Genomic DNA, 136973 nt, shown 5'->3' with positions numbered 1-136973 from the left:
ACAGACACTGTAATAACTGTTTCAATTCAATGTTACTGCAACAGATCACAAACACTGATGATGGTTAATTTGCGTGTTTCACTCGCCCCCTAAAATGTGCTGATCAAAATGGAGAGAAATGTAATTAATTGCACGAGTCACTGAATGAAACTCTGAATTTGTAATGTAATCAGAACAACTGCTTTTTCAAGAAGCCCTTGTTAAATTTAATTGGGGGAGAAAATCCTCTTGTGTCGAAAGAATGAAATCTAATTAAGCCTGGAATCGAAGGAGTCTGCGAACTCTCCACTACGCCAAAACACATTTTGTTGATGACAAGTTGAGCAAAAAATAATAATTCAAAAGCTCCCCGCATAACAACTAGAAGTATTAGGGAATGTCACACAGGGCCCAACAACAACAAAAAGCTATGTTGTTGACAGTCGTTCAGAGATGATAGAAAGGTAACAGAGAAAAGAGTCCGTACTCACTGACAGGAAATGTCTTCAGCTCTGTGACATCACTGCTCTAACACCTGAGAGAGAAAAAGAGGACAACAGCCAGGTTAATCCATTTATACATGAATATGTCTTCTGTATGTCACCGTTAATTGGAAAATACAATCCAAACGCTAATGACGACCAGTTTGGGCCCTGATGGGTGAATACCTAATTCATTTCCAACATACATCGATATCAAAGCTCTGTGCGCTGCTGTGGTCAACTGACAGATCAAACGAAACAAAAGGACATGGCATTTTGAGACACAGCTAGGATCTGGCACTGAGTGTAAGCAGAGCAGATCTAACACACACACACACACACACACACACACACACACACACACTCTCTCTCTCTCTCTCTGTCGCAGGCACAGCAGGCCTGCGAACACAAACACGCCACACAACACACACTCATACATTTTTCCTGCTCAACCTGTTAGAATGAAAGCCAGACATTATGGCTTTTGTTGTGAGGGAGGAGGATATTTTCCTAAAAACACAAGACAGTTCTTGCTAAGAGAGAGAACCAGCCCTTCCCAGTGTTCTCACGCCCCTCGGAGCTACACTGTCTCGGATCTATCCGTCTTCCTGGAGCACAGAGAAGGGGAGAGGCAGCGAGGGAACTTTCTCAGCCTGTGTATCTGAAAGGACACGGTGACCGTCTTGCCTGTGTGTCACGGCCGTGGCACTGTCTCTCTCACCGCAGCACCGCTAGTGGTGTCATGGTCACTCTGGTACACACATTCACCCTGACACTGGGTAAAACTCTACAGCACACAGACAGACACAGGGGCACAGAAACACACACGTGCGCGCGCGCCATTACGGCTGAAATCTCCACAGGAAATAAACGGTATTAACTAGAGTGACGGTGTCCGTCTATAATAACGACGTGATCTAGCGATAATGACTCCTCCTCGTCATCCACAGGCCTGATCTGGTCGTCTGTTCTCTCACAGACACACAGACACACACACACACACACACACACATCACCTTGATTACACATCCTCGCGGTGATAACACACCGCGCCGGGCCGACTGAGGGAATTCATCTGTGCGTCTTCATAAAGGCCTATTAGAGCCATGATTAAAGGATGTGCCCTCAGAGAGGGCGCGACGCTGAAATGATTCCCCCAGCCAAAGAGTGCTGTAATGACAGTGGCGAGATGTGAAGCTATATACCTCACCCCGTTTTTCGCCTGCCTGGGTATTTGAAATACACACTGACCTGACTACGGCTACGCTAGCTATTTGCTAAGACAATGGGCCTAGAACACTTTAGAGCCTTACATACGCTCTACTCAAACACAGTCATAAGCAACACAACGGTAGCCAGCAGCATCTGACTAGGCCTAAACATTCTGTAAGCCCGCAGGCACAAAACAACGGGTCCACGAAGAACAAGGCTTTTCAATTCCAGGCCTCCAGGGCAACAGCTATGACGTGGCCCCGGAGGCCTGGAATTGAATAGTGCCTTTGGCGGAGGGAACCGTCACGATAAATCTAGTAATGTAGACTTTAACTTTAGTGAGGAGAAACCTTAGCGAGGCCGTCATAAAGTGCCATTCAATGACAGACACGCTAAAAAGGTGCTTGTCTCCTTTTGCTCTCGGCTCATCTGTGATATCGCAGGCCAGGGAGGGGAGGGAGGGATGAAAGTGGAGGGCACTGACTGTGAACTGGCCGCAGACATTTTTCTGAAACCTCTGGAACAAAACAGGCAAGTCTGGACAATCTATCCACCACTGAGTCGTCACACAATCAGTTGCAGGAAACCGATCCCTAAATAGCAGTGATTCATCTCTTCATCACACAAAGTCAGTACACAGAACACAAAGAGACCCTCTCGCTCTCTCCCCCTTCTCTCTTTCTGCTTAAAAATACTGCTTCTCCCAGCTTTCTTTTGCGTGTGATTTACTGGCACTGTTTAACTGCGGGGCAGTATCTTTTATCGTTACATGATCTGGAGCTGAAAGCTGACAAAATGGAATCTGTGGCGAGAGGTGAGTGTCTGTTCTGTGGAGAGACGAGGAAGAGGGGAGGGAGAAGAATCTGTGTGCAGAAACGTTTGCCTAAGTGTAATTCAGATCCTCTCTCTCAGCTTATTCAGAAGAGCCTCTCTGTGTGTTCTATTCCATTAAATGCCTTCTTCGTAGACCTGATGGAGCAAGTCCCATTCCTGGGGAGTGGGTTATCCCCCACAATGTAAAGCACAAGAACTGGCTGAAAAGCAACGAACAAAACACAATCCATTTGTGGGATTTAAGAGAGAGGACACCCTCGAGGGACTGTCATCGTGTAACACAAACTGTGTGTGTGTGTGTGTGTGTGTGTGTGTGTGTGTGTGTGTGTGTGTGTGTGTGTGTGTGTGTGTGTGTGTGTGTGTGTGTGTGTGTGTGTGTGTGTGTGTGTGTGTGTGTGTGTGTGTGTGCGCACATTAGCGCATGGGCGTATGTGTGAGCATATGTGTGAGCGTGATGGTACTGTATGTGTGAGCGTGATGGTACTGTATGTGTGAGCGTGATGGTACTGTACGTGTGAGCGTGATGGTACTGTACGTGTGAGCGTGATGGTACTGTACGTGTGAGCGTGATGGTACTGTATGCGTGAGCGTGATGGTACTGTATGTGTGAGCGTGATGGTACTGTATGTGTGAGCGTGATGGTACTGTATGTGTGAGCGTGATGGTACTGTATGCGTGAGCGTGATGGTACTGTATGTGTGAGCGTGATGGTACTGTACGTGTGAGCGTGATGGTACTGTACGTGTGAGCGTGATGGTACTGTACATGTGTGAGCGTGATGGTACTGTATGTGTGAGCGTGATGGTACTGTACGTGTGAGCGTGATGGTACTGTACGTGTGTGAGCGTGATGGTACTGTATGTGTGAGCGTGATGGTACTGTACGTGTGAGCGTGATGGTACTGTACGTGTGAGCGTGATGGTACTGTACATGTGTGAGCGTGATGGTACTGTACGTGTGAGCGTGATGGTACTGTACGTGTGAGCGTGATGGTACTGTACATGTGTGAGCGTGATGGTACTGTATGTGTGAGCGTGATGGTACTGTATGTGTGAGCGTGATGGTACTGTACATGTGTGAGTGTGATGGTACTGTATGTGTGAGCGTGATGGTACTGTACATGTGTGAGCGTGATGGTACTGTATGTGTGAGCGTGATGGTACTGTATGTGTGAGCGTGATGGTACTGTATGTGTGAGCGTGATGGTACTGTACATGTGTGCCATTTATGATTCAGCCCTGTTACTGCTACTCCCAATATGGCTGGGAGCCAATTCCTACAGTAGCATCATGATGAATCTGAGGGGAGCCTCTCTCCGTCTCCCTCCACTTAGCCTATGGGGCTATCATTCACCGGCTAATTGGACGGACCTGCCTCTGGCCTCAGCTTAAAGGTCCAATGCAACTGTTTTTATCTCAACATCAAATCATTTCTGGGTAACAATTAAGTAACTTACTGTGATTGTTTTAAATGAAAATGGTAAAAAAATATATATATATTAAAAAATAGCTTCTTAGCAAAGGGCATTTTCCCAAGGAAGAATTTTGCTAGGACTCCCTGGGAGTGGTCTGAGTGGGAAGCGTAAAACTGAAGAAAAATACATGTTTTTTATCTTTATTTAACTAGGCGACAATGACAGCTTACCCTGGCAACACTGGGCCAATTGTGCGCCGCCATATGGGACACCCAATCACAGCCGAATGTGATACAGCCTGGATCCGAACCAGGGACTGTGGTAACGCCTCTTGCATTGAGATGCAGTGTCTTAGACCACTGCGCCACTCGGGAGCTCAGAAAGGCTTGGAACTCTCTTTCTTATTGGTCTATTAACTCATTTACTGTATGGTGATGTCGCCATGGAAGGCCAAAACTCCATCGCACCAGGCTGAAATGTATTTTTAAACAGCATTATGATCATTTTCACAATTTCACAGTATTATTCCAACCTCATAGTGTAGAAATATATATAAAACACAGGAAATCAAAATGTTGACTGCACTGAGCCTTTAAGACACGCTGATGTAACTGTGGGTCACGTTCATTACTGTGGGACTTCATTCATTCAGGCTACACAATTGATACTTGGCTACACAAATTAACCATGAGCAGTAGCATGAAGTAGCCTCTAGAGTAGACACTGATCTGAGGTGAGCTTGGCACCCCCCTTTAATGGTTACAGTTATGATTCAGAGAAAGAAGTGCCTATGGACAACTTGTACCCAGAGTGCACCACTGTCTGTCTGAGTGAGTGAATGAGAGGACGCAGCCGCTCCGTCAGAGCAGAGCTCCATGGCTCAGTGTCATCCCAACAGCCTTGACAATCTACCAAAATGACGCGTGAAGGTCACTCACAGCAGCCGCCAACGCAGCTGTCACGCCTCTCCCACCCACCGCCCTCTCTCTCTCTTCCGCCTCGACCGGCTCTGGGTCGATCAACAAACGACCAACCATTCATACCCTGCAATAATCCTCTCTCTGTACTCCCCCTGTTAGCCTAGCTCAGCCTCAACATGGAATTCCATACGAGAGATAGTTTAAAATACAAGATGATCACCAAAGTTCATCCACAAGCTAACGTTCAACCTAATAGAAAGCACAGGGAGAAAGATGAGAGATGTCCATCTGTCTTGATTCCAGTATTACTGTGTTTCGGTGGCTAAAGTTTCCATTAAATGAATCGCCTGTCTCAATCAGTGAGTCAATAAAAGCCCAATCCTGTCGAACCCCTAAGGGAGATGTGTGTGCGCGCGCGCGCATGTGTGTATGTTTGGAGGGAGTGAAGAGCTCTGACAGGTGAATGATTGAGTGCTTTCATTTCCCCCCAGTGTTGAGATTACACACGTACACACACGTACACACACGCACACACACACAGAGAGAGAGAGATGTTGTTTCCGCTTCTGGTCCATGCTTAAATTAGCTCTAAATATTTGGATTACACGCGGGAGCTCTCACAGAGGATTTAGCCTCCGTAGCCTGCAGGCCAGGGGGATGTGTGGATGTTTCCATCTTTGAACAAACATAAGACACACACACACACACACACACACACACACACACACACACACACACACACACACACACACACACACACACACACACACACACACACACACACACACACACACACACACACACACACACACACACACACACGCACACAAGTATACCCGCACACACAAATACAACCTTGCCACACAGACACACACTAGTTCAAACCACAACACAACGACCACAAAACACCAATCCTACCAAGGCCCACAAGGCCGGCTACCCTGCAACTCAATCCATGGATGTTATTATGTAGTCTAAGAGTTTCAGTTAGTAGAGGGTGGATACTAACTCCAGAAACTGCTCCCATGCTGCCCTGTGAGCTAGTAGAGGTCAGTGCCCCCCAGCCTGAGATAAAGGCGTCTCCCCGTCCGCTCTCCGAGCGCCTGCTTGGGTAGAGGCGTCTCGCGTTACAGCTGTCTCTCAGTGTCATCGTTTAGAGAAAGGGACAATGCCACAAGGCAGGCAGCTAGCCTTTCATGGCGGCCAGGAATAAGAACAGCCACTCTGGGGCAGACGGAGGAGAGGAGCGACGGTTTCTCTGTTTCTCTGTTTCAACTCCCGCCAAATTGAGACTAGAGGAGAGATCACCACGGCATGTGTCTCGGCTATCTGTGGAAGAGAATGAGGTCTGAGAGAAAATGGTGGCACATTTTCAACTTTCCATTTCCTTCTCATGGGCCTTTAATGAATGACTTGTTACATGTGGTTCCCTGCTTTTTCCTGCTTGTAGGCTAAGTGTCTTTTAGTTATTGCGCAAGCACACACGTACGGGAAAAGACGGACGAATCCGGATGGAGAAGAGACTGTAGAACATCAAATGAACCGATAGAATCCGTCCATTCCCAGGAATAACTCCACGGTGCGTCTGTGCTAGTCACGCTAGTGTGGATTACTTGAATCCCCCTCTTCCCGAGGTGAAGTCCCTGTTCTGACCTCTAGGTTCTCAAAACAGCCAGTTAGCTCCGGGTCAAAGTAATGACTCATCCAATCAGGAGAATGTTTAGGCCGCAGCTCTGTTACTAGGTAGGCTGAGTCAAGCTGAAATCACCATAACCTGCAAAGGCCTAATCTATATTGTAGGCTACATTTTACTAGATGAGTAAAAGACAATATAGAAAGGTTAGCACTGGCGGACTTGCCATTACGGCAGAAGAGGCAATTGCTTCAGGCGTCACATCATCATCATCATCATCGTCATCAAGGGGCCTCGTGAGCTGGGCATAATAAAAATAAACCTCTTTAAGCTAGGGATATCTGTTTCTTTTGCGTGGGCTCTGTCCCAATCCACCGCATCCCGCAATGTCGGCCTTCCACATCTGCGGTGGAAGGTGGCGGAGCTACGGCGGTGTTTGTCAGACAATGAGACATCCCAAAAATCTGTATTCTGATGAAAATATCTGTGGCGTTCGAACGTTTTGGGCTACACCCTAATATAGAAAGACTCTCACGAACACGATTGGTATTGTCTCGTCTTCCATCACACCTGGTTCCAATTCCATCAATTACATGTTGTGTATTTAACCCTCTGTTGCCCTCCATGTGCTTGTCCGTAATTGTTTGTTGTCAGTGTTTGTGCACATTATGTTCTGGTGTGCGTCGCATTATGTACCCATGTATTTCATTGTTCTGTATCCGGTGGGTATTGATAATTAAACACAGTTGGAAACACAGTTTTGCTCTCCTGCGTCTGACTTCTCTGCCGCCAGGACGCACCCCAGACAGGGTCCGAAAATTCCAAATCAAATGGTATGACCATCTTAAAACAATTCCATATGTTAGCTTAGTAGAAAACCGGGCCCTGGGTATTCAACTCTTACCCTGCTAGATCCGGAGCCTGCTGGTTTTCTGTTCTACCGGACAATTAATTGCACACACCTGATGTCCCAGGGCTAAATCGGTCCCTGATTAGAGGGGTACAATGAAAAAAAGCAGTGGAACTGGCCTCGAGATCCAGTGTTGAGTTTGAGGGCTCTAGGGAGATACAATACGTATATGGATAAGAGCGTCTGCTAAATGACTTAAATGTAATGTAAATGTATATCTTTAGTAAAAAGACAGGCGCTGTTGATAATACTGCCATCGTCGTCAAGGCAGAGGACATGCATGTATGGCCCATGTATCCGATGCTGTCTGGACAAAAAGAGTATTGCATGTCATACTCTTTTTGGCCAGACAGCATCTGATACATGGGTTACATATAGTTAGACAGAGGGGCGCTGTTTCACTCGCTCGGATGCTTTCTCCAGTGAAATAGTTTCATCCACTTGTGAATCGAAGGAAAAGTGGCGGGGTCACAGCGCACTGTTCGGACGCTGGAATTATTTGGATGAACGTGCGAAGTCTGGCCCCTGCCTGGGGCCTCCAAATCACTAAGTACGCCCCTGAAGTTTAGTCCTATTATCTGTGAATCAGCTCTAGTACAATACAACTGACACATGCTGCTGCTGCACGGATGTATCATAGGCCTAAGGTCTCTTTACTCCTGCCCTACTCATCCAAATGCAAGCAGGACTGTTTACAAAGAAGACCTTCCACTGTATGGTTACTGCTGACCAACACACATTAGAATATTTCATTGCTGAACAGACCCCCCCCCCCCCCCCATTCCTCTACATCCTTGTCAGTTCTTATGGCGCTCAGTTAAAATGTAATATTTAAAATTCTGGCTAGGTTGCAGCAATCTGCCAGCACAGCTAAAATGAAAAGCCTTTGTGGCAGCAGTGACCAGATTTTAAATGCTGGACGATCAATAAATAAAAGGTTGATTGTTGAAGCGCAACCTCAGAGTGTGTGTGTGTGTGTGTGTGTGTGTGTGTGTGTGTGTGTGTGTGTGTGTGTGTGTGTGTGTGTGTGTGTGTGTGTGTGTGTGTGTGTGTGTGTGTGTGTGTGTGTGTGTGTGTGTGTGTGTGTGTGTGCCTGTGTGTGTGTGTGTGTGTGCCTGTTTCCTTTTAACAGCCACCCAGGGGCTACTCCATGCTCCTCAATCCTGCAGCCAGCTGTCCTAGTATGATGAACAACATTGACCGTCCCCGGCACCACCACAATACGAAACCTTACACAATTCCCATTCCCACATCCAAAGATAGTTCTATCCGCAATGCCAACAACACTTCAGGATTCCCAGCATGTGAGAGATACAGCAGATATGTGAATAGAGCATGCAGGCTGCACACTATTTTAGTAGAGAATGTAAAAAGGTGATAAGCCAACCGAACAGGCCTAGGCTAGGCTATACTACGATTGGTATTTCCAACAGCGTCCCCATTATCACAGTCGGCAGGGACACAATCACTGAAGCATTCCAGCGATGGCACGCACAGGCAATATGACAATCTCCCCAGGGGCAAAAAGAAATGGATGGCTCGCAGGAGAAGACCACTAAAAAAAAGCCCTAATGGTGTCGACTCTAGTGGATTGCTCCTTACGCATAGCTTAGGATATATACACTCCTTCCGATGATGTCATTCGAAAGCATCATCCTCTGAAGGACTCATGTTAAGCAAGAGCTGTGGTTTATCCGACTCTTGTGTCATAGGGTATCATGTCATACACGTTTAACATGGCTACAGACAAGACAGAGGGGCTGGCGTTAAGCAGTAGGCCTAGCTAAACTACTACTAGGCTATGAATGGAACCATGTTGTTTTGGGGGAAAAGGATAGTCTTCTGTAGCCTATACTTGGCACAGTTCCCTACATCAGTTAGCTTAACCAACGCTCTTAGATCTCATCAGGCAATCAGCATCTTAGATTGAAGTGTGCTCATTCGAGACAGAAGGAAGGAAACTGTAAGGCCTACTACTTGGCTACTGTAAGCAATAGCCTACAGCTGAAATTAAAGACAGGTTTTTGTCTCTGCCTCAAACACCCTCACAAATCAAGTCAATAGGCCTGCTTTTTCCCTTTGTGACTGTTTTGAGAAAACGGGCAGGTTTTATGATACAGTACAAAGAAGGAAGAATGAATCGACAGACAGGCTAGCCTACTCCTTTATAGACTTTCTGCAGAGCTCAAGGACTTTGAAAATGAGGCGTTACTTGAGGGAGAAATCAACCTCTTCACCTTGCCAGTGGAACAACAAGCATCCTGACAGACAGACCATGGAAAAAATAACCTTGAGTTTCATCAAAGAAGTTCTCACATTGAATGATAAATAGGAAGAAGCCCAGGGGACGGACAACAAAAAGACCAAAGCAGCTAATCGCCTCCCTTTCTCCCAAACATGGCCTCCGTGTCTTTGGTATTTCAGAAACAAAGTGAACTTGGCGTGACCTGGTTGTACAAAAGGCATTTATGCTGCTATTTTTGGTGTCTACGAAAGCAACAACAACACAGAGATTATTTGTACGTGTTAAACAAGCCAGACTGCTGTAAAACTGACATCTGCTTGTACCAGTAATGCTCCCCCTTGACACAGTTACTTTCAGTTCATGTCACAAACTGAACCAGGCCACCATAGATGCCCACGGTATGTTCTTGCATATTGCCGACATTCATCTTGCATACTACCACCTTGTTTGTAAAAATGGATGTGTGGGCTATAACGTAGGCTAGCCTATGTAAAAACGTTATGTCGATACTATATCTCAACTTAATGCACAGTGTGACTAGAATAGCAAAGTGAAGGTGAAGTAGGTCATACGAGCACTAACAAACCTGCCCTACCAACTGCTGGCGTTAACTTATAGGCCTCTGTCAACAGTTGTGCTAATGAGTATAGACTACAGATGCTGCAAGTAACAGACATGACAGTTACCATGCACAGTAACAAAGGTTTAATAGCCAACAATAATAAACAGCATTAGCCTAATTAAACCGTTTGGATTTTAAGCCAATTCCTGCATCGCTACAGGGCCATCAATTTCACCACACATCTTTATAAAAGCCTCTGTCTAGTTAGTACTTGACTTCGGAGACGTCGTGTGTGTGAGAGAGCTTGAAGTAAACACGGGGATGGAGGACTCAGTGGCAATCCAGCTTTAGGTAATTAGGCTCTGGTTGATTAATTTCACATAACACAAAACAGTCTTACTTCCTCTTTAGAGTTGAAAACTTCAAACAAGTGTGAACAACACACCACCACTACAGTGGAGTTCACAGACTGTACCCGACTGTTCGTTCCCTTACCACACATAAGATCTGTTTACAGAAGCTAATCAATCTCTGTGTAGGCCATACAAAACAACATAAACAAGGAAATCAATGCCAGAAACAAACAATGTAGGCCTTCGTTTCCAGGGTTACAGTAATAAATGCTTCGTTACAGTGTCTCACGAACAATGAAGGGAAACATTGGAACTAGCACAAGGAGCTGCAGTATAGGAATATAGCACGCTAATCCAAGTCAGTACACACTGCAATCAGCGAGAGCCGTGTGGGCATTGCGTTTAAGATCAATTCAAAGAGTGGTGGCGTTGACGGCGACAAACTGTTTGAGTGTTGACTGGATAACCATCCTCACCTCATTTCAAAAAGACAAAAAAATGATGGACACCAAAGCAGGCACGTTCCTCTAACATTATTAGCCCTAATTTCAATAGTACAGGATTAGACAGAATAGACTTGTGTGCATATGGGATTGTCTGTAGAAAAGCTGTCCAAGTTTTGTCCGTTTCAGCACCCCCAGACACAGGGGCTCCTAAACCTAATTTCTCCTAATCAGCTTAGTCAATAGCAACCATTTGGTGCAACGTTGGGTAGACATGCAAATAGGGCTTAAACATGCCTATCTTTAATTCCTGGATGTTCAAGTCAAGCGGAAGTCCTTTTTATCTCCTGGCAAAGAAAACAACATTCTGTGGGGGGGTAGAGAGAGGGGGTTGGGGTGGGGGAAGAAGGCATGGGGGAGAGAGGGAGGGGGAGGGAGAGAGAGAGAGAGAGAGAGAGAGAGAGAGAGAGAGAGAGAGAGAGAGAGGTGGAGCACTACAGTTACATTGTTTTGCTTCTCTTCGCCAGGCATGGAGACATCCCTGATTTGAGTGTGCTTGAGGTAGCACAGTTTGCTTCCATTTCAAACCAACATCACAAACAAGCCCTGACAGATTTGTTCTCTCTCTCACTCGCATTATGGGGAAACACACAGCAACACAAGTATATTAGTGCTCCTCTGCCCTGTTCTGCTGTGTGTGTTCAGCTGCAGCACACACACACACACACACACACACACACAAAAGAAGCTAACAATAGCCGTTTGTAATAGCGGTGGAAAAATGGGAGAGACTGTTCCGTTTCAATTCACTGATACCACTAATGGCTTCTTAGCAGCTCCATGAAATCAAGCAGCTGTCATGTCCATGCATCAGCACAGGGAGAGGAGAGGAGCCATTCCCAGAAGGAAAAAGGCATCGCGCCTCCCTCAGCAAGGATGTTTGGCTAAACATCTGCTCCTGTGCACTTTAGCTTAGCAGCAGTAAATATCCAAACAAAGAGGGTGGGAGGTGAAATGATTAGATTTCCTATCACAAAGCATCATTGTTGTTGTTTTTTACAACAACTGCTTGTGAGACGACAACTGAGATCCATTTGAAAGACTATCCCACAGGGATATGGCGGATGGATGCTCACCAGAAAAACTGATGATGAGAGTATAATCTCTAGTGTGACAGGAGAGTCTTTGATGATAAACTAAATGGTTTGCTACTTTAGGCAGCCTACGTTTGGAATCTTTCCTCCGCCGTAACATCAGCAAAACACACAAATGAACCCATGGCATGTTATAACACGGTAATAAAAAACAACTGAAATTCAGCCTGCTGTCATCATCTACCTACTGTCTCTGTCACACCTCTGCCATCTTCTCAGAAATGAGCTTTACAATGACGAGACGGTGGATAGCGACTAGGCTACATGTTGTTCAATAGTGCCTACCACTTATGGCATGACAATTAGGCCCAGACCTATAGTCATCTAAGGTGAACATTGTGTTATTACCGGTAGATAAGCCAAGGCGCACTATCTTTGCCTTTTATTTGTAAACAAGTGTCAAAGACTCCCACAATGCAAAGGGGGAGTAAGCAAACAAGAAAAGAGGGGAAAGGGGAAAATACTAATAATACTTTGCTTGACTAATTAAAAGTTGTCATTTGTATAAACATCCATAGCTGTTGGTCAATGTCTAATTAGATTACTTGGCTATTAGTCCATTAAACAATATATATGTTTAAATGCAATAGCAAAAAAAAAATATGATGATACACTGGGCTATGTATCATAACATCATTCTGATGTAGCATATTCATTCTAATCGATTATGATTAGCCTATTGCCTAATTCCAGCGGTTGAACGATTAAAACACCATAAAAAGTGGTGTGATAAATAACACCTTTATCAAAGTGTCATTGATAAACTAGAAAAAGTGCATGTAGAAAACACCTAACCAAGTCCAGTGAGAGAGAAAAAAATCTAGGTTAAAAAGGCAGTTTTTGCATGGCATCTCCACCTGTCACTACGGTATTAAAACACACCGTTTGTGTATTCTGCGTGTACAAAAACACGCATCCGATTCTTGCAACACTGCATAATGTCACTGTAACGTTGTAGCTGAATCCCACTCTCCTTCAAACGCAACACCAAATTGTTCCTCCTTCCAATCACAGGTTAAACGTTGCCTACATTTCTCTTAAAACTTCACATGACGTCACCGTCTACATTTCTTTTCCCATAGTCTAGTTTAAACTTTCTCTAGGTAAAACATGGATACGTTTCCTTCAAGCGTGGGGGTGCTTAGGGAATTTAAATCAACCAAGATGGCGAAAAAGCTTGTTGTTTGGAAGGGCAGAAAAATGGAGGATATTGTAATATACACAAAGGGATACATTTCAACAACTCGGCCAGGCAGCAGCTGCTTCTTGTTTGAGGAAGCAACAAAAGATAGCTTTAGCCAGTTGTAAAAAAATGTTTTTTAAAGAGCCTGAAACTCGACAAAAACATCAAACTGATTTGACTAATAAGATATGTAATTTTACCTGGCAAACCACAACGCAATCTGTTGTATAGTTAAATCAAGTATTTATGTTTGTGCTTACTAATTATTTTATTTTCGCATTGAGGAGCTATTAGCTCGGATTTTGCCCTGTCTGTAAACGGACAGCTAAATAGACCAAAGGTAGCTTGTGCTCCCTACCTTCATTGAATCCCACGTTTCGTTCCTTTAAATGTGCACAAAAAAATACTGGCCAACTTATGTACAACAGTGGGTAAAAACATCGTCAAAAAAAGTTTTCCTGAACTAAATAAAACAGTTTTTTTATTGTAAAATAATAATAATAATAGAACAGTTCAATTAAAGCGCACGAGAGAGGACACAAAGACGATTCCGACTATCAGGTCACAAACTAGCTTGATCTGAGCAACGACAAAAAAAAACTCCCGTTTACTCTACAAAACAACTTTGGTGTAGCCTATTATTTTACCATGCAGCAAAGGCGCACATGCCGATTGCTTAGAACAACATTGTATCCATTTGATAAGTTTCTATCAATGTGCAGTTGACGATTGAGGGACACACGCAGTAAGCAAAGAAACTACAGCTCGCCTCGCGAAACAAATCAAGCCAGCTACATCGCTTGTTCTATGATATAACAGACCGTCTTCTTTACCCCCACCTTGAAATAAGAGGACACTTACCTTTAGTTTCGACACTAATACTTATTTCCAACGGGATTTTGTTTCAAGTAATACTTCGTGTCGCCTTCTAGTCTCTTTTCGATTTCGTTTTGAAAGAGGCCGGTAACAGATGATAAAGAAAGAATTGGGCAGTAATTGAGTCTCGGTGTGAGTGAGTGTGTGTGTTAGTTACTAACAGCAGATTGAAGGAGACTCTTCTCAAGGTTTATTCAGCTCCACTTCAAGGAACCAATGTGACGTCAGCTTACATGCTGCCACAAAAGAAAACTTGTATTTGACATTAATAGAGATCAATGTTTGTTTCAATTAGGAAAACAATAGTACACTACGTTTAGACAGTTGAACTATGATTAGGGCTACACCATATGCTAATGTGACGGGGGGAAAAACATGGACAAACAAAGGCGTCTATTGAATTGATTCAAGGATGAGGAATCTTATTGGCTTGTTTTGTTTGTTTATTTTTATTATTTTTTAAAGTTATGTAATTGATTGTTCATCATCATTGATATTATTAATAGATGACCTGCATAATGCAAATCATGTATGGAATGACTGAAACTTCTCAAATTACAAAGATGACTTTCAGTGCATGTTCCACAGGCAAGAGATCAACTAGTCACGTTAATTTGATTCCAAGTATCATGGAAATGTATGATTTATTATGGAAATGCTATAATAAAACATGTTTTTTTTTAAACTGTGCATTGCTGTTTTAAAAACGCATGCATGTGTGGGATTGAAATGAATGCTCAAAATGTGTTTGGTCATCATTTGTGACAGTACATGTGATGTTCAAATTTGGTTAATATTTAATATTAAGTCTCACATTGTGTCTTTCCTCATCTTGGGACAGAATAAACAGTGATACTGTTGCCCAAATCGTTATGTGTGTTTTCATAATCTGTTTAGGTTTATAGTGACAGATGAACCCTCAAAAGATCATCCTACATGTGATCAAAGTTTCCCCTTAATGCCACTCCCAATGATTTACAACTAGAATAAGTGGGAGGTACTTGTGCAAATGTTGCCTTTTGGTTTTCAAACAAAACGCACTTGCAAAACAGAAAATCCAGGGGAGAAATACACAGATCTTTTCCTAAGGAGAAGATCAATACCATTGCATGGCAAAGACACAACAGCCATCTGTGTGCCTAATTGTACGCTCTATACCTCTGTCTCTGAACACATAATAAGCAACAAGCTGAGCATGGGCCCTGTGACCCAGACAAGGGTTTTAGTCAGTCAGACGGGGGTGCAGGCAGCCAGATTATTTCATTGAACTGGAAAACAACAAGGGGATGAGTGGTTAAAAATGGAATGGGTACAACTGCTCTGCTCTGCTCTGTTTACATGCCCCTGGCCCCACCCTTCATTTGTTTAGCTGTTTTCACATGTTGAGCTTAAATTTCACATGTGAAACCATATTTTCACATGTATAAAATGTAGACTTCACATGTTAACACCCCCTTTTCACATTTGAGGAGAATGACATGTTTTCACCTCACAGGTGAATTGCAGTTTCAGGTGACATTCGCATTGAATTTTTTTGGGCGGTTTCACATGTTATAAATGTGCACATGTGAAAATTTGCTGTGTAGTTCTATGTGAAAAACATTCATGTGAAAATGTACTTCCACATGTGGAATTCCGAGTTTAAATGTGAAATTCAATCACGTTTAAAAATCTATAATTTGCAGGTTCACACGTAAAAAAACACTCCATGTGAAAATCTCACTTTTACATGTGAAATTGCATTTTCACATGTGAAAATCACATTTGCAGTTTCATATGCGAAAACGTCCACTTGTGATTGTTTTTCACCTCAACTTGAAATTCCACATGTGAAAATGAGATTTTCACGTGAACGTTTTTCACATATAAAACTGCAAATTCAATGTTTGCATAATCATTGTTTTTCACATGTGAACTTGCAATTCTACATGTGAAAGTCAAAATGAAATGAATTGTTTCACATGCAAGAAAACTCCACATGTGAAAGTATTTTGCAAGTTCACATGTGGGGTTGAAATAATGTTATTCTCATCACATGTGAAAAGATGTTGCAATAGCAATGTTGCATTAACAATGTTTCCACTGGTGGTATTATGGTGACCACATCTAAAAAGCCCCAATGCGGGACAGGGGAATGATTTTGCAGGACATTCGTGGAACAGTGGACTGAATAAAACATTTTCGGACAGGTTAACGGGTCACGTTTAAATGGCGACATAGTTCTGCTCTATGAAGGCCACGTTGTGTTAAAGGGGCATTCCTTAGTTGCTACATCCATTTTTGGACTGGTAAATTAATGATATGTACCCATTGATTCTTGAACAATGCGACGTATTTTGCCTCATCAGCTTAGTTCAACTTTCCTACCCCATCAGAACCCCAAATATAAGCTTGTTTTACTCCAATGTTTGTAAACAAAGTATATTTAAACAACCACTTTATGACCAAAAAAACATGGTTTAAACTATCATTTTGAAATCATCGATGGTCAGTCCTTGCATCCACAGCATAGTCTATGGATTTGAGAGTGGTTGCGTTTCTCCAGCCTCATCACTCAGCTTTTTACTGAAACTGTGGCGGAGAGGACACTCTGTTAATGTTTCAATTAAGGATTGCCGCTTTAAACACCTTTAATAGAGTAATAGTGTTATTATATGGTGCCAATATCTATGTATCCCTATGTATCACAAGAGAGCAATACTATTGTGCATGATTTTCATTGTTAGTTTGAAAAGAGCATTCGTTTAAAGGAGTTGCAATTAGGTGATATCTAGGATGCATTACTATAACATTATCTAAACACCGAAAATGACTGTTGCAATCACCTAAATGCAAATCATTTGTGATAATAATCGGTCTCTAAAGGAAAACCCATCTACACTCAAGGACAAGCATCAAGCGCTTGGCAATGAACACACTTAAAAGAAATGTGAAGGTCCATGGACATGGACCCCCTAGCTGCATTTAGAGGATGGCCACCAAATGCCCTTATTCAGCTATTGAAACGTAAAGCCATTTTATAAGCTCCTTCTCCATGCTCTTTGGCCATTGATTTTCCTTCTCCCCCTCCTCTCCATTACCTGTTGAGATGGGGGTTGGTTGCTCCTCACACACACAGTGCTGTGGCCAGTGGCAACGGGTGAATTATCCCTCCCCCGCACCATCACCAGCAGCCAGGGACTGACAAGACATGAGAAATGACAGTGGCTGTGTTTTTTTCATACCGTAGCAGCAAGACGCAGGGAATCTTAATTGCATTGGAGAATCTTCGTTAAAGAGAGCACAGGGGGGCGGGTACGTGGGGTGCGAGTGGTGGTGGAGGGATGGGAGGGAGAGGGGTTGTATGTGCACCTCTCTGAGATGCATCATTAAAAGAAGAAGCACCCTTTGCCTGCCCGGGTAGCCTGGCTGGGTCCTCTTTGCACGCACTGAGAACGTTGTCCCTACCTCGGTCACTTGTAACATAATAAGTGGCAGCACGATGACCGCAATGCGAGCAAGCCCACTTCAGTGTAGAGAGGGGAGGGAGGGGGACAGGCAAACAGGCTGTCTGTCTATGTCTTGATTAGGAAGTATAATGAGCCACTAAAATAACCTGCTAAAGAAGATCTCTCCTGAGACTGATGCAAAACAAATTATAATGTGGGGATTTGGATTTCATTATTATTGTTCTATTAGTCCAAGGAAAGACAGGGACACCCATCAGGAGAGAGGGAAGTGGGGAGCTGTGCTTGCATTGCATTTATTGATTTTAGCCTGAGACACATTCAGGGAATACAGATTCATCTCCTCTGTAGCTTACACTAAACCCCACTCACTCCCTCCTGGTTTCCATTAAACACAGAAACCTTCCAGCAACACAGAGGAGTTTAATTTCAACGACACACATTTTCTGTGAGAGCTGAAAACAAGGTCCTCGCTCTTTCTCTCTAACTGAAAAACTGGCCCTAAGGTTGTCTTTCAACATAATTGAATTAAAGTCCTCTTGTTATGCCCCACATAAAGGCACGGAATGAATAAATAGCCACTAACTGAAATTAAGAGAATAGTCTCTTTATATTTCTGCCCCTTAACAAGGCAGTTAACCTATCGTTCCTAGGACGTCATTGTAAAGACGAACTTGTTCTTAACTGACTTGCCTAGATAAGTAAAGGTTAAATAAAAATAAAATAAATATTGTGTTATTTCAATACAGACAAGCACAGTTGATACCTTGTACTCCTTTCATTTAAGTCCACCACCAGTACTACACTAGTGGTGCTTTTAATCTACCGTATTGAATCAATTTACAGGAGCCATAAATCTATTAGCTCTATCGTGCTAATTCCTGTCACGTTTGTAACATTCCTCCAATAGCCTACATCTAGAACTCGTTTGATTGGGAAACGTAATGATGAAGAAAGTCAATGAATTGAACTGTATTGTTGTAACACCAAGGGACCAATAAAGAACATAATAACACATTAGTTATGTCAGACAAGTTGTTTACATACAATATTCCTTTTTAAGATCCACATTTGCATTTCAAACATCTAATGAATTGCATTAACATACAAAACACGATTTGAAAATTCATCGAAGCTCAACCCTCAACTATCCCAGCTTAGTTTTGTGCTGCAAGCAATGCCGTGGCTTAGACCTACTCATTCACTGTCATGAAATTCTGCAATTAAGCGAGATGAAAACAGAGCTATTGATCAGTGTCTTTCAACCACTGGCTAAGAGGGGTTTGCAATAATGTAATGGTAGCCAGAGCCAGTGATGCACACCACTCCACTTTTGAACACTGGGAGCTGCAGGCAGCAATGCTAGTCCACACTACCACAAGTGGCTCATGGGAATTCATTGTGACAGTGAAGAATGCATTAACCCTTGACCTGGGCACAAGGCCGGCTACAGTAGGCGGGTCAGAGGATGTTAGAGATGAGATGCCTTTATGTCTTGAGTATTTTTGGCACCGCAAAGGCTTTCAGTCGTCCATCACACCATCTGTCACTCATAGGAGAGAGAAGAAAGAGAAAGGTCAGGTACAATATACTGTAGATAGAAAGCCTCTTAGGGTCTTATTCACAACATTGTAACAACGTAACAGGGATTCACAGATACAAGTCAAAAAAACTTGGATTCATGTTGCTCAATAAAACAATGTTTACTGTGTAAAACAAACATGAACTAATCTGTATCCATTCAAACATGTTTCCTCTTGGCACAGGCAGAATGTGGATTTTTCCAGATTTCCAGGTTTGATTGAATAAGGCTGTAATCGTTTCATGATGTAATCCAGTAGAGAGAAATAATTTACAATCATCAGGATAGCAGCCTAGTAAAGAATGACTCATTATTTAAGACACACTCTCATATGCTGTCGTACAGGGAGAGAGGGAAAGAGAGGGAGAGAGAGAGTGACACGGTGACAGAGAGAAAGAGAGAGAGACAGAGGGAGAGAAAGAAATTTGCACACACACACACACACACACACACACACACACACACACACACACACACACACACACACACACACACACACACACACACACACACACACACACACACACACACACACACACACACACACACACACACACACACACACACACACACACACACACTCGGTGAGCTGCTGCTTCCTTTGTGGGAAAGCAGTCATTAGTGCCAGGAAAGTAAAGAAACAAGTCATGGCCTCAGAATGATGCATCTCTTCACAGAGAGAATGAGATCACGGCAAAATGTCACCATCACCTCAGCGAAGCAGCAAAATGGCCCGGAATCAAATAAAAACACATCTTCACCCGGCCAAATGTGTGTGCAAACATACCACTGGATGTCAGCAGTTTTCCATTTGCTAAAAGCACTCAAAACTGACAACGGTTGCATCCGAAATGGCACCCTATTCCCCTTATAGTGCACTACTTTTGACCAGGGCCCACACGGTCTATTCCCTATGCTGTGCACTCCTTTCAATCAGAGACAGGGGCTCTTATCAAAGGTAATGCACTATTTAGGGAAAAGGGTGCCATTTCGGATGTACTCTGTGTTTACCTTAGGCAAGTGCAGGACAGAGGTAAAAATAGACGCTGTTTGTTTGTGGAATGTTTGTGGACAGGGAGTCTTATCTGTCATTAGGTTGACCGTGCTTTCAGCTAGAGAGATGACATAATACACTCATACTAACAGGACACTAATTCTACAACCTGCCTACGTCATATCCTCTTGTCTACATGGCAGCTACTCATTATGGAGAAAAGCAAACATACTGGATCTGACAGGAATTACAGAGACAGTACATTTCCTTTTCTATGGTTTCTACAGTCCTTGGCCAGGTATAATGACTTTTTAAATGCTAATGTTGTATGTTACTTTATCTGAAGAAAGTGTGAATTATCTAAAGGAGGAAGAAAAACATTGGCAGGATTGACATGGAGAAAACATTTGGTGGAATATGGATCTAGCAAGAAAAGAAGACCCTGCAATATTCTGTTTCTCTAGAAATAAGATAGTTGTTTGTCATGGGAGGGTTAGAAACAGAACCTTGAACAGCAGATCCATTTTCGGGGAGATTCGATTTCAGCTTTAGTGCTTGCCAACGTTTGTAAAGCTAATTTCATTTGATAGAGTCTTTAGGGGGAATTTAAGTTATTGTTTGGCCAACACATTTTAAACATTAAATCACTGGATATTGTAAACCCATACAGTCTTCAGAAATATCTCTGTCAAAACTGGCACCCTTCTCTCTCTTTTCTCTCTCTCTCTCTCTCTCTCTCTCTCTCTCTCTCTCTCTCTCTCTCTCTCTCTCTCTCTCTCTCTCTCTCTCTCTCTCTCTCCCTCCCTTCCTCCATCCCTCTCTTGTCTCTCCTCTGTCTCTTTGTACTAGAACACTACTTCACCAAAGCTGTGTTTATTTTATATATATATTCTTTTTTATATTTAAGATGCTGCAGGTTGAGATTTGTATTCCCATCATGCACCTATTTTATACAGTGTGTTCAAGAGGATGAAATGTGACATTTCATGGCATGGATTTCAGAATCGAGATAAAACTGTGATCTAGTAGGGTTTTGTTGTGACATTTTGTGCTAGTTTTCAAGGTTGATTATGCCACTATTCTAACGCATCTTAGAGAGGCTATTAATTTCTCACACACAGCCCACTTCACCTCATTTCAAACATGTACACCTTTTATTCACACTCTTTTCTGGGACCTAGATAGTATTCAGTCTCCTGTGCATCATTCAACTTCTACTCTATGTAGAAATACTCTGGACGTACACAGTACAAAAACTCATCAGCTCAGAGGCAGAATAGACTATGGGAACATTGTCCTTTGCTTACAGGATGCTTCTATATGAATGACACCAGACATGGAAGGAAATAGCCTTGGAGAAGAGAGAGAAACATTCATCTCCCACAGAAAACGAGCCTCACGTTCTCATGTTTCACAGCTACCCTTTTGTCTGGATATTACCGCACATTTTCTACAGTCTCTTCTCTATCATGTTTTCCCAGTTGGCTGATCCCCGAGGGCATGTGGGAGTTCACCTCTTAGTCAGATGGCCATTCCATCTACTCCACTGCAATATTGTCCTTCATAGAAAGAGTCAAACTAGAGAGATGTGTGATATTCACAGCTTTGTAATAGACTAAAAATATCCTATAGCCTATTTTTCATTGGTGTTTTGCTGAAGGACAAATTCCTAACTATTGAACTTAGATATCATTTACTCACACATCTTTTCAACTGTAGGCTTTTGTCAAAAACAACAGGAAAAAAAAAAATCTCTCTTAACCGTCCGTGTCAGACCCGGAACACAGTCTTGTGTGTCCGGGCTTCTTTAGTCTTGTGTTGTGCTAATGGTGGTGTGTCACTGTATGTGTATTCATTAATGGTGGCAGGTCGCTGCTCCTCCAGGCAGCAGCATTGAGGCAGACGTTTGGACTGCCCTCCACGACGCCTGCCTGGTCAAAAATAGGCCACCGCCACAACACACACTACAGTAATGATCACAACGGTGACATCATCACTCCTGTGGGTGTGTGCGTGTGTGCGCGTGTGTTTGTGTGTGTGCTCCTCTCAGACGGAGCTCGTCTGAACAAAGAGCAGCAGGGACGAGACAGGGGAGAAGGACTGAGAGAGGGAGAGGCAGGGACGAGACAGGGGAGAAGGACTGAGAGAGGGAGAGGCAGGGACGAGACAGGGGAGAAGGACTGAGAGAGGGAGAGGCTAAAGTAGATGACATCTGGCACAATGTGTCTGGGGAGAATAAAGATGGGAAAAAATGTCTAAGGATTTAACTGTTTTCGAGGCCTCTGAGCTCGGACGAAGGTTTCTTATGATTCCATGTAATGAAGTGTGATTGACTGCTTGAATTATTAAAAGCGTCTAATGAAAGCTGAAATGAAAGGACCCCTAGCTGTCAGGGTGGCTTCATTTAAACCTTACAGCGGGCTTCTTTATTAGTGTTTTAAGTGCATTGTCTTTGTAATTGTAATGACTTGGCGTCTCAAAGGATTCATTGGAAAACAAGATATCTCATCCCATAGGGTTTCTCTAGGTTTTTTGTTTTTTTCAAATGTGTAGATTATTATCAATGGAGTATAAAGTCATTTATTCTCAATAAATCACTATCTATGTAATTCCTTCCAATTAAAAAGTCCCTAATGTTTTAACAACTTTGAAACAACATGTCCTATTTGAACAGCTTATAACATTCCATCATCAGGGCTAATATTTCGAGTTCAAGGTGATTCGGAATTGAGGCATATTCAAACCCTTTGTGATCCCCGTTCACACTGAGGTCGTGGAGTGCTCTTCTCTAATAAAGGATCCCTTTGTGGCATATTCACGTGTGTCCCTCCAGGAACAGAGTCAGCGGGCCAAGTGATTCTCAAGACCTGGAGCAGCCGTGGGAAAGAAAGGCTGTGGAGGAGGAAAAGCAGAAATGTCTCAGGGCATTCCTTTGTGATTACACCGCTGGAGAAGTCCAGACATTCTTGGAGCTAGCCTGTGTGTAAGGGCTCTCTAGCACTCGTTAAGACTGATAATCTAGCTTGTGTTTCAATAGCGCACCATTCTGTAACTCAGCAGTTTGCACCAAACTAACATTTGATATATCCGAGAGTCTGGTGAGACATTGGTTGATTGATTATGCAGGATTAGAACTGGAAACGCAACATACATGTAGCCCTATTCCCTTCTCGTTATCTCTCTTGGTTGAAAAGTAGACATTTGGCCTGCTATTAGACCACTACCCTCTTCGATGAGATAGAAATTGAGAGTGACAGCTCAGTGTCTCTGAAGCAGTGTGGATCAAGTTCCCTCACTGGGCTTCATATTATATTTTTGCCTACATGCCCACAATCTAAAATGTTCCTATGTTAAAATACTTGCTGATACCCCCAATGGAAAATGTTTAAAAAAAATCTCCCCTTTCAAAGTAAACATGAATGAAAAATGGCTACAAGGAATGTTATATTGTTGTTCTATAAGCGACATCGGCAGAGGAGAGCACATGATGCCGTGAATGGAAGAGTAAGGGCTGAGACCAGCCGCAACGGTAGACCTAGTCTACCGTTGCGGTAGAAGCAAAACACCAATGAAAAATAGGCTATAGGATATTTTTAGTCTATTACAAAGCTGTGAATATCACACATCTCTCTAGTTTGATATATTTCCTTAGTTCCTTGCGTCCTCTCTCCTTGCCTCCTTCTCGAAACGCATTGGAATAATAAAGATCAGAGGGGAGGAACCTTGTGTGTTTTGAGAAGGAGACAAAAGGGGAAAGATGTGAGGAATCAAGGAAATACAATTGAGGCTCACCCCAAAGCCACCCATTTCATCGAGCCTTGCACTTCATCAGGACACTAGGTCATGTGTCCTTTTTTGTCAGCCATTAATCTGAGGCACCACTCTCTCCTTGACCTCAAGCTATTAGCCTTGTGCTGGATTTACACCTGAACTGATCGCCACGCCAACGTCCCGTGGAGTTAGTAATAATGGCACACTCTGTGGATGGGGTGTATCGGTCGAGCATCTTGTTGACCTTGGCTTCTACATATTCATCTGTTGTAAAGCAATACGGTTAAGCGTGTTCACTCCTCCATCCAACACCTGACCTCTGACCTCCAACACTATCCTTCACATACCCTCCAGTTCACAACCCAGCTTGTTTAGCTCATCGTGGTTTACCATCTGTGGGACTTTCTTAAAACAAAAATAAAATGTTGACATTGAGATGTATTTATTTTAAGTGGCAAATAATACAGATCTCAGAATGAGAGAATTATCTGAAACTGTCACAATTAAATGGAATATTCTGAGGCTTTACTCTAATGAACAATTCATTAAATTAATTGCACCATATTGTACAAAAGATGCATAACGTATAAATGCAAATGAATAAAAAAAAGTACTGTATTGACCTTGTGATTTATTTTTTCCTTGACTTCTTTTCATTAGTAGGTCTACAAGACCTTTTATGTCAATTATTCAAATAAAGCTCATTAGAGCTGTTGGCAAAGGCATTAATTACCTTGGTGACAAAACAAACATGCCTGTAACATCCAAATAATAGAAGAGCACAATCTGTTTTACAAAGTGGTTGGATTCAAACGTTAGACGATGCGCCCCCTAGTGGCTATCCCTATGAACAGCTCATGAGTGTATGTGGACAAAGATGGTGATATAGTAGTCATAGAAATAGAATCCATAGAACATCTAAGACTAACCCGTTTTACGGATTCTATTTCAATGGCTGTGGTAGGCTACTTAAGTCCATCTACTACATAACTACAAGTTTTTTTTAGGTTGTCAAAAGAATTTCTGATTGTCAGCATAAAATAATAGTCTAAACAACAGTACTTTGTGAACAATGTGATACCTGCTGTACATCATGAGGGCATTAATCATTAGGCCTACATTTCGTAATATTTAGGGATAGGGGGATACCTAGTCAGTTGCACCACTGAATGCATTCAGCCAAAACGTGTGTTTCAAATTTAACTCAACCCCTCTGAGTCAGAGAGGTGCTGAGGGCTCCCTTAATCAACTTTCACATAATCGGTACCCAGGGAGCAGTTGTTGGGGGTTACCCACCTTGCTCAAGGTTATAAATGGCAGGTTTGTCTACCTTGCCGTCTCAGGGATTCAAACCAGCAATCATTCGGTTACTGGCCCAACACACTTAACCGCTAGGCTACGGGCCACCCCAATTAAATTAGGGAGACATGAGATGTAGTAGCAATCACTGCCCGAATCATCAATGGTAAATTAGCAACTATCATAACACTTAGCTCAGTATGTATCCATATAGACTCCTTCATCATAATCGTCATCACCATCATCATCAGTGGCTTCTTTAGACTTATGAAGTCGAGGAGGATGGAGGTAAATTATTTGAAAAATATATATATGCTTTTGGGGACGTTTTTAAACCTTTTTTTTTTACCAGAACCAGCTGGGTTTGAGACATAATATGAATTCTATATATTACAGTTTGAACCAAAGTAGGTTATTATATCATGTACTGTATAATATAATATAGATATGTATTATACGGTTTTTCATCCTCTCTGTTCGAACTAAAGAGGAGGATGGAAAATAGCCATCCTCACATGTAGGTTGATTCTGTTGAGACTATTGACCATTGCAAAGCTGTTTTTAACCAAAATAACCAGATAATTGTGTGTTTATACTGAACATAAATATAAACACAACATGCAACAATTTCAAAGATTTTACTGAGTTACAGTTCACATAAGGAAATAAGTAAATTGAAATAAATTCATTAGGCCCTAATCTATGGATTTCACATGACTGTTGGTCACAGGTACCTTAAAAAAGGTAGGGGCGTGGATCAGAAAAACAGTCCGTATCTGGTGTGACCACCATTTGTCTCATGCAGTGCGACATTTGTCTCATGCAAGTACAGTCTTTTCATCTACTTTGCATAGAGTTGTTGATTATGGCCTGTGGAACGTTGTCCCACTGCTCTTCAATGGCTATGCGAAGTTGCTGGATATTGGCAGGAAGTGGAACACGCTGTTGAACACGTCGATCCAGAGCATCCCAACAACAGAACATGCTTATTGGGTGACATGTCTGGTGAGTATTCAGGTCATGGAAGAACTGGGACATTTTCAGCTTCCAAGAATCCTTGTGACATGGGGTCGTGCATTATCATGCTGAAACATGAGGTGATATCAGTGGATGAATGGCACAACAGTTTATTTTATTTTGTAAATTTGACCTTTAATTTACTAGGCAAGTCAGTTAAGAACAAATTCTTATTTTCAATGACAGCCTGATCTCATCACAGTATCTCTGTGCATTCAAATTGCCACTGATAAAATTCTATTGTGTCCATTGTCCATAGCTTATGCCTGCCCATACCATAACCCCACCATGGGGCACTCTGTTCACAATGTTGACATCAGCAAAACGGTCAGGTGGATGAATTATCTTGGCAAAGTCGAAATGCTCAATAACAGGGATGTAAACAAATTTCTGCACAACATTTTAGAGAAATAAGCTTTTTGTGTTATGGAACATTTTTGTGGTATTTTATTTCTGCTCATGAAACATGGGACCACCACTTTACATGTTGCGTTTATATTTGTGTTCAATCATACTTTCAATTGTAACTCACCAACATCCTCATCATCATCATCATCAATTCATTATCAGAACCATCCTGTCAATCTTAACTCACCAACATCATCATCAATTCATTACTATCACAATCATACTGTACTTTCAATCATAATTCACAACCGTCAATTAAAGGGGGGGGGGGCGGAACAAGTACAGTCTTTCATATTCTATTGGCTGGAGTATATTGTCCATCACCATCCTGAGTTGTATGTACTTTCTCTGGGTGTCTGATTGCATTGTAAATCACTTGACCTTCTCTATATCAACACACAGACGCCGTCATCATTGAATGCAGCGAAGCTTGGAAGCAAAGGTGAGAGTGTGCTGCTTTTGCACGAAAGTAGTACCTTATCAGTGATGTTTCTAGCCAGCGACATTGTTTTACATTTTAATTTGCCAACGATGAAATTGATTCCTTTGATATAAGAAATGGATTAGCTAGCTTCTTAACGTTATGTCTGGACGGATGATCAACAACCGCAGCATAAAAAAATAGTCCTACCTACCATTTGCTATTTAACGTTAACTAGCTAAACCACCAATATTATCTCATCGCATTCACTGTCTTTTGTGTCCCGTAAATGTCCTATTTGTGGATATGACTGACATGTCCTCAATCGAGTGGTTTCTAGTTCTAGGATGGTAGTTAGCAACTGTAGCCCTAGCATGCTTTGTGGTCGTGGGCTGACGTTAGCTAGCTATTTGGCCAAGTAGGTAACGTTAGCTAGCTATTTGGCCAAGTAGGTAACGTTAGCTAGCAAGCTGTTTTTCTTCATCCATGTTGAACTTCGAAGCCGTGCCAACAACACGTTTGGGTGACTAGCTGGCCCCAGACAGTGTGGCTTTGAGATCATGCATGTTTCATGCTTACATGTCCATGAGTATTGTTAACGGTAGGTCGCTAGCTGACAAGCTCATTCGACATCTGGTCAGCAAAAGGAAACTGCCAGACATTTTGACAGGTCGTTCAGGTTATTTGGGTAGCCTTTTAGTGACAGTAGTCAGCTAACGTTACCTAACGTTAGCCATGAAGCCATTGTTGGCTTGCAATTCATAACTGAGATGCTAAGGTGTCACTGGTTTGCTCAACTGTTGCGTAAATAAGACCTGTCTTGTTCTCTATCTATGCAAAGGTACCTAAACTATAGTTTATTGCTGCAAATCTGGTAGATGGAGAAGGAAAAATAACTGGCCTTGACTGGTCGAGGAAAAAACAGCTAATGCATTCATGGCCTTGTTTGAATCAGGAAGAGCAGCCAAGCCACATTCTCAAAACAAAATGTGTTTTTGAAAAAAAAAAACGAAACTTCTGATGCCGAGTGCCAATAAATATTAACAGTAGAGAAACGCGTTTAGTTATCTTGTGTGCAGACTATCAGCCTTACCTAGGCCTCTGCCACATCTCAAATACAAGCAACAGAGCTTGACCTGTCATCAAAACAACTTCCCTCATGTACACTCTGCATTCCTGGTGGTTAAATTTAGCACTACACATGCCCCATGAGTGTGATTGAGAGAAGCCACAATCGCACAGGGTTAAATTAGGAGCATAAATATAATGTATTAAAATAGTATTTCTAAGCCACAACTGTAGGCTACCAAAGGAGATGGCCTAGGTGCAATACAAAATAAACATTTGAAGTTTCCTGTTAGGAACCTTTCTCAAACAGTTGAGGGGGTGGGGCTTTGTAAGGAGATGGACAGGTTTCTTCCCTCTGGTTCTCCTATCCCCATATGGGTGCTGTGATCCATGTAAACCAGAGGAATGCACCTTTTTAATAAATTACCCTGCAGTGACTCTCGTGTGGTGCAAGGCCTGACCTGGCCTGCACAGCCCCCCTGCTGCTCTGTCATTCCTCAGGAAATGTCACCATCAAATGGCTGACAGTGTGTACCAAATGGCACCCTAATGCCTATGTAGTGCACTGAATAGGGTGCCATTTGGGATGTAATAACAGTGATCCAAGGACGGGTGTGGGGGTTAGGTGCCAAGAAGCTGCTGCTTCTGAACAGTTTGACTGTGTCTTGTACACTGTCAACCTTCTGCTGCCTCAGCGAACAGCCAACCCCTTCTCCTGACTGTTGGGTTCTTATCAGATTAGGAGATTCCCTGACTCTTCAGTCTGGTCTTTACGATTGCAGTTTCAAAACACCGCGAGGTCTATCTCGTCTTAACTTGTTGTCGTTAAATCACATTTAGCCTAGCCTTAGGGTTGGGTGGAACCAGCACCGAAGGTTTTAGCAATAACTAAGGTAGGGTTGGGCCAGGACATTGAACTCCTATTGACTTATGTATATTGATATGGAGTACTGGAGACCAATGGTTCCCACTTTATTTATTTTAATTTTAAGTAACTCATGAAGGTTTTCAACTTACTCTTAAAGGTTGTAATAGGAGAATGGACAAGGTGCAGTTTTGAAATTGTGTAGTGCGTAATCAGTTTTCCTCTTGTCATTGCATACTCAATATGTTGTGAAATCTATTTTGTTAATGTATTGTAATGTTTAAAAAAAAATAACTGCTGCCTCCCGAGTGACGCAGTGCTAGAGGTGTCACTACAGACCCGGGTTTGATCCTGGGCTGTATCACAACCGGCCGTGCTCGGGAGTCCCGTAGGGCGGAGCACAATTGGCCCAGCGTTGTCCGGGTTAGGGGAGGGTTTGGCCGGGGCAGCTTGACTTGGCTCACCGCGCTGTCTTTATGTGGGCCGGGTGCCTGCAGGCTGACCTCGGTCGTCAGGTGAACGTTGTTTCCTCCGACACATTGCTGCGGCTGGCTTCCAGGTTAAGCAGGTGGGTGTTAAGAATAGAGGTCAACAGATTATGATTTTTCGATACAGATTATTGGAGGACCAAAAAAGCTGATACCGATTAATCGGACAATTAAAAAATATATATTTTTTTATTTGTAGTAAAGACAATTACAACAATACTGAATGAACACTAACTTAATATAATGCATCAATAAAATCAATTTAGCCTCAAATAAATAATGAAACGTGTTCAATTTGGTTTAAATAATGAAAAAACAAAGTGTTGGAGAAGAAAGTAAAATTGCAATATGTGTTATGTAAGAAAGCTAACGTTTAAGTTCCTTGCTCAGAACATGAGAACATATGAAAGCTGGTGGTTCCTTTTAACATGAGACTTAAATATTCCCAGGTAAGAAGCTTTAGGTTGTAGTTATAGGAATTATAGGACTATTGCTCTCTATACAATTTGTATTTCATTAACCTTTGACTATTGGATGTTCTTATAGGCACTTTATTATTGACAATGTAACAGTATAGCTTCCATCCCTCTTCTCACTCCTCCCCGGGCTCGAACCAGAAACACAACGACAACAGCCACTCTCGAAGCAGCGTTACCCATGCAGAGCAAGGGGAACAACCACTCCAAGGCTCAGAGCGAGTGACGTTTGAAACGCTATTAGCGCGCGCTAACTAGCTGGCCATTTCACTTCGGTCACACCAGCCTCATCTCGGGGGTTGATAGGCTTGAAGTCATGAACAGCGCAATGCTTGACGCACAACGAAGAGCTGCTGGCAAAACGCACAAAAGTGCTGTTTGAATGAATGTTTACACGCCTGCTTCTGCCTACCACCGCTCTGTCAGATACTTAGATGCTTGTACGCTCAGTCAGATTATATGCAACGCAGGACACGCTAGATAATATCTAGTAATATCATCAACCATGTGTAGTTAACTAGTGATTATGATTGATTGTTTTTATAAGATAAGTTTAACTAGCTAGCAACTTACCTTGGCTTACTGCATTCACGTAACAGGCAGTCTCCTTGGAGTGCAATGAGAGGCAGATTGTTATTGCGTTGAACTAGTTAACTGTAAGGTTGCAAGATTGGATCCCCCGAGCTGACAAGGTGTAAATCTGTCGTTCTGCCCCTGAACGAGGCAGTTAACCCACCGTTCCTAGACCGTCATTGAAAATAACAATGTGTTCTGAACTGACTTGCCTGGTTAAATAAAGGTGTCCAAAAATACAGATTTCCGATTGTTATGAAAACTTGAAATCGGCCCTAATTAATCGTCCATTTAGATGAATCGGTCGACCTCTAATTAAGAAGGGTGGTTTGATGGTTCATGTTTCCGAGGACTAATGACTCTACCTTCGCCTCCAGATCGCGTTGGAGTTGCAGCAATGAGGCGAGAGAAATTGGGGAGGGGGAAAAAACTGCCTTAATTTTGCCAGACTCCAGGAAGAGTAGCTGCTGCCTTGGCAGCTGATGGGGATAAATACATACCATAGAGCTATTTTATAGTTTGTCAGAATTGTGCAGCTCAACTAGCCCATGTCAACTCTTTAAAAAAATATATATATATATTATTTTAGCTAGGTTGTGAGGCCCTTGCTCCCTTCGGTTTCAACGTAGACTTTGATCTGAAGCCATTATTGTGACTGCCATTGTAATTGTTTGTAAGCTTGTGTGGTCTAAAATGAATCTATGATCGTATGCTGTCCATGTTTTTCGTATGCTGTTTGTATGCCGTTTTTAATATTTGATAATTAACCAATGATTAGGCCACACTTGGCCATGATTACAGACACCTGTGTCTTTTGACACTATCTAAACGAGTCATCCCGTAGTGTTTGATTATACCCTGATGAAGACAGCTTGGCTGTCAAAACGTTGGACATTAGTTTTGCATCTGACCTCCTAGAGTGTGTGGCTCTCCTTTATTTTCAGGTTGTAATGTTTGTCACTCAAATATCACACGAACACACATTAGACGAGGCAGATTGTGGAATTGCAAGAAAATGAGCTTAACTGCAAAATGTATTGGCCGACAACAAGGGGTGTGAACAGTTTGTGTCATGACCAGTGCTTGTGCCCATAGAAATAGACGTGGCGAGCATGGTGGACACGATGTTCAATGCTGGAAGTGGGGCCTGAGTGGGGAAAGTTTTGGAACCCCTGCTGTAGCCTACATCAGTCTAGTGCTTGTGTACTAAATAACACTGGACTATGTCTAAGCCTACCGTACACCACTTCTTTGTACAATGTTTGATTACATCTTGGCTTTTCTAATCTCTTTCCACAGCCAATCAGTGATGGATTCCAAGCCTCGTCGGCTGCCCTTTACGGTGTCCGGCACCACGTCGTCTTACTCTTCATCCTCTTCCCCCCTCCTCCCTGGGTTCCAGCAGACTCTATGGAAGAACCAGTGTCCTGAACAGTGATCGATTCACCAGGGCCACACCCCTTAAACCTGACCTCAACCACCAGGTACTGAACTGTATGAGAGGGAGAAAGTGGCAGGTCACATGCATTTGCTGACCCTAAATGTCATTTCGTATTCCTAAAATTCTGCCGGTTAACAATAACACTTCAAATATGTTTATAAACAAAGGAAGGATAAGGCTAGGCAGTTGGGACAAGTTTAGCCTGTTTTCATGACAACCAATGTTCTCTTTAAAATAAAGGCAGTCGTGTGGGGTCATTATTTTCTCCCCAGGCATTCATTGCTGCCATCTGACTAAGGGACTGTAGCTCTGCCTCTTGGTTCCAGTCCTCTTCTCTATTTGGCTAGCTAGCCGTGTTCAGAAGCAGTGAAGGTATCTGTGTACTTTAGCTGGGGCTTTTTATAGGCCAGCCTAGATTCCTGCCTGTGTGTTTTTCAGCCCGCCTGTCCTGTCTGTCTATTTGATTACTCTTCCAGAAGAGTCCTTGGCCCGGCTCAAATGCACAATAAACAAGTGCCTTAATTGACACGTTCACAGACATCTTTAAGTAGAATTACAGAAGGCTGTAAACATTTTGGAGTACTTTTGACTGCATTTGATGTTCTGAAAAAAAGATCAATGTTATTATGTGAAATATTATGCCATTATAATTATCTATCTAGCATGAAAGAATGTAGGAATAATTGGTACAAGGATATTTAGACAATGCTCTGCAGTGTTTCCCCTATATTAATTTAGCAGTGTTAGCCTCCGCTGCATTTCGCTACACGCGCATTAACATCTGCTAACCATGTGTATGTGACAAATAACATTTGATTTGCTAAATCGTTGCCGCAATTCCAAAAAATAGGGGCACCCATTGATTTTGAGTCGCTCTGCTAGTTTAAGAACACTGCAGAAGCCATGGCAAAATGTGCAGAATTGCAGGAAGCTTTAAAAATGGATCTCGGCCCAATGTCAATGTGTAGAATGGTAAGAAAATAACTTTGAGAATATCATTTTTGGTGTGATTTATTATTTTTTACAGCTAAATTGTCTTTGAGGGCCTTTACAATTTTTGGTCTTATGCCATTGGCTACGCCCACTACAATGCTGACTTTGCCATCGCTGCTGATGTAAATCCTAGGGGAAACACTGCTTGGATATGAACTGTTTTCCCACACTTTTCCTGTTTGGTGATCTTGGATTTGTACCATGTCAGCTACCCTACATTTCTCCACGTATTGACTTGCGCTCCCTGTGTTTTCACACTCCTGGTGTCTCCGAGCTCTCGGTTCCTCAGCTCGACCAGGGACTACAGTAGCTCTGACAGCTGCCACTCCAGCTGGAAATCCCCTCTGACCACCTCCTCGGTCTCCTACGATCGCTCCTGGGCCGAGTCCTCACTGAGCAGCCGCAGCAAACTGGTAAACTCACGCTAGAACGGGATCTTGTTCATCATGGCATTAAGCTAACATATGGAATTGTTTTAACATGGTCATACCGTGAATCATTTAGCTATTTGATTTAGAATTTTAGGATCACTTTAGCTATCAATTTGAAAAAAATATATTGGATAAAATATAGAATTTGGCCTATACTATTGTTGCCCATAGACACGGCAAGCCGGTCAAAAAAATGTATCTTAAGGTTTTGAAGTGCCTGTCCTATATCTGGGAGATACAAGACTGCTTGGGATATATATATATATTTAACCCCTTACCTTCAGATGAGTCCCGTGGCACCCATGGGGGTCGAAGAGCAAAACTGAGAACACCATTGTTTGAGTCTCCCTTAGTTTGGATGCTACGTTTAGTGAGAAGACCTATTTTTATTTACATATTTTATATTTGTTTTTTTCCGGGGATGTCTCATGGTCTGACCAACACCACTGTAGCTCTTCCACCGCAGATGTGGAAGGGCGACCTAGGCAGATATGGTGGATTGAGAAGCAGCCCATGCTGTCGCTAACATAAACTGACCGATTTTGATGGTGATTCGTTTCAAATGATTACTTAGATTACACGTGCGTCAATAGACTTGGGGATTAAACAGTTTGCCTTTTAGGTTTTGATAGTGACATTACTGATGCACGGTGCCAAGTTTCAAGTTCAAAGTGCCATTCAAGCCCATTTTGATTCATGTGATGGTATTCTGTGGGTTGTTTTATCAGACTGATTCAGAGCGAAGACTGGGGACGTACTCAGGACTCCTCAGCAACACAACTGATGATGGAGATAACAAACGGGTCAAACTGTCCTATACCAACAGAGCTGCTGCATATACAAGAAGCCCCTCCTCCTCTGTGACTGGCTCCTCCTACTCCAGCAGTATCCTCAGAGACTCTGGTATCTGACCCCTGGTTCAAGGGAGAGTTCAGTATCTTTCCTTGAGCCCTTTTTAATGTATGAAAATGTTTTTGAAGTGAACTGTTCCTTTAAATATACTGCCGTTTCCATATACTTGATGAGCGCAGGTCTTGTGATAATCATGCATAAAATCATTACCATTGCTTTGAGTGATAATAATGATATTAAATCTTCAGTTAAACATTGATTAAGCATCTTAATGATTCCTAAATGATTCCTGTCGTGGTTTAGCCAACTTATCTTTTCTATCATGCAAGCTGAATAACAAACTGGCACCTTGTGTTTTAGATTCGTCGTCGTGGAAGTCGTACCGGCCTCTGTCCAGGTCGTCGACCTCCTCCTCCTCAGAGCCCCTGTGGTCCAGAAAGGAGCTGGAGAAGAGGACTGAGGGGAGGAGTTTGTCTAGTGAGGCTGACACCAGCTATAGGAGCTCTGGACTCACCTCATCCCTGTGTACGTTCTTACACTCACACATAGTGATTCATTTGTGTGAGTTGTGTTACACATCTATTGACACATTTACGTACACATTCAATCATAAAACTGAAACCGCTACATACTCGCACACAAACATAATATTGACGCGCATGCAACCGCTAATGTGGACATTTGTTTTAGACCGGCCAGACCGTGTGACCTCCACCTATGCCCAGGGGGCTCGGCCCAAGGAGACCCTCTACTCTTCCTCTAGCAGGGAGAGCAGCTCCCTCAGCCGCCACCTCTCTTCCACTTACCAGCGCTTCCCACTGGCCCGGGACTCCACCACCTCCTGGACCACCGGCCACTCCCTGACCACCTCTACCCTCCGCACCACCAAGGAACCCACTGAGAGCCCAGAGCCCACTCTAGGAGCCTCCGTCTCCTCTCGCCCCTCGTCTTGGTACACAACTCCCTCAGCAAGACGGGAGGCCCGGGACTCCAGCCCCCCTCCCTCCGCGCCAACCACCACCCCCAGGACAACCCCAGAGGGTGGCGAGGTATCCGATGGACGTCGCTCCACCCGCCGTCTCCTCTCCCGCCTCTTCTCTCGGCGCTCCAGCCAGGACTCCAGTGGCTCCAGCTCTGGCTCCACCTCCCGCTCCTTCGACTCGGCCGAGGACAGCCCTGTCGTTGAAGGCCCCAGTCACACACCCGTGGCTACCAGCGAGGAGAGCGTCCGGCCCGTGAGCGTGGAACCCGTTCCCAGAGGCTCTGATGCGGCTCAGGCCTTTGCCTTCTTGAGGTGTCGCAGACAGGGCCTGTCCCCGGTCCAGGAGGGTCAGACCCAGCGTGGCCTGGAGACCTGGAGAGGGGGCAGCACCAGTGGTGTTGGAAGTAGTACTTCAGGTTCCTCCTGGCTGTCGTCTTCCATCCAGACCCGCTGCACTCCTCTCTTCTCCCGCCGTAGAAGAGAAGGACGGGATGAAAGCGCTCGCCTGGCATCCGGCGCCGACGAGGATTACCGTGGTACCCAGTTCCCCCTCAGGAGGAGAGACTCCCCTGAGGCCGAGGATGATGATGATGAGGAGGAAGAGGAAGTTGCAGCCTCGGGGGCGATGGGCGCTAGCGTCGCCCTACAGGAGGAGTTGAGAGATATGGCGGGGAGTAGTCAGCGTTTGGCGAGGTTCATGAGCAGCCCGCTGTTCCGCGTCCACGACAACGTCATGATCGCCGTGGACATGACGGGCGCCGCCGGGAGCCAACCGGAGTGCCAGGAGAAGCCCACCTCCTCAAGAGACCCTGAGAGACTGAGGAAGATCCAGGAGAGGTGGGGATGCTGACTGGGGAGTGGGCTGAACCTGCATGCTTGTGTCCCACCCCCTGTTGTACATAGCACTGTCCATGTGTTGTCCATCGTCTTTATTGTGGCTACGCTCGTCTTGTCATTCAAATGTCTCTTTTAGATGGACCATCGCTTTAATTATTTTACTCAGTCATTTCTCTGATTTTGAAAGGTTTATTTACAGTTGTCAACCATTCTTTCTCTTGCTCTCCCCTGTAGCCTGCTGTTGGAGGACTCTGACGAGGAGGAAGGGGACCTGTGTCGTATTTGCCAAATGGGTGAGGAGTCTCCCTCCAACCTTCTGATCGAGCCCTGCCGTTGTACAGGCAGCCTGCAGTATGTTCACCAGGACTGCATCAAGAAGTGGCTGGGTTCCAAAATCAGCTCTGGTAAGATTTATTTCTCTCTCTCTGACCTCATAAATGATGTCTTCCCCTCGGTGTGTTCTGCATTTATCGCACATTCTTGCCATCTTTCACTCTCTTGTCCAGGCACGAATCTGGATGCCATCACCACGTGTGAGCTGTGCAAAGAAAAGCTGCACCTGAACATTGACAACTTTGACATCAACGAGCTACACAGGACACATGAGAAGGTGAGGGGACGCTCAGTTAACCCCAGACAGTCATCTCCTAGTCAGCCATTATCTAACGGTTAAGACTGTGCCTGGGGAAACATTCCGCAGAAAATCACTGTGCTGCTCATTCAACTGTAGAATACCAGACAGGGACACTAAAAACAACTGTTCTGTAAAACGTTAAGGATTAACCTCCTGGGGTCCAGTCTTAACTTGAGCTTAACGCATATCTGCAGCTTTCAGTGACTGCTTCCTTCCTCTCGTTCCCTTTCTGTCCAGTCTGAGTACGAGTTCATCAGCTGTGGCCTTTACCTGGTGGTGTTGCTTCACCTGTGTGAGCAGAGGTTCTCTGATGTGCTAGGAGCTGCCAACGACGCCAGGGTAAGAGCCCACGCCTACAGTCGACACCACGCACAACAAATTCTAAACCTCGTTCATTTTACACTGGGCTCAGAAGTCGTCTTGAATGTTAAGCCCCGGGTTCTTCTTTGGCCGCATAATTCACTTACTATTGTATTGGGGTGTGTAAAAATACTTCATTCAAATGTAGTAGGATTCAGTGTTTAAAAAAAAAAATGTTTAACAAACATTTTCCCCCTCTTTCGCTCAGTTTTTCAACCTGGCGAGAACCCTTCACGACCACATGGACAATCTTGAAAGTACGTTCTTGAATAATTTCTCCCCAATGCTGTGTACACGTGTTAGTAACTTGATATGAGGCTGTTGGTAAAACTACCCCCCCCACCACCACTGTTAATCAATTGATGGTTAAGTATTTGATTATATTGACCTTCTCTGATGTTAAAGGTCCATACGTGTGTGAAAGTACAAAAGCATTTCTACATGAGGCATGATGAGCTCTGCACATATTTTTGTTGCCCAGCAACACTGCTGTGGATAATTACCCTTCAATTAGCGCTGCAGAAGGTCCTCTCAGAGGTTATTAGATGGTTTGATATGCACTGCAGTATTCCTCACCGACAATTAAATGGTCTTACTATTTTACCTTTGAACACTTTCTAAACTAAAAGATACCTTTTGCAGCTGTTTCTTCCAAAATAAATAATGAAATAGACTGCTAATAAACTAGTGTCCGATTTGACTGATCATTTTTCCCTCCACTGCAGGTCCTTATGGGGAATCGGACGAAGAGGTGGTTGATACTCGGCCGTCAATCGATTTCTGTGACCTCGATGAAGACTTGGAAGAGGAGTACAATTGACCGAAGGGGATAAGGAAAAATAGATGGGGGGGGGGGGGGGGGGGGGGGGCAAGCAGAAGAATTGAAGGAGTTACTAGCTAGTAGCAACCCATTCTGTTTCACCTTGTGTGATTTTACTGAGTGCAATGGCTTGTGAGATTTTCTTTAAAGCCAATGCCAAGTAGATGGGAAGTCACTCCTGACGTGGAGGTGTCATAGATATGCAGACTGACTTTGAAGTGGACCGAGGTGAGGAAATGCTTTATACCCCCACCCTCCCCCCCTTTGTTAATTTCCCCTTCCTTTAGGTCTCCAGATTTGAGCTTTATTCTGTTAAAATGCAACATGTCTTTTTGAACTGTGATACCACGAGTGCTTTAAATGTTTCCTGATCTACAAAAGCAGATCTGGCCACCGTGGTGAGATGGTGTAAAGAGGAATTGAAAAAGCTCCCGAACACAACACTGGTTCATTAGTTTAGTGGGTTGGGAGAAAGGAAAGGGCTCTGTTTAGGGAAGAATATCAAAAAGTGGCAAATTATTCCCTTTACTGTTTACAGCTCAATAATTGAGTTTGTTCTGTTTTTGTCTTTTCAATGTTTGCGGTATGAAAATGCTATTTTGCTTGGCTCTGAAACTTGTTTTCATTTAATTATTGCAATAAAGTTTTGACTGTACATGTGTTTGCAGACATTTCATTCAACAAAACAAGGACAATGAAGTAAAAAATCTAATGTGTAAGCAATTTCAATAACTGTTGCTCAAAAACCTTTCTGATTTAAAAAGATGGGAAGATTCTCAATTGAGGTAGATTCTCAATTGAGGTAAACTCCACCCTCTTATGGTGACCACTTACCGGGTCAGATATGTAGAAGTGGCAATTCGTTAATAGTTTAATGGAGGAATTTGCTCGCTATAGCCGCCTCTAGCCGAGGATACTTAGGTGTCTCAGGATACACCTAAGTTTTGTAATCTGCCTCACCCCCTTCAGATTTAAGGTTAAAAAGCATGTGTACATTTAAATGATACACTAGTCATCTTTATAAAAATGTCTGGCACAACTAGCTAAATGTTTGCCACTTTACATTTTGGGATTCCTCCTGTAAATGTAATTTGTGTGTTATAGTGGGGTTGTCTCATTTCATTAAAGTGCATTTGTTTCCTGGACCAGGTAGTTGAGCAAAACCAATTGACAATCTCCCATAAACCTTTTTTTGTGAAGTGTTATTGGCTAAATTTGAACCTGTGACCTGGTCCCTATCCCAGTGTCTTGTCCGCTGCATTAGGGGTGTGGACGGCACCATCTGCGTTGACAGATTGAAGTTGTTCAAAGTTAGGTTAGAAGATTAGACCTGTAATTTGTTTAATGTTCGGTATGGTTGGAAACGAGTCACAATTGGGATTTGAACAAGTACCTTTGCAGGTCACAACCTGTATGTAATGCCCTCCAACCTACCAACCTTTTTATACATGCATCTGTATACTCTGCCCACTGAGCTTTCATCCAACCAATCACGTTAGTTCAGTAAGTCAGAGCTTCCCTCATCACAAGGTAATGTTCCTCTGCTCAGATGTTGTGGATGCATACCAGATCTTACATGCCTGGATAGGGTTTTCACATAACGGCTAACCACATGCTCTAGCAGTCTGGTACCCGGCTACACAGTTGATGTGGCACAGAACCATTGGTTGACGCATGCAATGTTTGAGCAAGGGAACGCGACCCTTGATTGAGGCAGGGATTTAATCCAAGTTGTAGATCTCTGTAGCGCCTTGGATTGAATCCCGGCCTGAATCAGGGAAGCTCCTTTGCAGAATTCCAGAGCTTTCTTAATTATTCCTTTCTCGATTCCTTGTGTCCTTGCGTCCTTGCCGTCTCCAAAGTTCACACAAGTTGTGGTAGGTCACAGTGATACCCACGTCTGAAATCTATTCATTTCCTCAACAACAAAAAAATGACAGGACTCCGCCCAGAAAGACAAACCTATTTTATTGGAAGACAATATTTGACCAGAGTGGATGGTCTGCTTGGGACCAAAATGTAGATATGAAGATACTGTTGAACATTTTGGGAATGGTAATCCTAGTTAACAAGCATTGTTGCAAGGCAGATCCAAATAAAGTCTAGAGGAATGTCCAGGTTATCGACATTGCAAAAAACATCTTTGGTTTAGATTCTCCATAATAAAATTTAAAAAAGAAAAGGGAATTTAAATATTTACAAAGCATTTACAGCAGCTGTGTGCAGTTTGAGGCCTCAGCAAGTAGCGACCTTTGAAAACATTAACCCCAAATTAACACCCCTAAAACCAGACAACTATTGTGCTTGAACGTGGCAGAAACAACTGCTAAGGCATTATTCACGATAAAACGTTTCAATTTAAAGTGCAAATGTTCTCAGTAGTTTGAGCGCATAAGAGAGAGAGGTTACAGTCATAACGACAAAGAGAATGCACCTAAGGCATTTACAGTTGGAATTAATTGCATGTAGTTCAAATGGCCAAATGAGAATGCATGCCACTCCAAATGGTCTAAGGGAGTCTGTGTTGGACTGCATTAGCTAGAGTACCTGTATTAGACCTTAAATTATTTCTGTGAAATGCTGAAAATATGTCAAGCTAATAAGGATTATAGTTCTGTTAATGAAAGTGCCATGATGCAGTTGTTCCTTCTTTCGTCAATGGCCAACAGTGAAAACGACACCTTCCTCCATGACAAAATAATCACAAACAAACAGAGAAAAACATCAGTGCCTCCAAGAAGGAAAAAATACCCTGACAACCAGCATCACGTATCCAGTGCCTTTTTTGTCAACTTTTGTCAAGTCCATCAACACTGCAGCAACTGTTCAATGTGGCAGCTCTTTCTCTAAAATAATCATTGTAAAGTTAATTAAAACATTATTAGGTAAAACAAAACAAAACAAAAAATACTAAAATGCTAGTTTGGGGATTTTCAAAATCCTTTTGCCAATATTTACAATGTCACAGAAAATGCTAAAAAAAAAGCCTGCTTGGGAATTTATACAAATAAATAAAGTTGTCTTTTAAAATGAAAAGGCAGCCAGGTTTCAGTTTGCTGCATAATAACATTTCCATACTGAATAATTGTAGGCAAATAACTGCATAGATAGAAGACAAGTCTCACTCTGCATCCATAATACTAGTGCTGTCAGCATCATCAATGGTTCTCCTGTAGCGCACGGTGGAGTTGAATCTGGCCCTGCTCTTCTTATAAACGACGAAGCCGATGGCCGCCAGAAGGGCGGTGAGGACGACCAGGAAGAAGACCAGCGCCACCGGGACGCTCCCCGACCCTGGAGGCAACACAGCCAGTCAGAAACACATCTCCAAACTGGCCAAGAAAGCCGCTGTTTCAAGCACATCAACGTTTACAAATATAGAATAACCATAGCGAAGCCGGGGAAATCTATGAGCCATATACAATCGACTCTTGTTACATGCAATAGCTTGGAGCGGTCACCAGGGCATGCTGCTATCCACATAGTAAAAGAAAAGTATGTACGAGTTGAGACTGGTGAACCATTGCACTTCAGTACTCACGTGCGGGTACTTTGCAGACGATGCGACTGTGGCTATCCTTGCAGCTGACTCTGCTCCAGATGCCTCCGTCTGCAGACACCATGACAGCACAGGGGTTCTGCTGGGTCGCTGTCCTCACCCCACTAGCAGAACCCTTGGTCTCCCAGTTAGAGAAGGCCAGAGAGGAACCGTCCACCCAGCCCACTGGCTGACCTGGAAGACAGAGGAAGCATTACTGATTCTATTCGGAGTTCAAATAGACGACTTTATTTGAGTATAATGTACTGTATTGGCATGTAGAATTTGTATGTATTTTAAAGTGCCTGACTTTCCAAATGAAGTGCACACAACTTCCATGGTGTCCAATATAAATATAATGTCTCATAACATCCGTATACAGTAATACGTGACAAGCCTATGTTATTGTACGGGTCAGGTCAGTTTACCTTGTTTGTCCAGGTCCATGCCGAGCCACACCCTACTGGTGATGAGAGGGTTGTCTGCCATGTAGCCAGAGACAAAGTCATTCTCCTCTCTGGTCATTATGGTCAGCAACTGTGCATCTGTCAATCAAAGGCAAAATGAGGCATACATGCACTGTACTGTAAGTAAGAAACCACTTGATTTGATCATGGTGTACTAATTAAGCAATAAGGCCTGGGGGGGTGTGGTATATGCCCAATATACCATGGCTAAGGGCTGTTCTTATGCACGACACAGCGCAGAGTGCCTGGATGTAGCCCTTAGCCATGGTATATTAGCTATAAACCCCAGAGGAGCCTTATCGCTATTATAAACTGGTTACCAATGTAATTAGAATAATCATTTGGGTGCTTATATTTGTCCTCTTACACACAGGTCTGTAATGGAAATGTGTTTGTTTTTTTGCATATCCCAACTCCCCTGAGACCCGCAGGGAGTAGGGTCATGGCCTGGGTCGCCATTGTAGAGCAATTAGGACTAAGTACCTTGCTCAAGGGCACAGCGACAGATTTGATTTCATATTTATTTGACCTTGTCAGCTCCGGTTTTAGAACATGCAAACCTCTCAGTTACTGGTCCAATGCTCTGACCTCGAAGGCTACCTGCCGCTTGTAATTTTTGTCATACCCTTGGTATAAGGACTGATATACCACGGCTGTCAGCCAATCAGCATTCAGGGCTCGAGCCACCCAGTTTATAATATCTGATATACCACAGTTTTCAGATAATCAGCATCTAGGAACCAAACTACCCAGTTTATAAGAGTAAATATGAAATACTTGTATTTAATCAGGTTGGTTATAGAGAAACCATTCTCTTACCATAACAACCTAACCCAAGATGCTGCAATAATGTAAAACTCAACTTATATACAATAATACAGAAATATATACACGTGTCAAATAGGAGAGATAGTGGGTGACTTACCAAGCCTTTCACAGATGCTCTTGGCATCCTCCATGCTGTACACAGAGTAGTTATAGAAGGTCATGTCAAAAGCATAGCAGTGGTCCTGGTGCTCAACCCACTTAGACGAGCCACTGTTCTGAGGGCAGTTGTTGGCCAACTGGGGAACTGCGAGGTTCGATCCTGATTTAGACAAACAAAAACAGATGACATTAGAGTGATTTCTTTTATGGAGTCTTAAAAGTTGTGTGTATACTATGTAAAACAAATCTGCTCAGATCGCTCATTAAACATCAATGTCTTAACACAAGAATTCAAGTTGTGTGTATAATAAATAAATACTAATAGGGTAGGTACTAAGACCGTAGGACTGGGTCTTACTCTGAGTGGTGATGTAATACTAATAGGGTAGGTACTAAGACCGTAGGACTGGGTCTTACTCTGAGTGGTGATGTAATACTAATAGGGTAGGTACTAAGACCGTAGGACTGGGTCTTACTCTGAGTGGTGATGTAATACTAATAGGGTAGGTACTAAGACCGTAGGACTGGGTCTTACTCTGAGTGGTGATGTAATACTAATAGGGTAGGTACTAAGACCGTAGGACTGGGTCTTACTCTGAGTGGTGATGTAATACTAATAGGGTAGGTACTAAGACCGTAGGACTGGGTCTTACTCTGAGTGGTGATGTAATACTAATAGGGTAGGTACTAAGACCGTAGGACTGGGTCTTACTCTGAGTGGTGATGTAATACTAATAGGGTAGGTACTAAGACCGTAGGACTGGGTCTTACTCTGAGTGGTGATGTAATACTAATAGGGTAGGTACTAAGACCGTAGGACTGGGTCTTACTCTGAGTGGTGATGTAATACTAATAGGGTAGGTACTAAGACCGTAGGACTGGGTCTTACTCTGAGTGGTGATGTAATACTAATAGGGTAGGTACTAAGACCGTAGGACTGGGTCTTACTCTGAGTGGTGATGTAATACTAATAGGGTAGGTACTAAGACCGTAGGACTGGGTCTTACTCTGAGTGGTGATGTAATACTAATAGGGTAGGTACTAAGACCGTAGGACTGGGTCTTACTCTGAGTGGTGATGTAATACTAATAGGGTAGGTACTAAGACCGTAGGACTGGGTCTTACTCTGAGTGGTGATGTAATACTAATAGGGTAGGTACTACGACTGTAGGACTGGGTCTTACTCTGAGTGGTGATGTAATACTAATAGGGTAGGTACTACGACTGTAGGACTGGGTCTTACTCTGAGTGGTGATGTAATACTAATAGGGTAGGTACTAAGACCGTAGGACTGGGTCTTACTCTGAGTGGTGATGTAATACTAATAGGGTAGGTACTACGACTGTAGGACTGGGTCTTACTCTGAGTGGTGATGTAATACTAATAGGGTAGGTACTACGACTGTAGGACTGGGTCTTACTCTGAGTGGTGATGTAATACTAATAGGGTACAGTGGGGCAAAAAAGTATTTAGTCAGCCACCAATTGTGCAAGTTCACCCACTTAAAAAGATGAGGCCTCTAATTTATCATAGGTACACTTCAACTATGACGGACAAAATGAGAATAAATCCAGAAAATTTTTAATGAATTGATTTGCAAATTATGGTGGAAAATAAGTATTTGGTCAATAACAAAAGTTTCTCAATACTTTGTTATATACCCTTTGTTGGCAATGACAGAGGTCAAATGTTTTCTGTAAGTCTTCACAAGGTTTTTACACACTGTTGCTGGTATTTTGGCCCATTCCTCCATGCAGATCTCCTCCAGAGCAGTGATGTTTTGGGGCTGTTGCTGGGCAACACGGACTTGCAACACCCTCCAAAGATTTATGGGATTGAGATCTGGAGACTGGCCAGGCCACTCCAGGACCTTGAAATGCTTCTTACGAAGCCACTCCTTCGTTGCCCGGGCGGTGTGTTTGGGATTAATGTTGAAAGACCCAGACACGTTTCATCTTCAATGCCCTTGCTGATGGAAGGTGGTTTTCACTCAAAATCTCATGATACATGGCCCCATTCATTCTTTCCTTTACACGGATCAGTTGTCCTGGTCCCTTTGCAGAAAAACAGCCCCAAAGCATGATGTTTCCACCCCCATGCTTCACAGTAGGTATGGTGTTCTTTGGATGCAACTCAGCATTCTTTGTCCTCCAAACACGACAAGTTGAGTTTACCAAAAAGTTATATTTTGGTTTCATCTGACCATATGACATTCTCCCAATCTTCTTCTGGATCATCCAAATGCTCTCCAGCAAACTTCAGACGGGCCTGGACATGTACTGGCTTAAGCAGGGGGACACGTCTGGCACTGCAGGATTTGAGTCCCTGGCGGCGTAGTGTGTTACTGATGGTAGGCTTTGTTACTTTGGTCCCAGCTCTCTGCAGGTCATTCACTAGGTCCCCCCGTCTGGTTCTGGGATTTTTGCTCACCATTCTTGTGATCATTTTGACCTCACGGGGTGAGATCTTGCGTGGAGCCCCAAATCGAGGGAGATTATCAGTGGTCTTGTTTGTCTTCCATTTCCTAATAATTGCTCCCACAGTTGCTTTCTTCAGACCAAGCTGCTTACCTATTGCAGATTCAGTCCTCCCAGCCTGGTGCAGGTCTACAATTTTGTTTCTGGTGTCCTTTGACAGCTCTTTGGTCTTGGCCATAGTGGAGTTTGGAGTGTGACTGTGAGGTTGTGGACAGGTGTCTTTTATACTGATAACAGGTGCCATTAATACAGGTAACGAGTGGAGGACAGAGGAGCCTCTTAAAGAAGAAGTTACAGGTCTGTGAGAGCCAGAAATCTTGCTTGTTTGTAGGTGACCAAATACTTATTTTCCACCATAATTTGCAAATAAATTCATAAAAAATCCTACAATGTGATTTTCTGGATTTGTTTTCTCATTTCGTCTGTCATAGTTGAAGTGTACCTATGATGAAAATTACAGGCCTCTCATCTTCTTAAGTGGGAGAACTTGCAATTGTTGGCTGACTAAATACTTTTTTGCCCCACTGTAGGTTCTACGACTGTAGGACTGGGTCTTACTCTGAGTGGTGATGTAATACTAATAGGGTAGGTTCTAAGACCGTAGGACTGGGTCTTACTCTGAGTGGTGGTGATGACGATGTAATAGGCTAGGTACTAGGACTGGGTCTTACTCTGAGTGGGGGTGATGTTGTAATAGGCTAGGTACTAGGAATGGGTCTTACTCTGAGTGGGGGTGGTGATGGTGGTGTTGTAGCAGATGGCTCCGTCCAGCTTGGCATTGCAGTCCATTCTCATCCAGGTGCCATGGGGAGTGATATACACACAAACACCCTGAGGGTCTGAGCTGGACTTGACAACAGTGTCAGAGAGTCCCGCCTGACTGTAGTGATACTTAGTCCCATCGGACCACTCATAAGACTGAGAGCCACTAGCCTGCGCAGAGAGGGGAGGGGGATGCAGTATTACTCAGCAAACTTCACACTAGAGGTGCTTAGCAAATGTTACATTTCATGTCTACCTGCCGTTTAACTAAATTGCCTCAAAAGATGGCGTTATTCTCAATAGAAATGGCCGCCGTGTTAGTGGCATTGTGGCTGAGCTCCCTTACATCCTGACTGGACAGACCGATCCACAGCGGGAAGCCGTCTCGCTTGGCGATAAGCTCTATGTGAGCGTTGTGCCCGGTGTCATGCACGCTGGCCAGGTGTCCGTTGCCACGGCCACACTCCTCCAGCGCCTGGAACCAGCTCAACTTCCTGGTTATCACGTGGTAGCTCAGGTTGCCATAGCGCTCAAAGTCCCTGACCGACTGATTGTATTCGTCCTTAGAGTCTTGGGGACGAAGAAAATGTGTTAGAGTCAATCAAGTGCGCAATGTATTATTTAGTTGTAATTTAAAAATGATAGTACTCTTTGTGAATAGGTGACGTATGTTACTCTGAATGGGGTCTACCAACCTTTATCCAATTTGCAGGCCACAATGCTTCTCTGCTTGAAGGGGCTGAAGTGGCGTTTGTTGGTGAATATCTCCCAGACTCCCTCAGTGTTGAGACCAGCCATGAACTCGTCGCTGGCTGAGACGCTTGGTCTTCCATCGACCCAGTTAGAGTACTGGACGTTGGTGCCGTCATACCACTTCATCTGGTTATCTACCAAGGACAGGAGCAACCACTTGACATTTATTACACGTCTCGTCACACAATAATACAACGACGATCAGTGAGTAAGCTTCAGACTTGATGATCCAGTAGACATATTACAATGATCCAATCCAGCGTCTCCTCATAATGCAGGGCAATGAATGATAATATGAAAGTCCAAACAGAAGGACTAACTGTCCATGCTGAGTGTTTGGGAGATGAATACGGGGAGCCCGGTCCAGTCCACTCACCGTTGTCATCGTTGAACACCCCTAGCCAGACAAACTGCACCAGGTCTTTGAAGGGAAGGAGCTGCTCCTTCACGAACTCATTCTCCACTACGTTCCTGATGGTCAGGATGTCTGCATCAGCATCTGAGAAGAACAGCAACCGGTAACACTTCATAAAGACTAGTTTAATTAATAAACACCTTCAAATCAGAGCACAGATGAAGTCTGTTTTGACCAGGCATCAAATGTCAATTTTTTTAATCTCAAAAAAAGTCTAATTGAGACTTATAGCGACCAAATGAAGTTGCAGCGATGTAAAAACGTAATATTTAAAAGGAATATCCAAGGCACTCTCTTGTGGAAAGTTCACCTGCTCTTTCCATGACAGACTGACCAGGTGAAAGCTATGATCCCTTATTGATGTCAGTAAATCCACTTCGATCAGTGTAGATGAAGGGGAGGAGACAGGTTATTAAAGAAGGACTTTAACATTTTAAGCATTTACATTTAAGTCATTTAGCAGACGCTCTTATCCAGAGCGACTTACAAATTGGTGCATTCACCTTATGACATCCAGTAGAACAGTCACTTTACAATAGTGCATCTAAATCTTAAAGGGGGTGAGAAGGATTACTTATCCTATCCTAGGTATTCCTTAAAGAGGAGGGGTTTCAGGTGTCTCCGGAAGGTGGTGATTGACTCCGCTGTCCTGGCGTCGTGAGGGAGTTTGTTCCACCATTGGGGGGCCAGAGCAGCGAACAGTTTTGACTGGGCTGAGCGGGAACTGTACTTCCTCAGTGGTAGGGAGGCGAGCAGGCCAGAGTTGGATGAACGCAGTGCCCTTGTTTGGGTGTAGGGCCTGATCAGAGCCTGGAGGTACTGAGGTGCCGTTCCCCTCACAGCTCCGTAGGCAAGCACCATGGTCTTGTAGCGGATGCGAGCTTCAACTGGAAGCCAGTGGAGAGAGCGGAGGAGCGGGGTGACGTGAGAGAACTTGGGAAGGTTGAACACCAGATGGGCTGCAGCGTTCTGGATGAGTTGTAGGGGTTTAATGGCACAGGCAGGGAGCCCAGCCAACAGCGAGTTGCAGTAATCCAGACGGGAGATGACAAGTGCCTGGATTAGGACCTGTGCCGCTTCCTGTGTGAGGCAGGGTCGTACTCTTCCTGTGTGAGCCTGGTTTGACAATTGAAACATGGATCGTGTATGTGTGCCATCCAGAGGGTGAATGGGCAAGACAATAAATGTACGTTTCTGTTTGTGTCAAGAACTGCATCTGTAATACCATGGAAAATACTGTATGAAGCGTCGCGGAAATGTACAAAATGAAACATACTATGAGAATTGTCCATTGTTTTAGGCTAGTGTTTTATTTCCCCGAAGAAGGCTTGTTGTCTTGTGTGACTTAGTTAGAACTCTGGGCGTACAGATAAGAGCCGGGTGCGACCGCAGTATGTGACATCCCGTTTGTACTGTCTGTAGGAACGCCTCTCGATGGAAACATGCAGAAAGGAACAGACAATGGTGGTCAACATCAGCTATCTTAATCTACACAGACAAGCTAAACGCCTTTACTACACCATGTTCTCCACCCCTGTTTGCACACATCTGCTGACTGCCACACAGACAATGAGGTTGGACTTTACAGCTGAGAGACAACTCTGTTCGTTGAGCTTCCAACTCTCACTCTTCTTAGTGATGGTTGATTGCTTCATTTGTGCAAATCTTATAATAAAATAGTTTGAAAGAATCTGCAGTCTCTCTTCCTATAGAATTTCTCTGACAATTGGGATATTGTACACAGCGAGGTTCTCGAGGCTCCAAAACACCATCTTCAACTCGGCTCAGAGGGAAACGCAGCCCCAGAGTTTCTCTAACAAAGCGGGCACTAAACAATAACGTTGGTTCTTTTTCTTCCAACTCCTTTTCAGGTCCAACTCTACAGACAAGTCAAATGGCCAGTAATGGCCGCCTGTTTTGCGCCCAACTACGTAAATGTGTTTTTAGGACATTTGTACGTTTGGAGAGATTTTTTTGTTTGATCCTCTTCAATCCATTTTCTTCTGATATACATGACGTCATTTTGTCGTTTCGATCACCTGACAATGAACTGCTTCAGCTCCACACAGAGGCGCCATGCCCATTTCAGCTCCACACAGAGGCGTCATGCCCATTTCAGCTCCACACAGAGGCGTCATGCCCATTTCAGCTCCAGCATGCCCATTTCAGCTCCACACAGAGGCGTCATGCCCATTTCAGCTCCACACAGAGGCGTCATGCCCATTTCAGCTCCACACAGAGGCGTCATGCCCATTTCAGCTCCACACAGAGGCGTCATGCCCATTTCAGCTGCCATGCCCATTTCAGCTCCACACAGAGGCGTCATGCCCATTTCAGCTCCACACAGAGGCGTCATGCCCATTTCAGCTCCACACAGAGGCGTCATGCCCATTTCAGCTCCACACAGAGGCGTCATGCCCATTTCAGCTCCACACAGAGGCGTCATGCCCATTTTAGCTCCACACAGAGGCGTCCTGCCCATTTCACACAGAGGCGTCATGCCCATTTCAGCACCACACAGAGGCGTCATGCCCATTTCAGCTCCACACAGAGGCGTCATGCCCATTTCAGCGGCTGCAGAACATTTGTGACAAGGGGGATGATTTCCAAAATAAAGTTGCTGAAACAGAGATACAAATCATGTGTTCTCAATCAATCCAAGATAAAGGATACATCCTTAGAAAGAGAAAATATGCTCAGACGACACCAAAAGGCCCCAAAAGTCCAACCAAATGTATTTTGTTACCCAGTACAGCAGAACGGCATCTCACATAAAGAATATCATCAAACAGAATTGGGAGTATCATCAAAATGGACCCTGCATTAGGTGACGTTTTTACTGAGCTGCCATGCTTTTCTTATAGACACGCGCCCACCATACGAGACAAGCTGGTGCAGTCATATAACACCCCCCCGCAGTCAAAGCCAACTGGCTTTCCAAACCCACTGGCACCTTTCTGTGGGGACACTGCAACCGCTGCCCCAACATAGAAAAAACAAAACGTTCAATTACACAAGGAAATAACTTAACAAATGCAATATTCTGTGAATATGCAACACTGTGTTTGTTGTTTATAGGTTGGAGTGCCCATGTGGTCGTTTTTATATTGGTTTGCACGAAAAGGAGAACATAAATATGGCCGTGCATTACCAACAAGCCGGCCATGGTAACCCGGACTTGCTTAAAGCCATGGCCATAGAGGTGGTATCCATCAACAAGATGGGAGGTTACAGGCTTCAGTGTCTTTACAAAGGGAAACACACGCTCAAAGCTACTGTCTTTCAGGGTTGAACAATGAAATAGATTTATTGTACTTCTGTAACTATTATATATATATTTTATAATTTATTAATCTTGAGTTGTTTATTTGTGTGAAACATTGTATTGGCCTTTAGTTATATTTGATTGATTTACTTGTATTTGTTTATTTTCTGGTCATTCATTTCACCTGTCACTACTATGCACCTGTGAACCCTGAAGAAGGCCGCTGAGCAATACACGTTGGGGAGTTCACATTTTTGGCTAAAATAAAGGATTTTTAAAACTTTTCCACAAGAGAGAATGCTTAGAATTCTTTGGAAGTATGATGTTTTTACACACGCTGCAACTTCATTTGGTCGCTATAAATTATACCCCATTCTCCAATGAGCATCTCTCTTCGTCTTCATATTTGATGCCAAAGCAGCGCTCCCTCTTTTTCGCATTTCTAATTGAGACTAGAAGACATGTTTCTAATATGTATCTTGTTTGTGGAGGTCTTCACAGTACAAATGGTTTCTGACTGATGTCTGTGCCAAACTGTGTCCCTGCTCCTTACCCAGTTTCTTGCACGTCTGAAGTATCTGGCCCTTGTCAAACTCTTCCCATCTGGACGATGCCAGTTGGAAGGTGTAGCAGTTGTTCTTGAAGGGGATCCAGTTTGGCCCGCTGCTCTTGTGAGGACATTTCACAGCCCTGTCCTCAGGGGTGGTGTGAGTCTCTTCTGGAAACATTGAAAGTGTTCATTCATAAAATTAAAATTCAATTTAAAAAAGCCACAAAAGAAAAAGCCAAAATACACAGTTGCTGTCTGAGGAGAGTGCTTGGTTGATTTTCATCCTGTCTTGTTTTAATTATGCCACTTGACAATTGCATCCAAAGTGCTTACACTTTTGGTATGACCATTACATTACAAGACCCCAGCGTTTACCAACTGAGCCACTGTATTGCTGTCTTACCGTGTGGAACATGGCAGATAGCCCCTGCCAACTGTTCCATACACTCCGTAGCCTTCCAGAAGCCGTCCGTGTCCAGGAAGACACAGCGTCCAACGGTGGGCTCTGAGGACCAGCGACTAAACACCGTGTGACTGTGGTCTGTCCAGTGGTAGTGGACACCATCCTGACAATACAAAACGCTGAGTGAGTTCCTTATTGATTTAACCAGGCAAGTCCATTAAGAACAAACTGAACCGCACTGTAGAATCTGTGAAATCGTCATTATGAAATCAGCCACTATCATTCAGTGATTGCAGAACTGAGGGAACAGGATGGGTGTGGTCTATTCTACATGGTGACGGCTCCGCCTAGCCTCCCAATGGGCTACCGGTTGTTTGCTTTGCCATGTTGCCTTAAACCCATCCCTTTCTTTTAGATCTGCGAACACCAACGGGTTGGGGTGAAGAGCTATGGCCACTTACGTCTGCGCTGAAGAGGCCGATCCACATGGGGCTGCGTGCGCGGGTGACGTGCACGGTGAGGACCGACTGCTGCAGGGTGTCGGCTACGCTGGCCAGGTCCATGTTCTGGTTCCTGCACTCCGCCAGGGCCTCGTGCCACGTCATGTTTTTCTGAAGTAGCTTAAAGGTGTGATTGTTGACCTGGAACGGCTCCAACTGGAACTGGGGCTCCTCTGGCTTGTCTGAGAACATGAGAGGGATTTAAAGGGGTCAGACGAGGTTTTAAACCCTATTCGATATGCTCAATTTCCACTCCACAATACAGTAGCAATATCAAGTAACAACTATCAATAATATCAGTCTAATTCATACACTTAATATCAATAGTCTTTCTATCTCAAGCCTTCTGAATGTAGAGTCCACACGTCATCCGTTCTTTCACCAACACGGACAAGATAAGCACAGATAATTGGTTGTGTTTGGCGCCCTCTGCTGCTAGGTAGCGGTGGTGTACCTGCGTAGTGCTGGCAGATGGACACATATTGCTGGTCAGAGCAGGAGGTGTAGTCCCAGGAGCCCATCATGGCAGAGCTGGGGTCGTTGAACACGAAGACACACAGCTCAATGCTCTCTGGGTCATGAAGCTGCAGACAGACACAATAACAACAGGGACACAGAGAGTTAGTTATAGGTTATGATGACCTTGAACTTTGAAACAGATGTGGAACATGTTTTTCAGAGACTGGTATTTAGTATAGGCTATCATAGTCATGTTTATGTAGTCCCATCATTTGTTTTAAAAAAACTACCTGCACGCACTCTTACCAGTGGTTAAAGTACATTTAATTTCTTCCCGGTATGGAGACCTCCTATTGGTGAACGCGCCTATTGTTGTTTTATGGGCCCAATCATAGAATTACATATAGAATCCCATTAATTTAATAGGATCTCTATGGAGCTAATAAAGTTTTGTCGTCTTAATTCTTTAAATATATTAGCCTACCTTTTAATGTGGCATAAACACAACCAGTCGTGTTTTTAACTGATTTTCAAAGAATGACTTCTGTTTACTTGCGAACGTCACTAAAAGGGGCGGTGGAACGACGGGGTGCAAAAAAAATGTTGAGAACGTTTAAGCCTCATGCAGATATTCTTCTGCTTATCATGTCCAACATTTTGTAGACTAGTTGTTAGTCAACCTGTCTATAACTAGAGACATGCAGCTACTCTTGTCATTACTTGAGGATTGTCTGGAAGACTAAATAAAGCCTTGCTCACCAGAATAATGTCATAATGATCAATGCGTCATCAACAATCTAGTTGACATCAGTAAAGTTCTCTCTTGATTTTTTTGCTTTTCTCACGTGGACGTTTAGGGACCAGGGAGATCTCCAAATGACATCAATTTGACCCCTTTCCAGGAAATGATCCAACGTGTTTCTGATAGTATTTACGTTCATCTCGGATGCATATTTTATGTGGTTGAAAATGAAATACTGTCAGCTTTAATGCTGAAATTGCACCTTTAGGTCACCCAACAGGATTCTCAATCTCTCAAAATGCTATCCTATAAATAAATCCTATATCGCCACTCCTGGTCCTGAGACAAAATTAACATTTGGTCTATCATTTCACTGAGAGGAAAGCTTAATTGTGCAGGAGTTCATATTATAATAGGCTAAATGTGAGGACTACTGTCCTTTTCCAGTCACTATTCCAACTACTGGGTTAAGTTATATTCTGGCATCCATACGGTGCCATTTGATCAATTCAAAGAGACCACTTCCAAAACACCACAAAGGGTTATGAATGACAGTCTGTTATTGTCATCCATTAGGCCTGCACAAGTCTTGTAACCTGAATTGATGCTGCTGCGGTCTCGGCCACTCATCTCTGCCCTATCATGGAACCACACTGCATTTTGGAGCGTATTCCACAAGTTTTCAAGTCTATTCGCTCATTTTTCATGCAACTCACATCTCGCATGCGGCAATGATAAATACTGTAATAGCCTACAGTTCTCTTAAAATGTGTTTTAATAGAGGGCCTCCCGGGTGGCGCAGTGGTTAAAGGCGCTGTACTGCAGCGCCAGCTGTGCCACCAGAGACTCTGGGTTTGCGCCCAGGCTCTGTCGTTATTGGCCTGGTGTTGTCCGGGTTAGGCCGGTAGGGATATCCTTGTCTCATCATGCACCAGCGACTCCTGTGGCGGGCCGGGCGCAGTGCGCGCTAACCAAGGTATTTCCTCCGACACATTGGTACGGCTGGCTTCCTGGATGGATGCGCGCTGTGTTAAGAAGCGGCTTGGTTGGGTTGTGCATCGGAGGACGCATGACTTTCAACCTTCGTCTCTCCCGAGCCCGTACGGGAGTTGTAGCGATGAGACAAGATAGTAGCTACTAAACAATTGGATACCACGAAATTGGGAAGAAAAAGGTAAAAAAAGAAAGAAAGTGTTTTAATCATTGTGATAGGATCAGGTTTTACCGGTATGGGGTACCCCACTATTCTAGCTTACTTTCACCCCTGATTCTGACCAACTGCCTATGAGGGGAGTATACCTGGTATTTTTACAGTAAAACTATTCTATGATTTCAGTTGAATGAGAGGTTTGCTTACTGGGTTTTGACTCTAAGTTATAACTCATTGATCCCTGTGGCCACGCTGGTTAGAATTGAGAAGGGAAGTGAGTGGGAACTCACGTTGACGAGTATGGGCCTGAGTAGGCCGTGAAGCAGGGGGTTAAAGTTGAGGTAGGAGACCGGGGAGTCATCCACCCACTCTGGGTCCTGCTGTTTGAGCTTCAGGCCAATCCATGTCTTCTGGGGCTGCGCCGGCAACAGCGAGGTCACAAAGTCTGACCACAACAAACAGATAGGCGCAGTTAGTCAACAACCGCCGGATAAGACGGACATCGAAGGGACGTCAATCATTGGTCATCTCAGGAGAATGGAAGGCTGCCTATTGACAAACATGTTGAATAAAAAGACTCACCCTGTTCAACTTGGTCTGTGATAGTGAGTAGAGTTCCTTTCATCGACTGACAGTGCTCGTTGGCATGTTGAAAAGTCAGGTACAGAGGCTTGATCACCCCGTAGCACTGGAAAAAGCAACGACAACATTCAATAACAATGATTAGAAACTGGGTGGTTTAAGCCCTGAATGCTGATTGGCTGACAGCCGTGGTATATCAGACCGTAAACCACGGGTATGACAAAACATTTTTACTGCTCTAATTACATTGGTAACCAATTTATAATAGCAATAAGGCACCACGGGGCTGGTGGTATATGGCCAACATACCCCAGCTAAGGGCTGTATCCAGGCATTCTGCGTTGTGTCGTGCGTAAGAACAGCCCTTAGTCGTGGTATATTGGCCATATACCACACCCATTCTTGCTTACACAGAATGTACTTGTATGTAGACTAGATCAGACAGACGGACTTATTGTCATGGCTGGAATGGAACGAATGAAACAGTATCACAACTGGTGTCCATGTGTTTTATACCGCTCCATTCATTCCATTTCAGCCGTTACTGTATGGCCGTCCAGCGACACCAGCCTCCAGTGTGTGTGTGTACGACAGACTGACCTTGTCCCTGAAGCGCAAATAGTCGCTCTCACAGGGCAGACCATTGGGGTGAGGCTCTCCAGGGTGGGTCTCTATAGCTGTGGTATTGTGTCTCTCACACACGAATGGCAGCTTCAGCTCACAGCTGTACTCGTACTCTGGAGGGGCAGGAGTGTGTGTGTGTGTGTGTGTGAGTGTGTGTGTGTGACTGGAAGGTAACAACCCACTGGGCACACATTGGTTGAATCAACATTGTTTCATGTAAAGTGTTGTGTCCCATGTTTCATGAGATGAAATAAAAGACCCCAGAAATGGTGCATACGCACAAAAAGCTTATTTCTCTAAAATGTTGTGCACAAATTTGTTTACATCCCTGTTAGTGAGCATTTAAACGTTTCCTAGATAATCAATCCACCTGACAGGTGAGGCCTTTCAGGAAACTAATTAAACAGCACGATTATTACATATTACCTTGTGCTGGGGGGGGGCAATAAAAGGACACTCTAAAATGTGCAGTTTTATCACACAATACAATGCCACAGATGTTTGAACTTTTAAGGGGGTGTGCAATTTTTATTTTAACCTTTATTTTACTAGGCAAGTCAGTTAAGAACAAATTCTTATTTTCAATGACGGCCTAGGAACAGTGGATTAACTGCCTGTTCAAGGGCAGAACGACAGATTTGTACCTTGTCAGCTCGGGGATTTGAACTTGCAACCTTTCGGTTACTAGTCCAATGCTCTAACCACTAGGCTACCCTGCCGCCCCAGGCATGCTGATGGAAGGAATATCCACTAGAACTGTTGCACGATAATTAAATGCAAATTTCTCTACCATAAGCCGAATCCAACATCGTTTTATAGAATTTGGAAGTACGTCCAACTGACCTCACAACCGCAGTATGGCGTCGTGTGGGCGAGCGGTTTGCTGGTGTCAGTGTTGTGTACAGAGTGACCCATGGTGGTGTGGGGTTATGGTATGGGCAGGAATAAGCTACGGACAACGAAGATAAATCACATTTTATCAATGGCAATTTGAACGCGAAGAGATACGGTGACGAGATCCCGAGACCCACTGTCGTGCCATTCATCCTCCATCACCTCATGTTTCAGCATGATAATGCCCAATGTCATAAGGATCTGTACACAATTCCTGGAAGCTTATAATGTCCCAGTTCTTCCATGGTCTGCATACGCACCAGACATGTCACCCATTGAGCATGTTTGAGATGCTCTGGATCGACGTGCACAACAGCGTGTTCCAGTTCCCGCCAATATCCAGCAACTTTGCACACCCATTGAAGAGGAGTGGGACAACATTCCACAGGCAACAGCCTAATCAAATCTATGCGAAGGAGATGTCGCGCTGCATGAGGCAAATGTTGGTCACACCAGATACTGACTTTTTTTAAAGGTATATGTGACCAACAGATGCATATCTGTATTCCCAGTCATGTGAAATCCATAGATTAGGGCCTAAATAATTTATTTAAATTGACCGATTTCAATATGAACTGTACTCAGTCAAATCTTTCAAATTGTTGCATGTTGCATATTTTTGTTCAGTATAAATACATGTATTTAAGCTGACTAACAGGTTACATCAATCTAATTGACATAATCATCAGAACTATGTATACATTGCAATTTAGTTAAATTCCACATAGAAACATACAAAATATGATTTAATCATATATTCAATATACAGTATATTGGGTGGTTGAAATTGTCGAATTTTAGATTTAATGAAACAAATTTTATTTGACCTTGTTTCAATGTTGATAGTAAAATGGTATGTTTGAACCAATGTCATTGTTTCAAAGTCAAGCCAAATAAAAAGATATATTGAAATAAAATGTGAAGCTACAGTCCAATGACTTCTGCCTGAACAGTGACTCCTACTGGAATATGAGGGGTAAGTCAGCTAAGAACAAATTCTTTATTTAACCTTTTATTTAACTAGGCAAGTCAGTTAAGAACAAATTCTTATTTACAATGACGGCCTACCCCAGCCAAACGAAACTGGGCCAATTGTGCATCGCCCTATTGGACTTCCAATCACGGCCAGATGTGACGCAGCCTCTTGCATGGAGATGCAGTGTCTTAGACCACTGCGCCACTCGGGAGCCCGAACGAGTCTACAATCCAGATGCCTACCTCTAAGTACCCTGCTTAAGCTTTGGAAACACAACACATTGAGACATTTAGAAGTAGTTACCATTAGCTCTATAAATACTGATATTCATGACTTTTACCTTTCGATATGTTCTTGTATATGAAGGATGGTCGGTTGATTTCAAATTAAATCTACAAGTTAACTATTTGAAGTTTGATTTACTGCTATTCCTTAAGTTAGATTTTTGGTTGAGATGGAGTCATGAATCCAACATATCAATAATGAATTTGTAGACAAACTGGACTATGAATTGAGAACGCATCCAAATATCAACATTTGAAGGAGATCTTCTACTGGGATAGTATATATATGGCCTATCGTATATAATGAACAACATACAGTCAGCTCCAAAAGTATTGGGAGACTAACACATTTTTTGTTGTTTTGGCTCTGTACTCCAGCAGTTTGGTTTTGAAATGGTAAAGTCAGACTCTCAGCTTCAATTTGAGGGTATTTCCATCCGTATCATGTAAAACGTTTAGAAATTACAGCACATAATACATAGTCGTCGTCGTCCCCATTTTAGGGGACCAAAGTATTGAGAGAAATTCGCTTATGTGTATTAAAGTAGTAAAAAGTGAAGTATTTGGTCCCATATTCATTGCATGCAATGACAACATCAAGCTTGGTACTCTACAAATTGGTTGGATGCACTTCCTGTTTGTTTTAGATTTGTGTCAGATTATTTTGTGCCCAACAAAATGTATGGTAACTATTATATTGAGTCATTTTGGAGTCACTTGTACTGTAAATAAGAATATAATATGTTTCCAAACACTTCTACATTAATGTGGTTGCTACCATGATTACGGATAATCCTAAATGAATCGTGAATAAAGAAGAGTGTAAAAGTATCATGCCCCCCCCCCCGTTATTGTAATGGTGAGAGGTTAACATGTCTTGAAATTAGATTGATGTAACAACCTGTTAGTCAGGTTAAGTACATTTATTTAAGTTTCCCCCTAATTTCAATGTTTAAAACACTGTTTGAAATCTGATGAAAAGAGTACTGGTTGATTACTTCTTCAAATCCAATGTATTTTCCACGTTGATTCCACGTCATAATACGGTGAACAACGTCGATTCAACCAGTGTGTGCTCAGTGGGAAGTGTCCTAGTAACCAACAGCCTACATTATAATCCTTTCTGCATGATTCTAAAGGAAACAACTTGATTTCAACTACTCTTTGTACTGTAGTTACGTTTTCATTCACCTGGGAAGATGTTCTTGTCACTGATGGTTGTACACCTGCCCAGGAACGCAGCACGGTAGTAGTGCATATGGGAAAACCTAGAGGACAAGAGTAGAAAGTCTTTCACTCTTATTCTAACCAACACACACAATAACATCACTTATATTTGACTTGAATATTGATCACAAGACACGTTTTGGAGGCAGTGCTTGAGAACGTGTCTTGCTGCGTGACCCTGTCGGGGGGTGGTTGTTGGTTGGTGAGGTGTGACCTGCCACATGACTGCGTGACCCTGTCGGGGGGTGGTTGTTGGTTGGTGAGGTGTGACCTGCCACGTGACTGCGTGACCCTGTCGGGGGGTGGTTGTTGGTTGGTGAGGTGTGACCTGCCACGTGACTGCGTGACCCTGTCGGGGGGTGGTTGTTGGAGGTGTGACCTGCCACGTGACTGCGTGACCCTGTCGGGGGTGGTTGTTGGTTGGGGGTGGTTGTTGGTTGGTGAGGTGTGACCTGCCACGTGACTGCGTGACCCTGTCGGGGGGTGGTTGTTGGAGGTGTGACCTGCCACGTGACTGCGTGACCCTGTCGGGGGGTGGTTGTTGGTTGGTGAGGTGTGACCTGCCACGTGACTGCGTGACCCTGTCGGGGGGTGGTTGTTGGTTGGTGAGGTGTGACCTGCCACGTGACTGCGTGACCCTGTCGGGGGGTGGTTGTTGGAGGTGTGACCTGCCACGTGACTGCGTGACCCTGTCGGGGGGTGGTTGTTGGTTGGTGAGGTGTGACCTGCCACGTGACTGCGTGACCCTGTCGGGGGGTGGTTGTTGGTTGGTGAGGTGTGACCTGCCACGTGACTGCGTGACTGTGTGACTCACCTCATGGGGAAGTAGTGTCCAGTGTCTCTTACATCCACCCACCAGCTCTGCTTCCCTGCTGGCATCTGCCCAATCAGGTCACAAGTCAATGAATAAATAAACACACAAGGACAAAACAAAGCCACTCCCTGCTGCTCTCTCACACACACAGCGCTCTCTCTCTCTCTCTCTCTCCTGTCTCTCTCTCTCTCTTCTGATCAATGTCGCCTTCATTTTATTAGGATAGTTCAGTGGCCACCTTCTTCCTCTCCCGTTCCTGCTCTATATCTATTACAATCAGGGTTGATATACAAGCCTTAAAGCTGAAATCTGCATGAGAGCCAACAGCGCCACTGTTCGCGCCCAGCACATTGTTTTCCTTCCGTTGAAACGGAGGAGGACAATCCAGCATCGTGGTAAAAAAAAAAAAATAATAATAATGTAGTTCCATCATTTGTTTAAAAAGACGACCTGCAGTTCTGTTGTAGGTGCAATGAAGTCAGCGGAAAACTGTGTTCGTTGTCGGAAGGAACTTCTTTGTTGTTTTAATATTGGAAACAAACGTGGCAGTTACACCATTATGGATTCCAGCCGTTTCTTATACTAACTAGGTTTATACCGTACAGTAAGTCTGGTTTGTTCACCACGGTACTGTAATTGCACTATACTGTACCTGTGGCAGATTATTGTGGATCTGTATGGCTGCGTTGGAGCTTTGTGGTGCTGCCAGCTTGCTGCCGTTGCTGTTGCAGTACAAACTAGCCTCCTCGTATGGCAGCTTTGGTTCCGTCACAAACCAGAACTCGTTACCGTCAATGAATATGGACGTCTCATGGTGCCCACCTGCAACAGATCAGTATTATTATTATTCTCAAATCCTATTTTTAGTACTCAATATATTTAAAAACCTCAGCTCATACTTCATAACTGATGACTTAACATTCATTGGTGTATAATTTCATCAGAAAAAGTCAAGAGATATTTCCAAACTTATATGTCAACACCACTTACCAGGATTGTACCACACTGGGTTCTCTGGACTTTTTCCTATTTCAGAATGAACAAACAAACAGTTGTTTTCAACTGTGATGATGCAAGAATGAAAGTGTAAAGGTCACCAAACATTTCCCCAAACTCTGATTCCTAAACGGTTCAATGTGGGTCTAGCAGAGAGACACTTCTGAGTTGAAACTAAGGAGGCGCTAGGACACGTTCACAATCACACGGCCTGTATGTGTGTGGTTACCGCGGGGGATCTGGCAGACCCACTCCAGCCTGGCGTCACAGTGAGTGTGTGTGTGTGTGTGTGGTTACCGCGGGGGATCTGGCAAACCCACTCCAGCCTGGCGTCACAGTAAGTGTGTGTGTGTGTGTGTGTGGTTACCGCGGGGGATCTGGCAGACCCACTCCAGCCTGGCGTCACAGTGGAATGGGGTGGCGTAGAACGGCAGAGGAGGGAATTCATGCATCAGGAAGACAAATAAACTCCTAAAGGTTCCTTTCAGTGTCTGTCAAAGAGAAAGAGAGTGAGAGAGAGAGACGACAAGCCATGATGCATGCTGGTATTTCAACATCGGCATGAGATATGACATTATAACCGTAGACAGGTACAGTGGGGCAAAAAAGTTTAGTCAGCCACCAATTGTGCAAGTTCTCCCACTTAAAAAGATGAGAGGCCTGTAATTTTCATCATAGGTACACTTCAACTATGACAGAAAATGAGAAGGAAAAAAATCCATAAAATCACATTGTAGGATTTTTAATGAATTTATTTGCAAATTATGGTGGAAAATAAGTATTTGGTCAATAACAAAAGTTTCTCAATACTTTGTTATATACCCTTTGTTGGCAATGACAGAGGTCAAACGTTTTCTGTAAGTCTTCACAAGGTTTTCACACACTGTTGCTGGTATTTTGGCCCATTCCTCCATGCAGATCTCCTCTAGAGCAGTGATGTTTTGGGGCTGTTGCTGGACAACACAGACTTTCAACTCCCTCCAAAGATTTTCTATGGGGTTGAGATCTGGAGACTGGCTAGGCCACTCCAGGACCTTGAAATGCTTCTTACGAAGCCACTCCATTGCCCGGGCGGTGTGTTTGGGATCATTGTCATGCTGAAAGACCCAGCCACGTTTAATCTTTAATGCCCTTGCTGATGGAAGGAGGTTCTCATTCAAAATCTCACGATACATGGCCCCATTCATTGTTTCCTTTACACGGATCAGTTGTCCTGGTCCCTTTGCAGAAAAATAGCCCCAAAGCATGATGTTTCCACCCCCATGCTTCACAGTAGGTATGGTGTTCTTTGGATGCAACTCAGCATTCTTTGTCCTCCAAACACAATAAGTTGAGTTTACCAAAAAGTTATATTTTGGTTTCATATGACCATATGACATTCTCCCAATCTTCTTCTGGATCATCCAAATGCTCCCTAGCAAACTTCAGACGGGCCTGGACATGTACTGGCTTAAGCAGGGGGACACGTCTGGCACTGCAGGATTTGAGTTACTGATGGTAGGCTTTGTTACTTTGGTCCCAGCTCTCTGCAAGTCATTCACTAGGTCCCCCGTGTGGTTCTGGGATTTTTGCTCACCATTCTTGTGATCATTTTGACCCCAAGGGGTGAGATCTTGCGTGCAGCCCCAGATCGAGGGAGGTTATCAGTGGTCTTGTTTGTCTTCCATTTCCTAATAATTGCTCCCACAGTTGATTTCTTCAAACCAAGCTGATTACCTATTGCAGATTCAGTCTTCCCAGCCTGGTGCAGGTCTACAATTTTGTTTCTGGTGTCCTTTGACAGCTCTTTGGTCTTGGCCATAGTGGAGTTTGGCGTGTGACTGTTTGAAGTTGTGGACAGGTGTCTTTTATACTGATAACAAGTTCAAACAGGTGCCATAAATACAAGTAACGAGTGGAGGACAGAGGAGCCTCTTAAAGAAGAAGTTACAGGTCTGTGAGAGCCAGAAATCTTGCTTGTTTGTAGGTGACCAAATACTTATTTTCCACCATAATTTGCAAATATATTCATTAAAAATCCTACAATGTGATTTTCTGGATTTTTCCCCCTCATTTTGTCTGTCATAGTTGAAGTGTACCTATGATGAAAATTACAGGCCTCTCATCTTTTTAAGTGGGAGAACTTGCACAATTGGTGGCTGACTAAATACTTTTTTGCCCCACTGTATTTATCGCCAAAATGTTTCTGTACCCTGGGGGGAGTGCCTTTTATAGACAGTACAACTCCTGGCCCTGATGATAACGCCTCACAGATTGTAACGGCGGGGCAAGAGATGTAGCCACTTCACAGGTAGGGAGAGGGAGCTCGAAAATGGAGCATGTGAGGTAGGAAGAAGCTGACGGGTTTAAGTAGTGACATCTGCCATAACCACCACACCAGCTGACGTTATGCAGCGTTGAGGCTGTATTCCAGCATCTGAACCTACCCACCTTAAAGGCTGTGCAGCCCCGGTTGTACTCGTCATCCTCGTGGAACTCTTGGGGGAAAATGGCCATGGACACCTTCGGATGAATCACGACATGTATATTATAATAATGGTTACTTATTATAGTCTCTCTACGGGAGTTACACACAGAGGTACGATGTGTTTTCCTCTACTCACAGGCCTGTTGTCGCTCCACTCCCAGGAACCAGCAGCTGGGTTTCTCCTGTTTAACCCCACCCAGAAGAACCGGTCATCGCTGGGACAGACAGGACACAAACACTGTTAACAAACATATCATTCTCACTTCTTTTTTTATTGTGGTTTATTATAATTTTGTGGGCTCAAAAGGCAGTGTTTAAACAATCATCCAATGTCTTAAGTATATTATTGCTAGTGATTTAACCTTCCCCCTGCAGAGCATTGCAGGACAGGGTGTGTCCTGGTGTGAACCATACTTGTTACTATTGACAGGAGTCAGCTAACATTAGCATAAAGATGATGAGACCATGTGAATTTGAAAACACATGTGTATGGTAACTGTAGTGGGTGTTGTGGAGCAGGTTGAGACCTTCAAGTTCCTTGGTATCCACATCACCAACAAACTAGAATGGTCCAAACACACCAAGACAGTCATGAAGAAGGCACGACAAAGCCTACTCAGGAAACTAAAAACATTTGGCATGGGTCCTGAGATCCTCCAAAGGTTCTACAACTGCAACATCGAGAGCATCTTGACTGGTTGTATCACTGCCTGGTACGGCAACTGCTCGGCCTCCGACCACAAGGCACTTCAGAGGGTAGTGCGTACGGCCCAGTACATCACTGGGGCTAAGCTACCTGCCATCCAGGACCTCTACACCGGGCGATGTCAGCAGAAGGCCCTAAAAATTGTCAAAGACCCCAGCCACCCCAGGCATAGACTGTTCTCTCTACTACCGCATGGAAAGCGGTACCGGAGTGGCAAGTCTAGGACAAAAAGGCTTCTCAACAGTTTTTAACCCTAAGCCATGAGACTCATGAACAGATACTAAAATGGCTACCCAGACTATTTGCATTGTGTGCCCCCCCCAACCCCTCTTTTTACGTTGCTGCTACTCTCTGTTTATAATATATGCATCGTCACTTTAACTATATCTACATGTACATACAACCTCAATCAGCCAGACTAACCTGTTCCTGTATGTAGCCTCGTTACTGTTATAGCCTCGCTACTGATATTTTTCACTGTCTCTTAACTGTTGTTTTATTTCTTTACCTACATATTGTTCACCTAATAACTTTTTTGCACTGTTGGTTAGAGCCTGTAAGTAAGCATTTCACTGTAAGGTCTACTACACCTGTTGTATTCAGCATTTCACTGTAAGGTCTACTACACCTGTTGTATTCAGCATTTCACTGTAAGGTCTACTACACCTGTTGTATTCAGCATTTCACTGTAAGGTCTACTACACCTGTTGTATTCAGCATTTCACTGTAAGCTCTACTACACCTGTTGTATTCAGCATTTCACTGTAAGCTCTACTACACCTGTTGTATTCAGCATTTCACTGTCGGCATTTCACTGGTCTACTACACCTGTTGTATTCAGCATTTCACTGTACGGTCTACTACACCTGTTGTATTCAGCATTTCACTGTAAGCTCTACTACACCTGTTGTATTTAGCATTTCACTGTAAGCTCTACTACACCTGTTGTATTCAGCATTTCACTGTAAGGTCTACTACACCTGTTGTATTCAGCATTTCACTGTAAGGTCTACTACACCTGTTGTATTCAGCATTTCACTGTAAGGTCTACTACACCTGTTGTATTCAGCATTTCACTGTAAGGTCTACTACACCTGTTGTATTCAGCATTTCACTGTAAGGTCTACTACACCTGTTGTATTCGGCGCACGTGACAAATAAACTTTGATTTGATTTGTTGGTGTCCGTCACAGTGGTGGGAACTAGACCAGTCTGACTGCTGTGGCTGAGTTTGTGTGTTATCACAGTGGTGGGAACTAGACCAGTGTGTAAGCTCTGACCTATGAGAGAAATGGCAGTGTGGTGTGTATGTGTTTTACTGTATAAAGCTGGCATTAAGTTGCTGTTGTTGGAATGTGGTTATGAACATGCCTACATAATTCACATTGTTTAGTTGAGGTGACTAGACCAGTCTGACTGCTGTGGCTGAGTTAGTGTTACCGCTGACTTTGTGTGTTATCACAGTGTGTGCGTGCGCGTGAGTATATGCGCGAGTGGTGTGTGCAGCGCGTGTGTGTGGGTGCAAGGGCCCCTACCTGATGGAGTCTCTCATGACATAGTTCAGGGCTCCCATCTCCTGTGGGTGGTTGAAGCTGGGTAGATGGGCCCCCAGGGCCTCACAGAACCTCTCTGCCTCCTCCCAGGACCGCTTACGACTCAGCCTCTCCTCGTGGAACACCTGGCACAGCATTGCCACGGTTACCAATACTAACACACCAACACCCTACGGTAATGTTATAACACACTAACATACCCCAATCGGGTCACCATGAGACCTCAATGTGCAACGACACAGTAACTTAAACCAACAAGGTCACTAAGGCGCAGCGAGGGGACATATGCTGCATCATTCATTTCAAGGACACACACAGGCCTACACACACCTTGTAGCAGTAGGAAATGCCAGGCCTGGATGTCCATCCATCAGGACAGGGGAGGTTAGGGTCAGGCTCAGGCTCCAGGGGCTGTGGAGCGGCGATGTCTCTCTTACAGATGGAGCCAGCTTTAAACATGGTGCAGTTCTTTACCACCCATTTACCCAGAGGCTTGGCTGTGGACATCACTGCACAGCCCCCTGCTAGGGCTGAAACACACACACAGACGCACACGTAAGTAACTCGCATACACACATATGTAACACACACAGACACACACGTAACTCACGCACACCCATCAAGAGTTTCTCTCCATTTTGCATCACTGAAACCCCAACAGGGTTAAACCCTTAAACCCAAATACAGAATACTTCACAGTCTGGACTAACCTGGTTCAAACCAGCCCCAGTTGGTGTATGCGACATTGGTTCCCGATCCATCCTGAGCGACCCACTGGTACTCCCCTGTAGTCTTTATGTCCTGGAGGCCCGTCCAGAAATACTGTCTCTTTACGTTGATCTCTTCCACAAGGAGTCTATTGATGAAGGCCTGCTCGAACCTGTGGAGAACACATTGAAGAAATATTGGATCTGCGTCCCAAATGGCACCATATTCCCTATGTAGTGCACTACTTTTGACCGTACAAGAGGGAACAAGACAATTAGCGAGACCACGCCGAGTGTGGAGAGTTAATGTGGAATGCTGTTGGGTTTTGGCACCCTGCCAAGGCAATTTCTCAGAAACACAGCGTTTAATTTACAGTGACTGGAAATTAAAGAGTTAAATGGAAGAATGAAAGAGACAACAAGGAATGGCTGTACCTGTTGTTTATGGTGAGGTCACACCTGTCCTTGAACGACACTTCTTTAGAGTCCACTTTGTAGCACGAGTTCCCATGTCTCCTCCAGTCCTTCAGGAAGAGGAAGAGATGTAAACCGAACGAATAAACAAAATAAATCGTCATTGAACTGTTCCTCTAGAGCGAGATGCTCTTTGTTGGTTTGTCCCCGGAAACAAATACAAAATGAGCAAATGAAACAAATGAAATCCATCAAAAGAGCTCAACAAACTCCACAAGGTACTGTCACGATCTTCCTCCTCTTCATCTGAAGAGGAGAGGCGAGAGGGATCAGAGGACCAAAATGCAGCGTGGTAGGTGTTGATGATGAATGTTTCATTAAAGAAAGAACTGAACACAAAAACAATAAACAAATAACGACCGTGAAGCTATCATAAGGACTGTGCTGACACAAGCAACTGACATAAATCACCCACAAACAAACAGTGCAACCCAGGCTACCTAAGTATGATTCTCAATCAGAGACAACTAATGACACCTGCCTCTGATTGAGAACCATACTAGGCCGAAACATAGAAATCCCCAAATCATAGAAAAACAAACATAGACTGCCCACCCCAACTCACGCCCTGACCATACGAAATAATGACAAAACAAAGGAAATAAAGGTCAGAACGTGACAGGTACAGCGTGTCCTGGGAAGAGGAGGTCGGGGCTGGGGAACAATGCTTACCCCTTCAGGAGGGCATCCTGCCGTAGAGGACTCGTTCACCTCTCCTTTCTTCTGACACATGAAAGGCAGCTTCTGGTCACAGCTCCTAACCCTCCAGCCATGAAACTGGAAACAGAAAAAGGAGATAAAGGCATGGATCTAGAGATACCGTACATAAACTTCCTAAAAATGCCCAACATATAAGGTCCGCTATGAGTACAATGTCATGTTGATGCTATTAAGTGACCAATGGGACCTGCTGTCTATTTCTTAGCAAATTGTTAAAACATATCCATAAGTAGCCAAGCCAAGGTCTGTTGTAGGCTAAACCATTTCGCCAATTACACACACACACACACACACACACACACACACACACACACACACACACACACACACACACACACACACACACACACACACACACACACACACACACACACACACACACACACACACACCCCCACAAACACGACACACACACCTCTCCGGAATAGGAGACGCAGCCAGAGTCTCCTGAGGGTTGGATAGGATGATTTCTGTCCCAGTAGGTGAAGGAGACCGGTGTCTCATCAGCCCAGCTAAGGATGGCTGGGTTCCCCGTCCCCATCAGACCGATCCACACGTCCAACACAACATCTGACAGGAGGCCACCACAACATAACACTCCCTTTAACGACTGTACAGCAGCTTGATCATTGATTGATTGATTCTGATGATCGAACATAACAGTTGAAGTCGGAAGTCTAAATACACTTAGGTTGGAGTCATTAAAACTCGTTTTTCAACCACTCCACAAATGTCTTGTTAACAAACTATAGTTTTGGCAAGTTGGTTAGGACATCTACTTTTTGCATGACACAAGTCATTTTCCCAACAGTTGTTGACAGACCGATTCTTTCACTTAAAATCCACTGCATCACAATTCAAGTGTGTCAGAAGTTCATACACTAAGTTGACTGTGCTTTTAAACAGCTTAGAAAATAATGGAATGGCTTTAGAAGCATCTGATTGGCTAATTGACATCATTTGAGTCAATTGGAGGTGTACCTGTGGATGTATTTTAAGGCCTACCTTCAAACTCAGTGCCTCTTAGCTTGACATTATGGGGAAATCCAAATAAATCTGACAAGACCTCAGAAACAAAAATTGTAGACCTCCACAAGTCTGGCTCATCCTTTTTGGAGCAATTTCCAAATGCCTGAAGGTACCACGTTCATCTGTACAAACAATAGTACTCAAGTATAAACACCATGGGACCACACAGCCCTCGTACGGCTCAGGAAGGAGATGCGTTCTGTCTCCTAGAGATGAACATACTTTGGTGTGAATAGTGCAAATCAATCCCAGAACAACAGCAAAGGACCTTGTGATGATGCTGGAGGAAACAGGTACAAAAGTATCTATATCCACAGTAAAACGAATCCTATATCGACATAACCTGAAAGGCCGCTCAGCAAGGAAGAAGCCACTGCTCCAAAACCGCCATAAAAAAGCCAGACTACGGTTTGCAACTGCACATGGGAACAAAGATCTTACAAATGTCCTCTGGTCTGATGAAACAAAAATAGAATTGGTTGGCCATAATGACCATCGTTATGTTTGGAGGGTAAAGGGGGAGGCTTACAATCCGAAAAAACACCATCCAAACCGTGAAGCACAGGGGTGGCAGCAGCATTTTGTGGGGGTGGTTTGCTGCGGGAGGGATTGGTGCACTTCACAAAACAGATGGCATCATGAGGGAGGACAATTATGTGGATATATTGAAGCAACATCTCAAGACATCAGTCAGGAAGTTAAAGTTTGGTTGCAAATGGGTCTTCCAAATGGACAATGACCCCAAGCATACTTCCAAAGTTGTGGCAAAATGGCTTAAGGACAACAAAGTCAAGGTATTGGAGTGGCCATCACAAAGTCCTGACCTCAATCCTTTAGAAAATGTGTGGGCAGAACTGAAAAAGCGTGTGCAAGCAAGGAGGCCTACAAACCTGACTCAGTTACACCAGCTCTGTCAGGAGGAATGGGCCAAAATTCACCCAACTTATTGTGGGAAGCTTGTGTAAGGCTACCCGAAACGTTTGACCCAAGTTAAACAATTTAAAGGCAATGCTACCAAATACTAATTGAGTGTATGTAAACTTCTGACCCACTGGGAATGTGATGAAAGAAATAAAAGATGAAATAAATCATTCTCTCGACTATTATTCTGACATGTCACATTCTTAAAATAAAGTGGTGATCCTAACTGACCTAAGACAGGGCATTTTTACTAGGATTAAATGTCAGGAACTGTGAAAAACTGAGTTTAAATGTATTTTGCTAAGGTGCATGTAAACTTCTGACTTCAACTGTACATAAAACACCCAAAACCTCTCACAGAATATAACAGAGCATTTCAACTAATTATCTCTGACCAATGGCATGTCTTCCCCACACAGCACAACCGAACCAATGTTATCTAACAGTATTCCACTGTAAAATGCTTTAGATACCTAATGATAAGCACTATAATGCCTTACCTTGAATCATGACTGATACCTATCACTAGAAGTCTCTAACCATGCCTCAGGGCAATACAATGCCATACACGACAATTGTGGTTGGTTTCTCTGAGCATGCAGTGTACCTGCATGGAACTGAGTGCTGATCATCTCCATGCTGTCCAGGCTGTGTAGACTGACCAGGCCTCCTCCGATTGTCTTACAGTAATTCTCGGCCTGAGCAAACATCTTCGGTTCATCCTTCACCAGCTTGTAACAGAACATGTTCCAAGGGGCCCAGCCCTCGTCACATATGGTGGATTTATACGCCAAAGGCTCTGCAGAGGAAAAACAAGATCAAGAAAAGATAGATAGAAATAATATTGTGTGAGTTAAAAGGCTAGGATGGCCTGACATGTAAATCAAACATTTGAGCACTTGGGAGGGCACGCCAAAGACAACAAACAAAAAAAACAGCGTGAAAAATACACGAGTTGAGATGCAAAGCTAGGATGGTCTTAAAATGTAGTGTTTCAGCACCTTGGTAAAGCGCTACATAAATCCCTTTGGCAGAGGACAGAAATACAGTATATCTATCTAGTTGGAGGATAAAAGAGTAAGACCTTCCCTATTAATGTGATAAACTGGTTGACTCTTACCTGTTGCGACCGACTGGGTGACGTTGACGTTTTTCTTACAGATGTAGGGAAGTTTTTTATCGCAGACCTCACTCTCGTAGTAGTTTTTCGAATTCATGAATCCACAGTCTGACTCCCTTAGGATCGATGTGTGTGGCATTGCTACACACACACACACGCACGCACACATACACACACACACACTCACACTCTTAGTTTAGCTTTCCTAAAGAACAAGGAAATCAGTAGTTATTTCTGTTTGTTTATCAAAGTTAGCAGGCTTGCTCATTGATCCTGCTTTGTGGTAAACTCCTCGGTTCTGAGGGTGAACATTAACGCAACCCAGAGAGGGTCAAAGGGCTCTGAGTAAGGACAGTGACGTCATCACCACTCTGACAGAGCAGTCCAGTCCCAAATGGCAGCCTATTCCCATATACAGTGCACTCGTTTTACTAGGCCACATGCTAATGGCTATATACAGAGGCCCATTCAGGCAAGTTGACTTGTTATTCAAGCTCGTTCACGACAATCCTCAAGCACACACACTGCCTGTCCCTGTGCAGTGCTGCGTCCAGTCACAATGACCCTGCCTGCCTTCTCACAACACAACACTGGCCTCTTTGTTTCCCTGGTGGCATTGTGACACAGGCTGGAGAATGAGATGGGTGCCAGGCAGTAGGGTGGTATGATTGTGGCATACCTGTACCAAACAACGCTTCTGCCATGGCTGTATCGTTGTACTATAAATAGTTGTAACCTAGTTGTGACATTGCTATAGCCATATATGTACCATAAGTTGTACTACGGTTATTACATAGTTGTACCACAGTTGTACAAAGTACCATGCTAAAGCAGTGCGTCTGTGTGTCTGCATGTGTTGCGTCCTCACCGTTGTCCCAGCGCACGTCGTTGAGGGGTGAGCCGTCTGACCACTGCCAGCCCTGAGACGTGTCCAGCTGGTGTAGGCCGATCCACATCCTGTCTGGCCGGCTGTTATGGGCCACGTCCACTTCAGTCCACACAGAACAGAGACGAGACCAGATTAGAGAAGCTAAATCTAGCTACAAAGTAGATGACAGAATCTTCATTTTTACAGCCCTTTTATGGGCATATATCATATCGGCAATTAGTCAATAAAAAAATAGCCATGTTTTACCCCCTCTTAACGGTCAGGGAAATAGGTTCCATATGTCTTATAAACTGTGTTGATAATAGTGTAATAATGATGGATGGTAATGGCCAAGTATTTCCAAGTATTGTAGTCCCAATTACTTCGAAGTAAGTAGTATGTGCCAAGTGGGTCCAATCTTTGCCGTACATGATTCATGTTACTGTTCCTGTAATGCAGGTTTGGGATGTTTGTTTTGTATGAATGTGGCCATAGACAGCCACTATAGTGGAAGGCAGTCTTACAGATGGGGAAGGCTTGGTCCTCTGAGCTGGAGACGCTGAGCAGATCAGCTCCCTGGCTGCGACACGAGTCCAGCGCTTCCTGCCATGTCACCGCGACCTGGGACACAAACTCATAACAGGGTCCCCCCTCGGGGCCATTGAACAGGGCCTCGCAGCCTTCCTCTGTGAGAGAGATCAGAGAGGGGATTCAGCATTGTGGTAGTATGTGTGTGTATGTCAGGGGGTTGTGTGCATATCCAGCAGTGCCTCTGAACAAGTTGTTTTGCTACAGCATTTCTCAACTAGCATCCAACAGACAAATGTATCGTTACATATTTCAGGAAAAAGTATTGTTAAATATATGCCAAATAAAAACAGTGTCTGAACTCCACGCATGTATTTCCAAACTGAGTTCCTCACAGAGGACTGACGTCGTCAGACACTGGAGAATGTCATCCGTCCAAAAAAGACTTATATCACACCAAACATGCCAAAGTGAAAGGATCAACGGGCTTTGTGAGTTCAGAGCCTTGCTAATCTGGGGCATTCAAAGATGGTGGAAGTAAGCCGCCTGTCTCAAAAGACTAGGTTCGGAGCAGAGTTGGGGTCAAGTCAATTGTAATTCCAGTCAATTGCACGAAAATTCTTTGCACTTCTATGGGCAAATTCCACATCCTTAATTCAACTGAGGGGAACTGAGATAGAATTGAGCCCAGTCTTGACTCAAATATCTTTCTATGTCCTTCTCTTAAAGGGAAACTCCAGCAAGAGTATTAGACTACTTAAAGGAAAACCCCATCCAAAAACGATCTTCTGGTATTTGTTTCATTAGTCCGTTGACATACATAATCCCAAAATGTTTTGTATGTCAGCAATCGGGCAACTGAATTTGATTGCTGTCAGAAAGTTACAACTGACCTATGAAACAAATACCAAAAGACAGTTTTTGGACGGGGTCCTTTAAGTACTCTATTAGTACAAGTTCCAGTAATCATTATATGCGTAGGAAAACAGTACAAGTAGTCTAGTCGTAGATTCATTCCAGAATTATGATTTATGTCTATAATAAAAAGAAGAAAACTTGCCATGTTTTAGACAATATCCCATCTTTTTGTCAGCATCATAGTTGGAGGTTGTGGAACACCAGTATAGTCCAGGTGATTGGTCGTCGGGGAGGCACTCGTGGTACCAGCTGCCGTTGTAGTGGAAGGGAAACTCACAGGGCTCCCCGGTCGACGTCCCATTGGTGGTGTGGACAACTATGGGTAGAGGAGAAAAAATCATTACAATCAATCCCATGGCACCCATTTCAAAGTAGTGTATTAGGAATATCGGAGTTCGTATTCAATCTGGACACATCTAAAGATATGACCTCGCACAGTTTGACTGTCAACTCAACTTGATTTAGTATGTAGGACAGGTCTGTGTACAGATCCTTAATGTAGGACCTGTACACAGAACACATTCATTGAATACAAATGCTGCTGCTTTCAATAGAGAGCCAGAGTTTAGATCATGTTAAACTGTATCATTTAGCAGAAGGCGACTGGCAAACAACTGGCATACAGTGCCATAGATACGATTTCAAATGGAACAGGGTCAAGGGTATTTAATGTGATGCGCAGGGGGCGTCAATTGTGTATGGCACAGTATGGCAGCCACCATACCCTAGTTCAACACCAACAATTTAAAATAGGCTACTAAAATCATTCCATTGCGGATAAAAATGCAAATGCAATTTAGCGATATTAGCGGGCTAGTTTTAGAACCATGTGGACAGCTCTGGGGCAGGCTGTTTATCCATAGTAGAGAACATGTTTTGGGACGCGTCGGAGCGGGAGGGAAGGCCTCAGTGAACAACTCAGCTTTTCTCCCAAAACAATGCAGAGGTGGAAGATGGCTGAAGATAGCGAGGTAACTGCTGTTTGACTTGACAGGAAACTAAACTCCAGTTTTTTATTCCCGGTGCTGAGCTAGTGTGTAGCAGTTAACTGCGGTATGACAATGCGACTGAGGCGAACGAAGCTGCAGCAGCCAAGGTGATAAAGGCTCTGGAGTCAATTCAGCTGTTCTCCAAATTGAGTTTTCCTTAAATTGTGTAGAAATGCAGCAAATGAGCTTCGACTTGATAAAAAAAGATCGCTTTGCCCCTGTCACGTTGCCATACCCTAAGTTTATTCTAAATGACGGCACTGTGCAAACCTGATGTAGTTCAAGTGTAAATGAAAGTAAGTGTGTTCATACAGGCCTTGCTGAGTCATATTCGCCATGTCGAAAGTTACAAGGAAACCCCTGGTAATTCTGGTTGGAAAGATTCCCCTTCAATTCCAAATGGAACAAATGAAACGCGTGACTGCCAAGCAGAGCTCTGTACAGTGCACCTGAACATTAGCATACAACAGACCATGCTAAATCTATTGTCTCCAAGTGATACAGGATGCTGTTCATAAAGATATTCATGTAAAGGTCCTAGGTACACTGCCGTTCAAAAGTTTGGGGTCACTTCGAAATGTCCTTGTTTTATAAAGAACATTTTTTTAAATGTGTCCATTAAAATGACATCAAATTGATCGTAAACACAGTGAATACATTGTTAATGTTGTAAATGACCATTGTAGCTGAAAACGGCAGATTTTTTAATGGAATATCTCCATACGTGTACAGAGGCCCATTATCAGCAACCATCGCTCCTGTGTTCCAATGGGACGTTGTGTTACCTAATCCAAGTTTATCATTTTAAAAGGTACTTAGTCATTGGAAAACCCTTTTGCAATTATGTTGCACAGTTGAAAACTGTTTTCTGATTAAAGAAGGAATAAAACTTATTTTAGCCTTCTTTAGACTAGAAACAAAGACCTTATTTCTGCAACTCGTCAGTCTATTCTTGTACTGAGAAATGAAGGCTATTCCATGTGAGAAATTGCCAAGAAACTGAAGATCTCGTACAACGTTGTGTACTACTCCCTTCACAGAACAGCGCAAACTGGCTCTAACCAGAATAGAAAGAGGAGTGCAGGCCCCGGTGCACAACTGAGCAAGAGGACAAGTATATTAGAGTGTCTATTTTGAGAAACAGACGCCTCACAAGTCCTCAACTGGCAGCTTCATTAAATAGTACCCGGAAAACAGTCTTAACGTCAAAAGTGAAGAGGCGACTACAGGATGCTGGCCTTCTAGGCAGAGTTGCAAAGAAAAAGCCATCTCTCAGACTGGCCAATAAAATGAAACGATTAAGATGGGCAAAAGAACACAGACAATGGACAGAGGAAGATTGGAAAAAGGTGTTATGGACAGAAGAATCTAAGTTGGAGGTGTTCGGATCACAAAGAAGAACATTCGTGAGACACAGAAAAAATGAAAAGATACCAGAGGAGTGCTTGACGCCATCTGTCAAGCATGGTGGAGGCAAAGTGATGGTCTGGGGGTGCTATGGTGGTGGTAAAGTGGGACATTTCTATGTGTCCCCAAACTTTTGAACGGTCGTGTATATCTAAGTTCAGTGCATTCTTGTAAAATGTGGCTAGAGGTTTTATACATGTAAATAAGCATAGATAGGCCTACATGAGATGAGCAAAACTATGATTATTGTATTCTATTATGTCCTATTCTATTCCATTAGGAGAATAAGCCGCTCAGAGGACAGAACACACTCACTGCGCATCGGCCGCTGGCAGATATTATTGGTCGACTCATCCCTCCTCCAGGCGTCTGAGGAGTCGCGCTTGGCACTGACCAGCCCGTCGGTCACCGTGAGGCTCATCTGGTACACCGTATAGATGGCCTCGTCCAGGCAGCGCCACAACAGCATGACGGCCTCCATGACGCCACAGCTGAACAGAGACAGGGCCTTGGTCTTCACCTCCAAACCCAAGCACTGGGACGTGCCCACGTGGAAGAGACGGTGGCCGGACCCCCACTTCCACTGGGACACCCTGGAGCCGTCACACTCCCCCAGGGTCACGCTGAACCCAGACCCTGCAGACTTAGCCCCTGCTATCCCGGAAACTCCAGTCCCAGACGTGGACATAGCTACCAGGCACTTTCCTGTGCTCACATGCTGGATGGTGAAGGTGTCGTCACCTGGAAATGATCATGAACACACAGTTGAAGTCAGAAGTTTACATACACCTTAGCCAAACACACTGACACTCAGTTTTTCACAATTCCTGATATTTAATTCTCAGCTTTTATTTATTTCATCACATTCCCAGTGGGTCAGAAGTTTACATACACTCAATTAGTATTTGGTAGCATTGCCTTTAAATTGTTTAACTTGGGTCAAACATTTCGAGTAGCCATCCACAAGCTTCCCACAATAAATTGGGTGAATTTTGCCCCATTCCTCTTGACAGAGCTGGTGTAACTGAGTCAGGTTTGTAGGCCTCCTTGCTCGCACACGCTTTTTCAGTTCTTCCCACACATTTTCTATAGGATTGAGGTCAGGACTTTGTGATGGCCACTCCAATAATTTGACTTTGTTGTCCTTAAGCCATTTTGCCACAACTTTGGAAGTATACTTGGGGTCATTGTTAATTTTGAAGACCCATTTGCAACCAAACTTTAACTTCCTGACTGACGTCTTGAGATGTTGCTTCAATATACGCACATAATTTTCCTACCTCATGATGCCATCTATTTTGTGAAGTGCACCAGACCATCCTGCAGCAAAGCACCCCCACAACATGATGCTGCCACCCCCGTGCTTCACGGTTTGGATGGTGTTCTTTGGCTTGCAAGCGTCCCCCTTTTTCCTCCAAACATAACGATGGTCTTTATGACCAAACAGTTCTATTTTTGTTCCATCAGACCAGAGGAAATATCTCCAAAAAGTACGATCTTTGTCCCCATGTGCAGTTGCAAACCGTAGTCTGGCTTTTTTATGGCGGTTTTGGAGTAGTGGCTTCTTCCTTGCTGAGCGGCCTTTCAGGTTATGTCGATATAGGACTCGTTTTACTGTGGATATAGATACTTTTGTGCCTCTTTCCTCCAGCATCTTCACAAGGTCCTTTGCTGTTGTTTTGGGATTGATTTGCACTTTTCGCACCAAAGTACGTTCATCTCTAGGAGACAGAGCACGTCTCCTTCCTGAGCGGTATGATGGCTGTGTGGTCCCATGGTGTTTATACTTGCGTACCCTTGTTTGTACAGATGAACGGGGTACATTCAGGTGTTTGGTAATTGCTCCCAAGGATGAACCAGACTTGTGGAGGTTGTTGTTTTTTTATTTTCTGAGGTCTTGGCTTATTTCTTTTGATCTTCCCATGATGTCAAGAAAAGAGGCACTGAGTTTGAAGGTAGGCCTTGAAATACAGCCACAGGTACACCTCCAATTGACTCAAATGATGTCAATTAGCCTATCAGAATCTTCTAAAGCCATGACATAATTTTCTGGAATTTTTCTAGCTGTTTAAAGGCACAGTCAACTTAGTGTATGTAAACCTTTGACCCACTGGAATTGTGATACAGTGAATTCGAAGTTAAATAATCTGTTTGTAAACAATTGTTGTAAAAATTACTTGTGTCATGCACAAAGTAGATGTCCTAACCAACATGCCAAAACTATAGTTTGTTAAACAAAAAAATTGTGGAGTGGTTGAAAAACGAGTTTTAAGGACACCAACCTAAGTGTATGTAAACTTCCGACTTCAACTGTAAGTAAATATAGTGATATTATAGTCATAATAAAAATATAGTGATATTATAGTCATAATAAAGTGTTAGTAAATATAGTGGCATCACTACAACACTATTAGTTCATTCAACACAATATTGTATTATGTTTACAATATATTTTGTATCACTATTCATTAGAATGTTTGGTTGATATCTACCATGTCCCATCTAAATGTCAGTTTAGCTGCTGGTTATCTTTGCCTAAATAGTTCAGCTTGTCGTGGAGGCAGGGGACCAAGATGATGACATTTCAAGGCATCTCAACAACAGTCAGATAAGCATTTAAAAAATGATCTAGAAACCCCAGGGGTCTATTGTGCCTGTGCTTATCATGGTCTCCAACATTGATTGCTGATAATATTCTCAGTCAGCAGGCCAAATGCTTTTATCTTCCATCATGCGGCAGCCTTAAATCCATGAACCATTCTACCAACAATACAAAACTGTTTTATCATTTCCTAATCTGGACTAAACAATTGAATTGAATTAGAGGCCAATTAAAAACAACTGGTATGATGTTTCACTCCGAATTGGGTGTGATGTTTCACTCTGAAACACTTTTGATGAGCTGAAAATAGCCTTTATTTTTCAACAATTAGATACAGTATAAAATGTGCAAATGTGAAGGTGCACGTGTAATAAGGAAGACCATATAAGGAACTATTAAACAGTAACAACATCAAATTAAATGGTTTAATTCTCCATAACGTGTTGACATGAATTACTAGACAAACCAGGAAGAAAAACTCAACTGACAGTAACTATCATTAAATGTAAAACCATAAATGATATCACGTGTACTGTGTAATAGGTTAGCCGTTGAACTCAGAAACATGACAGAATGCATATGAGTTGAACATATTCAGCCTATGATGAGTATGAGATTAGATATTTATTAGATATTTATAAACTGGTACAGCAACACGGTGTATGTCTAATTAGGTGGCCTACGCTCGTTAAAGAGAGGCTAACCGGGAGAGAGAGAACAGTACTTGACCATGGGGATATGATCGTGCAAACTGTTTTTACAGTTACAACAACAACGACCAAATTCTGCAACATTTGGATCACTTCAACTGCGCGCAACCTTGCAGCAATGACTTTGCAACATTGTCCCAACAGACTCAATCGGGCTGCACATTTTAAACGCGAGAGGGGTTTCAAGACGTCATTCTGTTAATCCTGATGGATCTAGTTTATAAAATGGTCATTACGCATTTCGAAAGCAGATGAGGAATTTGATAGGCCAAAAACGAAAATAAACCAAAGTCCACATATGGCTTTTAAAAAAAAACAAGTTGATTATACGGCAAACGTACGTTACTTTCTGCTTTTGAAATTGAACAAAGGGGCTTGACGTCCCATTATTGAGCCTAACTCCCCCCCCCATTCAAAACAATAATAGGCTACCACGGACCCTAAGTAGCAGTTGAGTCTATGGAAACGCGATAATCTTTCAACGAAGTTAGCCAGTTATGCGGGCATGCCTGGTCTCATGCCTAGTGATGACAATGGAAAGCACCTTACTTACCGGAATATGTAGTTGACGCGCAACTTCCAAAACAAATAGTTTTATCCCAAAAGAATAAGAAAAAACATAGGTAAACTGCTGCTTGAAGTGTCATTTTATCCATGGTTATAATACCACGGATTCTCTATTCGGATTCATACGTCTCCAGTAGCCAGCCGACAGTTTGCGCATACCCAATTCTGCGTTTCAAAGTAGCACGAGCCTACTTCACAATTGTTGACTGACAGCTGGTTGACTAACCTCTATTCCCCGTCCTAGGCTGTTACGGGTTTCTGCGCGTTATCCCATGAAAGATTGCGCGCTTGTGATTCGCCAACAGTCGACCTCGCATCACAGACCACTCCCAGTCCGCGAACTGAAAGTGACAACTTCATTGATGTTATTTTTCAACATAATGCACAAATCACAGTATTATGCTGAGTCAATCACAAAAGACACTGATAAATAAAGAAAAGTATGTTGATGCTGCGCCTCCAACTATCTCAAGCCTCTGTCAATTCTCTCAAAGACGAGCAAATAAGAACAGCCGTGAAACATCATGCAGTGAATCATCTCAACCACGAAGCCTGCATTCTCAGCCAACAACAACAGTCAGGCCAGCCTGTAGAGGCCATTGCCAGACAAAGGATTTCTCCCAAATGGCACCATATTCCCTATATAGTGCACTACTTTTGACCAGAGCCCTATGGGTCCTCTTCAAAAGTAGTACACTACATTACATTTACATTTAAGTCATTTAGCAGACGCTCTTATCCAGAGCGACTTACAAATTGGTGCATTCACCTTATGACATCCAGTGGAACAACCACTTTACAATAGTGCATCTAAATATTTTAAGGGGGGGTGAGAAGGATTACTTTATCCTATCCTAGGTATTCCTTAAAGAGGTGGGGTTTCAGGTGTCTCCGGAAGGTGGTGATTGACTCCGCTGTCCTGGCGTCGTGAGGGAGTTTGTTCCACCATTGGGGAGCCAGAGCAGCGAACAGTTTTGACTGAGCTGAGCGGGAACTGTACTTCCTCAGTGGTAGGGAGGCGAGCAGGCCAGAGGTGGATGAACGCAGTGCCCTTATTTGGGTGTAGGGCCTGATCAGAGCCTGGAGGTACTGAGGTGCCGTTCCCCTCACAGCTCCGTAGGCAAGCACCATGGTCTTGTAGCGGATGCGAGCTTCAACTGGAAGCCAGTGGAGAGAGCGGAGGAGCGGGGTGACGTGAGAGAACTTGGGAAGGTTGAACACTAGACGGGCTGCGGCGTTCTGGATGAGTTGTAGGGGTTTAATGGCACAGGCAGGGAGCCCAGCCAACAGCGAGTTGCAGTAATCCAGACGGGAGATGACAAGTGCCTGGATTAGGACCTGCGCCGCTTCCTGTGTGAGGCAGGGTCGTACTCTGCGGATGTTGTAGAGCATGAACCTACAGGAACGGGCCACCGCCTTGATATTAGTTGAGAACGACAGTTTGTTGTCCAGGATCACGCCAAGGTTCTTAGCGCTCTGGGAGGAGGACACAATGGAGTTGTCAACCGTGATGGCGAGATCATGGAATGGGCAGTCCTTCCCCGGGAGGAAGAGCAGCTCCGTCTTGCCGAAGTTCAGCTTGAGGTGGTGATCCGTCATCCACACTGATATGTCTGCCAGACATGCAGAGATGCGATTCGCCACCTGGTCATCAGAAGGGGGAAAGGAGAAGATTAATTGTGTGTCGTCTGCATAGCAATGATAGGAGAGACCATGTGAGGTTATGACAGAGCCAAGTGACTTGGTGTATAGCGAGAATAGGAGAGGGCCTAGAACAGAGCCCTGGGGGACACCAGTGGTGAGAGCGCGTGGTGAGGAGACAGATTCTCGCCACGCCACCTGGTAGGAGCGACCTGTCAGGTAGGACGCAATCCAAGCGTGGGCCGCGCCGGAGATGCCCAACTCGGAGAGGGTGGAGAGGAGGATCTGATGGTTCACAGTATCGAAGGCAGCCGATAGGTCTAGAAGGATGAGAGCAGAGGAGAGAGAGTTAGCTTTAGCGGTGCGGAGCGCCTCCGTGATACAGAGAAGAGCAGTCTCAGTTGAATGACTAGTCTTGAAACCTGACTGATTTGGATCAAGAAGGTCATTTGGAATGTGTAGAGAGACCCACGACTCCTTCCTCCACATGTTAACACCCCTGCCCTCGTCCCACACCACAGAGCATCTCAATGCAAATGACAAATTTCAAAGCAAACGTGGCATAGCAAGACACAGTTCAGATACAACGTGGATACAGCTTCATTGTATTTACACTGAAGGCACAGAGCATTTGTTATGAACATTATCAACATAAAAAATAACAAGAGACAGTAAACATGTTCAAGCATCCGTGATATCCTCTTGCATGCATTTCTTTCCACACAACAGAAAACCCATAGGTCAACATATTTCATATCTAATAACTCTGTGTACCCAATATACAAACACAACAACAGGTAACACAGCAAAGGCTGTACCTCGTAACAGACAACCCACACACGAGTCTACTTAGAATACTGGCTTATTTCTCAAAGAGCTACCATTTACATAACAGTACTTTGTTTCATCTTTTGTTTCATCTTTTGTTTCATTCTGTACTCCTCCATTTTGACAGACGCGTGGACCCAAACGAACAAAATGGAAGTGAATGACAAAATATTGTTCTCGTAATGATAAATAAAAAAACGGAAATAAATGCCGGCATTTTCTCTTTATTTTTTCTTCACTTCCTCTTATGAATATCATTGCATGTGACTTATCAACTAGGTTTGAAAAATACCGTGAGGGTGTGAGTGTGTGTGTTCTGTGTGTAGGAAAATACGCAATAAACAACAACAACAAACATGAAAAACTAAAACATAATCTTTCCCGTGTTGCATTGATGGACTTTGGTGCAATAAAGTGGGAACAAAGAAACCCTGTACTTTAATGACAAGTTAGATTTCAAAAAAATAACTTGATTGAATTGATTTGGGGTCTTATTTCTGTTCATGAATAAAATACATATAAGGTGACTACAGAATGTATTGCAAAAATCATGACTTTGTCTTTGCTGTAAAGCACAACTGAATCACGGCCATTGTTATCGTAAACAAAGAAGAAAATTGTTTTGGGTCCTGTACAAGGCATTACAGAAAACTAGGTCTTCACTGTGTGAGAGACTTGTACTCACAAATATAGTGGGTACCAGCATTAGTGGGAGCAGTTGGCATTGTACCATAATAACAAAACAACCTTACAGTGCAAAGAATATCGATCGATTTTCAAATGCCTACATTAGAATGCCAAAGTACTTGGGATAACAGCTCTAGTCCTCTTTAAGACGAAACTTACATCACACGAAGATGCACTCCCTCACTCTCAGCCACACGATTGGTCCCTGATTCATCAACTACTTGTATAAAGCACAGGAGGTTGGTGGCACCTTAACTGGGGAGAACGGACTCGTGGTAATGACTGGTATCAAATACATCAAACACATGGTTTCCATGGTTTCCACGTTCTGATGCCATTCCATTTGCTCTGTTCCAGCACATTATTATGAGCCGTCCTCCCCTCAGCAGCCTCCTGTGGATTCAAGTGGATAAAGCTAATTGGGCTCTGACATCCTGCTCTAAGTTCCCTTGCTGTGGTCCATGTCAGACCCAAACAGAGGCATACCATTCTTCGCAGTCATACAGAGTTCAGCCCATTCCCATGCTTTACCCAACTTTAGAGAACACCACCATTTTTCTGTCTCCAATAAGTCCTATAGCGCATCTGGAAAAAGCACCGTATTCCCTATATAGTGCACTACTTTTGACCAAAGCAGTGCACCTAATAGGGGAAAGAGTGCCATTTCGGACACCGCCCTATTCTCCAGAGTGAGCTTCCAGATCTGCGATGAGAACGTTTCCATCAAAGTCTGTGGCCTGGGAACTAGTATGTCTGTAGTACGCGTTTCCCAGGGACGGCAGTCTGTGGAAGTGCGTCCTGTTCCTCTTGTAGACGAGCCAGAGCACCGCCACCAGCACGGCGAAGATCAGCATGGCCACCAGGACCGCGGCTGGGACGACACTGTGGTGCAACCCTGGAAGAGACACAGAGGGGTGAGTTTACTGGACATTGAAGGCTCATGGTAGAGGACATTGGTAGTCATGGTAGAGGCTGGTCCCAAGATACCTTGAGTTGCCAAATGATTAGAATGTGCATGAGAAAAACAGCATAACTGTTAATAGGCTCAATTAAATACCTACCATTTAGTGGCTCCACTTCTACCTCAGGGATCGTATCTGCAAAGAAGACGATCTGTTTAACTTGACTGATCTATGGACTACATACATGTACACTGTACTAACACATAACACAAAGCTTTGTCATAATGGCAGTTGGAGGCTACCGAGAGCCTGCGTTTACACATACAGCCCAATTCTGATTTCTATTTCATTTATTGGCAAAAATATCTGATTTGACTGGTCAAAATACCAATTATTGGCAAACAATCTAATTTGATTGGTCAAAAGACAAATTAGTGGCAAAAGATCAGATTTGGGCTGCCTGTGTAAATGCAGCCAAAATGTCTCGACTCCACCTGAGTTAGTTTTGCAGACAAAGCCCAGTCTGTCGGTGCACTGAGAGAGGAGCCACATCCCATCAGACACCCTGGTGGACACACAGGTGTCTGCTGTCAGCAGGCTGGGGTCTGGGGCCTTGACGTTCCAGTTGGAGTAGTCCATAGGAGAACCATCGAACCATCCCATGAAGCCCGCTAAATTGGACCAGACAAACAGCTAACATGTTTAATAAAGAAGTTGTGAATTGGTTCATTCGACCCCTCTGCCCCAGGTCATTGGTGTTTCCCCCCCCCCCACACAGTGCTTCTATCAACTCACCAGGTAAAACACTAAGTCAATAAAGTGTCAAAATACTACTTGAAGAATGTTGAAATTCATTATGTTACTAACCCTAATAAGCTGGGTCTTATCCCAGTTCTGTCCGTAGCACTCACATTGTCTGTCTTTTGCCAGCTGTTGGTTTATATTGTAAGCCAAACCAGCAAGACTGTTTATTTTTGATGAAAAGAGAGGAAACTTGGGGAAGCACGTACTTACCGTCAGTGTTGAAGAACATCCCCAGCCAGACGGCTTGATGTGGGAAGCCATACGACCACAGCTGCTCCAGGACAAACCTGTTTTCCGTCTCTGTCTGTATGGTCAGGACCTCTGACGTGTTCGCTGGAAGAGGGAAAACACCACTAAAAATCTTCATTATTACATGTGTATTACTGAGCATGAAGAAGGCAATTATCGGTGAATGTTTTGCACCCTCAGATCTATAGCTACAGTACAGTATTAGCTTCTAGAATGGCGCTAATACATGGATCCTATAGGGGGAGCTCTCACCAAACATTACATTATGGACAATTACAACAGGGAGCCATCACAAGGAAATTCCCATAGAGAGAGATCCATTAAATCCTTGATCCATCCTAGCATGAGACCTACTGTAATTGACTCCATGGTGTACTGGAGACTTACCACAGTAGGATGAAGTTGCTGAATCAAGGACAGTTTTGCAATTTCCCCTTATGGGTTAAGGTTAGAATTTGGGCAGGGGAACCTGATCCTAAATCTGTGCTTGAGGGCAACATCTGCTCGAGCGTTCCTGTACCTTTGTGCTTGCAGTGCTCTCCGGCCTCCTCCAGGGTCAGTCTCTGGACCACGGGCTCAAAGCTGTAGCAGCTGGCGCCAAACCTCACCCACGTCGATGGACACACAACCTCGTAGCTGGTGAACGCATTACTCTCTATGGGAGAACATTTAGAAAAGCAGTATTGTGCATTTAAAACTCTTGAGGATGGACTAACAGCACAGGAAGCTTTAGTAGCCACTGTTTTATCATGTGCGAGGAACCCAGGCTATACTCACTAGGTGGTGGGACATGGCACAGGGCTCCCTGGAGCGGCATCTCACAGTCGGCCCTCCTCCAGCCCCCGGTGACGTCCATGTACACACAGTCCCCCAGGATGAAATCATCATCATCGGCCGCAACCCAGTGGGTGAAGACCGTGTCACTGCCGTCAGACCACTGGTAGTTGATCCCATCCTGCAGGGACGCACCGTCACAGGCAGGGAGGAGGTGACACACACTCTCAGGGTGAGCCTACGTTGCTACGGCGGGTTGCTTTCAGTCTTGTAGGTCACGTCATGCAACGGGGCAGAAAGAGTAGTGGGCAGCAGGCAATGTTAAAAGGTTCGGCTTGGGGGAAGTGTGGTGTTTATAGACCAATGTGTCTGGCATTGTGTAGAGCGCTGTGAATCAATTCTCTCCTTTCCTGTCCTCATTCCATATTTCACGAGTAAGACATTCCCTGAGTCTATGGGATTCTTGGATACACATGTTGTGCGTGGCTTACAATTCCTCCCAGCCGGCCTGGCGGTTGAGAAAAACTACTCCCATACTGTATTGAGTGAAGCACAAAAATGCGCCCCAAATGGCACCCTATTCCCGACAATGATGCACTACATTTGACAAGAGCCCTATCGGTCCTGGACAAAAGTAGTGCACTATAAAGTGAATAGGGTGTCATTTGGGACGCTAACATAGTTATGCATGGGCTGTGGGCCAGGAGGAAGGCTCTGGACAACTGCAGTAAGGGGATAAGTTGCAGTGTGATAAATATTGCTGTTTGTCACAGGATATCAGCTATAAGACATACATCGGTGCATAAACACCAAACATACAGCACATTCAGAAAGTTTTCAGACCCCTTGACTAATTCCACATTTTGTTATGTTACAGCCTTATTCTAAAATTTATGAAAAAGGTTTTTTCCCCTTCATCAATCTAGACACAATAAAAAATGAAAAATCACATTTACATATGTATTCAGACCCTTTACTCAGTACTTTGTTGAAGCACCTTTGGCAGCGATTACAACCTCAAGTTTTCTTAGGTATGACGCTACATGGTTGGCGCACCTGTATTTGGGGAGTTTCTCCCATTCTTCTCTGCAGATCTTCTCAAGCTCTGTCAGGTTGACTGGACAGGTATTTTCCGGTCTTTTCAGAGATGTTCGATCGGGTCCGGGTCCGGGCTCTGGCTGGGCCAACCAAAGGACATTCAGAGACCTGTCCCGAAGACTGTTTTGACTGTGTGCTTAGGGTCGTTGTCCTGTTGGAAGGTAAACCTTCGCCACACACTGAAGTCCTGAGCGCTCTGGAGCAGGTTTTCATTAAAGATCTCTCTGAACTTTGCTCCATCCATCTTTCCCTAGTCTCCCAGTCCCTGCCACTGAGAAACATCCCCACAGCATGATGCTGCCACCACCATGCTTCACCGTAGGGATGGTGCCAGGTTTCCTCCAGACGTGACACTTGGCATTCAGGCCAAAGCGTTCAACCCTGGTTTCATTAGACCAGAGAATTTTGATTCTCATGGTCTGAGAGTCCTTTAGGTGCCTCCAAGCGGCCTGTCATGTGCCTTTTACTAAGGAGTGGCTTCCGTCTAGCCACTCTACCATAAAGGCCTGATTGGTGTAGTGCTGAAGAGATGGTTGTCCTTCCAGAAGGTTCTCCCATCTCCACAGAGGACCATCTGTCAGTGTGACCATTAGGTTATTGGTCATCTCCCTGACCAAGGCCCTTCTCCCGATTGCTCAGTTTGGCCAGACGGCCAGCTGTAGGAAGAGTCTTGGTGGTTCCAAACTTCTTCCATTCAAGAATGATGGAGGCCACTGTGTTCTTGGGGACCTTCAAGGCTGCAGACATTTTTTGGCGCCCTTCCTCAGATCTGTGCCTCGACACAATTCCTTGGACCTCATGGCTTGATTTCTGCTCTGACATGCACTGCCAAATGGGGGAGCTTATATAGACAGGTCTGTGCCTTTCCAAATCATGTCCAATCAATTGAATTTACCAAGGATGGTAAATGGATGGTAAATGGTAACTAGCTCAGTTTTGAGTCTCATAGCAAAGGGTCTGAATACTTATGGAAATAATGTATTTCTGTTTGGTATTTTCAATAAATGTGAAAAAAATTCTAAAAACCTGTTTTCGCTTTGCTAATTTGGGGATTGCGTGTAGATTGATGAGGGGAAATGATTGAATCCATTTTAGAATAAGGCTGTAACATAACAAAATGTGGAAAAAGGGAAGGGGTCTGAATACTTTCCGAATGCACTGTATTCACATAAGAGTTGTAGAAATATGAATGCGTGTATGTGAACAGAAAGTGCCCAAAATGAGACTTAGTACTTTTGATTTGAGGAGATCAGATACATATGGTTATGATATGGTGCGAACATGCCGGGAACAGTCACAAAGATGAAATCACCATGCTTTGAAAGAATGGCATGGACTGGAGAGGGGGAGAGAGCGACAACATCCGAGTAAACAGACTGTCAGATGCACGTGGTCTCAGAGGCATTTCGGTATTTACAGCATTACTTCATTGTGGCCATGCTGTTTATAAAAGACCTCTAGCTAGTGCTCTTAGCGGTTTCCGTGCCGTGACCTAAATCTACTATACACACTCCTAACATCATCAAAGGTCAATTCATGCCGCAGACCAACTTCGACATGCTTGTTAACGAGCCTTATATCTTCACACGCACACACACACACGGGCCCAGACAGGTAGCAGTACTCAGCGGTATAGTATAATACATACGTCTTGACTATACAGTCCAATCCAGTGGGGGAATGCCAATCTATTGACAAGGACAGTAAGGAAAGCCTGGTGGAAGGGGTCGGTAACGCTCACCAGCTCAGACTCAGACTCTAAGCACATATGCAGCGCCTCGTACCAGCTCATGTTGCCACGGACAACCCTGTATCTGCGGTTCTTGTACTCAATATTGTCAGGGAGAGGGTGGAGGTAGGAGTGGGATGGGGGTTTAGCTGCGTCTGTTGCAGGGAAAGAGAGAGGGAGAGAGGGAGAGGAAAAGGTGAGAGAGATTGTTTCGTGACGGCATCGATTCGTCACGAAATCAACAGAAACACTCATTTCAATGTTCAACAATTCCCGAAGGGGATTTCTCTCAGTGAGCAGACTCAACGGGGTGACAATTTGAGAGCACAAACCAGGAAGCTATAACCGTTTCATCAATGATGTAATACAGACCTGATTGGTAATATCTCAGCTCTGTGCTCTGAAAATAGGCCCCAATGTGTCTGAATGAGGGTGAGTGACAGAGGGGAGTCCTACCTTGGGGTCTCTGACAGACAAAGCCGTATCCACTTTCTGTGCACTTCTCGTCGAACCACTTCCCTGTCAGGTGGAAGTTGTGGTTGTTGGAGAGCACCGTGCACAGAGGATCGTCCCCGCCCAGGGGCCCGCTCAGCCACTCATTCTGCAGAGGAGGGGCGTCCACACACACATGCACGCATGCACGCACAGAAAGGTAAACACACACACACCCCCCAATCAATACACTATACAGAGAACATCACCAAAGCACAAAGACAATATTTTATTTTTCATTTAACCTCAAATCTCCGTAGAGGAGGTCTTACCGTCAGAGGGTTCTTGGGTTCTACAGGGGACCAGTTGGTGTAGCTGACAGGTTTCCCATTGGTCCATTTCATGGTGTCCTCATCCCGTAGACCAATCCAAATGCCCACTGTCCCGCCCTGGAGCAGCATGGTGATGTACGCTTGCTCGATCTCGTCTTCGATGGCGACCAGCGTGCCTTGGAAAGAGGAGCAGATAGACCGGGCATCTCTCCAGCTCTTCCCCTCCTCAGCACTGTTGGGAAGGTGCAGCAGGAAACACTGCCAGAAGACACACAAAACACAGGTTTTGGTAAAGCTCCACCAACAACATTTTTCCTTGTACGGTGTGATAGAAAAATTAAGTATTTAACTTATCTATTTGATATTAATGGTTAACAAAGCATACTTAACTAATAGTAAGACATTTATGTCATACTAGAGTCTGTGTTTTAATGGTCCCCACTCTAGTTCCCTGCAGCCAATCTGGGCGTATTGTCACCAGAGATGGATTGAGCTGACAAATGAGTTAAAGACTCCATTACATAGCGGAGTCAATCACCACCTTCCGGAGACACCTGAAACCCCACCTCTTTAAGGAATACCTAGGATAGGATAAGTAATCCCTCTCACCCCCCCCCTTTAAGATTTAGATGCACTATTGTAAAGTGACTGTTCCACTCGATGTCATAAGGTGAATGCACCAATTTGTAAGTCGCTCTGGATAAGAGCGTCTGCTAAATGACTTAAATGTAAATGTAACAAGAATGTGTTTTACTAGAGATAGCTTAGGAGTAGAACAATCCCTCATTGTCTCTAAATCATCCTTGCATCTGGGAAACTAAGCCAGGGTGGGGGTTAAGACAACAACCCACGTGCAGATAACGACAGGATGAAGCCAGTGCCTTAATGATGCTCCTTGGGCGACATGAGGAGGGTTGAACCAACCATTTCTGACCATTGTTAGTGTCAGCTATATATACAGTGAGGGAAAAAAGTATTTGATGCCCTGCTGATTTTGTACGTTTGCCCACTGACAAAGAAATGATTAGTCTATAATTTCAATGGTAGGTTTATTTGAACAGAGAGACAGAATAACAACAATAAAATCCAGAAAAACGCATGTCAAAAATATTATAAATTGATTGGCATTTTATTGAGGGAAATAAGTATTTGACCCCCTCTCAATCAGAAAGATTTCTGGCTCCCAGGTGTCTTTTATACAGGTAACGAGCTGAGATTAGGAGCACACTCTTAAAGGGAGTGCTCCTAATCTCAGTTTGTTACCTGTATAAAAGACACCTGTCCACAGAAGCAATCAATCAATCAGATTCCAAACTCTCCACCATGGCCAAGACCAAAGAGCTCTCCAAGGATGTCAGGAACAAGATTGTAGACCTACACAAGGCTGGAATAGGCTACAAGACCATCGCCAAGCAGCTTGGTGAGAAGGTGACAACAGTTGGTGAGATTATTCGCAAATGGAAGAAACACAAAATAACTGTCAATCTCCCTCTGTCTGGGGCTCCATGCAAGATCTCACCTCGTGGAGTTGCAATGATCATGAGAACGGTGAGGAATCAGCCCAGAACTACACGGGAGGATCTTGTCAATGATCTCAAGGCAGCTGGGACCATAGTCACCAAGAAAATAATTGGTAACTACAGTGTGAAACACTGAAATCCTGCAGCGCCCACAAGGTCCCCCTGCTCAAGAAAGCACATATACATGCCCGTCTGAAGTTTGCCAATGAACATCTGAATGATTCAGAGGACTGAGTGAAATACCTCTTTTCCTCACTGTAGTACACTGCATTTGTGTTAAGGTTAGGTTACTCGGTCCAACACTCAAGGGTGGGGGGTGGTCAACCAGCCTCCTTATTGCAATAATTAATCGATATTAAATAAAGATGATTATTTTAAGAAATGACCAAGTCTCTCTCAGTACTGAATCTCCATGACAACGGTCAGATGGCCAAGAAACACTCAAATCAAATCAAATGTTATTGGTCACAAGCGCCGAATACAACAGGTGTAAACTTACCTACGAGCCCAAACCCAACAATGCAGAGTTAAAAAGTAAGACATATAAGAAATATCTTCTATATAAAAAAGGAAATAGTAACACAATAAAATAACAATAATGAGACTATATGCAAGGAGTACTGAGTCACTGTGCAGGAGTACCGGTACTGAGTCACTGTGCAGGAGTACCGGTACTGAGTCACTGTGCAGGAGTACCGGTACTGAGTCACTGTGCAGGAGTACCGGTACTGAGTCACTGTGCAGGAGTACCGGTACTGAGTCACTGTGCAGGAGTACGAGGAAGTTGAGGCGATTGAGGTAATACAGTATGTACATGTAGGTTGGGGTAAAAGTGACTAGGCAATCAGGTTATAAAATAATGGGCACTAAACTACACAAACTCCCATTCAAGCCCTACCATGCAGAGGCTTTGAAATGAATAAAAGGATGTGAAATGAGGGAAACCTTGTGTCCGAAGTAGAGCCATCTCTCTGGACAGCCTCCGATGTAGTGAGGCTCTCTGGGAATCTCCACCACGGACACGGTCCGGCGCTTACATATGTGAGCATGGAGACCGCCACACTCACCCGCCGACCACTGACCTGTTGGTCGCAACACGTCAAAGAGAAGTCTGTCGTGGTGTTGTGTGTGTGTGTGTCTGTGTTCTTACCTGAGATAGAGGACATGGTCACACACTGTTTATGTTTCACTGGGGCATCATGGGAGCTTCCTTCTGCCCAATTCTGATAATCCACAGCGGACTCATCACTCCAACTGCGTACACGCACGCACGCACGGCACGCACGGCACGCACGCACGCACGCACGCACGCACGCACGCACGCAGCACACACACACACACACACACTCCTATTACACCCCCTCGACATTAAAGAAACAGCATAATAAAATACAGCATTCAACAAACAAACAAATAAAACACTTACCTGAACTTTTCCCTCACGGGGTCTGTGGACAGCCCTATCCACCAGTCAGTCGACCCCAGAGAGAGCTGAGAGAACCAAGAGAAGAAAAGGAATGCTTAGCTCACTCATTCAAGGCCTACTACCGTCCTCCTGCATTCTGACCTCGCTCCAGTGAAGGGTCAGCCATTCAACCTCTTTCACGCCACGAGAGCTCATTCAGCCCCTCTCCTCAGTCTTGGCCTCATTCAGCCCCTCTCCTCAGCCTTGGCCTCATTCATCCCCTCTCCTCAGCCTTGGCCTCATTCAGGCCCTCTCCTCAGCCGTGGCCTCATTCAGGCCCTCTCCTCAGCCTTGGCCTCATTCAGCCCCTCTCCTCAGCCTTGGCCTCATTCAACCCCTCTCCTCAGCCTTGGCCTCATTCAACCCCTCTATTTGGCCTTGGTCTCATTCAACCCCTCTCCTCAGCCTTGGCCTCATTCAGCCCCTCGCTTTGACCTTGGTCTCATTCAACCCCTCTCCTCAGCCTTGGCCTCATTCAGCCCCTCGCTTTGACCTTGGTCTCATTCAACCCCTCTCCTCAGCCTTGGCCTCATTCAGCCCCTCACCTCATTCAGCCCCTCTCCTCAGCCTTGGCCTCATTCAGCCCCTCTCCTCAGCCTTGGCCTCATTCAACCCCTCTCCTCAGCCTTGGCCTCATTCAACCCCTCTCCTCAGCCTTGGCCTCATTCAACCCCTCTCCTCAGCCATGGCCTCATTCAACCCCTCTCCTCAGCCTTGGCCTCATTCAACCCCTCTATTTGGCCTTGGCCTCATTCAACCCCTCTCCTCAGCCATGGCCTCATTCAACCCCTCTCCTCAGCCGTGGCCTCATTCAACCCCTCTCCTCAGCCTTGGCCTCATTCAACCCCTCTATTTAACCTTGGCCTCATTCAACCCCTCTCCTCAGCCTTGGCCTCATTCAACCCCTCTCCTCAGCCTTGGCCTCATTCAACCCCTCTCCTCAGCCGTGGCCTCATTCAGGCCCTCTCCTCAGCCATGGCCTCATTCAACCCCTCTCCTCAGCCTTGGCCTCATTCAACCCCTCTCCTCAGCCTTTGCCTCATTCAACCCCTCTATTTGGCCTTGGCCTCATTCAACCCCTCTCCTCAGCCATGGCCTCATTCAACCCCTCTCCTCAGCCTTGGCCTCATTCAACCCCTCTCCTCAGCCTTGGCCTCATTCAACCCCTCTATTTGGCCTTGGCCTCATTCAACCCCTCTCCTTAACCTTGGCCTCATTCAACCCCTCTCCTCAGCCTTGGCCTCATTCAACCCCTCTCCTCAGCCTTGGCCTCATTCAACCCCTCTCCTTAACCTCCTCAGCCATGGCCTCATTCAACCCCTCTCCTCAGCCTTGGCCTCATTCAACCCCTCTCCTCAGCCATGGCATTCATCCTCAGCCGTGGGCTCATTCCCTCTCCTCAGCCTTGGCCTCATTCAACCCCTCTATTTAACCTTGGCCTCATTCAACCCCTCTCCTCAGCCTTGGCCTCATTCAACCCCTCTCCTCAGCCTTGGCCTCATTCAACCCCTCTCCTCAGCCTTGGCCTCATTCAGCCCCTCGTTTTGACCTTGGTCTCATTCAACCCCTCGTTTTGACCTTGGTCTCATTCAACCCCTCTCCTGAACCTTGGTCTCATTCAACCCCTCTCCTCAGCCTTGGCCTCATTCAACCCCTCTCCTCAGCCTTGGCCTCATTCAACCCCTCTCCTCAGCCATGGCCTCATTCAACCCCTCTCCTCAGCCTTGGCCTCATTCAACCCCTCTATTTGGCCTTGGCCTCATTCAACCCCTCTCCTCAGCCTTGGCCTCATTCAACCCCTCTCCTCAGCCGTGGCCTCATTCAGGCCCTCTCCTCAGCCATGGCCTCATTCAACCCCTCTCCTCAGCCTTGGCCTCATTCAACCCCTCTCCTCAGCCTTGGCCTCATTCAACCCCTCTATTTGGCCTTGGCCTCATTCAACCCCTCTCCTCAGCCATGGCCTCATTCAACCCCTCTCCTCAGCCTTGGCCTCATTCAACCCCTCTCCTCAGCCTTGGCCTCATTCAACCCCTCTATTTGGCCTTGGCCTCATTCAACCCCTCTCCTCAGCCTTGGCCTCATTCAACCCCTCTCCTCAGCCTTGGCCTCATTCAACCCCTCTCCTCAGCCTTGGCCTCATTCAACCCCTCTCTTTGGCCTTGGCCCCAGCCTCTGCTGTTTTATCCACAGCTCTGTCCTTTTTACAGCCTTCAAAAGCCTCTCCATCAGAGGGCCCTTCAGTCTGATCCGAGACGCTGAGCTGTAGTGAAACAAGGCCCTTTATTTTGTTCCTGTATGCGAGGGCACAAATGTGCGAACGTGTCAGCGTGTGTGTTTGTATGTGTGTGTAAGAGAGAGAGTGAGTGAGGGCACTTGTAGGAATGAGGGCGTTCGCGTGTGAATGTGTCGGCTAGTGTGTGTGAACTCGTGCCGGCTCGTGTGTGTGTATGTGTGTGCATGACTGTGTCGGCATGTGTGCGTGTCTGAATGTGTGTACGTTAGTGTGTGTTCACTTGTGTCGGCCCGTGACTGTGACTGTCGGAACGTGTGTCTGACTGTGTGCGTCAGCGTGTGTGTGTGTGTGTGTGTGTGTGTGTGTGTGTGTGTGTGTGTGTGTGTGTGTGTGTGTGTGTGTGTGTGTGTGTGTGTGTGTGTGTGTGTGTGTGTGTGTGTGTGTGTGTACAGACCTTCCCCATGCGCTCTCTGATGAATCGGAGCTCCTCTTTAGAGTGGACAGACAGCAAGTGGGCGCCCATCATCATACAGGCCAGGTTAACACCCTCCCAGGGAAAAGGCTGCTTGGCCAGCAGATACTCTGCTCCTCTGTAGAACACCCAGGGCTCGTTCTCTACAGGACAGAGGAAGGTTACACAGTCCCAATCACACAGTCCCTCTCAGAGTTACAACTGCAATTGATAGCACAAATAAGCATAAAAATACATGAATAACAACTCAATGAAATACGTGAAAAATGTAAAATATAACAAAATACATCAAAACAAATACAATTACTTACGGTCATTATACCAGTAGGGTTTGTTCAGCTCCATGCCTACGAGACAAATAAGACAGACATTCTTAGCGATAAACCTTTCAAATCTATAAGGATAAATCAATAAGCAACTTTGAGATTTCAAACGCTCCATACACGATTAAGGCAGCCCCACACCTCTCTGACTTGCCGAGTTACATAAAGGTTCAATTTGGGTGAAATGCGGAGGAAACATTTCTGTTGAATGCATTCACTTGTACAAATGACCAGGAATCCCCCTTTCTCTTTACTGTATAGAGGTGAGTTTCCCCCCTTATGATCCCTTACAGAAAAACCACATGGATTCACATGCACTGTGAACTGTACATGTTGTCACATTGACTTCACCTGAGATCACATGAAAACATGTCACGTGTTCACGTGAAATTCACGTGTTTTCTTCCCGTAAGAGATGTACTGTAGGCAGAAAGGCTTTACATCAATCCAAGCCATTAGTTATGAAAATAATGATTACCTCTGGGAACTTTGCAGATCCACTCGTGCTTGCTGTCGCAGGGCTGTGGCAGGAGGGCGTTGGTCAGGTCGCTGTACACGGCACAGCTACGTCTGTCATCCTCCTCGTTCTTATCCTCTATGAAGGAGGACACCACGGGGGCGCCGTCAGACCACTGCCAAGATCCTGCTGACTGGGGGTCTCTCGTATTCAGGCCCACCCAGAACCAATGACCCTCTGTTCTGAGAGAGAGAGAGAGAGAGAGAGAGAGAGAGAGAGAGAGAGAGAGAGAGAGAGAGAGAGAGAGAGAGAGAGAGAGAGAATGAATGAATGAATGAATGAATAGGAGTAATCTATAATCACAGGTAAAACTAGAAAAGGTACAGGTATTTCCTGAAGTAAATGTGTGTTCTTGATTCCCTCGGACAACACAGTATTATAAAAAGGTGAAAACAGGGCTGTAGGTTGTGACACTAACTAGCCCATCAAACATGGAGTGGAGGAGTCCTTTGACAAAGACCTGCTCCTTGTAGTGGTGGATGCTGGCCAGCTGAGCTCCTAGAGCCTGGCAGAAGAAGTCAGCGTCTTCCCACGACCGCTTCATCAGGACCTTCTCACTGTGGAACGCCTGCGGACCACAGCCAACAATCCGTCGCCTAGACTACAGCATCTCCTTATCGGTGTTGGTTTTCAAGTGACAGCTAATGGGGCAACCTCTATTATTGAGAGAATTCCAGTGATCTTGTCATACTCCCTCACAGTGGTAGCATAAGCATTGCTTTTCGCAACAAGTTAATAACTGAGGAAGACACGAGAAATTGAGGAAATAGAAATAGGAGAAGAGATAGAATGGAGAGGGGAGAAGAGAAGGAAAGGCAGATGACCTTGTAACAGTGGAGCAGGTCGGAGTGTGATTCCCAGCCTGGAGGACAGGGGGCGTAAGCGTCAATATGGACTGTGGGGAACAGGACCTCCTGGTAACCACTGATGCTCTGTTTACAAACTGACAAGGCCTTCTGGGATTTGCAGTCCTTCACTTCCCAGTGACCCAAGGCCTGGCCGCCTGTCATAGCCACACAGCCACCTGCACTGACTAGAGAGGGGAGGAGAGAGGGAGAGGGAGAGAGAGGGGGATAGAGAGACAGAGAGAGAGAGGGAGGGGGAAGAGAGAGAGAGAGAGGGGAGGGAGGGGGAGAGAGAGAGGGGCAAGAGAGAGAGAGAGAGAGAGAGAGAGAGAGAGAGAGAGAGAGAGAGAGAGAGAGAGAGAGAGAGAGAGAGAGAGAGAGAGAGGGAGGGGGAAGAGAGAGAGAGAGAGAGGGGGAGGGAGGGGGAGAGAGAGGGGCAAGAGAGAGAGAGAGAGAGAGAGAGAGAGAGAGAGAGAGAGAGAGAGAGAGAGAGAGAGAGAGAGAGAGAGAGAGAGAGAGAGGGGGAAGAGAGAGAGAGAAATAAAGAGACTGAGCTGTGAGAAACAGATCCACAATGCCAATCTAAGCATGCATTGGTTAGAGTGTTGCCACCACAGTTTTTAATTAACTAAATGATGGGAATTCTACTTCAAAGTCGTCCTGCCATTTCACCATAGCAACAGCATGATTAATGATGCTCTCACACTGACTGAAGGAAGCTGAGATTGTCAAACCTAAATTACACTTCAACTCATTAATCAGAGTCAGCATCCCAAACGGCACTCTATTCGGCAATTGCCTTCACAGTGCACTACTAGAGTAGAGCACTACATAGGGAATAGGGTGCCATTTGGGACTAGGCCGCGGTGTGAAATGAAGTGAAGTGAATGAAGGACAGTAGACAGCAGACACGTCCACCTGGGGCTAAACTAACCCACAACTAAGTCTGTCTTTCTGTCTGTCTGGTCTGTGTGATCGAGAACATCATAGTTCTCATATATCCCTCGATCCACTACAACAAAACAGCAGTGTTTACCAGGGAGACGGTTGAAGTTTGTCTCTGTCCACTGATCCAAGGTCAGATTTGTTTCTCTGCTCACGCCCACGCCACCACGTCTCCCTTCCCTACCTGGCTGATGCCTGTTCCAGTTTGTATAGAGCAGGGGTAGGGTGGATCCGTTGTGTCCCCCCAGCCAGCTGTACTCTCCTTGGCTATCCTGGTCCTGTAGGGCCGTCCAGTAATATACACTACCGTTGGTTCCCATCTCATTTACCAGGCTGTTCAGAAAGGCCTGCTCAAACCTGCCACGGAGAGAAATCAACAATCATTCATAACAATGTATTCTTGTCACTATGAAATATGGGAGTTCCCATTTGAGGTGCAGTGTGTAAGAAATGATTAAGATGAGAAGTCGGAGTCAGAAATCAGACCTGTTTTCCACTGTGACCAGAGGAGCCTTGCAGTAGTAACCCTTGACAGCGTCTTCATAGCTCTGCTCGTGGCTCGTCACCATGTAGCAAGAGTGGCCCTTCCGCTTCCAATCCTGTGGGGAAGACATACGGGTGTAGGATCCTAATTTGAGTCAGGTTGCTACAGTAGGAAAATAATCCCGCACAGCAGCAGAAAATGTGGATTATTAAGTGGATTTATAACCAATAGACATTGTTTGTAGGGGTTGATCCATTTTCTTTGTTAAGGCAAGTAAAGTCTGAAATTAAAGTGGAAATTACAAACTTCAGAAGCCTTTCGTAATAATATAATAATAATAATAACCTCGAATACACTACAAGTTTGCATTTCCTGCTGTGTAGGTAAATTTGAAGGGACAAAACGAGTGATCAAATTAAGGTCCTACATCTGTATGTCAGTTAGATGAAATGAATCAAAATTAAAAATAAACATTATATGGGTGAATATTTATACTGCTGCAGACACCATGCAAGAGGGAGGACAGCCAAGACAATGCGCTGAATATACTGGAGGAGATGGACTAGAGGTGGGAGCCAGGCTCACACATTATTCCACACAGACACCTGAAAAGAGTTTGGGCCGGTGGACACGAATAGCAACAGGAGAGGCTCAGGAGAGCCGGCCAAGCTGACTGGATTGTGTTACACTCCAAACATTCTGGCAGTAAGAGCCGCATAGTTTGGAATTAGCAGTCGACGGCAGTGGCTAATACAAGCAAACACACGTGGAGGATTGGGGTCAGGGGAACGGGGCGGTGGGGGGTTAGGGGGTTAGGGCTATGACTGGGGCCATCTGTTAGGACTGGAGGGGGCTTGAGGGGGACTTTTGGGAAGTGTCTTAGGGACAGGAAGTAGTGGTGTTTTGACAAGTGACCTACATTTCACTCCCACCTCCCCAACACTTGCCGACACGTGGGCGACGAAGGAATGTACACCAGTTCCTCCGCGATGAAGGAGATTCCCTCTGTATGTTGTCAAATCCCTTTCCAACGGAGGCCGTTGTCAATCAACACAGGTCGGGTGATTGTGTGAATTATCCAACATGGCCTGAAAACAACCAAATACAGTCCCTGAAAAAATATATTTATTCTGTGAAGTTCCACATTTTTTTAGTGTCCATTGATACTGCTCCTCCAGGGTGATTTCCTGTCCGTTTTAAGACATGGTGAGCAGTGAAACAGCCTTTATGAGTCAATCTGCTCATGTCCTCGTAAACAGAGGTCACAGCTCCACATGACAGTCAGACAATAAGTCATCTAGCTGATGAATCAGCTCATTGTGCTGAATGCAGAGCAGACTCGCCCTAACCCGGCATCTGAACCCAACCAGGATCTTTCACTGCATGCCTGGATATGTAGAACGGCACTACTCTGACCACACTGCTCAATGTCAGCAGTTTCCACAACACAGAACCTCTGTCTGACAAAGGATGTATGGAATCAACAATGCATGGTGCCATGAAATAAGTTCTTCTGGAGACAGTTGAGTTAAGATTGATAAGAGCGCTAATGTTGAATTTCAGTTTCACCTTCCATGGACATGGCAGCTACAGCATTCTTCTGCTCAGGGCTAGTTCTTATGCAGCGATGATATGTTGTAGGGTTTCTTTTTTTAAACATTTAAAAAAAAAAATGTAATTTTACCCCCTTTTTCTCCCCAATTTCGTGGTATCCAATTGTTAGTAGCTACTATCTTGTCTCATCGCTACAACTCCCGTACGGGCTCGGCAGAGACGAAGGTCGAAAGTCATGCGTCCTCCGATACACAACCCAACCAAGCCGCAAGCCGCATATCCCTACCGGCCAAACCCTCCCTAACCCGGACAATTGTGCGTCGCCCCACGGACCTCCCGGTCGCGGCCGGTTGCGTGTGTGCGCGTGTGTGTGCCTACCTCAGGACAGCCCTCGTCCCCTGCTCCAGTGGGGTGTAGGGGCAGAAGTCCTGCTCTCCTACACACTGCAGGGAGCTTCTCATCGCATGGTGCCAACAGCCAGTTCCCCTCCTAGGACGAACACACACACACACACACACATTTGAGTCATTTACTATATTCATTCAAATAAAGACGATGAACCCACCACAGACTGTAGTCATCGGTAAAAAGGATTCAGCTGGCCTTACCTTCACGCCAGTCTTGGCACAGAGCTGACTGTTGCTATGGGTAGGATGATGCACGTGCCAGAGAGTGAGGTCGACTGGGGAGCCGTCTGACCACTCTACAGCTGAAGACGATAGCTTCTTTATCAGGCCGATCCACACCTCTGAGCCAGACCCTGAGACTACAGTACACACATAAACACGTAAATATACACACATGCAGTGGTCTGTGCCACCAGAGACTCTGGGTTCGTGCCCAGGCTCTGTCGCAGCCGGCCGCGACCGGGAGGTCCGTGGGGCGACGCACAATTGGCGTCGCCAAGACAATTGTCTTTCCGGTAGTTGTTTCTGAAGTGTTGACAAATCAACTAAGTATGTTGTGTATGTGTGTATATACATATTTTTAAATTTAATTTTAATTTTACACCCTTTTCTCCCCAATTTCGTGGTATCCAATTGTTAGTAGTTACCATCTTGTCTCATCGCTAAAACTCCCGTGATCCTTTATGATGTCCACACTATCCCAGAACATAGAACACCACGTAAAGTAACTAACATCCATACTAGACTATAGAACCCCCAGATCCAGACTCACCGTTAGCCAGCAGGCCCAGCAGCAGCTCTACCTCAGACAGCGAGTGTAGGCTGGTGAGGTTGGCCCCTACGGAGTTACAGGCAGCGGAGGAGTCCTCCCAGCTCCCTGCCTCAGCCTCTGCCAGGGCTTTGTAGCAGTAACGGTTGTGGGCCAGCCAGCCCTCGGAACACACCGTGCGGTAGTACCGCCAGTTATCTGGGGGCGGGTGACGGAGAGGAAAGGAGACGAGAGGTAGCGGTCCAATTCAGTACAAAAACATAGGCACCTGTCATTCTAAGACTCAGGGGTAAAGAGAGAAATTTGGTATTTTATTAGGAGCCCCATTAGCTGTTGCAAAAGAGGCAGCTACTCTTCCTGGGGTCCACGCAGAACATGAAACATATTACGGAATGACATAATACAGAACATCAATAGACAAGAACAGCTCAAAGACAGAACTACATGCATTTTATTTTTAAAAGCACACGTAGCCTACATATCAATGCATACACACAAACAAGTCATCTCCCATTGCCACTCTTCCAAGTGTCATTCATCACTCTGGAGAATTATAAATGAAAGAAGGCTGTAAAATGGAAGTTCGTTCCTAGGTGGAAACATTCTAAAAATGGAGGTGTACTACTTGAACTTGTCAAATAAGAACACACATTCTCCATTTGAAAACATTTCCAGTGCCATTGCCTACTGAACCGTACACAACATGTGTTTTCTGTTATAGCCCTGTTATAGCCTAGAGTGGAAGAAGCCGAGGTCAAGAGTTCATGTTCCAGGTGGAACCCAGCTGTTGAGCTGCTAGCTGAAGCTCCTCTCCCATTCCATTCGTAGAATCATTCAAACGACATCACACACTGGAGTGCCTCAGAACGTATACTGTCACTGAAATAAATAACAAGACTACTACTGTCACTGGAATAAATAACAAGACTACTACTGTCACTGGAATAAATAACAAGACTTCTACAAGAACTGGAATAAATAACACGACTTCTACTAGAACTGGAATAAATAACAAGACTTCTACTAGAACTGGAATAAATAACACGACTTCTACTAGAACTGGAATAAATAACAAGACTTCTACAAGAACTGGAATAAATAACAAGACTTCTACTAGAACTGGAATAAATAACAAGACTTCTACTAGAACTGGAATAAATAACAAGACTTCTACTAGAACTGGAATAAATAACAAGACTTCTATTAGAACTGGAATAAATAACAAGACTTCTACTAGAACTGGAATAAATAACAAGACTTCTACTAGAACTGGAATAAATAACACGACTTCTACAAGAACTGGAATAAATAACACGACTTCTACAAGAACTGGAATAAATAACACGACTTCTACAAGAACTGGAATAAATAACAACACTTCTACTAGAACTGGAATAAATAACAAGACTACTACTAGAACTGGAATAAATAACAAGACTTCTACAAGAACTGGTATAAATAACAAGACTTCTACAAGAACTGGAATAAATAACACGACTTCTACAAGAACTGGAATAAATAACAATACTTCTACTAGAACTGGAATAAATAACAAGACTACTACTAGAACTGGAATAAATAACAAGACTTCTACAAGAACTGGTATAAATAACAAGAAGTCTACAAGAACTGGTATAAATAACAAGACTTCTACAAGAACTGGAATAAATAACAAGACTTCTACAAGAACTGGTATAAATAACAAGACTACTACTAGAACTGGAATAAATAACAAGACTTCTACAAGAACTGGTATAAATAACAAGAAGTCTACAAGAACTGGTATAAATAACAAGACTTCTACAAGAACTGGAATAAATAACAAGACTTCTACAAGAACAGGTATAAATAACAAGAACACTATCAGGAAAAAACAACCAAGCTGTGCCCAAATGCTGACCTGTTAGAGAAGGTTTTTTCAGTACCATTCAACAGTCCTTGTTGGAGAGAACATTGTTTTGGAACATTACAGGTGGATAATTCACCAGACGGCTCTCGAACCAGACAGAAACAATTGAGTCATCCGTATCAACCAAAACAAACAGCCAAACGTTGCTCATGGTTATGCAGTTTGACCTATTAGAAAGGGCTGTTCAGAACTGTTAACAAGTCCTAGTTGGAGACGGTGTATAAGAACATGACAAATGGGATTGCTCACCAAGCCCTCTTGAGCCAGACAGAGACAGCTGATTCAAGTACCAAACACAACCAAACTCTGTGCATAAGTCCCAAATAGCACCCTATTGCCTACATAATGCTCTACTTTAACCAGAAGCCTATGAGCCCTGGTCGAAAGTAGTACACTATATATATAGCTATTTGGGACGCAAAATAATAATTCCCTAGGCCCTAGAGCCAGATGGACCTTTTTATCAGCCTCTACATGTAATCACTGCCTATAAACCACAATGTAAAGGGGTTACTGTGAATCTGACAGTACCTTACAGGCAGCTCGGTGGCAAGTCAAATTCTGTACTTCATATAACAGTACACCTACTGTAATATAAATACGGTATCAAAGCAAGTACTGTGTAATAACACACGGTACAATACCTTAACATATACTGTATTATACTGTAAACAAATTAAGTGAATGCTACTGCAATCGTAATGAACTAATGAATGGATGAATTCATGAATGGATGAATTCATGAAATTCATTAAGGGGAGGGGTTTCTATTTCACAGTATTTTACATTAGCAAGCAGGTTGACTGCTAGGTAAAGTGTTTACACGTTACAGTGTATGGATTAATAGTTGGTGTTTTATATCACTTACACTTCTAGAGGCCTTGACAACAAAGGCTTCCAAACTGGCAGCGACGACAGTGCAAAACAGACCAACAAAACAAGGTTGAAGACTTGCTGCCACTCCAATCTGTCCCCTACTGTATCTGTCCCCTACTGTCCCCTACTGTGGGGCACTATAACCACATAGGAGTTAAACTGCTACAACATTCTCACTTCCAGGTGCAACAAATATAGCCTATTACAAGGAACGCCTCAAAATATGTTAATTAGCCAGAAACAACAATACCATGCACCCACTAGTGGTCAAAAGGTTTTTAGCGCTCCAAAGCTTAGGTACGGTACTGTATTCTGTGGGTTGGAATTACAGTACCATTTGAAATACAGCAATTCTATGCCCCGCTCACAACATTTTCACACAATGCACCATCATTTACAGTATGCTGCAGTAAAACATTTCAGAGTATTTTACTGTTGAAAATAACCCAAATTACCGTATAATTTACCGTTTTCCGTTACAGTGCAGATTATGAATCATTTCTTGTAGTACAATGGCTGAGCACTAAGGCAACAATAGACTGAGCGCCAGTCTGTTTGTGCTATCACGCCAACTCTCTGTCACTCATTGTCATGACAAACACTGTTTTGCACAAACAGATAGGGGACCAGGTTAGGGCCACAATATGAAACATACAGGACCATTGACGTCTTACCAAGAGGCTCAGCTCTCCTGGTGTCATTGGGGGTCTTCTTACAGATGTAGGGTAGAGCAGACTCACAGGACAGACTCTGCCACTGGTGCCCCCCAGAGTTATACACTCCACAAAGTCTGTTGTCCTGCAGTGGGCTGGAGGATAGGTCTGGGAGAGACCAACACAGGTAACGGGGGAGTTACAGGTAGAAAGGGAGAAACGTTGGCCTAGTTTCAAACACACATTTCTGGCTCCCACCACTGCTACAGCAGGAACTTCTTGATTCACACCGCTGAGATCCATTTGACTGGACCGGTTTGAGCAAAATGGCCAGAAACTCCACTTCAGAGGGCTACATGAAGATATTACATATTATCACTAACGCCAATGCTGTTCATTCACATCGTAAAGGAGGAATCTGGGCCTTGGTGTGGGAGTGAAAAGGTTGGAGAGCAGAAAAAAACTCTCTTACCTGAGGTGAAGTTGACTAAGGATAGAGGAGATCCATCAGACCACCTCCACCCTGTTCTCTCACTCAGATGGTTAAGTCCAATCCACACCATCACCCCCACGTCAGCCAACCGCTCTGAAAGACACAGAACCAAACACATGAACACCACTAACTCTGGGCAATACATCTTGTCCTGAATAAGCAAAACTATGAACACAAGTGCGTTTTAAGGCATAATACCACACCCAAGAGTTTATCGTTTATAGAGTTTATACAGTATGTGTAGCTCAGACCAAACCACCCACCTTGTCTCCTTTCCTGACTAAAAGTAGAAGTGAAGTGAATTAAAGTTTTACATTTTGAAATAGAACTATTAAATATAGTGGTAAAATAGTTCAAGAGACGAGTTGTCATACCTCTGATGTACATCTGTTCAGTGAGGTCAGTGATGCTGAGTAGACTTCCTCCCTGGGCCAGGCAGGAGGAGTGGGCCTGGCTCCACGTCAGGATGGTGTACAGGTTGAACTGGTAACACGCACGGCTCTCCTGGTTCGAGTCCCAGAGCGTATCGCAGCTCAACTCTGAAGGCAGAGACAAAGACATTTGAATATTATCATGGTTGTTTTGTTTCAAAGAAATTTGATCAAACCCACACTGTACAACAATACTGTTGTGTGTGCGCGCGTGTGTGTGTGTGTATGTGTATGTGTGTGCATCACCTTGACTGGGACAGAAGCCCCATTTCTCATCCTGGTCGTATCGACTGGTGGTGGCACACCAGCGATGGTGGTCCTCGCGCCCCTCTGCCGTGCGCTCCGAGTACCACTTGTTGTTGTATATGAACGGCAGGGCACAGGGCATGCCGTGGGCATTACCCAACAGTGTGTGGATCTCTACAGAGAAAGAAATGGTCATTACCCCTTTCTTTGGGCTCATTGTCACGGTCATATAGTGAGCCAGTCTGTTCGCTTTCTTATGGAAGTCATGATTGGCATTTGCACGGATGCATTAACATCAAAACAACCGTGTCTCAATGAAACTGTCTTTGTAGAAAGAGGTCAGTCAGTGCGTGTCACTACTATAATATACTAGGTATGCTAGTGGTGCGCGGGTTGACTCATAACCCGCAGCCCCCCGCGGTTATATCCGCAGGGCGGGTGGGTTTAGTGTCATGAAATATTGTGTGGATGAAGGACGGGTGGATGGCGGGCGGCTGAATAAAGAGAAAACAATGCATTAAAAATCCAGATATGTATCGTTCTTATGCAATTCATATGTATAGGCTACAATGAGGTTTTGCTTGCATTTGTTTTGTCTCGTGTTAGTGCGTAGGCTAGCCTAAGCCTAAACATTAGGGCCTAACCGTAGGGCGCCAAATACACACCAATTTCCAAATGCTTTTTGGAACAACGTCGGAGCTTAATTCAGTAAGAAAAAATCTGCCAAATGGAGAGTTCAAATGAACAAGAAGGGAGGGCCAGAACAGTAGTCTAATGTTTTGGGAAAGTTTTGGTGAAGTGGTAAAACAGTATTACAGCAGTGCTGGCTATGTTATGATGATGGTGAGGCTCTACACAAATTTTGAGTCACAAGACGAGGACTTCAAAATGGCTCGTCAAGGTAACTGTACTGTTCAGATGGGTTAAATGTGATAGCAGCTAAACAGAACCCCACACACTGACTGTAGGTGTAGAACTTCTCATATAGCCTAATAATATGAACTACGATATGGATTACAATTATGAATATTAAGGCTATACGCACTACAGGTTACACACATAGACACTCAAACATGCAAATTGGCAGAGTTATTATTTATTTGGACATCACACATTATAGTCTTACTCTTGTACAGACATCATACACACTCTCATTATATCCTATCCAATATCATACACATCAACCTACTCAGATTTGCTACACACATAACTTGTCTCAATGTTCTAACATCTGTGGCATTGGCTCACAGGCAAACAGGCAAGGGAATAAAACACATATTGCTAGAACCTATTTCTTGAATTCTAAATATCAGACATTTGAAAGCTCTAGTTTTGACCTTCATAATACCTCTGATGGCAGAAACTTTACAAGCACTAATTATGGTCAATTTAGCCTGAGAATAGTATCTAGTTATGGTAAGGGGTGAAATAAGTATAGCTAGATATAATTGTAGCGGTTTGGCAGATTACATAAAAAAAGAAGATCAGTCTTTACATGGCTAAAGGGAAACGAATATAACATATACTGTTTACAGGGAACTCACTCTACATCCTTAGACGAAGTTGCGTGGGAAAAGGAATGGGGTGGTGAAATAATGTTCTGTCATGGACAAAGGAACTCAAAGGATGTGATGATATTAATTAACAAAACATTTCGAGCTGAATGTGCAAATAGTCCGGAATGATTCGCAAGGCAGGTGGATCCTTTCGAATATGAAAGTGGACGAAAAAAAGATTTGGCTCATTAAGCTATCTGGTCCAAATCAGGATGATCCACACCTCTTCGAAAACATTTATACCAATTTATTGAACTTACAGGCAACAAATGATCTAATCATTATGGTAGGAGACTATAACACAGTGTTAAGAACCTCAATGGGGTGTAAAGGTCATCACTCTACAAACTGTCATCACCATGCGCTTAAGGTAATCACTCTACAAACTGTCATCACCATGCGCTTAAGGTAATCACTCTACTAACTGTCATCACCATGCGCTTAAGGAAATAACCAATATTATGGACACATTGGAAATAGTGGATATTTGGAGACTAAAAAAACCCAGACCAAGTGAGATATACATGGAGGAGACTTAATCAAGCTAGTTGTCTTGACTACTTTCCTGTCTCTTTCTCTCTTGCGTCAAAGGTTAAAAAAGTTTCAATAGGAGACAGAATGCGATCGGATCATAATCTAATGGGCCTTCACATAACTCCCATAGAGTTTCCACTTGGACGAGGATATTGGAAATTTAATCCAAGTTTACTGGAAGACAACTTATTTTTAACTAAGACAAAATCATTTATAACTGAATTTGTCCAGTATAATATAGGTTCAGCAAATCCCCTTATTGTTTGGGATACCTTTAAATGTACCTTCAGGGGTCATTCAATTCAATATTCATCCATATTAAAAAAGCAGTTTCTGGCTAAAGAAACAAGACCATGAACTAATAGTACAGGTAGATAGCAATAAAAACGATACTACAGAGATAGAAAATAAGTTAGAGGTTAAACAAAAAGAACTTGAGGAACTCATTCAAGAACAATCTAATGTGATCTATTACAAAAATAAAGCAAACTAGATGGAATATGGAAGAAAATGCACAAAATTCTTCCTGAATCTCCAATACAGGAAAGCTAACAAAAAGAATTTGCAGAAACTCGTTACTGAAGACGGAGTCATCTATGATTCTCCAAATGATATTTTAAAAAAGGAAGCTAATTATTTTAGGGCAGATGTTCTCTTTCCCATCTCATCGTCTCCCACTGAATGAAGATTACGGAAAGGAATTCTTTACAAATACTATAAAACATGGACAATTAACACATGTACAGAAAGATCAGTGTGAAGGCCAAATTACAGAGGAATAACCTTTTGAGGCTATTAAATCCTTTCAGTCTGGAAAAACCCCAGGGCTTGATGGCATACCGGTAGAGGTATATCAAGTATTTTTTGATATATTAAAAGCTCCATTGTTAGATTGTTTTAACTGCTCCTATAGAACTGGTAGTCTGTTAGGTACTCAGCAGGAAGGTCTGATTTCTCTACTTTTAAAACAAGACCCAGATTGGAAATATTAAGACCCAGTCTATCTAAAAAACTGGAGGCCCCTTACATTTCAATGTTGTGATGCAAAAATACTAGCAAAATGCATAGCGCTCAGAATTAAAAGGGTTTTACCAGGTATTGTTCATCCTGATCAGACAGGTTGTTTACATGGACGATACATTAGAGATAATATACGACAACTACTAGAAATAATAGAACATCATGAAACATCTAAGAAGCCAGGAATGGTATTTATAGCGGATTTTGAAAAGGCATTTGATAAAGTAAGACTGGATTTTATTTATAAATGCCTGGATGTTTTCAATTGAGGTAATTCTCTTATAAAATGGGTAAAAAAATAATGTATAGCAACCCCAGGTGTAAAATAGTAAATAACAGCTACTTCTCAGAGAGTTTTGAATTGTCAAGAGGAGTTGAACAAGGGTGTCCGCTGTCACCATATCTATTCGTTATGGCCATCAAAATGCTATTACAATCAGATCCAATAACAACATTAGAGGATTAGAAATCCAAGGCTTAAAAACAAAAAGGTGTCCATGTATGCCGATGACTCAAGTTTTATGTTAAGTCCACAAGCTAGATCCCTGCAATGTCTCATTAAAGATAACATTACTGTAATCTCTGGACTAAAACCTAATTATGATAAGTGTACAATATTACGTATTGGATCCTTAAAAATACAACTTTTACATTTCCTTGTAGCTTACATATAAAATGGGCTGATGGTGAAGTAGACATACTCGGTATTCATATCACAAAATATATAAATAAGCTCTTCACAATGAATTTCAATAGATAACTTGTAAAAATAGACAAGATCCTGCAACCATAGAGAGGTAACTATCTGTCTATTTATGGAAAAATTGCCCTGATTAACTCCTTAGTCATATCTGAGTTTACTCACTTACTTATAGCACTGTCTACTCCTGATGATTCATTTTTCAAATCATATGGGCAAAAGATATTTCGCTTTATTTGGGACACTAAATCAGACAAAATAAAAGGAGCCTATCTATATAATGAATATGAATTGGGTGGGTTGAGATGATTAAATATAAAAGCACTAAACCTCTCTCTAAATGCTTCACTCATTCAAAAGTTTTATTTGAACCCTAAATGGTTCTCTTTATTATTAATAAAAGCTCATCCATTGATTAAAAATTGTCTTTTTGCCTTTGTTTAGATGGCCACGTCTCATTTTCGATTAATTTAAAATGATACTTTTTTCAGAGTATCTGTCTTTTTCAAACAAGCATTGCAGAGCTGGCTACAATTGACATTTCATCCCCCTGAAAAGACAGAACAAATGTTACAACAAATATTATGGCTGAACTCAAATGTGTTAGTTGATAAAATACCTGTATAGATGGGAAAGATGTTTGAAAAGGGTGTTTTGTTCTTAAATTATATTGTAAATTGTAATGGTAGAGTTATGTCCTTCGTGGAGTTATCAGAATTGTGCGGGAAGATCTGCTCAATCCAAGAGTACAACCAATTGATTACAGCATTGCCCCAAAAATGGAGGAGGTGGGTGGAGGAGGTAGGGAACTGGTCTCCTGCCCAATATAAAGGATCAAAACTGGAGGAGGCGGGTGGAGGAGGGAGGGAACTGGTCTGTCTGCCCAATATAAAGGATCAAAACTGGAGGAGGTAGGGAACTGGTCTGTCTGCCCAATATAAAGGATCAAAACTGGAGGAGGCGGGTGGAGGAGGGAGGGAACTGGTCTGTCTGCCCAATATAAAGGATCAAAACTGGAGGAGGTAGGGAACTGGTCTGTCTGCCCAATATAAAGGATCAATACTGGAGGAGGCGGGTGGAGGAGGGAGGGAACTGGTCTGTCTGCCCAATATAAAGGATCAAAACTGGAGGAGGTAGGGAACTGGTCTGTCTGCCCAATATAAAGGATCAATACTGGAGGAGGTAGGGAACTGGTCTGTCTGCCCAATATAAAGGATCAAAACTGGCAGAGGAATAAAAATAGGAAAGTATACCAGTTTCATTTGAGGACCAGGATGTTGACAACTGTGCCATACAGATTGCAAAGAGATTTTTGGGAAGAGATTTTTGATGTACCGATTCCATGGTATAGGGTGTATGAGTTGATATATAAAACAACGCACGATTCAAGACTTTGTGCTTTTCAGCTAAAATTATTATATAGAATTCTTGCCACCAACAAAATGTTGGATATTTGGGGCATAAAATCATTGAAGCTCTGCAGATGTTGTTGTGAGGATACAGAATCAATAGACCATTTATTTTGGTATTGCCCTCAGGTAGCCTGTTTCAGGTCTCAGGTTCAGGAATGGCTGAAAATGCATAGCATTGATCTAAAATTGACTCTAGAAATAGTAGTTAGGAGATATGGAGAGACCGGGTCAGTCAATCACTAATATACTGATACTCTTAGTAAAAGTATTTATCTTCAACACGCAATCTGTAGATTCTATTCGAATAGATAGATTGAAATTGTCCGTTAAACATCATAGCATAGTTGAAAGATATGTGTTGCGTAGAAACACAAAGTGGGTGGCCAGCAGAGATAGATGGGGTGGGCGGAGGGACGCTGAGGGTTGGTATGTGGAATTGGAGACAACTGGGAGTGGAGTTGATGTGTGAGAGAGAGAGAATGATGGTCAAAAGATAAAGGAGAAAATAAGTCAAAATAAAACAAAATAAAAGTACATTTGAATGACACTAAGTGGCAGTGCTTTTACAGCTAATGCCGGTTGGCCTGCGGCTGACGCCGTGCAGGTGTTTGTACACATGCATACACACACACTCTCGTTCAAATAAACACATACAAGAACACACACATACATGTAATAATGCCAGACATGCACACAAACATATACAGTAGACATTGCTGTTATGATTTCAGTTGTACTTGATGTCCTTTGTTTTAAATGTATTCTTTATTTGTTGCATTGTTGTTTGCTGCTTTCTTCTGTCTTTTTTCTCTTTAGTTCATTCTCTTGGTTGTTGATGCATTGGGGGGTTATTGGTGCTGGGGACTGGAATTAATTGTGTTTTTCCTTTTTTTCCTTCCGGGGGGGACTGTGGGAGGGTCTCGAATGGTTGAGGGACAGCTATTGGGGAACTGTGGGGGGGGGATCTTGGAGGGTTCGGGTTTCACAAGATTGTGATTATGAAAAAGGAAACTATGACATATATTTTATATCACTATATCACACGCACCCTGACACATAAGGATGTCTCTGTTGTGGAAAGACAGACATGTTTGATAGTGTCTTGATGCTGTATTGTTTGTCCTTCATGTTCTAATACTTTAATGTGACCCCTTCCTTGTGTTTTTTGTAAATAATAATGATTTTTTTACAAAACGTTTTATACTGTCAAGAGGATTAAAACAAGGCTGTCCATTTAAAAAAATAAAAAATAAAACTGAACTCTGCACACTGACTGTAGAACTTCTCATATAGCCTAATAATATGAACTTCTGCTAAATCTATTATTGATTGCAGTAAAAAGATACACCAATAGTGATTGGGGTGAAAAAATCCATACAGTTACATATCGGGATACTATTTTTGAAGATATATCGTATCGTAAGCAATATATATATATTTTTACATTGAATCGCAATAAAATCACAGTATTGACTCGCAATACATATAGAACTGCGAGAATCGCAATACATGTTGTATCGGCAATTATGTATCGAGGAGGTCAGAGACCTGGCAGTGTGGTGCCAGGACAACAACCTCTCCCTCAATGTGAGCAAGACAAAGGAGCTGATCGTGGACTACAGGAAAGGGAGGACCGAAACAGGCCCCCATTAACATTAACAGGGCTGTAATGGAGCGGGTCGAGAGTTTCCATTTCCTTGGTGTCCACATCACCAACAAACTATTATGGTCCAAACACACCAAGACAATCGTGAAGAGGGCATGACAACACATTTTCCCCCTCGGGAGATTGAAAAGATTTGGAATGGATCCCCAGATCCTCAAATAATTCTACATCTGCACCATCGAGAGCATCCTGACCGGTTGCACCACCGCCTGGTATGGCAACTGCTCGGCATCTGAGCGTAAAGCGCTATAGAGTGTAGTGCGTACGGCCTAGTACATCACTGGGGCCAAATTTCCTGCCATCCAGGACCTATATACTAGGCAGGGTCAGAGGAAGGCCCCCCAAAAATTCAAAGACTTCAGTCACCCAGACTGTTCTCTCTGTAAGTAAGCATTTCACGGTAACGTCTACCAGTACACCTGTTGTATTTGGCGCAGGTGCCAAGTAAAATTAGATTTGATTTGATAATAGCGTATTGTGAAGTCCCTGGCAATTCTCAGCCCTACCACCAAATGTAAACAGGAGTGGAGAAATATGATTTACTTTATTCAGCATCTTGAGAGAATGAATGCATGGTTAGGAACCGTCTGTAAAGGTGCTATCTTTTTCAGCATAATAAAAGCTGTTAGTATTTCAACCACATAGAATATGCATCTAAAACTAACTGAAATCTTATCAAAAACATGTTGGGTCATTTTAACAGCTTTACATTTTCTTAAAACTGATTTAATTTTGAAATTCTGCAAATTGCATTTTCTCCCCGGTCCCTAAATGTCTTTGCCGTGCAAGAGAAGCAGGAACGAAAGAGAACAGAGAAAACAAACTTTATCGATGTCAACTACATTGAAGCATTTATTCTATAAATGTATGACATTATTCTGATGAGCAAGGGTTTATTTAGTCGTCTAGGGCCACAAGTAATGACCAAGAGTAGCTGCATGTATCTAACTACAGACAAGTTCGTTGACTGACAAATAGTCTACCAAAATGTAAGGAAATTATAAACAGTAACACATGCCTATCTAAAAAGGCCCGTCCAAAAAATCGTTCCACCTTCTCTGACTGGACAGCGAATTTTCTATATTGCGGGTTAGGGTCGGGTGGTTACGAATGGGTTGTTAGCAATTGAGGACGGGGGCAGGTGAACAAACAGCTGACCCGCGCATCACTAATGTTGACTACATACCCTCATAAGGATGGGCACATGGCCCCTCTCCCGGTGTTGAGTACCTCCGCCACTGATGATAACTGGCCCTCTTGACCACCACCAGGCGTCCAGCCACGGACAGCTTCAGCTGGGACGCCCCGTAAAACGTATTCCCATTGCACCTCCACCACAGGGTCCGGAGGGGTGAGTCACACGCGAAAGGTGCCCAGGGGCTGGGTGGAGTCGCTGATGTTCAGGCCCAGACAGAGGCTGCTACCCAGATTGAAGAGGCGGTGGCGAGACACCCACTTCCACAGCATACGGCGGGTGGGCCTCTCACAGCTCTCCAGGACCAGGTTAGAGGAGATGCAGCGCTTCAACTGGGTACTCTCCATGATGAACAGACCCTTGTCTGGGAATAGAGGGATTGATGGATGGAAATGTAGGGTAGTGGTGAAGAATAATAGCATATTCTACTGTGAACTCTACTATGCTCACTCTACGACACTAATATTGGTGTTTGTGCACTAAAAGGACCTGTCTTAAGGCTTCTGTATGCTTTGGTTTAGCCAGCATACACTTCCTCAAAACAGTCCAGACATCTGTCGTTAATTTTGACGTTTTTGCCGAAATCTTAGTTGCACGATTTTAAATCCAACTAAGCTGTTTGGTGCAGTATTTCTCAAGTAAAGAAATGGCACGAATACGAGTCATCTATTGTTGAATGGCAACAAACACTTTATTGAAGAATCCCTACTGCTGCCCATTGACCGACGAAGGGGCGCAGACTTCGGCTCCGAACTTGGGCTTGCCTCTAGAAAATGTTTTGTGTGCACGAGCAGCCGAAACCGTTCCGAACGGTTTATTGTTCAGGGCCCATCCATGTCATTCTCCTATATGTCTGAACCAAGTGTGAATGTTTACAGGCTGATCAAATGTATTATTAGTCATATGCATAATACCATTACTAGAAGAACATTACTACTAGCCTAGATTGTGATATCCAATAAACATTTCAAATTCAATGAGACTGGAGACTAGAGTATAGGTCATCGGACAGACCTACTCCCTGTGCCCAATCAAACAACATGTCTGAGCGTGTTTCTCTCTCTCTCTCTCTCTCTGTGTTTATGTTTGTGTGCCTAGTTAAATAAAGGTTAAATTCAAATACAATATAAATATGTGTGTGTCCTCCTGTCATTCCTTTTTTTGTGCATAATTTCATGACCCAATTTCAGCTATTTCCTGTTTCCACCAGGGAAATCTACACTCTACAGCCTATAGTTGCTATACTGTGCAAAGAGTCTATCCATGGTTACATTTACCTGACCAGAATCTGTCCGTCCCTCTACCCATAACAGCATCAATGTTGATGTTTTATTCTTTCTGACTTGTCCAATCTGATTCAGAAACCTGTTGGTCACATGATGAGTCCATTCATTAATTGATCGTGCGTAATATGGACAACGTGTTCTTACTACGAAACCATTTTGCAGTACTTCCAGTCCAGATTACACAACAATTGAACTACCTTGTCCTATATTGTTTATTGTATTTTTCCATAATCGAAACCGAGGATAATAAAAAGCATCTCGCCACGCATCCAGCGGTGCAGCGCTGTAGCCTACAGAAGCCTATGCAAATATCTTGTCTTGCATACAGTGTACCACACTTACATATACAGGGAAACAATCGAGTTTTTCTTATTGTAGACTTCCTTGTCCTGACTTGCATGACTGACCTATCATTTCTAATTGTATAAAATAAAACCTGGATAGTAGGTTACTAGTGGACTCATGTTGATGTTCGATGCAGCCTGAGCTGAACTTACTGTAGAGTTCGGAAAGATCTTTCTTCTCCAACACCATATCGTTTTCAATCGCACAGTCGCAGTTATTCACAAACACTATCGCACAGATTAAGAAGAGCGCTCCTAGAGATTCTGTACAGCGTGATAAATATATTCTCATTTCGACGACAAGTTGCGGAATAAAAAGGAAACAGTTCCGTGGTTGTTTTCCTCCTGAAGAACTTTCCGAAAGTTCGGTTAATCACGACGTCACGGCCCAAGGTCTCTGCGGGGTAGTAAAGGAAGCATAGCCTAAATTTCTTCCAGACAATTTTTTGGTCGGGGGTCGGCTTTTATGGTTTTTACACACGTTTTTAGAAGAACACCGATAGTCTATTTCAAATAATACTCAACAATAGGCTTACATCACTTACACTGGCCGATGATAAATCAAAACAAGACGAACATGATGATGTGGCAACAACTCAAAAGTTCAACTTTATTTTTGTGCCTTACATTGAAGTGAATCCATTATTCTTCTCAAAATGATTCCAATCAAGATTACATCATTCAAGGCTCAGCCTCAATTCAAAACCCAAAACAAAACTTTTATAACACGAAAAACATGAAACATTATTGCAGTAGTATCAAGCCTACTCAGTTTGTTCTCAGTTTTAGACTACCTATGTCCCAAACCAAAATCTATCAAAAAACGTAAAGATGTAGGATCATAATTTGAGCCAGTTTGCTACAGCAGGAAAATAATCCTGCAGAAACCAGAAATGTAAATAACTATGTGAATTACACATGGATATTGTTGTAGAGGTTTACATATTTTTCGTAAGGGAAAATCAAGTCTGAAATTTCAAAGCGGAAATTACAAACTTCAGAAACTTTTTTAAACCTCAAATACACAACAATTTTGACATTTCCTGCATTGCAGGAAAGTTCTCCTGCAACGGGGTGATCAAATTAAGATCCTATATCTGTAACAATCTAAATGGGAAAATCCAGTGTTCAGTTCAGCAGAGTGTTTGTACCAGAGAGCAGCAAAATCAAAGTCATTTCATTTAGAGATGATTCATAGCTAGACATTCCATTTTCTGCCTGCTGATATGAGATAGCATCCCTGAAGAAGATCCAGACCTTTTGGATTGATACAATGTTGTACATTGTGGTGTTTACAATTTGTTCTTACACCACACACACATGCACACGCACACACACACACACACACACACTGATGTCACCATCAGCAGCCATCCATTGAATGAATATCAACTTTCGGTCCCCCTGCACTTTTATAAGTTACATTTTTAAATGTTGATGTCGAGCTTCTAAACAGAGGGTTTGTACCCTGTGGGAAGGGAAAAAAAACAGTTTAACAATAAAATTCTACAAGAATTTAAAAGCAATTGACATTAGACAGAGCAAATGAGGACAAGGACACCATCTTACCGACTGCCATTTAGCCTTTGCCCTCTCGGCCTCAAACTTGGCGACCTCATTGCGGTCGTGGACTGAGATCAACAGCTTCCACACCCCCAGCAGGATGAGGCCGATGGTGAGGATGGACAGAGAGACCCCCAGTACTATCATAGCTATGTTGGGGGGCTCAGGACAGTCTGGAGGGACAGAGAGAGAGGGAGAGAGACACAGTTACTTCCGTAGTCATCACAGAGACACTTTTTCAAGGTGTAATTGTAATAGCAAGTTTTTTTAGCACACTTGGCAAGATAAATCCGTTGCTCATTACAGTAACCGTTACCCTGGTTGTGATAGAAATGGGGAATTTTATGCTAATGTTAGGATATATATTATATTACAGTGATCATTACAGTGATCAGACTCATCATTTACTCCCGAGTGGCGCAGCTGTCTAGGGCACTGCATGTCAGTGCTTGAGGCATCACGACAGACACCCTGGTTCGATTCCAGGCTGTATCACAACCGGCCGTGATTGGGAGTCCTGGCCCAGTGTTCCGGGTTTGATTAGGCCGTCATTGTAAATAAGAATTTGTTCAACACCTTCATTTTCTCACTGTTCGCCCCTTTACCAGTTGCATTAATTACTTTCGAGAAAGGACTTTTATACAACACCTTCATTTTCTCACTGTTCGTACTTTTATGTGACGTTCAAAAACCTTTCGGTGAATCTGGCCCCAAGGTGTGGGCGTTGACCTTACCGTACATCTTTAGATTATACACTGTGCTCCCTGCGTCTCCAGCCACCACACTGAAAGAGATGAAGCAGTTGTTCTCACTCTTTAGGGTACACAGCGTGGACCGGCTCTCATCGTATTCTGAAAAGGAATGTGGACACGTACACAGCTATAAAGATGGGATGAATGAATAAGCCACATATCAACTTCCCTCTGCATTGTAATAGGACGTAAGAGGATACCCTCCTCTCTATTCTGCTGCCAATATGATTCCCATATCAAAGGCCAAGATCTATGTTGTGTGAATGTGTGTGTGTCACACCATTGTATTTCACATCTGAGTCCTGAAGATCTGGTGCGATAATCAGATACACCTCTCAGCTTGCATTAGTGTGAGCGGGTTCAAAATAAGCTCCCCTTTATAGGGACAAACCCTCAGAGTCAGGTCCTTGTATTTTCAACCAGCACCACAATAGACCCGTCTGTAGGACATGGTAAATAATATGTTCCCCTTTGTCTAGTGTCAGGTGAACACTGGACCAAGACAGTGTTCTGATGGAGAGGGAGAGGGTTGAAGAGAGAGTGACGATAAGGGCTAAGAGAGACACTTGATGCAGGACGGGCCAGAATGCCTCGAGATCTCTGACCCGTGGGGGAACTTTACATGCTAGTCTGTTCAGTACCCACGCAGGACAAACAGCGTGGGGCGATCATATTAAACAGGGAGGAGGAAGGGCCAGGCAAGGGAAAGTTCCCCCAGAAACGTCTTCATCAGGGTTGGCAAGGAAACAATGTCCCCACTGGTTGCAGGAATAGTCCGGCATCAAGAATAGCAATCACACATTTGATTAATACAAGTGGTCAATCCGGACAGGTCGGTGTAACGCTGTTTCGGCTGTCACTCTCTCTCTAGTTCTCATTTCACTCTTCACAATATTCATTTGAATCTTATCAGTCATGATTCGGCTACTCTTGTCTAATAAACAACTCAGACAGACAGGTAGACAGGTAGGAGTGACTGACCTGTGGAATTGTTGATGAAGACGTGAGGAACGCTGCACCTTTGGACACACTCCTCTGTGGCCTCGTCCTCTGCTTGGAGATGACACTCCACACAGGTCCTGAGGAGCGCACACGCACGCACGCGCACACGCACACACACACACACACACACACACACACACACACACACACACACACACACACACACACGCGTCACGTGTTGAGTGACTTAACAGGAGGGTTATTTGTGTCCCCTGATAAAGAGTGAACAGAAGAAGCCTTGGCCAGATTTCAGTTTGTTCCTGAGGCTGCTCTCTCTTTCTCTCTCTCTCTCTCTCTCTCGGTGTGTAGTCTAGCACATAATGGTGGTGTCAGATGGACTGTGTGTGACAGGTCCTTTACAATGGAGAAAGGAAATACTCCAGCACTGTTGTTGGCTGTCTTTTCATGCCCTCAGGAACAAGCAGACAAATTCAGACAAGATGAGGTGAACATTATATCCCAGTACTGAAAAGAGGCGACAAACCTGGCTAGGGAAAAAAAAAAAAGGGAAGACCGGCAAGAATCAATTAGTCAAATAAAAAGCGAAGGGCTTCGCCAAGGTTTCACAGGATGTGGGCTAGTGCGGAACAGGAACAAGGTTTCACAGGATGTGGACTAGTGCGGAACAGGAACAAGGTTTCACAGGATGTGGGCTAGTGTGGAACAGGAATAAGGTTTCACAGGATGTGGGTTAGTGTGGAACAGGAATAAGGTTTCACAGGATGTGGGCTAGTGTGGAACAGGAACAAGGTTTCACAGGATGTGGGCTAGTGTGGAACAGGAATAAGGTTTCACAGGATGTGGACTAGTGCGGAACAGGAACAAGGTTTCACAGGATGTGGGCTAGTGTGGAACAGGAATAAGGTTTCACAGGATGTGGGCTAGTGCGGAACAGGAACAAGGTTTCACAGGATGTGGGCTAGTGTGGAACAGGAATAAGGTTTCACAGGATGTGGGCTAGTGCGGAACAGGAACAAGGTTTCACAGGAAGTGGGCTAGTGCGGAACAGGAATAAGGTTTCACAGGATGTGGGCTAGTGCGGAACAGGAACAAGGTTTCACAGGATGTGGGCTAGTGCGGAATAGGAACAAGGTTTCACAGGATGTGGGCTAGTGCGGAACAGGAACAAGGTTTCACTGGATGTGGGCTAGTGTGGAACAGGAACAAGGTTTCACAGGATGTGGGCTAGTGTGGTCAAGACATTTGCTATAAGTGTTGGCATCTCATCACTTTCAGTAGTATATTTATTTGCTGTACTGTCTACAGTCGCTGTTGTCATGGCTGACACAGACGGCCTACAAGTACCTTCAGAAAGTTCTCACACCCCATGAGATTTTCCACAATCTCCATTTTGTGTCACTGGCCTACAAACAATATGCCATCATGTCAAAGCGGAATTATGTTTTTACAACATTATACTAATGAATTCAAAATGAAAAGCTGAAATGTCGTGAATCAATAAGGTTTCAACCCCTTTGCTAAGTTCAGGAGTAAAAATGTGCTTAACAAATAACATAATGGACGCACTATGTGCCCAATAATAGTGTTTAACATGATATTTTTTTAATTACTATCTCTGTAACTCCACACATACAATTATCTGAATGGTCCCTTAGTCGAGCAGTGAATTTCAAACACAGATTCAATCACAAAGACCAGGGATATTTTCCAACGCCTTATTAATGACCTTTTGGATGGTAATACACACAGTCACTACAAAGATACAGGCATCCTCTCTAACTCAGTTGCTAGAGAGGAAGGAAACCGCTCAGGGATTTCACCATGAGGCCAATGGTGACTTTAAAACAGTTACAGTTTAATGGCTGTGATAGGAGAAAACTGAGGATGGATCAACAACATTGTAGTTACTCCACAATACTAACCTAAATTACAGAGTGAAAAGAAGGACGCCTGTACACAATACAAATATTCCTAAACATGCATCCTGCTTGTAATAAAGTAAAACAAAAAAACAAAAAGTAAAACTGCTAAAAACAGGGCAAAGAAATTAACTTTATGCGCTGAATACAAAATGTTATGTTTGGAGCAAATCCAACACAACACATCACTGAGTACCAGTCTTCATATTTTTAAGCATGGTGGTGGCTGCATCATGTTATGGGAATGCTTGTCATCAGCAAGGACTAGGGAGTTTTTTGGGGGGATAAAAATAAACGGAATAAAGCTAAGCACCGGAAAAATCCTAGAGGAAAACCTGGTTCAGTCTGCTTTCCAACAGACACGGGGAAAGAAATGCACCTTTCAGCAGGACAATAACCTAAAACACAAGGCCAAATATACACTGGAGTTGTTTACCAAGACGACATTGAATCCCAAATGGCCTAGTTACAGTTTTTACTTGAAATCACCTTGAAAATCAGTCAAGACTTGAAAATGGCTGTCTAGCAATGATCAACAACCAATTTGACAAGAGCTTGGATAATTTTTAAAAGAATGATGTGCAATCCAGGTGTGCAAAGCTCTTACAGACTTACCCAGAAAGACTCACAGCTGTAATCACTGCCAAACATGCTTCTAATGATGCAGGGATGTGAAAACTTACATAAATGAGATATTTCTGGATTTAACCTTCAACACATTTGCAGAAATGTCTAAAAACAGGTTGTAACATTGTCATAATGGGGTAATGTGTGTAGATGAGTGACAATTTGTATTTATTTAATCCATTTTGAATTCAGTCTGTAACACAACAAAATGTGGAATAAGTCAAGGGGCATGAATAGTTTCTGAAAGCGCTGTATATAGTTGAAGTCGGAAGTTTACATTAAAACTCATTTTTCAACCACTCCACAAATTTCTTGTTAACAAACTATGGTTTTGGCAAGTCGGTTAGGACATCTACATTGTGCATGACACAAGTCATTTTTCCAACAATTGTTTACAGACAGATTATTTAATTTATAATCTGTCTGTAAATGATTTCACTTATAATCTTCCAGAAAATGATGTCATGGCTTGAGAAGCTTCTGATAAGCTAATTGACATAATTTGAGTCAATTGGAGGTGTACCTGTGGATGTATTTCAAGGCCTACCTTCAAACTCAGTGCCTCTTTGCTTGACATCATGGGAAAATCAAAAGAAATCAGCCAAAACAATTGTAGACCTCCACAAGTCTGGTTCATCCTTGGGAGCAATTTCCAAACGCCTGAAGGTACCACGTTCATCTGTACAAACAAGAGTACGCAAGTATAAACACCATGGGACCACAAAGCCATCATACCGCTCAGGAAGGGGACTCATTCTGTCTCCTAGAGATGAACGTACTTTGGTGCGAAAAGTGCAAATTAATCCTAGAACAACAGCAAAGGACCTTGTGAAGATGCTGGAGGAATCAGGTACAAAATTATCTATATCCACAGTAAAACAAGTCCTATATCGACATAACCTGAAAGGCCGCTCAGCAAGGAAGAAGCCACTGCTCCCACACTGCCATAAAAAAAGCCAGACTACGGCATGGGGACAAAGATCGTACTTTTTGGAGAAATGTCCTCTGGTCTGATGAAACAAAAATAGAAATGTTTGGAGCAAAAAGGGGGAAGCTTGCAAGCCGAAGAAAACCATCGCAACCGTGAAGCATGGGGGTGGCAGCATGTTGTTGGGGTGCTTTGCTGCAGGAGGGACTGGTGCACTTCACAAAATGGATGGCATCATGAGGGAGGACAATTATGTGGATATATTGAAGCTGCATCTCAAGACATCAGTCAGGAAGTGAAAGCTAGGTTGCAAATGGATCTTTCAAATGGACAATGACCTCAAGCCTACTTCCAAAGTTTTGGCAAAATGGCTTAAGGACAACAAAGTCAAGGTATTGGAGTGGCCATCACAAAGCCCTGACCACAATCCAATAGAAATTGTGTGGACAGAACTGAAAAAGCATGTGTGAGCAAGGAGGCCTACAAACCTGACTCAGTTACACCAGCTCTGTCATGAGGAATGGGCCAAAATTCACCCAATTTATTGTGGGAAGCATTCTGGAAGGCTACCCGAAATGTTTGACCCAAGTTATACAATTTAAAGGCAATGCTCCCAAATACTAATTGAGTGCATGTAAACTTCTGACCCACTGGGAAATAAATAATTCTCTCTGCTACTATTCTGACATTTCACATTATTAAAATAAAGTGGTGATCCTAACTGACCTAAGACAGGGAATTTTTTACTAAGATTAAATGTCAGGAATTGTGAAAAACGGAGTTTAAATGTATTTGGCTAACTGTATATGACCCATTGGGAAACTGGACAGACGTGTGTTCTTCTTACCTAGCAGAGCTACAGGAGTCTCCACAGGTAGGGCACTTTTCACAGGTGTCTCCAGAGGCTCCGGGCATGGAACACACACACTTCCCGCACGCACACTTCCCCCGTCCGCTGCACAGCGCTCCGTCCTCCGACACACACGTGTCCCTGCTGCTGCTGCAGTTACAGTACTCCCCCGTCCAGCCGCTCTGACACACACACTCGCCGCAGTCACAGTCCCCGTGACCTACACACACACACACACACACACACACACACACACACACACACACACACACACACACACACACACACACACACACACACACACACACACACACACACACACACAAGAAAGTAACTACAGTATATCCTGAAGGTCATGTGTTATATTACTGTGTCACTGTGATGTCAGTACATTGTCTGTTTTCATCAAAAGAGGAAGAGGTGAAACCACAATGCTCATCATGGAAGTCCGTGTTTCGACCGTACGTACACACCTCCACAGAGGACCCCTCGGAACCTCACACAGGAGAAGTCGTCACACTCGCAGTAGGCCCCGTAGACGCGTCCGAAACTAGACGGGTGACACACACACTGGCCGCAGTAACACTCCCCTTGCCCGCTACAGGACTCCGGAGCGCCACTGGCCTTGCAGTTACTGCTCTGGACGCTCTCCTCCGTACACTCACACTTGGAGCCCATGTACCCGGGATCACACAGACAGGAGCCACACTCCAGAGATCCCCGGCCCAGACTGCAGTGGCTGCTGTTGGGCTCGGGGGTCTGCTGACAGGCACAGGAGCACAGGGACTCCAGGTCTATCTCCAGGGGGTCCTGAAAGCCCACCGGTTTGATGAGGAAACGCTGGGGACCGTCGAGACACTCAGAGAGTTCTACAGTCACGTTGAAGGAGACCTGGGAATCACAGAGATTGAAGGGTGGTGGATGTTATAGCATTCATGCTTTCAGGTGGCTGTATAGTCAGTTGGAAACTTGTTTACGACAAGAGGAAAAATATGGGAATATTGTTCTTGAATATCACTGACCAACTAACCAGCAAAATGGGAACAAACCGTGTCTCCAGCTTTGACGTTGGAGCATCGTTTCTGTCCAGGTAGTACCGTCCCATCCTGACAGATCGCTGTGAAGGAGATCTGTAGATCCTCCGTGTCTCCTAGTACCTCCAGCTCTATCTCAGACCGCAGCTCCTGGAAACACAAAGGTAACCTATAATGGGGTCATGGTCAGATCCTAGTCCTGTGTGTGTCTGTGTGCACGTGCGTGTGCGTGTGCGTGTGCGTGTGTGTGTGTGTGTGTGTGTGTGTGTGTGTGTGTGTGTGTGTGTGTGTGTGTGTGTGTGAGTCTGTGTGCGTGTGAGTATGTGTGCGTGTGAGTATGTGTGTGAGAGTCTGTGTGCACGTGAGTATGTGTGAGAGAGAGAGAGAGAGAGAGACAGAGAGAGAGAGAGAGAGAGAGAGAGAGAGAGAGAGAGAGAGAGAGAGAGAGAGAGAGAGAGAGAGAGAGAGAGAGAGAGAGAGAGAGAGAGAGAGGAGAGAGAACCATTATAAGCTTCTGCAACCACTGACTTATTACCTACTTTCTAAGGCTACGGTAGACCGCTAAGGTTTACTCAGCTGGGCCTATTCATTTCTAATCTTCCACTATATAGGTAAGTCCCTTTCTCTGAGCGGTGGGAGTCATGATCCCAGTGACTTCCCAGGTATTCCGTCAAGCTCCCAGGTATCCCAGGTGTTAGCAGCCAATCACCACAGGGTACAGTGAGGTAGATCTGACTCTTCAGACTTGTTCTCTTAGTAAACACAGTGTTGACAGAGTACATGACATTTTTGATCTTTTCAGTTCCTTCAGGCCTTCGGGGAAGATGTGGTCTGCGTGATGCGTGAGAGAAAAAGCTTGAGCCGAGACACAGCTGGAGCAGTAGCGTACTCACTGTACAGTGTACTATGACGAGCACTAAATCAATATCTAGTTATCCCCAAAATAAGCTACATTGGTAATGTGGCTAACCTCTTAATAGCGTGCACATAAAGTATGTCCCGCACATTTCTTATTATGCTAGATGATAGATGCTAAGTGCTAAGTGCTAAGTGCTTGCCATTAGCTCGGTATTGAATAAAGCTCTCAGTGAAGCCCCTTGGCATAGCTAGACGTGACTTGGCTCTGGTAGGCTGTTCAGGAAGTGTCTGATGAAATGATTAGAAGCTGTGGGTCTGCTCTCATCACCCTCAACGCTCACGCGCACACACCACTCGCGCATACCCTCGTGCATACACTCGCACGCACACACACACACACACACGCGCTGCCTGTAGGCCTGAAGCCAATAGGGATTAGACTATAGGGAGGAACACACGACAGAGGATGAAACAGCAGGGGCGAGTACAGACCTGCTGACAGCATACCGAGGTGCAGAGAGGAGAGGGAGGGGGGGGGGGGGGGGATGGAGAGACGGGGATGAGAGGAGGGAGGGAGAGGGGTGGTGGGGAGAGGAGGGAGAGAGACGAGATAAACAGAAAGGAAGCCGAGGCAGCTAGTCAGAGGTCACTACGGCCATGTACTCAGCAAGTCTCAATAGTCCTGCTAACTAACAAACACACTGTACTCCCACAGTGACAGAATCGGACTCTTACTTTATACGCCGTCACAATCAGTTCCAGGATGTTCCTTGAATCTGATTCCAGAACCCCCACCGTGGCACCAGGTATGAAGCTTGCATAGTTCTGCGATAAAACAGACACACTGTTACTGTTTATGTAGGTTGGGCGACCAATCACAGCAACATCATAAGGAAATAGGTTCTACCCAAAACAGGAAGAGAGCACTTGTTCCAACACGCCCACAGAGAGCACTTAGCGAATCAAACATGCTAACCTCAACGATACACAGAGATACATGTTCCTTCTCCATTCCATAACCGGCTCACCGCAATACCTCGTTTCCACCCGGTGTTTTCTGACAGGTAAATGTCACATTGCTGTTGGGAAAAGGACAATGGAGGGAGAAGGAGAAGTTCTCACCTCGTAGTTGTGTTTCTGATTTTCCGTCACAGCGAATATGAGCAGGATATTGTTGTCCACCAGTTTATCCATCAGCTGTCCCAGAGTTGGGTATTCCTGGACGGACAAAGTCAGTATTTTTAAAACCTCAGACTATAGTATTTCATCCCAATGAATTAAACAATTACATGTATTTCTAAAGCCCTTTTCACATCAACAGTAATAAAAAGTGATTTACAGTCACCCGGCTTAGGCCCCAAAGAGCCAGTAGCTTTTACAGTAAAAGGACACTCCTTCACCATGGACAGGAATGAAAGCCATGTTATAGTATCGTAAACAGTCAATCATCGTATTACAACCCCAGTCATAGAAATAATAAATGAATCTGATGTGACAGTCCCCTTACCAGATGGGCAGCCATAGAGTATTCATTGTTGCTGTCCAGATGGCACTCCCCGTCGTTAGGGACGACGATGCCGGACATCTTGCTGTCCATCCCAAAGTGAGAGTCGGCGTCGCTCACAAACACCAGCAGACGCATGGAGTCGTTCCTCCAGCCTATCTTGTCCTGACAGGGAGAGATGAGAGACTATTACACCGCACTAATACAATAGTCCATTGTCAAAGAACACCTGAAGTTGCCTTGAAGAATAAAGATTTTCTATTCAGCTCTATTCCATTCTGTTAAAGTGGGTACCATCGTTGGGGACAAATCAAACCTGAACCACAGACCCTCTCACTTACCCCACAGACAGCGGCCTGCATAATGGCATCGAAGCCACACTCCGGCAGGTCGATGTTGGCAGACACACGCTGGTTGGCGATGATATTGTTGAACTTCTCTGTGCTGCTGGTGAGAGGTAGGATGTGTTTGTATCCAAACGTTGGCAGACAGCTCTCATCCACACTCCTGCATGGGAACACCATAGAGAAACATAGCGAATTACATCTATGACCAGGGTTCCACTCTAAGACAAATTCAAAATAACAGAACTTTCCATGACTTTCCATGTCTACAGATAAGACTTTGAGGGCCAAATATTTCCATCACTGTTTAACTAATTCTTCATTACTAGTTATTACTATTATTTACAACAAGTAAGCTTGCTATAAACATACTCAAAAACATTGTGTCGTTTACTAAGCTCTTTTAGTGAGAAAATCTGTCTCTTCCACAGAAAGATGGTCCTTTGTAGCTTAGTTGGTAGAGTATGGCCCATGTAATGCCAGGGTAGTGGGGTTTGAATCCCGGGACCACCCATACATATGTACGCATGACTGTAAGTCGCTTTGGATAAAAGTGTCTGCTAAATGCATATATTATATTATATTATATAAAGAAAGTGGTTTTCATTTGTACTTCAACCATAGTGTTACAAATGGTTTTCATTGAATTTCTCACAACCATACTGTACCCTACCTACAAGGGTTCTCCAGCTCTCCAGGAGTGATCTTAATGAACGGGAGGACTGGTTTCTCAACGAAGGACCCGAATCCAAGTCTGAATTTACTGGTGAGCTTTGCCATCTCCTTGGACAGGGTGGAGCCCAAGTCTTTAATCATCTCCAGGTCGTCAATCATGGAGGCTGAGAGGTCCATCAGGTAGTAGATGTCTACAGGGTAGTCCTCTGTCTGCTGCACACTGATCTGGAAGGTCACCTCACTGCCTGAACGAAAAAAATAAGAAATAGAATAGAGTGTTTTCTGTCTCTCTCTCTCTCTCTCTCTCTGGGTTGCGTTCAGTTCAAGGGATGACCATGCTAGTGATACATTCTATTCATATTATTATCTTTATGTGAAAAATTGGGTTAAAATATTCATTAAACATCCTTCATTCATCAAAAAAAGAGTTTCTAAATCAACTTCAAATCACCGCCAGGCCAACATGTACACACAGTGTGAGCAGTGAGCAGTGTACCCAATGGCTGTATAAATAATGGACACAGCGACTGCCCCCAGGTCTCCATCAGTAACTGTATAAATAATGGACACAGCGACTGCCCCCAGGTCTCCATCAGTAACTGTATAAATAATGGACACAGCGACTGCCCCCAGGTCTCCATCAGTAACTGTATAAATAATGGACACAGCGACTGCCCCCAGGTCTCCATCAGTAACTGTATAAATAATGGACACAGCGACTGCCCCCAGGTCTCCATCAGTAACTGTATAAAAATAATGGACACAGCGACTGCCCCCAGGTCTCCATCAGTAACTGTATAAATAATGGACACAGCGACTGCCCCCAGGTCTCCATCAGTAACTGTATCAATAATGGACACAGCGACTGCCCCCAGGTCTCCATCAGTAACTGTATCAATAATGGACACAGCGACTGCCCCCAGGTCTCCATCAGTAACTGTATAAATAATGGACACAGCGACTGCCCCCAGGTCTCCATCAGTAACTGTATAAATAATGGACACAGCGACTGCCCCCAGGTCTCCATCAGTAACTGTATAAATAATGGACACAGCGACTGCCCCCAGGTCTCCATCAGTAACTGTATAAATAATGGACACAGCGACTGCCCCCAGGTCTCCATCAGTAACTGTATAAATAATGGACACAGCGACTGCCCCCAGGTCTCCATCAGTAACTGTATAAATAATGGACACAGCGACTGCCCCCAGGTCTCCATCAGTAACTGTATAAATAATGGACACAGCGACTGCCCCCAGGTCTCCATCAGTAACTGTATAAATAATGGACACAGCGACTGCCCCCAGGTCTCCATCAGTAACTGTATAAATAATGGACACAGCGACTGCCCCCAGGTCTCCATCAGTAACTGTATAAATAATGGACACAGCGACTGCCCCCAGGTCTCCATCAGTAACTGTATAAATAATGGACACAGCGACTGCCCCCAGGTCTCCATCAGTAACTGTATAAATAATGGACACAGCGACTGCCCCCAGGTCTCCATCAGTAACTGTATCAATAATGGACACAGCGACTGCCCCCAGGTCTCCATCAGTAACTGTATAAATAATGGACACAGGCAGTAACTGCCCCCAGGTCTCCATCAGTAACTGTATAAATAATGGACACGGCGACTGCCCCCAGGTCTCCATCAGTAACTGTATAAATAATGGACACGGCGACTGCCCCCAGGTCTCCATCAGTAACTGTATAAATAATGGACACGGCGACTGCCCCCAGGTCTCCATCAGTAACTGTATCAATAATGGACACAGCGACTGCCCCAGGTCTCCATCAGTAACTGTATAAATAATGGACACAGCGACTGCCCCCAGGTCTCCATCAGTAACTGTATAAATAATGGACACAGCGACTGCCCCCAGGTCTCCATCAGTAACTGTATAAATAATGGACACGGCGACTGCCCCCAGGTCTCCATCAGTAACTGTATAAATAATGGACACGGCGACTGCCCCAGGTCTCCATCAGTAACTGTATAAATAATGGACACGGCGACTGCCCCCAGGTCTCCATCAGTAACTGTATAAATAATGGACACAGCGACTGCACCCAGGTCTCCATCAGTAACTGTATAAATAATGGACACAGCGACTGCCCCCAGGTCTCCATCAGTAACTGTATCAATAATGGACACAGCGACTGCCCCCAGGTCTCCATCAGTAACTGTATAAATAATGGACACAGCGACTGCCCCCAGGTCTCCATCAGTAACTGTATAAATAATGGACACAGCGACTGCCCCCAGGTCTCCATCAGTAACTGTATAAATAATGGACACAGCGACTGCCCCCAGGTCTCCATCAGTAACTGTATAAATAATGGACACAGCGACTGCCCCCAGGTCTCCATCAGTAACTGTATAAATAATGGACACGGCGACTGCCCCAGGTCTCCATCAGTAACTGTATAAATAATGGACACGGCGACTGCCCCCAGGTCTCCATCAGTAACTGTATAAATAATGGACACAGCGACTGCACCCAGGTCTCCATCAGTAACTGTATAAATAATGGACACAGCGACTGCCCCCAGGTCTCCATCAGTAACTGTATCAATAATGGACACAGCGACTGCCCCCAGGTCTCCATCAGTAACTGTATCAATAATGGACACAGCGACTGCCCCCAGGTCTCCATCAGTAACTGTATCAATAATGGACACAGCGACTGCCCCAGGTCTCCATCAGTAACTGTATCAATAATGGACACAGCGACTGCCCCCAGGTCTCCATCAGTAACTGTATAAATAATGGACACAGCGACTGCCCCCAGGGCTCCATCAGTAACTGTATAAATAATGGACACAGCGACTGCCCCCAGGTCTCCATCAGTAACTGTATAAATAATGGACACAGCGACTGCCCCCAGGTCTCCATCAGTAACTGTATAAATAATGGACACAGCGACTGCCCCCAGGTCTCCATCAGTAACTGTATAAATAATGGACACAGCGACTGCCCCCAGGTCTCCATCAGTAACTGTATAAATAATGGACACAGCGACTGCCCCCAGGTCTCCATCAGTAACTGTATAAATAATGGACACAGCGACTGCCCCCAGGTCTCCATTAGTAACTGTATAAATAATGGACACAGCGACTGCCCCCAGGTCTCCATTAGTAACTGTATAAATAATGGACACAGCGACTGCCCCCAGGTCTCCATCAGTAACTGTATAAATAATGGACACAGCGACTGCCCCCAGGTCTCCATCAGTAACTGTATAGATAAGGGTTTACCAGTTCTGAGTTTGAGGGCCATCTTCTGTGGTGAAATCTGGGTGCTGTTGGTATTCCCTGTCTTCTTCCCGAGAGGCTGGTCCCGGAGGACCTCGGAGTTGGTCACAGGAAATTCTACCTGTTCCTGGGGACAGCCTCTCCCTAGGAGGACGTACGGCGTGTCACATCGCTCACTAATTAAAAACGAGTCTGTGAAATTCTGAGAGGTTAAAAACACCACAAGGTTTTACTGCCACATTACAACCAATCTGACACAGAGACTCTTAACATATGTTACCGTTGTGTCGTCAGTCAATAGTTATATTCATACTATAGTACTAACTAAAAAGGTAGAACTTCTGAAGATCATTTACAAATATTGTCATCATTACATCATTGAACAATATTTTTTTTGACTCTGCACTGCAATTTGCTCCATCAACAACATGTCATATGAGTATTCCATATCAAGTTAGGCTAGTTGTACATTTATGAATTCATGACACGTTCCTCAACAGGCTGTGATTTTATTTGGCCCCCAAAGTTCTGTGCAAAATATAGATATATAGTTTTATATCTATATATATATACACACACATTTCGTTCTTGGACATAAAAGACTAAAATCAGCAGGAAATGACGTCAAAGTTATTTTTATTCAGGAAATCTGTTCCCTAGTATTCCCACGCATAAAGAGAGAGAGGTATATGTGATCGTATCCCAATGCAATTCAAGTTTGAAATGATTCTGTTTTTGTCAAATATTTTATCTGTTTGGAACTCTTGCGGTCAATGTGCAGTGCACACATTATTTAGAACTGTAAAGCGGCCCTCCAACCATCCGCTCAAGGAAAAATCGGCACACGGCTGAATGTAATTGGGTTCCCCTGCCCAAGATGTATAGCCTACCTCTTGTGTGCACCATGCACAGTGGGGACCCAGCTGGAGACACTCGTCACAAGTCACTGCGCTGCCAACCGAACATGTTCCTACATGGACACCACACGGAGAATATAGAATATAGAAGTGGTCAGCGTGGTTGGCCCTGTCTAGCACCGGTTACATTTTCTCACCGCACTGCTGACTGGCATATAGTATATGAGTGATTGTTTCGTGCCTGTCTTTGTGATGCGCCTGGTTAATTTGCGCATGAATAACTAGAGCAAATGATAGGTTATGTTATCATGATACATCACAATAATAAGTGTGTGTGTGTGTGTGTGTGTGTGTGTGTGTGTGTGTGTGTGTGTGTGTGTGTGTGTGTGTGTGTGTGTGTGTGTGTGTGTGTGTGGTTATAAATAAATATTTGTATATATAAACCACTGGATCAATATTTGTATATATAAACCACTGGATAAAATAAACGAATTTAAATGTAATCAATACATTGCATTCATGTATGACGTGAAATATTTACCTCTATAAAAGTATAATAAAGCTGTTATAATCTAGGGAAAAATCTGGATATATTGCAGTTACATGTAATCTTAAAAGGAGAAGTTACTGAAGTTATTTCATCAAAGCCATTCGATCCGGTCTCTAGTCTTACCCTCCACGTTGTTGATCCAATGCCGAAGAATCAGGAGCAGAAGTACAGCAGTCCCCATTGGTCCTCGCGGTTACTGCTATAGGGATATGAAAGAACAACAAAACATTCTCTGGCACTCTCATTTGTAGAGTAAAATTAACAAAACAAATAGGTATTTCCAGCCTTAGTAAAGTTCTCTTGGTATCACTGTCCAGGCTAAACGACAAGAGAATGCGCCGTCTTTCTTACCTGGCAGGAAAGACGTTGAGTGCCTGCGTGGTTCAGACATTCTTACCTGCCCAACCTTTTATGTTCACTTCCGTACAGGTGAGAACATAAACGGAACGGGACTACAGAGAGTGAGTGAGAAGTGAGTGTGCGGGCGTGAGTAATGAGTGAAGTGAGGCCGAACAACGGGTACATTGATTTCGGTTTTTATTTCAATGGAAGATTATTTGATAATCGAAATATAACAGAAATGAACTTATTTTACATATATATATCTTTTTTTAAATCAATGTTATTTTGTAAGCCTGCAATCTCAAACTGTTATAACAAATATTGAAGTGCAGGTTATGGAATAAATGATCAAATCCATATAACTATTTGTGCGCACAAAATAACAAATTAGAAATAGCGTTTAAAAATGGGGAAATAGCATGTTTCATTCTGCCTTTTTAAATCAACCTGTTATCCTGGGACTGATCATTCTTAACTTGAAATCTGCCATGACAGAAATGATTCCCTCTTTACTGGACCTCTGATTCACTGCAAAATATATAGGCTAGTGTTGAAACGTTGAATATGAGTATTGATGCAGGCCATAGTATTTGTACGGTGTGTAAATTGACTTATGCTTAAACACGGGTAATTCCCTTGTATTAATTGCCTTATGACCTATAATGACAAGCTGATTACATACCTAGACCAATAGCCCTATTCCCTAGTGATCACAAATGAATATAATGTTTGCCATTTAGCAGACACTTGTATACAAAGCGACATTGAGTCATGCGTGCATACATTTTACATATGGGCGGCTCCAGCGGGAATCATACGCACAACCTTTGTCATTGCGAGCACCATTCTTTATCGACTGAGCCACCACAGGACCAAATGAACTGCACCAAGGTCAAATCCCTGCGGTTGTAAAACATCACACTTTCGAACTTCCAGGATGTGCAACAGAACAATACCCATTGTTCAGTGGGCCATGACTGCCTGTCCGTCGACCTGTTGCATTATATGTCAAATCATTCATTCACTGCCTTCTCCTTGAAATGTATTATATCGTGGCACACATCGTCTTGTCTGTAGCATTTTTGCACTATTACAGGTCTCCATCAACTGTTGTTTATTGGCTTTAACGTCATACTCTATTCTATGGTGTATTTACCCATAAAGCAATGTGATTGTTGAGCTGTGTATAAAGGGGGGGGGGGGTGTAGGCCAACGTGATAACCGTTGTTTATAGGGACAAACAACTGTCCAGACGTGCCAGACCATAAGTCATTACCCCTGAATTACCCAGACGAGATACTGCAACTGAAAAAACATGTTAATATTTAATACGACCAACGGGTTACTTTCGATTTAATGATTAACAGTAGGGACAACAACTATGTCTCGGGCTCATTTGAAAAGTAGTCTATTGCTCAATACAAATATCCTCATAAGTTTGTGTGTGTGTGTGTGTGTGTGTGTGTGTGTGTGTGTGTGTGTGTGTGTGTGTGTGTGTGTGTGTGTGTGTGTGTGTGTGTGTGTGTAGACCATGGAGTGTGTGTCTTTACATGCAGTGTGTGTAGGTGGTGAACAATTGACAGCTGCAGTGTGGATTTCTCAGCTCGTCCGTTCCAGACGGAATATCCTACTAAAGCAGCATCACACCCCTCCGAATCGCAGTAAGCCCCTCATCTGTTACTCCAAACCCCCTCTTCTCCTTCTCTGTTACTCTCCCCCTCTCCTCTCCTCTGCTCCCTACTCCTCTCATATGTACTCATCTCTCCATATGATTCTTCCATTATAATCTCTACTCTACTCGTCTTCTCTCCAGTCTTCCGCCACAGTCATCCTTTCTCCTCTCCTCCTCCACCCCTAGAGGCGCCCAGCTGTCTGTCATTCCATCTCAGCTGATGGATGGAGTGACAGCGGAATGACAGCACTTGTCCTCTGCCACTTTGCAGCTCCCTCCATTCTCTATCTGACTAGAGGACAAACATTTGTACAGTTGTGCCACAGCTGTTCAGAGAACGTACACAGGCCACCCATAAGCATCTTTAAAACATACACTAGTGTGACCTTTTAAAATATGATCTGTTGCTATCTGACAACTCAGCTATCCATCCATTCATTCATTAAATTGTCCTACCTAATTGTCCCACCTAATTGTTCTACCTAATCCACTCAGGTCATTCATTAAATTGTCCTACTTAATAGACCTACTTTACCATGTCCATTCTTTCATTAAATTGTCCTACCTACCCTGCCCAGATATCCATTCTTTCATTTAAAGTGTCCTACCTAACCAGCCCAGATATCCATTCTTTCATTCAAAGTGTCCTACCTAACCAGCCCAGATATCCATTCTTTCATTCAAAGTGTCCTACCTAACCAGCCCAGATATCCATTCTTTCATTCAAAGTGTCCTACCTAACCAGCCCAGATATCCATTCTTTCATTCAAAGTGTCCTACCTAACCAGCCAGTGTCCCAAAAAAGTGTTCTCCAGCATGTCAATAAGCCAATCTTTGGGTCAGATGGTCATGTCTAACCATACAGAGAGAAATAGAAAAAACTTATGTCCATCTTCATTGTTGCTTTCCCAAGGTTTCATTCCCACCATCAGTCACATTGTGAGGGAAGGAAGACTCTCCCACACAAAACCTGCCAGCTTTCGAGACTCCAACCTCTACTCCCGTTGTTGAGACATGAACATGATATTGGCTTGGTCAAGTTAAAGGATTCATAAGAAACTGAATCCTAGTCATTACTCCTAGTCATTCCTTACAATGAGCTGCCTGCTCCGGGTTGTACGCAGTGCTGTGTGATATGATATCACAGATATATCAGTGTGTGTGTGTGTGTGTGTGTGCCGGGCGGGCCGTGTCAGCACACAGTACATTACAACGGTCGGCACTGCAATGAGACAACTCACCTACAGGGGCCTCCTCTGGTACCATGCTGCCCCGTCAAAGGGCCGCTGCGTCCTTGTCGCCGCCTGAAAAATGAGGGGAGAGGAATCAGGGAGACGCCGCCACTGCCGCCGGCCCTCAAAACGTCCAGTTCCAACTGCAGCCCTGGGCAGGAGTAACTATAAACCTACAGTAACAGACAGCTTTATGAAGCATGACGCTGCCTGTCCCTCTCACCCTACCCACTGCCCATGCTCCCAGGCTGATGGGGGTGGAGGGGTGCTGATGAGTGATGGCAGCAACTGCTGGTGGGTCTGAGACATACAAATAACAGCCGCCTTCATTAGAGAGGGACGGCAGCAGAGTGGCAGTGATCCAGATTGACTGACAGGCCAAATGTGCCAGTGTTGCCCTCTCTTGGTTGACGCAGTAGGCTACAGCTCCCTGTGAGGAGTTCGTGTCAAGTATTTGTTGCTTATGTTGCGGTCTTGTGTTTGGAAGTGAATCGCAAGCCCAGTGAGTTAATTGAAACAAGTGCAGAGGAGGGTCAGAGGTGGAAGGAGTGACTGTATATTAATGTTATCCCTTCCCTATGGTGCTATGATTGGAATGTGTGTGTGTGTGTATAAAAGAGATACAGAGAGAGAGAGAGACCGAGAGAGAGAGGAGGTGGACAAGATGACAGATGTACATCGTAGGGATGAGAGTCAGATCAGTTCAGTAAAACTGCACATTCAGGCAAGGCATTATTCCCAGAAGTCAATGTGGTAACCATTATGGTTCCAAATGGCTACCAGGCTAATCAAGCTGACTATTTGCCATGTGGTACAGTTACACTCTACTACTGTAGAGTAAAACACATTAGTCGCTTTTTACATGGCTATTGTAAAATGTATCCATAGGCTTTACTGTGGCCCCATAAAAACATGTGCCAGAAAGGTTTATTTAAAGGTCAGTCAGCCCCTTTCCTATGAAATACCATTGAACAGAAATGAGTGAATGAATCAAGACACGAGAGACCACAGACCCTCTCAATGTCTGCACCCCCAATGTCTGCACAGGCACCCCCAATCTGACCTTGGCCCCACTTTAGGGAAAAGCGCCATGTGTCCCTTCAGCTGTGGATAATTAGACATCAGAAGAGCGAGAGAAAGGAGAAAGAGCGAGAAGGGGGATGGGGGGGTGAGACAGACAGAGAGTGCTAATCCTCCATCACTTGCTCCTTATGTTCATAGGGTCGATTTTCTTGCGTGGCGTGGGGAGCATATGCTTGGCATTACGGTCTGGCTGGGTGGTGTCCGGAGCGTGTGTGTGTGTGTGTGTGTGTGTGTGGGGTAGTGGGTGATCTTTACTGGTAAGATATATGGGACATGGTGCCTTTGTGTCTATGGCATCAGCTCAAGTAAGCTGCTAGCTTTAACAGAGAAGCCCCATAAAAGACACATATCACAAAGGATACATTACATGAAATCCCCTGGATGCTAGAAATAGTGTCCTAGAGGTTAGCGCCATGGACATATACTGTATACATCACCGGTTAGCAAGTACATTGATACATCAAGTTCTTATCAAAACAGTACTAACGATGACAAAGTGGACATCTACTGGATCGACTTTCAGGGTGGCAGGTCGCCTAGTGGTTAGAGTATTGGGCCAGTAACCGAAAGGTTGCTGGATCAAATCCCAGAGCTGACAAGGTAAAAAATCTGTCAGTCTACCCCTGAACAAGGCAGTTATTCCACTGGTCCCCAGTCGGCTGTCATTGTAAATAAGAATTTGGTCTTAACTGACTAATTTGAATGCATAGCCCCCTCTGCTGTTGATTGAAGGTACTTCATGTAAATCAAATTTTATTGGTCACATATTTAGCAGACGTTTTTGCGTTGGTAGTGAAATGCAGTGCAGTTGTATCTAGCAATTCACAACAGTACACACAAAACTCAGTAAATATGAGGACAAGCAATGTCGGTCGGAGTGGCATTGACTAGAATACAGTATATACATATGAAATTAGTAAAAAATTATGTAAACATTATTCAAGTGGCCAGTGTTCCATTATTAAAGTGATCAGTGATTCCATGTCTACAGGGTAGCAGCCTCTAAGGTGCAGGGTTGAGTAACCAGGTGGTTACCGGCTAGTGACAGTGACTAAGTTCAGGAAAGAGTACTGGGTGGAGGCCGGCTAGTGATTCATATTTAACAGTCTGATGGCCTTGAGATAGAAGCTGTTTTTCAGTCTCTCGGTCCCAGCTTTGATGCACCTGTACTGACCTCGCCTTCTGGATGATAGAGGGGTGAACAGGCAGTGGCTCAGGTGGTTGATGTCCTTGATGATCTTTATGGCCTTCCTGTGACATCGGGTGCTGTAGGTGTCCTGGAGGGCAGGTAGTTTGCCCCCGGTGATGCGTTGTGTAAACCACAACACCCTCTGGAGAGCCCTGCGGTTGCGGGCGGTGCAGTTGCCGTACCAGGCGGTGATACAGTCTGACAGAAAGCTCTCAATTGTACATCTGTAGAAGTTTGTGAGGGTCTTAGGGGCCAAGCCAAATTTCTTCAGCCTCCGGAGGTTGAAGAGGCGCTATTGCACCTTCTTCATTACACGGTCTGTGTGGGTGGACCATTTCAGATTGTCAATGACGTGTACGCCAAGGAACTTAAAGCTTTTCACCTTCACTGCGG

The 136973-nt window shown here is 44.0% G+C and overlaps 5 protein-coding genes across 13 annotated transcripts in view; 1 reads left to right on the top strand and 4 right to left on the bottom strand.

The window, feature by feature from the left end:
- Positions 1–14382, bottom strand: part of LOC124008392 (bromodomain adjacent to zinc finger domain protein 2B-like) — a 56119-nt gene extending 41737 nt beyond the window's left edge. Inside the window, exons 1-2 of one of the 4 annotated variants that reach the window (XM_046319645.1) lie at positions 14186–14382; positions 471–514 (exon numbers count right to left, since the gene is read on the bottom strand). The gene's annotated coding sequence lies outside the window, so the exon portion shown is untranslated. Of the gene's footprint in view, positions 1–470; positions 515–13682; positions 14090–14185 lie in introns of those variants that run through there. The other 3 variants (XM_046319647.1, XM_046319646.1, XM_046319648.1) reach the window with 3 other exon arrangements.
- Positions 14383–31917: 17535 nt separating this feature from the next.
- LOC124008472 (E3 ubiquitin-protein ligase MARCHF7-like) lies at positions 31918–37996 on the top strand. Its single transcript, XM_046319767.1, is given in 11 exon segments — positions 31918–31985; positions 31987–32093; positions 33316–33455; positions 34202–34376; positions 34686–34850; positions 35016–36144; positions 36379–36548; positions 36651–36754; positions 37016–37117; positions 37347–37395; positions 37864–37996. Coding segments are annotated over 11 exon segments (2304 nt in total). The 3' UTR covers positions 37959–37996.
- Positions 37997–39909: 1913 nt separating this feature from the next.
- On the bottom strand, positions 39910–79289 carry LOC124007945 (lymphocyte antigen 75-like). Of its 2 annotated transcripts, none has more exons than XM_046318837.1 (35): positions 79036–79289; positions 75486–75911; positions 72917–73090; positions 71853–72014; positions 71329–71448; positions 70461–70601; positions 69948–70139; positions 67806–67960; positions 67343–67447; positions 66632–66720; positions 66200–66369; positions 65820–66019; positions 65472–65614; positions 63367–63445; positions 63194–63265; positions 61131–61254; positions 60758–60793; positions 60420–60589; positions 59768–59832; positions 58918–58994; positions 55549–55685; positions 54949–55054; positions 54657–54811; positions 52470–52599; positions 51977–52197; positions 51516–51678; positions 51116–51280; positions 47259–47381; positions 46825–47016; positions 46476–46699; positions 46090–46300; positions 42889–43050; positions 41925–42041; positions 41500–41691; positions 39910–41252 (listed from the first exon to the last, which is right to left on the bottom strand). In XM_046318837.1, exons 1-35 carry the CDS (start codon positions 79136–79138, stop codon positions 41080–41082), a joined length of 5274 nt encoding a protein of 1757 aa, XP_046174793.1. In that variant the 5' UTR covers positions 79139–79289; the 3' UTR covers positions 39910–41079. The 2 variants fall into 2 exon arrangements, with proteins under 2 accessions (XP_046174793.1, XP_046174794.1); XM_046318838.1 differs by having other exon boundaries at positions 51116–51277.
- A 1990-nt stretch (positions 79290–81279) lies between these two features.
- Positions 81280–113097, bottom strand: LOC124008027 (secretory phospholipase A2 receptor-like). Its single transcript, XM_046318937.1, has 28 exons — positions 113012–113097; positions 112742–112953; positions 104668–104841; positions 104365–104529; positions 103970–104083; positions 103519–103665; positions 100063–100257; positions 99492–99649; positions 99262–99372; positions 97332–97444; positions 97030–97202; positions 95755–96088; positions 95474–95612; positions 95017–95188; positions 94527–94562; positions 94198–94358; positions 91472–91536; positions 91196–91299; positions 90991–91127; positions 88526–88783; positions 88218–88362; positions 87681–87916; positions 84938–85115; positions 84681–84815; positions 84122–84244; positions 83602–83778; positions 83267–83302; positions 81280–83100 (listed from the first exon to the last, which is right to left on the bottom strand). The coding sequence occupies exons 1-28, from the start codon at positions 113095–113097 to the stop codon at positions 82883–82885; spliced, it is 4302 nt and encodes a 1433-aa protein (XP_046174893.1). The 3' UTR covers positions 81280–82882.
- A 1864-nt stretch (positions 113098–114961) lies between these two features.
- Positions 114962–134515, bottom strand: LOC124007865 (integrin beta-6-like). 5 transcript variants are annotated; one of them, XM_046318650.1, is made up of 16 exons: positions 134318–134515; positions 131186–131261; positions 130546–130625; positions 129659–129857; positions 126396–126642; positions 125720–125885; positions 125382–125543; positions 124997–125092; positions 124610–124699; positions 123032–123166; positions 122456–122873; positions 121980–122202; positions 117677–117774; positions 116678–116794; positions 115950–116116; positions 114962–115848 (listed from the first exon to the last, which is right to left on the bottom strand). In XM_046318650.1, the coding sequence occupies exons 2-16, from the start codon at positions 131241–131243 to the stop codon at positions 115744–115746; spliced, it is 2361 nt and encodes a 786-aa protein (XP_046174606.1). In that variant the 5' UTR covers positions 131244–131261; positions 134318–134515; the 3' UTR covers positions 114962–115743. The 5 variants fall into 5 exon arrangements, with proteins under 5 accessions (XP_046174606.1, XP_046174607.1, XP_046174603.1 ...); XM_046318651.1 differs by lacking the exon at positions 134318–134515 and adding an exon at positions 133857–133873; XM_046318647.1 differs by lacking the exon at positions 134318–134515 and adding an exon at positions 131414–131499.
- Positions 134516–136973: the final 2458 nt, after the last annotated feature.

Source organism: Oncorhynchus gorbuscha, linkage group LG21, assembly GCF_021184085.1.
Source record: "Oncorhynchus gorbuscha isolate QuinsamMale2020 ecotype Even-year linkage group LG21, OgorEven_v1.0, whole genome shotgun sequence".
Taxonomy (NCBI): Eukaryota; Metazoa; Chordata; class Actinopteri; order Salmoniformes; family Salmonidae; genus Oncorhynchus; species Oncorhynchus gorbuscha.
The sequence above is the reverse complement of the archived record's forward strand: the minus strand, read 5'-3'. Positions and strand labels throughout refer to the sequence as shown.

What these genes read in the sequence shown, in the direction of transcription:
- LOC124007945 (XM_046318837.1), bottom strand. Translation starts at nt 79,138, where the DNA reads ATGGATAAAATGACACTTCAAGCAGCAGTTTACCTATGTTTTTTCTTA. An exon ending in AGTGGAGCGACAACAGGCCT is followed by an intron (nt 63,266 to 63,366) that starts GTGAGTAGAGGA and finishes ATTCATCCGAAG; the next exon opens with GTGTCCATGGCCATTTTCCC. An exon ending in CACAGACCAAGTTGAACAGG is followed by an intron (nt 54,812 to 54,948) that starts GTGAGTCTTTTT and finishes TGTTGTGGTCAG; the next exon opens with ACTTTGTGACCTCGCTGTTG.
- LOC124008027 (XM_046318937.1), bottom strand. Translation starts at nt 113,097, where the DNA reads ATGGAGAGTACCCAGTTGAAGCGCTGCATCTCCTCTAACCTGGTCCTG. An exon ending in CAGGAGAGCTGAGCCTCTTG is followed by an intron (nt 100,258 to 103,518) that starts GTAAGACGTCAA and finishes ACCCGCCCCCAG; the next exon opens with ATAACTGGCGGTACTACCGC. An exon ending in TGTCTGCAAAACTAACTCAG is followed by an intron (nt 83,303 to 83,601) that starts GTGGAGTCGAGA and finishes TCTTCTTTGCAG; the next exon opens with ATACGATCCCTGAGGTAGAA.
- LOC124007865 (XM_046318650.1), bottom strand. Translation starts at nt 131,243, where the DNA reads ATGGGGACTGCTGTACTTCTGCTCCTGATTCTTCGGCATTGGATCAAC. An exon ending in ACTCTATGGCTGCCCATCTG is followed by an intron (nt 125,093 to 125,381) that starts GTAAGGGGACTG and finishes TTGTCCGTCCAG; the next exon opens with GAATACCCAACTCTGGGACA. An exon ending in CTTCATCAACAATTCCACAG is followed by an intron (nt 116,795 to 117,676) that starts GTCAGTCACTCC and finishes ATTCCTTTTCAG; the next exon opens with AATACGATGAGAGCCGGTCC.